This window comes from Rhea pennata, chromosome 6, assembly GCF_028389875.1.
Source record: "Rhea pennata isolate bPtePen1 chromosome 6, bPtePen1.pri, whole genome shotgun sequence".
NCBI lineage: Eukaryota > Metazoa > Chordata > Aves > Rheiformes > Rheidae > Rhea > Rhea pennata.
Window position 1 is genome coordinate 17,982,788 of NC_084668.1, and position 102,882 is coordinate 18,085,669.

General features: G+C 67.6%; 7 protein-coding genes across 19 annotated transcripts; 4 read left to right on the forward strand and 3 right to left on the reverse strand.

Annotated features, from left to right (window-relative positions):
• The first annotated feature begins 2,249 nt into the window (after positions 1 to 2,249).
• DNAJB2 (DnaJ heat shock protein family (Hsp40) member B2) lies at positions 2,250 to 12,083 on the forward strand. Of its 5 annotated transcripts, none has more exons than XM_062579320.1 (10): positions 2,250 to 2,468; positions 4,914 to 5,003; positions 7,550 to 7,659; positions 8,144 to 8,197; positions 8,382 to 8,498; positions 8,745 to 8,834; positions 9,069 to 9,174; positions 9,556 to 9,626; positions 10,058 to 10,279; positions 11,614 to 12,083. In XM_062579320.1, exons 2-10 carry the CDS (start codon positions 4,939 to 4,941, stop codon positions 11,622 to 11,624), a joined length of 846 nt encoding a protein of 281 aa, XP_062435304.1. In that variant the 5' UTR covers positions 2,250 to 2,468; positions 4,914 to 4,938; the 3' UTR covers positions 11,625 to 12,083. The 5 variants fall into 5 exon arrangements, with proteins under 5 accessions (XP_062435304.1, XP_062435302.1, XP_062435305.1 ...); XM_062579318.1 differs by lacking the exon at positions 2,250 to 2,468 and adding an exon at positions 3,224 to 3,286; XM_062579321.1 differs by lacking the exon at positions 2,250 to 2,468 and adding an exon at positions 3,434 to 3,457.
• A 181-nt stretch (positions 12,084 to 12,264) lies between these two features.
• Positions 12,265 to 25,417, reverse strand: PTPRN (protein tyrosine phosphatase receptor type N). Of its 2 annotated transcripts, XM_062579311.1 has the most exons (23): positions 25,344 to 25,417; positions 23,382 to 23,432; positions 23,073 to 23,186; positions 22,673 to 22,778; positions 22,222 to 22,420; positions 21,691 to 22,006; positions 21,383 to 21,499; positions 21,202 to 21,236; positions 20,784 to 21,070; positions 20,042 to 20,128; positions 19,791 to 19,870; positions 19,434 to 19,498; positions 15,459 to 15,671; positions 15,161 to 15,376; positions 14,922 to 15,069; positions 14,664 to 14,737; positions 14,431 to 14,508; positions 14,106 to 14,225; positions 13,868 to 14,034; positions 13,276 to 13,329; positions 13,097 to 13,161; positions 12,936 to 13,009; positions 12,265 to 12,823 (listed from the first exon to the last, which is right to left on the reverse strand). In XM_062579311.1, the coding sequence occupies exons 3-23, from the start codon at positions 23,080 to 23,082 to the stop codon at positions 12,752 to 12,754; spliced, it is 2,583 nt and encodes an 860-aa protein (XP_062435295.1). In that variant the 5' UTR covers positions 23,083 to 23,186; positions 23,382 to 23,432; positions 25,344 to 25,417; the 3' UTR covers positions 12,265 to 12,751. The 2 variants fall into 2 exon arrangements, with proteins under 2 accessions (XP_062435295.1, XP_062435296.1); XM_062579312.1 differs by lacking the exons at positions 23,382 to 23,432; positions 25,344 to 25,417 and having other exon boundaries at positions 21,691 to 21,841; positions 23,073 to 23,151.
• Positions 25,418 to 26,794: 1,377 nt separating this feature from the next.
• On the reverse strand, positions 26,795 to 32,983 carry DNPEP (aspartyl aminopeptidase). Of its 3 annotated transcripts, none has more exons than XM_062579315.1 (16): positions 32,947 to 32,983; positions 32,664 to 32,751; positions 32,452 to 32,540; positions 32,225 to 32,338; positions 31,691 to 31,816; positions 30,874 to 31,004; positions 30,426 to 30,510; positions 29,845 to 29,952; positions 29,524 to 29,601; positions 29,074 to 29,157; positions 28,649 to 28,809; positions 28,455 to 28,494; positions 27,918 to 28,019; positions 27,355 to 27,522; positions 27,049 to 27,146; positions 26,799 to 26,922 (listed from the first exon to the last, which is right to left on the reverse strand). In XM_062579315.1, exons 1-15 carry the CDS (start codon positions 32,950 to 32,952, stop codon positions 27,081 to 27,083), a joined length of 1,446 nt encoding a protein of 481 aa, XP_062435299.1. In that variant the 5' UTR covers positions 32,953 to 32,983; the 3' UTR covers positions 26,799 to 26,922; positions 27,049 to 27,080. The 3 variants fall into 3 exon arrangements, with proteins under 3 accessions (XP_062435300.1, XP_062435299.1, XP_062435298.1); XM_062579314.1 differs by having other exon boundaries at positions 27,049 to 27,197; XM_062579316.1 differs by lacking the exon at positions 27,049 to 27,146 and having other exon boundaries at positions 26,795 to 26,922.
• Positions 32,984 to 40,346: 7,363 nt separating this feature from the next.
• On the forward strand, positions 40,347 to 47,123 carry DES (desmin). Its single transcript, XM_062578162.1, has 9 exons — positions 40,347 to 40,976; positions 42,932 to 42,992; positions 43,287 to 43,382; positions 43,469 to 43,630; positions 43,739 to 43,864; positions 44,869 to 45,089; positions 45,254 to 45,303; positions 45,680 to 45,762; positions 46,014 to 47,123. Exons 1-9 carry the CDS (start codon positions 40,426 to 40,428, stop codon positions 46,053 to 46,055), a joined length of 1,392 nt encoding a protein of 463 aa, XP_062434146.1. The 5' UTR covers positions 40,347 to 40,425; the 3' UTR covers positions 46,056 to 47,123.
• Positions 47,124 to 49,224: 2,101 nt separating this feature from the next.
• On the forward strand, positions 49,225 to 88,398 carry SPEG (striated muscle enriched protein kinase). Of its 4 annotated transcripts, none has more exons than XM_062579051.1 (41): positions 49,225 to 49,973; positions 60,509 to 60,598; positions 60,765 to 60,957; positions 62,041 to 63,560; positions 64,383 to 64,526; positions 65,476 to 65,658; positions 67,253 to 67,464; positions 67,768 to 67,856; positions 68,073 to 68,254; positions 70,303 to 70,563; positions 71,919 to 72,077; positions 72,360 to 72,549; positions 72,987 to 73,216; positions 73,570 to 73,689; positions 74,153 to 74,257; positions 74,356 to 74,562; positions 74,679 to 74,802; positions 75,305 to 75,474; positions 76,080 to 76,192; positions 76,269 to 76,437; positions 76,525 to 76,636; positions 76,985 to 77,185; positions 77,356 to 77,416; positions 77,634 to 77,711; positions 78,000 to 78,172; positions 78,359 to 78,385; positions 78,676 to 78,828; positions 79,369 to 79,411; positions 79,500 to 79,568; positions 79,765 to 82,024; positions 82,199 to 82,351; positions 82,680 to 82,796; positions 82,909 to 83,076; positions 83,667 to 83,789; positions 84,400 to 84,564; positions 84,764 to 85,466; positions 85,594 to 85,833; positions 85,898 to 86,121; positions 86,423 to 86,498; positions 86,763 to 86,912; positions 87,210 to 88,398. In XM_062579051.1, the coding sequence occupies exons 1-41, from the start codon at positions 49,535 to 49,537 to the stop codon at positions 87,415 to 87,417; spliced, it is 10,404 nt and encodes a 3,467-aa protein (XP_062435035.1). In that variant the 5' UTR covers positions 49,225 to 49,534; the 3' UTR covers positions 87,418 to 88,398. The 4 variants fall into 4 exon arrangements, with proteins under 4 accessions (XP_062435035.1, XP_062435038.1, XP_062435036.1 ...); XM_062579054.1 differs by having other exon boundaries at positions 76,543 to 76,636; XM_062579052.1 differs by having other exon boundaries at positions 62,044 to 63,560.
• Positions 88,399 to 89,160: 762 nt separating this feature from the next.
• On the forward strand, positions 89,161 to 93,051 carry GMPPA (GDP-mannose pyrophosphorylase A). Of its 3 annotated transcripts, XM_062578509.1 has the most exons (13): positions 89,161 to 89,236; positions 89,305 to 89,402; positions 89,491 to 89,594; positions 90,007 to 90,199; positions 90,381 to 90,440; positions 90,607 to 90,737; positions 90,874 to 90,888; positions 91,585 to 91,719; positions 91,902 to 91,999; positions 92,168 to 92,214; positions 92,337 to 92,429; positions 92,509 to 92,677; positions 92,780 to 93,051. In XM_062578509.1, exons 1-13 carry the CDS (start codon positions 89,197 to 89,199, stop codon positions 92,878 to 92,880), a joined length of 1,284 nt encoding a protein of 427 aa, XP_062434493.1. In that variant the 5' UTR covers positions 89,161 to 89,196; the 3' UTR covers positions 92,881 to 93,051. The 3 variants fall into 3 exon arrangements, with proteins under 3 accessions (XP_062434493.1, XP_062434494.1, XP_062434495.1); XM_062578510.1 differs by lacking the exon at positions 90,874 to 90,888; XM_062578511.1 differs by lacking the exon at positions 90,381 to 90,440.
• A 2,457-nt stretch (positions 93,052 to 95,508) lies between these two features.
• Positions 95,509 to 100,030, reverse strand: LOC134142121 (rac GTPase-activating protein 1-like). Its single transcript, XM_062578900.1, has 14 exons — positions 99,946 to 100,030; positions 99,590 to 99,792; positions 99,348 to 99,484; positions 98,962 to 99,040; positions 98,678 to 98,731; positions 98,026 to 98,107; positions 97,281 to 97,450; positions 97,034 to 97,195; positions 96,842 to 96,937; positions 96,562 to 96,754; positions 96,371 to 96,476; positions 96,102 to 96,234; positions 95,652 to 96,025; positions 95,509 to 95,569 (listed from the first exon to the last, which is right to left on the reverse strand). Exons 1-14 carry the CDS (start codon positions 100,028 to 100,030, stop codon positions 95,518 to 95,520), a joined length of 1,926 nt encoding a protein of 641 aa, XP_062434884.1. The 3' UTR covers positions 95,509 to 95,517.
• Positions 100,031 to 102,882: the final 2,852 nt, after the last annotated feature.

Genomic DNA, 102,882 nt, shown 5'->3' on the forward strand with positions numbered 1-102,882 from the left:
GAGCAGGTTGCTCCGCAGCTCAAACTGCTGCATAAAGAACACCGTGGAAGCCTTCCTTCTGAGGAAATCAAAAGCCAGTGTTGCATAGTGCTAAGAAAACAACAAAAACCAACTTCTCTGTGTGGTTTGCATAATATTATAGCACAAGTTGATGATGAAATTCAGTTGACTTCCTGAAAGAAGGAGTAACAGGCATAGAAAAACTGGTCCTTTGGGGTCTAGATTCATTCACCCAAAGGCTCTCTTATTATTTTATTATTAGAGTATTTCACTGGCATTTTTACTGCCTTTGAGAGCTAACAGCAGGGCCACAGTGCAAGGGGGATCTCCAGAATTTGTAGAGAAATAAAGGTCTTCTTGAGTCATAGTTGGACACTTCAGGAGAACTGTAATTCCCTGGGTACAAGCAAGAGTAAAAACTGCACAGACCACATTCCTGCTGAGAGACAGTGCTCTGGAGACAACGCAGCTGAGCAAGGTTTATGCAGCTAACAAACATCCTGCAGGAATCCTAGTTATCAGGTAGAGCAACAGATCAGTACCCCATATGCCCAAACTCCATATTTCATTGGTTTTATGCTCTTTGTAACTGGTTTCCAATACTGTAATCAAAAGCTAACCTCATATTTTGAGAAAATAATCTTGATTTCTTTTCTAAATTGTGCCTATCGAAGTGCCTGGTCTCAAAGAGAAGACTCTATTCCTTTAGAGACACCAGATCCATGTGCCCAGGACAGAGAGGATACCACCTGCCATCACTGTTCAGTCAGTCTGCTCCAGGCTAAAGAAGGCACCTAGCGACAGCTGCCCAACACCCCAAAACTCTGACTGTGTGGCAACCTTCCTTGTGTCTTGACTTGAAGAAATCAAACATGGAGAGTCCTCTGCTGATGGGGGCTGAGAGCAGCATGGCACTGTGTCTTCAGGGCAGGCTGCAAGCAGAATACAGGCAGCAAAACATCAGCCCTGCAAGCAAAAATAGCAGAGAGTGGCTGAGTCATAGGAATATCGACTGAAAGAGCCTGCAAGACTGGTACCTGAGGAGGGCGGGGGGGGGGGGGGGGGATGGGTGAACTGGCCCTGGAGCTCATCAGGACACTTTGGTTGCTCAAAGCCACCATGGCTGCAGGTGACACCCCAGGGGATGGGGGTAACCTTCAGCCCATTGGAGTCGGGCATCACACACATGTGGAGTGTGCATTTCTGAACGGTGCTCCCGCTGGGTTCACAGTCTGCGCGAGCTGGGCTGGCAGACAGACGCATCAGGACTTAGGGCAGCCAGCTCGTGCCAGACCTAAGAGAAAAGGGCAGGGAAAAGAGGGCAGAAAACAGTGGCTGAAGGTGATGCTCTCTGTGCGTGACACGCTGGCTCTCTTTAGCCACTGCAAGCTGTCTGGGTTCACTCATTTGACCAAAGGAGCAATTGTGGCAGTGCAGGGACAAGGTCCAGCTGGCACAGCATCCCCTTTCCAACCAGTGGCCAGCTGGAAGTGCTGTGGGAAAAAGTGTAAAGACATGCACAGCCGTCTCCCCTGCACATATCCTCCCAGCCCGTGGAGCCTCTCCTGCACCCAGTGGTGAGGACAGCACAGCTAAGGCACCCTGCAGGATGCATGCTGCTTACTGGCTGTATATACACCTGGGATAAAGCACCGGGAAGGAGGAAAACTAATGGAGCAAGAGGCAGAGGTAGTGCAAGAGCAAATGTGGCTAAACCAACAATAAGTGAAGGAAGTTTGGAAATGAGAGGAATGTTTTAGTCATCAGCACAGTAAGGTGTGGAAGCAGCTGGTCTCTGTGAAGACATTAGAACGGCCTAAGTCCTTCTCTCTGCATACCCTGGTCTCAGAGGTGCAGGACATACACACTGCAAAGTGAGCAGCTGTGGGGTTCCCAGCTCCTGGGATCCCAGGCTGGCATGTCAGGTTCCCTCTCCTTTCCCCAGCCCTGAGACCTCTCTGTCCGGTGGTGATGGAGTGGGCTGACACCCAGGAGCTCTGAGCTCTTCTTTCCCTGTGTCAGCAGCAAAAGCTGGGGAAAGGAAGGTGAGCTTTCCATCCAGATAGGTCCTGGTGGCATCTCCTCCAGCTTCCCAGCCAGCAGGATGGGGTCCCCTGTGAGCCAGCCTGTGGCTCCATCTAGCGCCAATGTTAGCCCAACCCAGGCCAGCCAGGGCCAGCAGTGCATCCAGTGGGGGGCCTTCACTGCAGGGCAGAAGGGCTAAATCAGAGCCGCTGGCACCCAGTGAAGTCACCCTGGCCAGGGAGACCTGCCCCAGAGAGCCTGGTCCACACTCTTGAACAAGGTTTCCTGCTCCTTGCTGTCTCTTGCTTGCACAGATAACAGAGACCCACATGACTGCTACGGCAGGGACAGGCTCCAGCCCTCGCTGCCTGCGAGGGTCCTGCTGCAGGAGACTGCGATGAGCGTCCGTTCTCTCCTGCCAGGACTGGAGGCCCAGGTTCCAGGTACGCTTTCTGCGGAGCTGATGAGGTCTTCTGGAGACACAGTCATCTCGGCGATTTGTTGGGTAAATGCTCAGGCCCTGCTGCCCCCAGATGATGGCTGTCCCCTGGGCCACCAACTGGCCCCATCCAGGCTCCTGGCCCCCTGAGGCCTGCCGTGCCCCACCACGGTGGTGCCCGGGGGGAGCCTCCACAGTCCAGACTTGGGCTCTTGGCCAGGGCTCCCCGGGGACGGCAGCAAGCGGGGTGCCTGGGGCCTGGTCGGGCCCGGGAGAGAGCCGCCACCGAGGGCAGCGGGGCGGGCGTAGCGCCGCGGCCGCCCAACGCGCCGTGGCTGGAAACCCGCGGCGAGCTGCCCCCGCCGCGGCGCCCCACGGCCGCGCCGCGCCGTGCCGCGCCGTGCCGTGCCGCGCCGGCACCGCCAGAACCAGCCGGGAAGCGGCGCCCGCCGCGCGCTGAGTCACGCGCTGCCCGGCCCGTTACGCAGCACCGCGGCCCGGGCGTCCGGCGCGCCGCCGAGCCGAGCCGAGCCGAGCCGAGCCGAGCCCGCAACGCGCCGAGCCCGCAACGCGCCCCGCTCGGCGCGAGCCCCCGGGGCCGCCCGCCCGGCTCGGGACCCGGCTCGGGGCCCGGCGCGACCCTCTCCCCCCCCCCCCCGCGCGCCCTGTGACGTCACGGGAGCGCAGGGCCGGGCCGTGACGCCACAGAGGCTGCGGGCAGCGGTTGGCTGGCGGCGGCGGCGCGACCCTCCTGCAGGCGGCGCGGCGGGGGCGGCGGCGGCCGGCGCGATGCGGGCGGGAGGGCTCGGCTGCGGCACCCAGGTGGGCCCGGGCCCGGGCCCGGCCGGCGCGGGGGGCGGGAGGGCTCGGCTGCGGCACCCAGGTGGGCCCGGGCCCGGCCGGCGCGGGGGGCGGGAGGGCTCGGCTGCGGCACCCAGGTGGGCCCGGGCCCGGCCGGCGCGGGGGGCGGGAGGGCTCGGCTGCGGCACCCAGGTGGGCCCGGGCCCGGCCGGCGCGGGGGGCGGGAGGGCTCGGCTGCGGCGCCCAGGTGGGCCCGGGCCCGGCCGGCGCGGGGGGCGGGAGGGCTCGGCTGCGGCGCCCAGGTGGGCCCGGGCCCGGCCGGCGCGATGCGGGCGGGAGGGCTCGGCTGCGGCACCCAGGTGGGCCCGGGCCCGGCCGGCGCGGGGGGCGGGAGGGCTCCGCTGCGGCGCCCAGGTGGGCCCGGGCCCGGCCGGCGCGGGGGGCGGGAGGGCTCCGCTGCGGCGCCCAGGTGGGCCCGGGCCCGGCCGGCGCGGGGGGCGGGAGGGCTCCGCTGCGGCGCCCAGGTGGGCCCGGGCCCGGCCGGCGCGGGGGGCGGGAGGGCTCCGCTGCGGCGCCCAGGTGGGCCCGGGCCGGGCGGGCGGGCGGCGCGGTGCCACGGCCGGGCCCTTCCCGGGCGCCGCGCTCCGGCCCGGCGGCGCCGGCCGGGAGCCGCTGGCCGCGGCCCAGGGCCGGTGCCGGGGGGAGGCGGCGGCGGCAGAACCAGAAACTTCCAGCAGCCGCGCGGCGCCGGGCGGCCCGCAGCTGGGCGGCCGAGCCCGGGGGCACCGGGCTGGCGCCGCGGTGGCCCCGGTGCCCCGCGAGCGTGGGAGAGGCGCCCGGGAGGGCGCGCCCGGGGGCCCGGCGCCGCGGGGTGCCCCCCGGGCCGCTGTCCCTGTCCCGCTCCGCCCCTAATCCGCTACGGCCTGAGAGCCGCTAAGCGCCTTAGCGCCGCGGCGGGGCCCAGGGCGGCCCCGCGGCCCAGCACCCTCCCGGCCGGGCCCCGGGCGCCCGCCCCGGCTGCTGGGGGCAGAAGCGAAAGCAGCTCGTGGGGAACGAGCGGGCTGGGAGCGGCGCGGGGCCAGGCGGGTGCTGGTGCGGAGGAGAGCGGGGGGGCAGGCCCTGCGCCCCTCCCTGCACCCGGATGCAGCCCAAGCCTGGGGGGCACGGCTGCGGACCTCGGAACAAAATCCCTGTGGGGAGAGGCAGAGCCTCTTCCGGAAAATCCCACTGTCCTGGCTATTGCCCGGGCCCTAGGAGAGCTCATCCCTTGTAGGTGTCCCTGCTGGCACCCCATGGGGGTGGATGCCTGCCCCCCCCCGCCCCGGGATGCCAAGGAGGCAGGGCTAGCCCAAGGCGGGTTTGCGCTATCGAGGTTACGCAGTTGGCCGAGGTAGTGCTGTGGCAACAGCAGAGGCTCGAGCTGTGTATGCTTCGAAGTGGCTGGGCTGAGTGGTGGGAGAGTCTGAGCCGTGCTGTGCCTGGAGTTGGGTGCTGAAGGGAATTGCCAGTCTTGGGGACCTGTGGGGTGGTTGTTACTCCCCAGGAGGAGAGGACAGCTCGTCTGTGATCCCAGGCAGGCCTTTGCTCTTCCCTCTTGTGCTACCTGGCTTAAGTCTGAGGAACCCCTGACATTGCCTTCTCTCCCCAGTGAACTTGAGGGACAGACGTGCGTCATGGTGGACTACTATGAAGCGCTGGGTGTGAGCCGAAATGCCACTGCCGATGACATCAAGAAGGCGTAAGTCTGCACATCCCAGCTCAGCCCCTCTGGAGCCTGCCAGCTGCTCCTGTGGGGAAAGAGCAGCCTGAACCCCAGTGGTGCCAGCAACAGGGAGACTCAGGCTGCCTTCTGGACGCTGCCACTGGGCAGTGTGGAGAGGGCCCGGCTCCGGAGATGACAATCTGCCCTTTGTTTCTGTCTGTTTTCGCAGTCTCGTGCTGCGTGTTTACAGAGGCTAGCGTGGGGCTGGGCCTCTCTGTGCTGCTGCTGTCCCACAAAGGCCTCTCTCGGGCGCTTGGTCACTTTATCCGTGGTCTGTGCTCAGCCTGGGGCTTGGCACGAGCATGGGAGCTGGGGGATTGAGCAGAGACCCAGCAGCAGCTTGGGCAGAGGTGGGAGGAAGTGCTGGCTCTCCTGGTCCTGCTAGCATTGGAAGGAGTCCCCTCTCCTCCCACAGGACGAAGGGGTGGCAGAGGGAGGCTACATGCATGGGGGGCTCTGCTGGCCAGAGGGGAGTGGCTTGAGCGCGTAGGATGAGGAGCAGCATGCCTCCTCGCCATGTTGTGGCATTGGCAGGAGTCCTGTGCCATGCGTCCACCCGCTGCCACGGGGAGATGGGACCGCCTGGCCTGGCATCCTGCAGAGTGGATGAAGACTTGGTGCTCCTGGAGGGGCGAGGGAGCCTGGCTGCAGAGGGGATGGAGGTTGTAAGGGATCCCGGCTGCAGAGAGCACAGGCACAATGTCCATGCCCGTGCAGCTCAGCTCTTCAGCAAGCCCTGGTGACATGAGTGTGACAGTAGCCATAGGATGGACCCCAGCAGGAACAGGTTGGTCAGATCCTGTTCTGGCTCTGGAGCTCCCTGGTTCAGGGATGCTGGCACACAGCTAGGTTCACTCTCTACCAGCGGTGGCCAGAGGAAGAGGACTGTGTGATTAGCGTTGGGGTTTTGTGCAGTGTCTGAGCAAACAGGCTTCATCCAGGGAGAATAGGTGCCAGCTGGTGGCTTGTGCCTAGGGGAGATGGGAGACAGAGCAAGGGACAGAGAGATCCCTGCTGGAGAGGGGATTCCTAGCAAACTCGGTGCATGATAGAAGCTAGGCAGCCTCAGTTATCGCAGTGAATTGCAAAGAGGAGGAAAGGGCTGTCTTGTGTTCACCTGCCCCCAGGAGACCTGTTTGTACTGTGAGGGCCGGTGAGGGGGAACACGAGACCCCCTGGTCCATGCACATGCATGTGCAGCAGACCCAGGAAGGCTCCAGAGCAAACCTATGAGTGTGGTCAGAGACCGAATTCTTCACAGGAGCTGAGATGGGCACAGCCTGCAACATGGGATCATGCCACAAATATTTGCTCTGAAGGCAGAACCAGTTTAGGAAGTTCCTGCCTTGCCAACAGCTGTGCTGTGACCCAGATCCCTGACCTGGCTAAAACAGACAGAGAGACAGAAGTCAGCTTGAAACAGTGTGTGACAGCACCCTGGGGAGCCGGAGACCTCGCAGCCCTCAGGCCTGACCTGGGCGAAGTGGCATGGGGCTTGTCAAGCCACAGGCGAGATACCTGCTGGGTGCCTGGGATGCCACAGAAGTGGAGCCTGGCATGGCTCTGGGAACTCTTATTAGCTGTGCCCGGGCTGCTGGGCCATTTGACCTGGCTGAATGGGGAAGAACCAGGAGATGAGTAGGTGAGGGCGAGCTGGGTGGCTGTCAGACTGCAGGTGCTGAGCCACGTTGCAGCACGTGTTGATCTGATGCTCCTGTCCAGGCAATGGAAGAAAGCAGGATGATGGGGTGATGTGAGCTGACCTGGACAAGGGTGTTGGCTGGAGGCCTGGCCCAGCTCAGTGATCTGGAAGCAAGTGTGAAGCATCTGCAAACTCATGGTGACCATGAGTATCAGCGAGTGATGAGCAGAGTGGCAGGAACACAGGGCATCTGCACTGCCTGGCGAGCTGGGCTCGGTCCAGTGAAGTGCATTGCAGTGCAGTCAGATGCAAGGAAGTGTAACTATGGGAATAGGAAACGCAGCCAGTGTTGCATGCAGGAACCTCTACGCGTGAGAGGAGGCCCTGCAGGAAGGTTTTGGTTTGGGCAACCCTGCAAGACCCTGCTGCGGTTCTGTAGGGAAGTCAGGATCAGCGAGTCTGTCTCTCTGCATACACGCTGTTACTGGGATGATGCCAGGATGCTTTGGCCGGCTCTGGGGCCGTGCTTTTGAGAGAGATGTGGTAAATCAGAGAAACATCAGAAATGAACTGCTAGCTGGGGAGATGCTGGAGAAGTCAGAAATGGAGGGCCCTCCGTCCGCTTGCCAGCGGGGACTACTGTGTTGGGTGCGAGGTGCTGCTGTGCTTGCACAGGTCAGCACCATGGCTTGGGGGGTCGGCGTGAACCTCTGTGGTGGGTGGAATGGACTCAGAGGTGCCCCTGCCTGTTGGAGCCGGAGGTGAGCCCCTGGCAAGAGCTGTGTGCTCAGTAGGGAGCACTGGCTGCCCTGGGAGGTCTTCACCTCCTGAGGGCTGCTGTGTGCCCGTTGCTGACTGTCCATCTGTCTGGGCTGTGCAGGTACAGGAAGGCAGCGCTGAAATGGCACCCAGATAAAAACCCTGACAACAAGGAATATGCTGAGCAGAAATTCAAGGAGATCGCCGAGGCCTATGAAGTGCTGTCGGACAGTAAGAGCCCGTGGTGCTGTCCTGTCTCACATGTCCCCGTCCCCTCCTGAGCCTGACACCCCAGGATGTCCGGCTGCTGTGCTCATCTGGGTGGTGTCCACGGACTGTGCGAGAGCCCGTGTGCCTGGGAGGTAGCGGATGTCTCCAGCTTTGCTGCTCAGTGTGTAGGGCTTGATTACCTCCTCACAGGTCCTCCAAGAAGGCTCTTATGAGTGAGAGATGCTGTGGTGCTGCACAGCCTCCCAAGCCGATGTCGTCCAGCTGGGGCGAGCTCGGCCGTGCCCAGTGCCCTGACTGTGGGAGCTGGGCCTTTGGGAAAGGCACAGGAGCAGCAGGTGGTTGTGCCACCCTCCTCCTCTCCCTCCCCACTGTTCTCCCCCTCCTCTTGCTGGGAGGAATGTTGTTGCTTCCTGCCCGTGCCTCCAGTTTAGGTACCACATATGGTACTTGGCTTTCCCATAGCGTCCATGTCTTCTTCTTGCAGAGCAAAAGCGTGATGTCTACGACCGCTATGGCAAAGATGGCCTCATGGGTACAGGTGAGTGGGCTAGACATCAGGCCACAGGAGAATTAATGTGTCTCCAGACAGAGTGCTGTGTGATGAAGACCCTGGGGTGGGTCTGTGTCTCTTGCGTGTACAGAACTCTCTGCCTTGCCCAGGGGCTCTTTTGGGGGTTCCCACCTGGGACACTGTTTAACTCCGCGCTTCTTCCCTCCATCAGGGCCAGGAGGGTCCAGGGCCGGTGCTGGGGCCCCTGAATTCACCTTCACCTTCCGCAGTGCTCATGATGTCTTCCGGGAGTTCTTCGGTGGGCGAGACCCCTTCGCTGACTTCTTCGGTGCGTGCGGAGCAGGAGGGGGCTGGTTCTGGGGCAATTCTGTGGTCCTTGGGGCAGCCACGGAGTGGGGGGATGGGGCGCACTGTTAACATGTTAACATAGCCCGCTGTGGTTCGGGAGCCAGCCCCGCGGCGAGCTCCCTGCCCTGGGCTCACCAGCCCGTGGGCCTGAGCTGGGACTGAGGGCTGCGGTGCCTCTCAGGGAGCCATATGGATGGTGTTTGACACTATCATCTCTGCCTTCCAGACGAGATGCTGCCCTTTTCTGACCTGCGAGGACCTGGTCCCCGGCACCATGGATCAGGCCACTTCTTTTCTCCCTTCCCAGGATCCTCAGGTAGGAAATGTTGCCTGTTCCTGCCCTGTGTAGCAGTCCCAGACGGCTGCACCCGCTACCCAGAGCTGCCAGGCAGTCACAGCCTTTCATGCCCTCAGCTGGACCAGCCTTGCTCAGGTCCCTCATGCTGTTCAGACCTGTGTAATATCTGCGCTTGGTCTGTCCCCTGCCTTCCTCTCACCCCGGGCCTGGAGGGCTGCAGGATCTGAGCACTGACTTTGTCCTGTTCTCCAGATTTCTTTGCCTCATCCTTTGGCTCTGGAGCTGATGCTGGCCTGGGCTTTCGTTCCGTCTCCACCTCCACCACTTTCGTTAATGGCAAGCGCATCACCACGAAGAGGTGAGAGGCAGCACAGTGCTGCGGCCGAAACAGCAGGCCCCAGCACTGGGAACCGCTGCAGAGGAGCAGAGCACCAGGCTGGATCTTGCCCATCTGTCCCTCTGGTCCCCATGCTGGAGCCCTGCGCTGTCATCTCACTTCCTCCCCCATGGGGGGTGGTCAGTCCCGGGCTGCCTCTTCCTCCCTGCTAGGCTGGGTAGGGCAGGAGGGACCCTGCAAGCTAGGGCCAGCTCTGCCCCAGCATGGGCTGCGCCTCCCTTCAGGGATTTCACCTGCTATAGCTCGCCTTGGTCAGCAGATGGGGCTACACGGCCCGCTGGGCTGCAGCTCCTCGCTGTGATGCTCTGGCTGATATCTGTCTGTCTGTCTGTCTATCTGCAGGATTATCGAGAATGGGCAGGAGCGGGTGGAAGTGGAGGAGGACGGGGAGCTGAAGTCAATCCACATCAATGGTGAGAAGCAGCACCGCAGCCCTCCGAGCGTCCTGTGCGGGGCTGGCTGTGCCGCCTCCCGGCGCCCCTTGCCTTTGGGGAGCCCAGCTCAGCTCCTTTGGGGTGGCTGTGAGGCACTGCCTCCCCGCTTGGTTTGGGGGCGATCGGCCCTGGCTTGGGGCTCTGCCTGGGGGGCCAGCAGGAGGTGTCACTAGCGTCTGGTGCAGACACTGTGCAGAGCTGGAAGGGACAGGACATCTGTCCCAACCCCGAGCCTGGTGGCCGCAGTGAAGCGAGTAGCTCTGCGTAGTCCCGTGCTTGTGGCATTTCCCAGGAAGGGGACTGAGATGAGGTGGGGGTACAGGGGCTGTTGCCCACACCTAGGATCAAAGGCCAGCATCTCCCCTGCAGCCTCGTGCTCACACCTCTGCTGTTGTCCCCTCTCCCCACAGGCGTCCCCGACGACATGGCGCTGGGGCTGGAGCTGAGCCGCCGGGAGCAGCAAGCCCTTCAGAGCCGGTGGCCACCCTCGTCCCCAGCGCCCGCCCCACACCGACCCCAGAGCTCCTCACCCGTCTGCCTCTACACAGACAGCGAGGACGAGGATGAGGACTTGCAGCTGGCCATGGCCTACAGCCTCTCCGAGATGGAGGCGGCGGGGCACCACCGAGCAGGTGCGCAGGGCCCCCGTGCCCCGCAGCGAGGTGCCCCGCCGGCGCCGGCGAGCAGCCCGGGCCCTCCTGCCGGCAGAGCCCGTGGTCCCCGGGGTGGGCAGGAGCCGGAGCCGCCTGGGGCTGGCAGCCCCCTCGCACCAGGGCACGAACCCACCCCCAAGCCAAAGCAGTGGCACTGCCACCTGCTATGAGCGTGACGCTGGGGGCCGGGGCTGTATCCCCCGGAGCAGGGCGCTGGGGGCAGCTGCTCAGCCTCTGTGGGGCACGGGAAGGATAGGGGCAATCAGGCCAGAGTGGGGACCCGTTGCCCCCTCGCTGCCTGGGCTCCTGCTGCCCCCAGCAAAGGACTTGGCTCTCCCTGCCCTGCCCCTTTGCCCCTCTGTGGGGGGCTGGAGGGACCCTGGCACAGGGAGAGACTGCCAGGGTCAGCTGCACCACGGCAGGGGGGCTGGCTGGACGGTGGGCACCTGCAGTGCTCAGCTGGCCTGTCCTTGCCTGCGCTGGGGGATCTCCATGGCTCTTAGCCCCTTTTCTGCCAGTTTTGCCACTTGCTGGGGGCAGGCAGAGCCTGGCGCTGCCCTGTGGGGGAAGCGGGAGGGCACCCCCTGCCCCATGCAGCCCCCGGGCTGCTGGGGACGGCAGGATGGGCGTAGAGCTGCCGCGGCGGTGCAGGGTCCCCTGTGTGCTCGTCTCTCCCTGCCGGCTCCGGGGGGCTGGGGGCAGCCCCCCCCCGCCCGGCCCTGCAAGGAGGGTGGCGTGCCTGGATGCTGCTTGGTGCCTTGTGTCTCTCTCTCCCATCCGGATGCCATTGCTCCTGCCTCCACCCCCTCCTCCTCCATCCCTCCTGCCGCAGACCCTGCCTGCCTTCCCCGCTGCCTCCCCTCCAGGTAATGGGGGGGGGGGGTCGCTCGAGCACCCTGCAGGGCACTGTCACCCCGCTTGGCTGGGGGCGCTGTCTCTCCCAGCCCCACCGCTTCCTGCGGCAGTGACCCTTGGCGATGCTTGCAGGGCATTTGCGCCTCCGGCTTTGGCCGCGGTTTCCTTGGACCCCTGGCTGTTTCCGCCTTGGCCATTGCCTGCGTGGGGCCAGCTGTGGGGCAGGGACAGGCGCTGTCCCTTTGCCCCTGGGCTCAGGCGTGAGATGAGGGCTCAGCCCTGCCTGCAGGTAGGGGCCAGCCAGCTGCTGCGTTGCGCTGCGCCTTGGCGCTCCTCCTCCTACTCCTGGACCTTCCTCCACTGCCTCCCTCGTGGGTGCTGGGCCGAGGGGCCCCCCCCGGCCTGGCGCTCGGTTTCACGGGATGTGTTGTGTCCCCCCCCTCTGCTTGTCTCCCCAGGTGTGTTCTGAGGCTGCTGCGCCCGGGGGACCCGCACACACCCGCTCGCCCACGGAGGCTCTCCGAGCCAGGACTCCGCTTTGTCCCTGCACGGCCACCCCCACCGCCCCCCTCCTGTCCCCGGCTCCCTCTGCCTCCACGGGGTGGGAGGGACAGACCTCACGGCGGCGCGATGCCCACGGGCTCGGGGGGTGGCGAGCAAGTGTGCCCCGGGCACCCCCAGGTGCTGGGGGAGGCGGAGGGGGCCGGGGGCTTGGAGGGGCCGGGGGGTGGGAGAGGGGGGTGTTGTAGCTTAGCCCCGATAGCTGCTGTTAGCCCCTGCGGCGGAGGGGCACGGGGTGCTGGTGGCAGGAGGGCTGGGTGGGCGCGAGGGGGAGGCTGGTGGTGGGCAGCGATGCCGGGCACGGCCCACCCTTCCCGCTGCCCTCCAGCCCCTCTGCTGCCAGCGGTCAATAAACCCGTTTGCAGTAGCTGCCGCATGCGGGGTGTCTCTGGGCCCAAGGCGGGGGGCTCACGGGGGGCTGAGCCTGCGGGACGGTGCAGGGGCTGTGCTCCCACGGGGATGGCAGCGGGGCTGGGGGACACGGTGGGGCGCCGCTGGCCAAGCCCCCCCCCCCCAGGGTCCCTGCACAGACAGAGGCCAGGCCTGGCTGCAGCTGCACAAACGCGACACGAGAACTTTATTCACATCAAGATACAAAATTATATTTCTCTAGAAATTTCTCTTCTGCTCGAGTGACAAGGCCGGGGTGACATGGAGGGGGCGGCACGGCTAGGCCGAGGCTGCCCTGCACGTGCACCCCCCCACGAAGGGGGTACAGGGACACGTGCAGGGCAGCCAGGGGGGAGCCACCACCACAGCCCGGTCCCCCTCGGTGGGGGGGCGGAGGGAGGCCGCCCCTGCCGCCGTTGCAGGGGGGGAGCTGCGGCGTGCACGGCCGCACGCGCGCGTGCACGCAGCGGGGCTGCCCCCCACGAGAGGGGCAGTGGCGCCTGGGGAGGGACGGGGGGCAGAGCCAGCAGCACAGCGAGCGTGGCACGGGGCGAGCAGCCCCGCGGCGGGGCCAGGAGAGCGCGCGAAGCCGGGGTGGGGGGGACGGACGGACAAGACCGGACGGGAGGACAGGGGCCCGCGCCGTCACTGCGGCAGAGCCTTCAGGATGGCGTTCACTTCCTCGGCCACGGCAGTCAGTGCAAACTCAAACTGGTCCTGGGGGAGGAGAGCGCAAGCGTGGGGGCCCCTGCCGCACCGCTGCTGCCGGCGGGGCCCAGGCGTCCTGGGGGGGGAGGAGGGGGAGGGCGGCCCCCAGCCGGGCCGGTACCTTGGTCTGCACCATGCCGGGCCGCTGGTCTCGGATGTGCTCCAGCGTCGCGGCTATGTCTATCTCCTTCACGCCTAGGGCGGAGCGGGACGGGGGTCAGGGCTGGAGGCGGGCGCCGGGGCAGGGGCCGGGGGGGGCCCAGCGCACGTGCGCCAGCTCACCTTTGGCCATGCGGTTCAGGACCATGTCCACGAGGATGTAGGTCCCAGTCCTGCCGGCGCCGTCGCTGCAAGGCACGGGTGCTTGGAGGGGGCTGGGGGCACAGGAGGCCGGGCCGGGGGCCGTGGCCCGCTGCCCTGCAGCCCCCCCCCCCCCCCCCCCAGCGCCCCCCATGCTGTACCTGCAGTGCACGATGATAGGGCAGGAGCGGCCCCGGTAGCACTTGTTCACCTTCCTGCAAGGACAGGAGGGAGCAGGTGAGCCCCGGGGCGCGCGGCGTGGCTGCGCAGGCGGCCCCCCCGCCAGGCAGCAGGCCCCCCGCTCCGGCAGCCCCTCTCCTCGCTCCGGCAGCCCCCCTCCTCGCGCCAGGCCGCCCCGGCGCAGGGGCAGCGCCAGGCCCTGGGGCAGGGGAGCCCAGCGCGGAGAGGGCGCCCGGGGGCGGGGGGAGGACGCGGCCCCGGCCGGCTGGCGCGGCTCCGGCGCGCTCCACGCAGCAGGCACGGCTGCCAACGATCACTTTTGTGACTATGCAACTGGAGCCAGATTACTAGCTGCAAATCACAAAAATGACGCCGGCAGCTGCGAGAGAGAGCGAGCGAGCGTGAGCGGGGCGAAGAGGGGCGCTGGGTGCTCGGAGACCCCCCCCTTCCCCCCTCCGTGCCCTAAAAGCAGGGTGCCCGGGCCCCAGGCACCCCGAGGGCCCCGGCGGGAGCCCGCCTGGCTGCAGGCAGAGCTCGGGCGCCGGGGCGGCAGCGCGGGTCGCGGGCGCTCACCTGCGGAAGTCGAGGAGGGGCCGGGTGGCGGCGGGGATGCCCTCGGCCGGCCAGCTGAGGAAGTGGAACTGCGTCAGGGTGCGGGTCTCCTGCGACTGCACGTTCTTCAGGTAGAAGCTGCGCACCAGGAAATCCTCGCACCAGATGTGCTCGGAGACCAGGTTCACCTGCCAGAGGGAGCCCGGGTCAGCTGCGGCCGGCCCCTGGCCCGGGCTACCAGCCGCCCGCCCGCACTTGCCTCGTAGATGTGGTACAGAGAGGAGCCCTCGTCCGGCCAGTAGCGGTCACACTGCTTGACGCTGTCCTCGGCCAGCGGGCTCAGCATGACGATGACGGTGCAGCCGTGCTCCCACACCATCTGCGAGCACGGCCCCGGGGCTGTCAGCGTGGGGCGCCCTCCGGGCCGGCGCGGGGCGAGCGGGCCGGCCGAGCTCCCAGGGCCCGGCGGAGCAGGCACAGGGCCAGGGCACGCCGCGGTGGGCAGGCAGGACCCCCACCCACCAGGCTGGAGCAGTGCAGGAGTCCCAGCGCCAGGGTGGCACCCTGTCCCGTGCTGGGCTCACCTGCCAGAAGTCAGCGATGGTGTGGGACAGCGGCCCCTGCGTGGCGATGTAAGCTGGCATCCGTGGGTCGTGCTCAATCTGGAGCAGGAAGGAAGGGGATCAGGCTGTACGTGCTCTCAGGACAGGGGGCCGGGGGGAGCGCCAGGAGCTGGGCCTGGCTCCAGCTCGGAGAGGAGGGGTGCCAGGCTGGGTCTGGGCACGCGGAGCAGCAGGATCTGGAGCTGAGCACTCACGATAGGGCTGGCGTTGATGAAGTCGCTGCGGGACGGGTTGCTCTCTGCTTTCAGCTTGATCCGCACGTGGTCATCTGGGGAAACAGAGCCCGGGAGGGTTGTGAGCTCCCGAGGGCGGCTGCGAGCTCCCGGGGCCCAGCCGGAGCAGAGCCTCCACCGTGCTCCAGGTCCAGCCGGGGGCCAAGCTGCCCTGCTGCAGCCCCGCACGGCCCCCTCGCTAGGGGCAGCTGCCTCGGGCAGGGCGGCGGGGGTGCTCACAGGGCACGTAGTCCGGGTTGCGGTTCTTCTTCAAGTTGGCTTCGCTTTGGGCGACAGAGCAGACGTTGGGCTCGGCTTGGTAGGCGCACAGCGCCTGCCACTCCTTGGCCAGCCGGTCGCGGTTGCGGAGGTGATCCTCCATGTACGCCTGGCGGGGGGAGAGGCGCGGGGTCACCCGGGAGCCGGGCTGCGGCGGGAGGCCGGGGCGAGGGGCTGCCTCCGCGCCGGGGGTGCCTCACCAGGATCATGTGTCCCGTGGAGATGTCCATGTTGGACTGCACGGGCTCCTCGCACCAGGACGGCGTGCTGCTGTGCGAGCTGGGGCTGGGCTGCGGGGCGTCGCTGAACTGGGACGAGACGCTGCTGACCCGCGAGGTCTCCGCCGGCGCCGCCGCCGCGGCGGGCTCCGCGCGGCCGAACAGCGACTTGGCAGCCATGTGCTGGCGGCACAGCTCCTGGGGACCACGGCCAGGCGCCTGAGCCGCGCCAGCGCCGGGCCCCTCGCCGCCCCCTCGCCGCGCGCCGGCGGGCACCTACCTGGTACTCGAGGGTGCTGTCGGCTGCGCCCTCGGGCCCCAGGGCGGCCAGGCGCTCCTTCTCCCGCTGCTTGGCGTGGTGCCGCAGGCAGACGGCGGCGGCCGCCGCGATGGTGACGCCCGCCACGCAGGCCAGCGCGAGGAAGGTGAGCAGCACCGAGTGGAAGCTGTCCGCGAAGCGCGAGGGGTGCGGGTAGGCGGCAGCCTCGTTTCGCTGGGGGCAGAGCGGAGCAAGGGTTAGCTGGGACATCTGCGTTTTGGGGGAGGCGGGGGGGAGCAGAGCATCTGGAGATCACCGTGGAAACGGGCACGGCTCCATCCTCCTTCACAGCAGGGTACCCAAGGGGGGGCATTACCATGCCAATGGGGCTATGCCACCCCGCTGGGGTGGGGGCTCCGGGCGGGGGGTCCTAGGGAAGGGCCCGGACACACCAGGCAGCTCCGGGGGGGGGGGGGGCACCCCATTCTGCACCACACTTGGGGTTGTTTGAAGCTAAACCAGAGCAAGGACACCCAGGGCTGCAGGGGTACAGGTGGCTTCGCCAAGGCCAGGTGGCAGCATCCGGCACTTCCCAGCGCCCCGGGCTGCCTCCCAGGGCACCCCCAGCCCAGGCTGCCCCTTTCCTGGGGCAGAGCAGGCACGGGCCCCTTGGAGCCCCAGCTGGACTAGGGCCTGGCCAAGCCCCCCACCTGCCTAAGGTCAGCTGGGACCCCCGCACCAGTGCATTTCTGCCCTGTGCTTTCACCCCGTGTCGCCGGCAGCCCTCCGTCCCCCAGCACCTGTCGGGGCTCGCAGCCCAGCCCGGCTGTGCACGCTGGCGGCAGGGAGGCGGCGAGCTCCCCGCGGCACCCGCTGCCCTCGCAGCGTGGCCCAGACCCCCGCCCGAAGCACGGGGGATCAGGGCAGCTCCTGGGGGGTCTTCCCCAAAGGGGCTGCCTCTCCGCAGGACACAGGCTTTGCGCCTCCCCATGCTCTGTCACCGAGGGGTGCTGCAGCACGTCCCTGCTCGACGGGACATGCGCCCGCTGCACCCTCTCCCCTCCGGGACCACCGCCCGGCCCAGCTTGCTGCAGCCGCTCTGGGGCAGGCCAGCACTGCCGGAGGGCTGGCGCCATCCCAGCCCCACAGGCCGGGCCGGCCCCCACGGGGCTGTGGATTGTCCCCATCAGCGTCCTCAGCTCCCTCCTCGGCTGGGGAAGCAACAGGGCCCGATCCATGCATGCTCCTACGCCGGGACAGGAGGGTGCTGAGCCTCATCACTGGATGAGACCCTGCAGGGCTGAGCTGCCGGAGGGCTCTGCCCCAGCTCCGGAGCAGCTGGTGGGCAGGATGGCACCCTCAGCCCCTGCGGGCCCCCCAGCCAGGCCAGCCTGGGGGCAGCCGCAGGGATGTGGGGGGCAGCCCCACCACCGAGCCCGCTCCTGCCCAATGAGGCGCCAGAGCCATGCATTACCTCATCGTGACGGCCTCCCATTGGCCGCAGGCCCGATGAGGTTACCAGGGGATGCTGCGTCATCATCATCGGCCTCGTCATCATCATCGTCATCGCCCACCCTGTGTGGGGATGCCCCCGCCTCGGGGCAGGTCCTCGCTGTCTGCGTCACGGCCCCCTGCCCAGCAGCGCGTCACCCACACTGGCTGGGACGCGGCTGGCCCCGGCGAGGACCTGCTGCCGTCAGACACCCTGCTCCCGGCAGCCCCTCTCCCAAAGCAGGAGCAGGAGCGCTGCAGTCCCCCAGCAGTGGCACGTCACAGCCACGGCTCATCATTTTGTCCTGCCCTGGGGTTCTGCATCCCAGAGACCACGGAGCTCCGGTGCCTCCCGACTTCCCTGCAGCCCTGGCACTGCCCAAAGCCAGGCACCAAAGACTCCCCGCTCTGCCAGCATCACCCTAGACACAGCTCCCGCACAGGGGCAGGAGGCCCCGGACCGCAACACACTGCCGGCATGAACCGCTGGGGCAAACCTGCCCAGGGACAACACACGAGACCGATCCAAAAGCCACACAGGCGAGAAGTCCAGCCTGGGGCACCAGCAGGACACCCTCTGTCCAAGGGATAGCGTGGAGACATGGGGAGGTGGCTGTGCCCTGCCCACGTCTCCGAAGTCACCCTGCTCCTCTGGCCCAGCTCCTCTGCCATGCCTGGAAAGGCCTCCCTTGTGTCTCTCTCCATGTGCATCACGTCTGACAGCGTAGGGGAGGCATGCTGGGGTACCCACCAGCTCCATCCCTCAGCACAAAGCCAGCCGGGGCAGGAAGCCCCTGGAGAGACCAGGCAGAGGCTAGCATGTCCCCGCTGCCCCATGGCACCCCACACAGAAACACCTCTGTGGCCCTGGAGGTGCCAGAAGGGCTGGCGACATCAGCAGGGCTGGGGGAACAAAAGAGACCTCCCAAGGCTTATCTGGGCCCTGCTGTCCCCCCACCCTGGAGGATGGTTTGCCAGAGAAGCCCCAGGCATCCACAGCCCCTCTCCAAAGGAGCAGCAAGGACAGGTTCCATGCAGCCGACGGCTCTCAGCACCCTGATCCTGTGCAAGGTGTGCAGGAGGATCATGGTGCTGCAGAAAGGATCATGGTGGGGGCGTCCATGGCTTTTTGCTAGTCAGACCCTGCCCCTCCACCACCGCCCCCCAAGGAAATTACCCGCATCTCAGCTGCAGTACGCCTGATGCAAACAGCCCCATTTTGGACACCTCCCTCCTGCCTTGAGCGGCTGAGAGATACCGAGGCAGGATCCAGCTGCAGCCCTTATCTCTACATCCTCCCTCCCCAGATCTTTCCCTGGTCCCACTGGGTTTGGAGCAGGGGGAACATGGACAGGTACAAGCTAGTCCGGGCTAGAGAAGTCTGCTCAGAAGAGGGCTGACAAAGCTGCTTCAGGGTCCTCTAAGTGCCTGCTCTGTCATCTCCCGGAGCTCCCCTCCGTCATCTCTCCCAGCTCCTACCATTTGTCACATCAAGAGGCGTTGCCATAGCGATGCTCCGCATGTTCCTGACGGAGACAGGTTGCCTCTGTGGCCAGGCAACCCCTTCTGCCTGACCTCCCCCCTCCAGGGTCCCTGCTTCTCTCCTCCCTGCCCAAGGGTAATGCCATGGGGCAGGGAGGGTGGGAAATGGGTATCTGGAGCGGGGTGTGCTGCACCCTCTGTTCAAGCCTCACACTGGCACTGCATCCCCTCCACAACGGGGACACGTGAGCAAGCCTGGATCCCCTGTCCATGGCCCCCAGGCTCTGGTCCCCCTCCTGCGAGACGGCTCCTGGGGGCCCAGGAGAGCCCTCTCAGAGCAGATGGCTCCCACTGCATCCCTGCATCGGCTGCTTTGCCGTTCCCCAGCAGGGAATGGCAGTTTTCCTGCTGAGTCGCAGTCTCAGGGCACTTGGGGCACAAGCCAGGGTCGCCCAGGCCTTGGCTAGAGCAGGACGCACAGGCTGGAGGGAGCAGAGTGCAGAAATGAGGCCTGGGGGGTGCAGCCTGCAGCACCCCATGCTCCCATTGCCCCCTGATCTTGGATAGAGGGGAAAGCCTCCAAGCAACATCTCCCAATCTGGCTTTAAACCCTGCAGAGGTTTTTCGCTTGTTTTTTAAAGCACAACCAAGAGCCCTGGGCCTACAGGCATCCAGGCTGTGTAGCATCACACCGGTGGGTAGAAGGTGTCATTGGACAGCCCCATGTGCAGTCCTGCTCCAACCCACCCCAAATAATCACAGCCTGTCCCCAAAATGGCAGCCCCCATTGCAGTCTCACGTGGGGCCCATCTCCAGCCTGAAAGCTGCCCAGAGCCCTCTGCTCCACAGCTGCCCAAGACCCACAGAGACAGTTTGCTCATGAAGACCCCCGCGCCCGAGGGGCTTGGACGCAGCGTGCTTCCTGGATGCATTCCTGAACCACAGCACACTCAGACTTGTCCCCAGCTGCCCCAGGCACATGCTGTATTTCATCCCTGAGGGATGGGGCTGCCTTGCTCTTACCTGTCCCACTCCCGTTTGCACAATCTTCAGGCCCAGCTCTGCCTCCAGCTCTGCCTTCACTCGCTCTGCAGACAGGGGAGAGGGGAGGGGGGAAGCATCCCTCTGACTAAGAGATGCGAGAGGTCCCCAGCCCTCCCAGAGCAGGCTGGGGGAAACCCACTGAGATTGAGCTAAGGGATACCCCTGGGCCCCCTGACAGCAGCCAACCCCACGCCAGGTCTCCAGGTCAGCCAGCCGGCCCAGGGATGTACGCAGGGAGCCCTGCCCTCCCAGCGCTGTTCTCCTCCCGGGGCCCGGGAAGGGGTGCCCCGCAGCTGGGGGCAGGACTGGGGGACCCCCATCCCAAGCCCTACTCACCGGCCCGGCTGGCCACGTCTGCCAGTGAGAGGTTCTGGGGGTTCTGCCGGATGCGGAAGGTGAGCGCGGGGCCCACAACGCTGTCGGAGGGACACGGTGTGAGACCAGGGACTGCAGACCCTGCGCCCACCCCGCCACAGCCCGGTCCCTCTGCGCCCTCGCCCGGGGAGGCGGCCGCGGGCGGGAGCCCAGAGCTGCGCGGCACAGGGCTGCAATCACAGCCTCCTGCATGCCGTCCCCACTGCCCTCACCTGATGTTGATGAAGCTGGCGGTGGAGAGGTGCACACGCTTCGCGAGGACCTCCAGCAGCCGCACGCCGGCAGCCAGCCCCAGTGGCCTGCAGGGAGCAGAGACAGGCTGAGGAACCAGCTGCGGAGGTGAGAGGGGAAGCGCAGTCCCCCGGCCCGGGGAAGGGGTCCAGGCAGGTTCAGGGGAGCCCCGGCCCTGCTGTGAGTGCTGTGCTGGCTGGAGGGCATCACGAGGTGCTGGAGGGGTGTGCAGGGGGTAGCAGGTAAAGCAGAGCTGGGGGAGCACGGAGCTTATAGTGGGGGGGGGCGGTGAGCTGACCTGCACACAAGCATGCACAGAAGGGGTTGTGCACACGTTCCTCTGGCATGGAGACTGCAGCACTAAGTCTGAGCCTGTCCTAGCCTGCAACGATGAACTAGTCTTATCTTGGGCTGAGAGAGGGAGATTTGGGGGTCAGACAACAGACAGAGCAGCATGATCAAGCTGCAGCCACTTCTAGCAGTGACCCCTCTGCCCTCCCCTCGCATGGCAGGAGGATCAAAAGGCCGGTGGTAAAAAGCGCATGGGGGGAGCTGACCCCACTGGAGAATCAAACAGGCTTTGTTGGAGTGCAGGAGAGCCACGAGCTGCTGGACCTGGGGCTGGAGAGGGGATACAGCCCCTACGCACACACACACACACACACACACACACACACACACACAGGCAGACACACGCTGCCTCACCCGACCCCCGGCTCTCACTTCTGGTCCGTGACGATGTAGCCGTACTCGTCGGCTGGCCGCACGCCCCGTTGCTCCCCAGTGTCCTTTGCCTCGGTGTAGCTCTTCTTCTCCACCCTGACTAGCTTCTCAGGGCTAAGCACATCCCCACCGTGCCCCTGCTGCAGCTTTGCCTGGGGGGCTGGCGTGTGTCCTGCCCTGCCCCACGGCCCCTCCGCTGAGGAGCTGCTGGCTGGGATTTCAGGGGGAGGCACTGTGGAGGAAGGGGGCTCTGGCTCCTCTCCATGCTGCATGTCCCCCTCTGTCACCTGAAGGGAGCAGAAGGGAGGAGCTGTGACCCATAAGGAGCCCTGAGGGGCTGCACCCCCCTTCCCTGTGCACACAGGCCTCCCACCTGCTGCACAGCACCACCTCCAGCACCATGTGGATGCAAACTTACCCGCTTTGCAGGGGGTGCCTCAGGGCCAGGGGCACCTGGGAAGGAAAGAGAGAGCGTTCACGCGAGGTCTGCCCTGGGAGGCAGCTCCAAGGAGAGGCAAACCCCCCAACTCCAAAACACGGTGTGCGGGAGCCAAAGGCTGTGAGCCCCCTGCCTGGCCCGCCCCTTGTGCCCCACTCACCAGGGCCCTGGAGCAGCTGCAGGAGGGTGGAGAGGCTGTTCAGGTGCTGGGGGCTCAGCTCCGGCAGCCCCAGGCCATAGCTGGCCAGGACAGAGGCCAGCCTCTTCAGGGCAGCGTCTGCGAGAGGACACAGTATCAGGTCGAGCCCTGCATCTGCACAGGGGTCACAGGCTCGGGAAGCAGGACCTGGGGCAGGTCTGTGCTGGGGTCCAGGGGGATACGTCGGGGAGAGAGCCTGAATCACGAGCAGCATGGCTGCGGGGACAGGATGGGGATGAGGGCTGGTGCCTGGCTGAAGGACACGCTACCTGTCTCTGCAGGGGCTGGCTGGGCAGCCAGGGCTGATGGTTTTTCCACATCCCTGAAGTCATCAGGGAGCTGGGAGCCGTGCTGGAGCCTGGTGCTGGTGTGGTCCGGGCGGCCGGCCTTCTCTCTGGGCAGGGAGAGTATACCCAAGTCCTGGAAGAGATGCCCCCCGTCCGTTCCCGGCTGCCTGCCATAGGAGGGTACGGGGCCAGCCCCCAAAAAAGCCTGGGCAGGGACCCGGCCCAGCAGCGCAGCAGTCTCGGGGCTCTGCCTGGCTGAGCTGCTGGGGAGCTGGTGAGCACCATCCTGGTAGCCAAACTGCAAATAAAACACAGAACTGCCCTGTCTTTGGGTCAAACCCCCCAGGGCCCCATCCGCCCCATCCCAGTGTGCCCCCCAGGGCCTGGAGACACCAGGGACACCTCCAGCCCAGGGAAAACAAGGGCACTGGGATTGCAGGAGCTCTCCTGCCCATCTGTCTCTCTCTCACTGCACTCGGCTGGGAGAGAGGCTCACCTCCATCGCTTGCTTACCTTGTGGTAGGAGTAGGGATGCAGCAGGGTTTCCTCATAGCCCAGCTGGGGTGGTGGGGGCAACAGGAGGTGCTCCAGGTACCGCTGCACCAGGGCAGAAGGCAGCAGCGGTGGGGGCTGCCCCAGATGCTGAGCTGCTGGCAGGCCAGGGTCTGCGGGGTGCAGGGCTCTCCGGGGGGAGCCGCGAAGAGGCAGGAACCTCAGAGGCAAACAGCACTGAGGTGACTCACCTGTGTACGGGGCCACTGCTACTCACCCAGGCCTGGGGCAGCAGCATGGGATCCTGGCCCCAGAGCTGGGCCAAAAGGGAGGTCCCCCCACCCCAGTCTCAGTTGGGGGTTGAAACCCTGCCTAGCAGGAAGGGGGTCTTGGTGGGGGGACCACACAACATCCTCAGCCCAGCTGTGGGGAGGGTCCTGGCTGCTTCTCCTGAAGGATGAAGCAGCCCTACCTGTCCCTGGCTGCGGGCTCCAGCGAGGGCGGTGGGCGGAGGCGAGGGATACGCTCCATCTCCTGAGAGATCACGTACTGCGTGATGCCATCCTGCCACGACAGCCCTAACACAGGAGGGGACCTGTTAGATATGGAGGGGCCTGGGTACTGCGGGGAGAGCGCACAGGATGCTCTTCTGGTATCCAGTTGCCCTGATCCTGTGCCCCATAACCTGCTTTGTCCTGACCCTGTCTTGCTCCTCCCAGGATCAGCTGGATCCACCCTTATGTCATCCCATCCTGGCCTCTGGGGCCAGCAGGACCCCAAAGGTCCTGCTTCTACTAGTGCCTCTAGGCAGTGCTGCCTGACACACTCTCCCCACGGGATCAGTGACCCCCACCCCCTGCTTCCCCCTTCACCTTGTGCCATAAGATGCCGCAGGACATCCTGCAGGCGCTGCAGCACGGGCGAGGTGACCTGGAAGTAGGGCCTGTCCTGCACGGAGCCCACCTGGCACTGCCCGAACAGCCCATCTGCAAGAGAGTGGAGGCAGTGGGGCAGGCACAGGGCGGGACAACTGAACACCAGAGGGTCCAAGGGGCACCGGGCCCAGCCCCATCTCTCTCCTGACATGACCCCCCCCATTGCGCCTCGAGCTCCCATGCAAGGCACTCCCTCACACTAACTCGAAATGGGCAGAAACGAGGGATCCCCCGCCAGCCACTTACCCTGCACACACACCTCCTGGGGGGAGCACAGCCTCCGGTCAAACAGGCAGCCTGGGAAGGACAGACAGACCCAGCACAGTCAGCTCAGCACAGCACGGCCAGAGCAGTCTGCAAGGGTGTCCTCAGTGGGGTTTGGGAATCCCCAGCAGGACAGGCATGCTGCTTGGTGACCTATACACTTCAGTAAGTGCCGGGGGGGGGGAGCAATATGAACTAGGGGGCCAAAGCCAGATAGCCCAGGGCAGGGCCTCTGTGCAAGCTTCCCTCCTCCCCAAAGCCAGGAAGGGGACACTGCTAAGCTTGCTCTCCAGCCTTAGGGAGGAGGGAAAGAGCCTGGAGTTTTCTTAGGTACAGGCAGTTAGGAAGGGAAGTCTGTGGGGAGCAGAGACCTGCAAGACCTCCCACACATAGCACTACATGGCAGGGGCACAGCCCTGTACCTTGATAAGGGGTGACCACTGTCCCTGCAAGGGGGACCCCAAATCATACGTGCAGCTGAGGGGGGGTTCTCCCCACCCCCTTCAGGGGGCAGCACCTGGGCAGGGGGCGGCTTCCCCCTTCTTCCCCCCCCCCCCCCCAGCATCTCGGTCCAAGCCCATCAGCAGCAAGACGGCAGCAGGCGATGACTCAGCCCCGGATGGCGAGGAAGGAACGAGAAAACAACTGGGGGGGAGGGGAGGGAGGGGCCCGCCGAGCCACCGCAGGGGAAGGGGGCAAGTGGGGATGGACCCCCCCACTCCGAAATAGGGTCAGCACCGCCGCAGCTCCCTCCCGGGGGCAGGGGCGATCCCAGCCCGCGGGGGGCGCAGGATACCGCCGTCCACGGGTGACAGCCGAGGGGTGGGGGCTGATATCCAAGGTGGGGAGCCAAGGGCACCCCCCGCCCCCCACCCCCTGCTCTGCAGCGGGGCAGGAGGCGCCGGCCGGCGCCGCGGGGCGCCCGGGCCGGGCCGGGCCGGGCGGCGGCGGGCGCTGTCCGCGGTGCTGGAGCGGCGCAGCTGGGAGCCGCCCGGCAGCAGCAGCGCCCCCGGGCCGGGCTCGGCCGCATCGCTCCGGGCCCGCCGGCTCCTCGCGGCGGCGGCGCGGCCCCGGGGCAGAGCGGACGGAGCCCCCGCAGCCCTCCCCGTCCCGCCGTCCTCGAGCGAGGGGCGCCCGCCGCGCTGGGCTGGCCCGGGCGCTGCGGGCCGGCGGCCCCGCGGCGCGCCCGTCCCCTCCGGGGTCCCCGCGCGGGGCCGGCGCAGGGCAGCGGCCCCGGCCGTGAGTCAGCGGCCGGCGGGGGGCCGCAGCGCTGCTGCCGCGCCGGCTCCGGGGCAGGCACCAGCCGGCCCAGCAAGACGGACCCCACGGCCGCACCGGCGAGCCCTCGCGCACCGGGCGACAGCGGGCACCCGCAGGGCGCCGGGGTCCCGGGGGAGCCCCCCTCGGGGTCCGGCCCGCCACCCCTCCGGCAGCCCCAGGCTTGCCCGACCAGGCCGGGTCCCCCGGGGGCCGCGGCATCGTTCCACCCGGCCGGTGCCCCGGGGCCAGCACCGCGGGCCGCGGCTCTGCAGAGCTCGGGCGAGCGGGGGGAGGCGCCCCCGGGCCGGGCCGCCCCCGCGGCCGGCAGAGGGGCCGGGGCCGGTGACGCACAGCGCGGTGCCGCCGCCGGGAGGCCCTCGCCCGCTCGCAGCCGGGGGCCGGGCCTGCGGCTCCGTGACGCGCGCCGTGACAGACGTCCACGACAGCGGTGACAGCATCGCCCCGACGGCGCGAGCCCCCCTCCGCCGGGACACCCCCGGCACCGCTCCCCGGGAGGGCGACCCCCAGCCCCAGCCCTCCGGGGGCACCGAGCGAGCGGCGCGGCACCACCCACCGCTAGGACCACCCGGCCCGCCCCGCCCCGCGGGCCCTCCCCGTCCCCGGGACTGCCGCCGCCGGCGGGTCCCCACTCCTGGGGCCGCCGGTCCCACCGCCCCGGCTCACCGTGCGTGGCGGCGGCGGTGGCGGCGCCGCCGGCCCGCAGCAGCCCGCGGCCGGCCACGAGGAGGAGGCAGAGGAGCGCCCGGAGCAGCCGCCGCCCCATGCTCCGCTCACGGCCGCACCATGGCGCACCGCCGGCCGCGCCCCCGCCGCCGCCGCCGGCCGCGCCCCGCCCCGCCCCGCGCCGCCTCCCGCCAATGGCGCCGCGCCCCCGGCACGCCGGCCAATCCGAGCCCGAGCCGCGCCCCTCTGCCCGCCCCCCCGGGCTCTGCCCCGCTCGCTCCTGCACGGAGCGGCCAATGGCGCCGCGCGCCGCCGGGAGAGCTCAACGGTCGGGCCAATCGCAGCCCCCACGGAGGGCGAGCCACGCCCCCTCCCCGTGGGTGTGTCACCGCGCCGGCGGGGGCGGTGCCAATCGCCTCCAGCCCCTGTCCAGCCCTGCAGCCGGACTGGCTAGAGCGCGGGCCACGCCCCTCAGGAGCTGACCAATCGGCCACGAGCAGCAGGACACACCCTCACACGGCTCCCGCCCACGGGGGCAGCGCTGCCGGCCCGGGCCCCACACAGGGCAGGGGCTCAGGGCGCCTGGCCCAGCCCTCCAGGCCCGGGGGGGACAGCCCGGAGGCAGCACCTGGCTCCCCCTGGGAGGGCTCACGGGGTCATTCTGGCATCACAAAACCCCTGGCACCCCAGGGAGATGCCCACTGCTCCCCCCACAACAATGACCCAGGGCCTGGCCCACCCCCCCTACCCCTTCCCCGGTGCTTTCAGAGAGCGGGTCTGTGCCCACGCAGCCACAGCGGGCGCCAGGGTCAGGGCCCCCAGGCCGAGCCCTTCCAGCGCGGTAGCACAAAGCGTGTGAAGCAGTCAGAGCAGAAGCAGCTGGCACCTGCCCCGTTCTTCCAGGGCATGCAGCTGCTGGGCTGGAAGAGGAATCACAGCACCACGCTGACACCGAGAGGAGGCCCCGGGTACACTGGGACAGGCTCAGCATTGGGGCCTATGGGTCTTCCCCCCCCCGAAGTGATGGAAGTTCTAGCCCTCCAGGTTCTAGGGGACATCCTCTGCCCTAGACTTCCCAGATCCTAGTACCTAGACCCCAGTGCGCTGAGGCAGAGCTGGGCAGTGGGACAGCAGGGTAGGGGGCACAGAGGGCTGTGCCCACACTGACAAACCCACCTCAATTTATCTGAATGCTTTTTTGCTGCCCACTGCAGCTCAGTCTCCTGTCCATAGGCCGGGTCCTTCTGTCACTCTCCACCAAGCACGGCCCTGAGGGCACAGTTAGTGGTCAGGGTGTGGGGAAAAAGGGTCCCATTTCTGGCCCCAACACATGGGAAAAATCACTGGTGGGGTAGCTCTGGGGTGCTGGCTCCCACAGTGTGGCATTGCTTGGGCCACGCTGAGGGACCTGGGTCCATCACTTCTGCCCCCAGCCACACGCATGGAGCCACTCACTGGCAAGACAGAGATGCTTTAATCGCCCCGCTGCCCAGGGCTGAACCCTGTAGCCGCTTCCTCCCCACTGCGCTCAGTCGACCATCACGCTGCTGCTGACCTCCGGCAGGAGCTCGAAGAAGCCCTGAAAAGAGACGGGGCATCAGGGTGGGCTGGGCACTCCAGCGCTGGCGGGGGAGACAGGCAGCAGGGGCAGGCAGCGGCTCCCCGCCGGGTGACACGCGCAGCGTCATAGCAGCCAGCTACTCACACAGAGTAGGACTGTGTCGCCATAGTAACCCATCACCGACTCAAGGCTAGCACCGGTTGCCATAGGAACCATTTGGGGATGGCAGTTGCCAGGGAAGGCTGGGATAGATGGTGAGGCTCCGAGGGGACACATCCAGAAGCACCTGGCACCTGCCTCGCCCCAAACGGAGTGAGGAGCCCAGCAGGGCTGCAGGTGGATGGAGTCAGCCCCAAAAACGGGGGCTGGATGGGAATGCAGGAGCACGTGACATGGCAGAGCAGGGCGGCAGGGATGGGGCAGGGGGTGGCAGGCAGGGGCCCGACTCACCTTGAAGAGGGCGATGCTTTGCAGCACCCCCGAGGTGCAGCACATCTCCCGGATGGAGTGCATGGCCAGCTGCGGGCAGCCAATGTCCAGCACGCGCAGCCCCAGGCGGGAGGCCAGGATGGGACCGATAGTGGTGCCGCACGGCGTGTCATTCCGCACCATGAACTCCTGCACGGGGATACGGCCTCAGCAACTCCTCATGATGCCTCTCAGCACCCACCCTCCCGCAGGGGTCCCAGCCAAGCCTGGGCATTCAGATAGCATCTGAAGGGAGACAACCTGGGACAGAGAAGCAGTGTAGTGCCCTTGCCCTGGTGCAAAGTCCCCCAGAGAAACAACATGGTCAGGGTAGGCCTGCCCTCCCTTCTGTTCCTGAGCCTGCTCCCCAAAATCCCAGGAGCTGGAGACTCCAGAGCAGCAGGCATGACAATACCCCAGCAGGCACACAGTAACGTGGGTCCTACACCTCCAGCAACACGGGTCATCTCCAGCATCCAGGTGCAAGGCCATGGTGCAAGCTGGTGACATTTACCGAGGGACCGTGCTCACCCAGCCCTGCTCACCTGCAGAGGAACACCCACACGGGCTGCGATGTCCCGGATGACTGCCTCAGTGACAGCAGTGGAGGCGTAGCGCTGGTTGCTGTTCACTTTGATCACAGGGCCCTGTGCAAGCGAGGCACTATGAAAACTACATTGGGCTGGGGGGGGGTTCAGTCCGGCAGTACCGGGGTCCAGGGAGAAATCTGCAGGGCGTCAGGCAGAAATATCCCCCACCTCAACCCACCAGTTTGTTTTCTCTTCCCTGGGTGATCCATGGGAATGGGGGTCAGGGAGGGTCAAGTCTCCCTTGGGGACAACCCAGGCTCAGAGCTAGGGCTGACTCAAGGAAGGACTCCAGGGTTGCGGCCATGGTCCCACATGGATTAACACCAGACACGTGCAGTGACCAAATCGTGCTGCAGGACCAACCTGCCCTGTTCAAGTGCTATTGAATCACACACCCTGGGACTGTGCTCTGGAAACTGGCCGAGTACTTTACTTCACCACAGGACAGACGGATGGTGCCTGGACTGGCACAGAGCAGAGGGATGCCCTCACCTTATGAAAGGCCGGACGATGATTTTCCTCATGCTTGTCTCTGCAAAAGAGGAACAGGAGTTTCATGCCAAAGCCCTCTCTCCCCACTGCAGCAAAGACTCCCCTGCCTCTGCTCCTTGGGGGGCAACAGGGATACATCCTCGCAGATGGCAGGGTAGGCTCGCCCAGCTCAAGGCAGCACTCAGATCACTCACACGTAGTTAGGGTGCACGGCATGGGCCATATCAGCGCTGATCATGTAGGACTTGGCCATGGCCTCCTCGAAGGCTGTGAGGTTCTGTGGCGATGCCGAGATCCGGCGCAGCACCAGCTCCGTCAGCAGGGACTCTGCGCCCTGCGCACTCTCTGACCCTACCTGCCAGGGAGTATCATCAGCACAACCCACACAGGGCAGCCCCCAGCACACTCCAACCCCAGCTCCGTGGCATGGCGCTCCCCACAGCCAGCACGGCTGTTTCCAAACTTAGTGGAGCCTGTGCCAGCCACAGAGCCTGGGCCACGCTTCACACTGGGGTGAGCAAACGTCGTCTTCTCTACACACTGCCAGAGCCAGCAAAGAACACAGGCACCCTCGCGCCCTCCCTGTGCCAGCCACCACCTGGACGCGCCCCTTGCTCACCTCCTCGTTGTCGTAGAGCGCGATGAGACGTACATTGGGCTCCTGCGTGAGGGAGGAGGGAGCCATGCACGAGTCGATCAAGGCCTGCAGGGGCAGAGGAGGAGACAGGGCACCAGCCTGAGCTGCCATCCCCTCCCAGGAAGCTCAGTGCTTATGCAGGCAGGACTTTTCCCCCCAAGAGAGCCCACAGCACCACAGGAGGGAGTCACAGGCAAACACACACGAACATCATCTAGTGAGAGCAAGTCACCTACAGGAGCTGCTGGGACTCCTACACATCCAGCATAGGGGCAGCGCCCATCCAACTCCAGATCCTCTGACAAACCAGACCCACGTCATAGGAACATGCCACTCCACAGAGCCTCCTGCGACTCACGGCCACGCTGAGCAGAGCCAGGGCACGTGGGGGCCATGCTGGGGCCCCGAGGCTCTCCTCCACCTTCCGCTCACCTGCAGGGCACAGTAGCAGCTGTGCAGATTGTCCAGACGTGGGGAGAAGATGAACTCATCAAAGGCACCACCCAGTGTCTGCAGGCAAAGAGAAATGAGCAGCAGGGCGCAGTCTCTGGGTCACCAAAGGTACCTGCCACTGGGTCTTCATGCCGCTCCCCTCACTTCTGCCCTCTTGCGGGCCGTCTTTTCTCAGTCTCCCCTCAGCTGCCAGCCCTGGCACCCCCCAGGCAGAGGAAGTGTCCTGGGCACAGGGCCTGTGCAGTGCCAGCCTGCAGGCATGCTGTGTGCAGGCAGTGGGAGGCTCCTGCTGCTACTCACCGCTGGCTGCGTATCTGCTAGGCATAGTTCCAGCTCCATGATCTGCTCTGGCTTCACCCTCAGCTGGGAGCAGAGCAGGGAGAGCAGGACAGGGCTGTGCCGCTCTGTCTGGGAAGAAAGCAGAGCTGGGGGCAGGGCTGGGGATCCACAGCACATGGGAAAATCTTCCATTCCACCTTGGAGAGCAGTCCCAGACCTCACTCATCCTGGCACAGTCCCCTCTCCTACTAACACATCTTGCATTCAAGCTCTCACCCTATACAAGACAGCACGGACTTCTTTGTCCACTGCACAGATCTCCCCTCCCTGCCCTGCCTCCCCAGAGGAAAGGGGGAGCCATCTGTGATGAGTTTACAGGGACTGTCTCTCTCTGCAGGATGGCTACAGGATGGGGTGGGAGCAGAGGGGTGGCTGGGCACATCCAAAGCATAAGCAGCTGTGGAGCGCAGGGTCCTCAGCACTGAACAGGGAGAAGGGGAAGGGGAATCTGCTGACAGGAAGCCCTGAGGATTGGAAATCACAGGGTGGCAAGTGTGAGGTTTTAGCAACAGCCCCCTGCTAGTCCTTGTTGCCCAGCTCACCTGGGCCGTAGCATTGCTAGGTGTGCCCTCTACGAGCACCTCCTTTTCCAGTTCCTCCTGCACAGCAGTGGCCAGAATGGGAACCCTGCACAGAGAGGGTGCCGTTAGCTCCTAGGGCAACGCTCACCTCTTCCAGGAGTCGCACGCAAAGCCCTCCCGAGGTGCCTGCCTTGCTTCCTCAGGGAGCAACTGCCACGATGGCTAGAGCAAGCAAACACCCAATTCAAAGCAAAAATCCTTTTTGAGCCACCCCAGGGCATCTCACTATGTGCCCCCAAGCTACAGTCTTGGCAGTGTGTCCCAGGGGACTAATGGATTGAGAAAAGCCATTGCAGACATGTTCATAGCAACAACTAGCTGCCAAAGGGCCAGAGCTGAAGGTGCGCACTGCTCCAGCTGGGTCCCAGCTGGAGGGCTGGCCAGGGGACCGGGTAGAGCCAGGCCTTACAAGTGGTGCTCCGTGTTGGGCCCAAAGTTCTCATTGATGCTGCGCTGCAGGTGAATGGCCAGGTGGGGAATGCGAAGGATGGGCCGCTCCACATGTACCAGGTGCTGTTCCAGGCGCCCTGTGGTTGGATCCTGAAATGCAGGAAGGAAATGCTCAGTAGCATAGCCGGGGCAGCGTCCACAGTACAGGGACGTGCCCGCGTCGGCCAGGGTCCACACTGTGCCTGCACTGCAGCAGGGCTGCTCTGTCACAGACAGAGAGGGTGACAAGGGCCATAATGGGCCTGATCCCTGTGCGCACCTTGGTGCTGACTGAAGGAATTAACCTCCAGACTAGAGCGTGGGTGGTGCTGAGTATGGACTGGGATAAAGATGGGGCCACCCCAACCAGACACCTCAAGGCCTGGGATTTTAGCAACAGGCACCCAAGAGCAATAGGTGCAGGGACTGGCAGAAGGGATGGCCAAGGACAGACAGAGAGACGGGGCAGTTCTGCAGCCAGCAAAAACTTGGTCGCTCTGCCTTGGGATTGCTTGTCCATGAACTCTGGGTCACCAGGTTGTCTGAGGTGCCAGGGTGCCTGGCAGGGCTGCAGACCAGTCAGGCTTATAGGACCAGTCTCAAAGACCCAGGGGCACAGCCTGGCACAAGCACAGAGTGCAGGACACACAGCCAAAGCAAGAGCTCTATCACCAGTTCCCAACCCAGAGCACAACAGACAGGTCAAAAAGACAGAAGTCGGTCGCACTGCGTGGGGGAGTCACAGGCCCTGTATAGGGCCACTCACAACCCCCCCCCCCACCCCAGGTCAGGCTCACCTTTACAATCACCCTCCCGGCCACGGTGAGATCGCGGTCAAACCAGGTGTTCCAGATACCCCCTCCGTAGGTCTCCACGCCAACCTGCACCATGCCCACCTGTCCCCGCTTAGAGCGCCGCTTCACCTGGGCAAGAGCAGAGACATCACTGCCACTGTGATCACAGGGTGGCACGGCAGGCACAAGCCCCCAGGGCTGGACAGCCAGCGAGGAGTGGGCAGAATATGCCCAGAGGCTCCTTGGGGATCCCATCAGCATCGGGTGCTGCGGGGCAGGGGAAACAAACCATCTCCGTGAGGGGAGCACTAGGTGTTAGGTGGCACACCCGGGGACTGCTCTGAGTGGCAGCAGGAAACCGGGAGGTGAAGGGGCCAGGAAGGACAGGGCTGGGGTCACCAACTATGCACTCGTAGTGCGATCCAGGGGATCAGGGGGAGCCAGGGCGGTGCTTGCTGACGCAGCGATGCCGGACAGCGCCAGGGCACGCCCCAGCCCCAGGGGACCAGGGGAAGGTGCCCCAGCGGCAGGTCTTACCCTGAGGCAGGGGCTGTCGGTGTGGGCCCCGAGCAGGCTGAACCCATTCCCCGGCTGGAACCGGCCCCCGACGGCGAAAGCGATGAGCGTGGAGTAGTTCCTGGTCACGAAGTACTGAGGGCAGACGCAGAGGGGTCGGGGCCGGCCCACCGCCGCTCTCCTGCCCGGGGCCTCCCCGCGCGGCTGGGGGCCGCAGCCCCCGGTGCAGGCCGAAGCCCCCTGCCCACCTTGTGCGCGGGCCGGATGTCCCAGTGCTCCGTCTCCTTCAGCTCCTGGAAGCCGGCCTGCAGCAGCCGGCTCCGGCACTCGGCGACCACTGCGGGCAGAGGCGCCGTCACGGCGGGGCCGGGAGCCCGGGCACCCGCGCCGCAGCCGGGCCGAGCGCGGGTGGGCGGGCAGGCGGGGACGCGCCCGGGCCCGCGGCCCCGCGGCCCCTTACCATGGTAGGGCGAGGGGCTCCGGTTCACGAACCGCACCAGCTCCTGGGCCGCCGCCTGCACCGCCTGCTTCGAGCCCTGCGCCGCCGCCTGCGGGCGCCGGGACGGTGGTCACGCCGGGCCCCGGCCCGCGCCCGGGCCCGGGGCTGCGCGCGCCACGCAGCGGTGCCCCGACCCCCCCCCCCGGCGCTGCGCGCGGTGCTGCGCCCGAGGAGCCGCCGCCGCCGCCGCCCCCCCCCGGTACGGTGGCCGCCACGGGAACCCCCGGCCGCGCCCGCCCGCTACCTGCATGGCCGCCGAAACGCTTCTGCCGCCCCGCCCCCGGGCATGGCCCCGCCCCCAGCCCCGGGCCCGCCCCCCGGCCATGGCCCCGGCCCCGCCCCCGCCCCGCCCCGCCCCCCGCGCCCCCTGGCGGCGCGGAGGACCCGCGGCCGCGGCGGCGCCCTGCGCCCCGGCGCGCTCCCGCGTGCGCCGCGCTCCCGGGGCGGTGCGCGCCGGGCTGCCGGGCGCGCAGCACCGGTGCGCACCGGGCACCCTGTCTGCAGCGCGCTCCGCACACCGGGCCGCCCGGAGCTTTGCCCCGGGCAGCCTTTGCCCCGGGCGCCCTGAGTGCTCTGCACCCCGAGCGAGCACCCTCGTCCGCGCACTGCTCCGCAGCGCTGGGCATCCGGAGCGCTGCGTGTCCGGGGCACTCTGCACCCGCTGTGCCCAGGGACATGTCTAGTGTCTGTGTCCAGGCTCCAGCCTGCACCCAGCCCTCCACACCCTGCACTCTGCTCCCAGGACAGTGCCTCAGCCCACGCAGGTGCCCAGCAGACCCAGTACCCGGGAGGCAGGGCGCTGCTGCAGGGCAGACCCCAGCCGCCTGCCAGCCCACAGTGCCACAGTGCCCCAGAGCAGGGCCTGGCCAGTGCCTCTGCCCACCAGGGAACCCAGTGATGGTGAGGAGGAGGAGCAATGACACCTGGGACCTGGGGCCTGGCACAGATCACGGTGGCCCCTGCCTTTGGTTAAGCCCCTGAAGCGGGCTGAGAAGCGCAGGCAGGGGAGCGGCAGCGGATTTTCCATCAGTGCTTGTGTGTTGTTTCCCAGAAGGATCCTGTGACGGCCTGGGGATGGGTGTGCGGCACAAGGGGGGACATGGAAGCCCTGAGAGCTATGCACAGCGCTGAAGTGCTCCGTGCCAGCTGGATTCCCAGTTCCTGAGTCACCAGTGCAGGCACTGTGTTTGCTGGAGACGCCGGCCATGCCCTGGGACTGGAAACTGACGGTCTTGCTGCCCCTGACCCCAAGACCTGTCGTGCCGGGAGCTCCTGACAGTGCTGGATTTATGCTCCCAGCCCCACCACCTGCCTCTCTCCCCCCAAGGAAACAACATGCCCCCACCGCCTGGCACCTTGCGAGCAGACAGCTGGAGGGTCTCCATGTCAACCACGGCCACCACAGCAAAACACAGCGGCCGGCGCCCCGCGGAGACGGGAGGAGGCTGAGGGCAGACTCTGGAACCACAGCCCGGACCGGGGCTGCACATACATCCCACCCACCCTCAGCACCCTCCTGACCATGGGATCCTGCCAAGCAGCCCCAGCCCTCTGCTCTTGCCAGCAGCATCACTCTCAGCTCAGCGCTGGGTGCTGCAGGGCCATCCCCACGTTGTGCCACGGGTGGCTAGAAGTGCCTGGGGTCTTTTGCACAGAGGGTGCCTGCTTCTAGGTGGGTGCCCAGAGCTGGTGGGTGCCCAGAGCCCATAGGTCCTGGGAGTGGTTGGGTGCCTGGAGCAGGGGGCTACCCAGACTGGGGGCGCCAAGGCGGAGGGTGTCGGGAACAGGTGGGTGCTGGGTGCCAGGGGTGCTGGGGGTGCAGGATGAGTGGCAGGGCCGGGTGGGGCCCTTGCCCACGCCCTGCGCACGGCAAGCAAAGGGCAGCGCCTTGGCATGCTGCGGCTATTCCCAGAGCAGCACGACTTCCAGAAAAAGCTCCCGGAGGCTATTTCCGGGTGATCTCTGACTCTGCCCTGGCTGGATGCCGGGGTCTGTGCAGCACCTGCTGCAGCCAACCCCCCACCCCATCACTGTGCTCCCGCTCCCGCCTGGGCCTGGCAATGTGCTTCTCCTGCCCCCCTGCCCCACAGACCCCCCCTCGGGTGCTCCGCCACCCGCTCGGGGCTGGCTCCCACTTCTCCTCTGGGTGCTTGGCCACAGTGGCTGGGCTCCTGGGAGCAGCGCACCATGCTCTTTCCTACGCCCCGGCGTCGGCAGGGCTGGCGTTGTGCAGCCTCTGCTCCAGGAAGCCTTCCCTGGGACAGAGGGCGGTGCTGGGCTTCGGCAGCTGGAGCTGAGCCTGCTGGAAGGAGTTAAGGGCTGAGACGTCCTGAGACAGAGTCTGTAAACAGAGCCGGTGCTTCAGGAAGTGCCGCCCCCTTCTCAGCTCCCATGCGGCTGTGGTGACAGCCAGACCCCCCCTGCGGGGCCTTGGCAGGGTGACCGCAGTGATGGCACAGCAGTGGCAGGCCGGCGCCGGAGAGAGCAGAGCGGTCCGCGTGGGAGACGCTGCATCCCCACGCCAGGTCACGTGTCTGAGCATGGGAAAGTGAAATCACTGCCTGGACATTGCTGGAGGCTGAGCAAACCGCCACGATGCCTTCCTTACATGAGCCACCAGTGATGCAGTGGGCTGGGGTGGTAACCACTACCTCATCTCACTGGCATGGGTGATGCCATCAAGGCCCGGGTGAGGGCAGCCAGACACCCCTGCATCCCAGTAAATCACTAGGGCAGCCAGCCCTACATCCTTATGGCCATGAGGGCAACTGGGCACCCCAGCATCTTCGGGGACCACAGGAGCAGATGTACATCCCCATGGACCACAAGGGCAGATGTACATCACCAGCATCCCCATGGAACGTGGGGGCAGCCCGAGAAGACTGGTAGAGGCAGGCTCGTATCTCCAACATCCGCATGGTCTTGTCCAGCATCAACGCAGGCCCTGAGGGGCAACAGGTCATCCCTAGGATCCACATAGACCAAGAGCCAACCAAACTCCCTCCAGCATCCGTGAAGATCATGGAGGGTTGCTGAACCCCCTCAGCACTGACATAGGCCATGAGGGCAACCAGATGCTCCCAGCTTCCCTGTGGCACTCAAAGGCAGCAAGTCATCCTCAGCATCCCCATTACCAGGGGGCACAGCGATGGGGATTTGGGAGAGCCAGAACCATGTGTGTGTCCCCACTGCCAATTTTGAGCCCTGCGGTGGGCGAGCAAGCAGAGGCAGCCACGGTGAGCAGTGGGTGCTATGGGTGCTGTGGCTGGGGTGGCAGGGTTGGAGAGAGCCCTAGTGGGGCTGGAGCAGTGTGCACGGCACCCAAAAGCTCCTGCAAGCCGGCCGGGCCGTGGTCCAGGCGGAGAAGGAGAACAATCTCCTATTTAGACAATAGCACGCGCCCAAGTGGGGCTGTCAGCGCCGGGGAATGGGCCGCACGGTCCTTCCCTGTTAGGGTAAAGGCGCCTCGGAGGCACATGGCTGTAAAAGGAGCGGGACTGAAGGAGGCGGCCGGGGGCCAGGAAGGAGGGGGACGGCCGGCCGGGCTGCATCGTTCACATCCATCCGCTCCTCCGTGCTTGGCGCAGCGGGTGCAGGGCCAGGCTAGAGAGGGTGCCGGGGGCCTGGGAGGGCCAGACCTCTCCTGGTGGCCCGCGGCGCTGTGGGATGGGGTTGGCACCTTGTCCCCACAGCCTGCCCAGCTCCAGGCCTGGAGGTGCCCACAGCCTGGGGAGGCTGTGCCCGGCTTCCCGTGCGGTTTAAATCCTGGGGGAGCAGGGGAGGCAGCAGGAGGGAGGGCCGGGGAGGAGGGGCGGCTGCGGGATGCAGCTGGCTTCGCTCATGGGGAAGTCACGACCGGAGTTGTTTGACATTCCAGCTCCTGCCGTCTTCCCGGCTGCAGCCTCCTCCCAAAGCCCAGGAGGAGCTGGGGCCGAGCCAGCGCTGGGGCCTGGAGATGGGCCTGGAGCTTGGTTCCCAGGCTTGGCCAGCCTGGGTCAGCCTGTCCTGGGCCAGAGCCGCAGGGAGGGCAAACCAGCTGGGTACAGCGGGAGGCAGCTCTCCTCCTGGTCTCAGTGCTCCCCACACCGCCCTGGCGCTCCTGCAATGTCCCACTGTCCCTGCGCTGCAGGCAGCGCCGTGTTGCTTTCTGCAGCCCCTGGGTAGTCAGCTGACTCGCACTGCTTGAGCAGGGTCCTTGGATGGGACCACATGGGGCAGGGTTCCTGGGATGGGACCACATGGAGTAGGGTCCCTGGGATGGGACCACATGGAGCAGGGTCCCTGGGTGGGGCTGCAAGGAGCAGGGTCCCTGGGATGGGACCACATGGAGCAGGGTCCCTGGGTGGGGCTGCATGGAGCAGGGTTCCTGGGATGGGACCACATGGAGCAGGGTCCCTGGGATGGAGCTGCATGGGGCAGGGTCTGTGGGATGGGACCACATGGAGCAGGGTCCCTGGGATGCGGCTGCATGGGGCAGGGTCCGTGGGATGGGACCACATGGAGCAGGGTCCCTGGGTGGGGCTGCCTGGAGCAGGGTCCGTGGGATGGGACCACATGGAGCAGGGTCCCTGGGATGGAGCTGCATGGGGCAGGGTCCGTGGGATGGGACCACACGGAGCAGGGTCCCTGGGATGCGGCTGCATGGGGCAGGGTCCGTGGGATGGGACCACATGGAGCAGGGTCCCTGGGTGGGGCTGCCTGGAGCAGGGTCCGTGGGATGGGACCACATGGAGCAGGGTCCCTGGGATGGAGCTGCATGGGGCAGGGTCCGTGGGATGGGACCACACGGAGCAGGGTCCCTGGGATGCGGCTGCATGGGGCAGGGTCCCTGGGATAGGAGAGCACAGGCCCAGGTCCCATTTTCCTCCTCGCCTGCTTCCTGTGCTTTGAGATCCTGTGAGCAGACGGGGATTTCCTAAGAGGCCGATGCGTTTGTCCGCCCTCCCCACACAGTCTGGGGCCTCTGCCGCTGCTGAGACAGCCCGGAAGGCGCTGGGCAGCTGAGGAAAGGCCACTTAAAAAAGACTGACCTCGAGCAGGGTCAGTGAAACACACCTCTTTTAACCCATTTAAGCCACTTCCCCTCCTCGCATCGCAGCCCAAAAGTGCATTTTCCCTCCCGGGGGCACCTCACCTCCCTTCCCCCTGCAGGCCCCCAAAGCCCCCCTGCTGCTCGCTCCCTGCTCTCAGCTTGCCCCCAGCAGGCTGCACTGGGGCTGGGAGGCATAAGGTGCTGGGCAGCCCTGGGGAGCTGGGCAGGCTGCTACGGTCCTATCAGGCCCCAGGGCAGGGTGCTCAGCACTGCTGGACACGCCACCCATGGGGACCCTGCCCAGCAACCTACCCCGCTCCCCCAGTTGGTAGGGCAGTGGGATGCGGTCACGATGGCGATGGTGTGGTTGGCACTGTGATGGTCTGGCTCCGTGGGTCACCCCACATTAACATGGGACCCTGCCAGCCTTGAGGATGCGCCCGTCCCCGAGGGCTGGAGCGCGTCCCTGTCTGTGTCAGAGCCGGCCTGGGGGCTGGCGGAGCAGGAGAGCAAGCGTGCTGGGGCTCGGGGATGCACAGGCGCACTCGGAGCAGGGCCAGGAGAAGGAAGGATGCTGTATGTTTTTCCATCTTCTCCCCCCTCCATCCCCCAAGCTCCCCTTTCCCTCCCCCCCCCCCACCCCGTGCTGGGATGAAACAACCCCATCTGGAAATACCTTCCCTTTTAAAGGCAGGCTCCGCCAGGCAGCGTGCACCGTCCGGGAAGCCACGGCATTACGCTGCGTCCAGGCGGCCTGGAGGGGCTCCAGAGATGCGGGGCTTTGGGGGGGCTGGCCGGGATGCAGGGCCTGGAGCCTCCTGCCCACCTGCATGGCCACGGGCTGGCAGAGAGCAGGCGGGAGCCACCTCCGGGCGACGGGCCGCCCCGGACCACCGCGGGAAGCTATGGTGGGGCCCTGGGTGCGGCCCGCAGGCAGCTCCGCGGGCTGGGGGGCTGCAGCATCCTCCGTGCTGGGCTCAAGGGCAGGGGAGGTGGCCCCCTTCACCACCGCACCAGGCCGTGCCCCAACCCTCAGCCCGGCTTGGGCGATGCCCGGGGCACAGCACGGCGTCGTGCAGCTCCGCAGTGGGCTGTGGCAGCCCCTCGCCGCTCCGTGCCCTCGGCAGCACGGGTGACGGGGGCCTGCTCCCAGCCGTGCCCCGGCTCAGGGGCCTTGGCTTGGCGTGCTGGCCCCATGCCTGGCGGCCCGTAAACGAGGACTAGCTGCGGCCTGGGCTGCAGGTGCCTGGCTCTCTGCTCCCGTGCAGGGGTCCCCGTTGCACCCCATCCTTGGGGATGGTGATAGCCTTGACCTACTGGTGCTGAGCTGGGAGATGGTGTCTGCTGCCTTCGCCTGACCCTCAGCTGGGCCCTGGGGGGTGCTCCCCATCCTGGGGAGATCTGGGGAGCTGGGCAGGACTTTTTGTTCCCCCAAGTACCGTAGGGCTGAGGGGGAGGCAGAGGGGCAGGGCAGAGCCTGCCAGACCCTAGCTGGCCTGGGGACCTCGTCTCGTGCTCGGGGGGCTGAGGATCGGGGGGCCGAGGATCAGGGGGCCAGGACTGCTCCAGGCAGAGCCCCTGGCCGGCTGTGCTCTCCCTGCGCGCGGCGCTGGACGGGTTAACAGGGTGCCTCCCCCGGGCTATAAATACCACCCGTGTCCCAGGGCATGAGCTACTGAGGCTATTTTGGTTGGGTGCCTGCTGCATCGGGAATGTGCCAGAGCAAGGACCCAGGTGCTGATGTCACCGGGCCGCTCTGGACTCAGCACCTGCTCCGGGTCACTCAGCACCACCCCGGAGGTGCCCAGCCCTGGGCCCATTCTCAGCCCCACCTTGGCCCCCATGCAGTGGGGAGAGGGTGGTGGGGTGGTGGGATCAGCCCCAGCATGCTCAGGGCAGGGACCCCCCCACACTGCCCCCCTCAAGGCTCCCACCTCGGGCCCCTCACTGGGGCATGTCCCTCTGAGCCTTGCCCTGTGCTGAGAGCTGAGCCCGAGGTTCTTGCTGTGGGGCAGGCCACTGCGCTCCCAGGGGGATTTAGGGGTGCTCAGGGCCAACTGGGGGAATGTGGCCACCGGCACATGGGGTCTGGCTCAAGGAGGAGCAAATCACAGGATCACAGAATGGTTTGGGCTGGAGGGGACCTCTGGAGATCACCAAGTCCACCCCCCCTGCTGATGACGGTGTGGAGTCCCTTTCCCCCCCTCCTTGGCCTCAGCCCCAGCTGTGTGTCTGTCCCAGCACTCTGGCATGGTGCCCTGTGCCCTCACTGGGGTTCTGGCAGTGCTCGGGGGGGGGGGCCATCAGGCTGCCCCCCTTGCCCCCCCACTGACAGGCCCCAGGTGGGGCAGGGCAGCAGTGGCGCTGGAGGGGCTGTTGCATAGTGGGGTCCAGGGGTGCCCCCGGGTCCCCGGCTCGCTCCGGCCATGCGTGGCCCCGGCGGGGCAGCGGTGGCCTGGCGGGGGGCCGTCCCGCAGGTGAGGGGGCCGGCGGCGGCGGCGGGGCGGGCGCCCGCCCGCGGCCCCAGCAGGAATCCCCCAGCTGTCCGGGAGCAGGAGGGGCCGGTGATGTCAGCAGGATACAAATAGCCGGCGCGCGGGTCCCCTCCCGACGCCTCGCCGAGCTCCCAGCCGCTCGCCAGCCCCTGCGCCCGCTCCAGCCGCGCCGCCCGCCCGCCCGCCCGCCGCCACCATGAGCCAGTCCTACTCCTCCAGCCAGCGGGTCTCTTCCTACCGCCGCACCTTCGGCGGCGCCTCCCCGGTCTTCTCCCGCGCCTCCTTCGGGGGCAAAGGCAGCGGCAGCTCCGTCACCTCCCGCGTCTACCAGGTGTCCCGCACCTCGGCCATGCCCAGCCTGTCCAGCTTCCACACCACCCGCGTGACGCCTCTGCGCTCCTACCAGAGCGCCTACCAGGGCGCCGGGGAGCTGCTGGACTTCAGCCTGGCCGATGCCATGAACCAGGAGTTCCTGCAGACCCGCACCAACGAGAAGGTCGAGCTGCAGGAGCTCAATGACCGCTTCGCCAACTACATCGAGAAGGTGCGCTTCCTGGAGCAGCAGAATGCCCTCATGGTGGCCGAGGTGAACCGCCTGCGGGGCAAGGAGCCCACTCGCGTGGCCGAGATGTATGAGGAGGAGCTGCGGGAGCTCCGGCGCCAGGTGGACGTGCTCACCAGCCAGCGGGCTCGTGTCGAGGTCGAGCGTGACAACCTGCTTGACGACCTGCAGAAGCTCAAGCAAAGGTGAGGGCCACCCCTGTGCACGCTGCGGGCCACCCCAGCATCCCTCCCCGTGCCTCTGCACCACGGCTCAGTCCCTGGGGAAAAGGACAGAGCCCTCCCTCTGTGAGCACCAGGTTTCCTTGGATACTTAGTGCTGGCCCAGCACCCTGTTCTCCTTCCCAAAGCGCAGAGCCTGTCATGGGGCCCCTCTGCTCCATCTCTCTTGCCCCTGCTCCATCACCCTGGGGAGGGGAGCACCACCATGGTACCTCTCTCCGGCTGCATGCCAGGCACCCATCCACAGGGCACTTTGCAGGGCCACAGCCTGTGCCGCATCCTGGCACCATGACTGCAAGTCTTGGGGGAGGGAGGAGGGCACGCAGGACCACCTACACAGTGCTGGTGCTCCCCAATGGCACAGGGACAGGAGGAGAGGGGAGCTGGCCTGGCAGCATGGGACAGGGTGACAGAAGTGCCCAGGCCTGTAAACCTCAGCAGGGTGCTCCAAACGGGCACTGCCAGCCCATGCCAGCCCTCGCGAAGTGCCCAAGGAGCACCCAGCAGGCAGCAGGGCCCCAAGAGCTAGGGGTGTCACCGCATCCTCCCTTGCCTGGGTGCCACAGCAAGGCCGGGATGCCTGGGGACACAGCGCTGCAGGACTGCGGGGAGCCCTGCCCCGGCGCTGCACGCAGTAGGCAGCTCCCTGCAGTCCCCCATGCCCGTGCGTGCTGGGGATGACCGTGCGGCCCGTGGGCGAGCTGAGCCCTGATGGACGGCTGGATGGAGCCAGGCGGGCAGGCGGAAGCGGGGGCGGAGGATTCTCCGCCGGCTCCGGACGCGAAGGAGGGGGAGGAAGCAGCTATGCTTCCGCAGGCCAGAGGTGCTCAGCCTGCCGCGGTGCCCGCGGTGCCCTGGGAGCAGTGAAGACCCCCCAAGGACGCGGCAGGGAGCGGGGCCAGGGCCAAGGGGCATAGCCCCAGGGACGGCGGGGATGAGTATCCTTCGAGGTGGGCAGCCTGGGGGCCCCTGGCACCGGTGCTCTGGGGCAGCCGCTCGCTCCTGCAGCAGCTCCGACACTGATCTGCTCCTTCCCTCTGCAGCCGGGCAGAGGGGCACAGCGACAGAGGAGGCTGGCGTCCCCCTCTCCCGAGGGTGACACGACCTGCTGCCTCCCTCCCAGGGCACCAGCCCCTGCCCCACATGCCCAGGGGCTGCAGTGGGGCAGAGCCCCTGGTGCTGGCCCCAGCGTGGCCCCGGGGAGCCCGCCGGCGGGGCTGGGGGCTGACCACCCCTGAACGTCAGGGAGGAGCAGGGCAGGCACAAGCCGGTGCCAGGTTCCCGGCAGCCCCACTGTGCCAACACCGCCCCAGGCGCCTCCCTCCGCTAGGGCCGCCTGCGCCCTGACCCTCCCGCGACACAGCCGGGCTGCTCGCTGCCGCCTCCCCGGCTGCCCACCCCCTGGCCCAGGGTCACAGCCCCACGCCGCATCCCAGTGGTCCCTCCATACCCCGGCTCTGCCCCCAGTCCCCCGGCACAGCTGAGGTCCCTGTGCCCGCCCCGCCATGGGTCCCTGCGCTACCCGAGACGGGTGTCCTTGCTCCTGCTGTCCCCAGGATGGCTCGGCTGGGATCACCCCATTTCCCTGCCCGCAACCATCCCTCGTCCCACGCGGCCCCCCATGCTGGGACATGCGCCCCATCCCCGGCTGCCGGCCACGCTCCCCTATAAGGGCCGGGGCAGCGAGCGCGGCACGGAGCCGACCTCATGCCTTTGTGCTCTCTGCAGCCTTGACTATAATAGGGAAGGGGAGGAAGAGCCCCTGGCCCCCCGCCAGCCCTCCCCCGCCCGCCGGGAACGCGGAACAGGCTGCCGTGCTCCCACCAGGCCCTGCCGGGCGTGGGACGGCGAGCAGGGACGCTGCTGCGAGGGGGCAGGGCTCCGCTGGGGCCCCCCTGATGCCCCTTCTCTGCCCCCAGGCTGCAAGAGGAGATCCAGCTGAAGGAGGAGGCTGAGAACAACCTGGCTGCCTTCAGAGCCGTGAGTATCTGTCCCCCCCGGCGCTGCCCAGCTGCCTCCCGGGGTGCTCAGCCTCCCCCTCCATCTCCATCCCCCCCAGCTGCCCCATCTCCAGCAGCAGGGCATGGCCACTGGCCCCCAGCCCTTGCAGCCCCTGGCCCCCAGCAGCCGAGCGGTCCCCCAGGGGCTGCAGCTCTGCCCTGCCAGCCAGTCACGTGGGCAGCTCTGCCAGCTCCAGCGTGGCCCCTGCGCTCCCCCGCACCCCCAGGTGCCTTCGGCCCCACTGCAACCCCATCGCTCTCCATGTCTTCCCAGGACGTGGACGCAGCCACGCTGGCACGCATCGACCTGGAGAGACGCATCGAGTCCCTGCAGGAGGAGATTGCCTTCCTCAAGAAGGTGCACGAAGAGGTAGGTCCGAGGTGGACTGGTTTTCCCTGGGCACGGATGGGGCTTGGGGACAGAGCAGGTGCTCTGACGCACCCTGTGCTCTCCAGGAAATCCGGGAGCTGCAGGCACAGCTGCAGGAGCAGCACATCCAGGTGGAGATGGACATCTCCAAGCCGGACCTGACGGCTGCGCTGCGAGACATCCGTGCCCAGTATGAGAACATCGCTGCCAAGAACATCGCTGAGGCCGAGGAATGGTACAAGTCCAAGGTGTGGAGGTGGTGGGGTCCGGGCTGAGCCCGGGGCAGGCCCTGGCGTGGGGGGTGGCCTGGTCCCCGCCATCCCACCCAGCACCTGCTGACCCTGCTGTCTCCCCAGGTGTCTGACCTGACGCAGGCGGCCAACAAGAACAACGACGCACTGCGGCAGGCGAAACAGGAGATGTTGGAATACCGGCACCAGATCCAGTCCTACACCTGTGAGATCGACGCCCTCAAGGGCACGGTGAGCCGTGGGCGGTGTGGCGAAAACCTCGGCTTCCCCTGCGAAGGCCTGCTGCCCTGGGGCTGCTCGGGGCTGTGAGTGGTGTGGGGAAGCTGCTGCAGCCGTTAGTGCAGGGGACTCGTCCCCAGAATCTGCACCGGGCAGAGCTGGGCCTTGTGCCTCTCCCAGTCGCAGCCTGTGCCTCTGCGACGTGTTTTGGCAGAGCTCAGGGGTGAGTGCACAGAGACTGCAGAAGGTGCCCAAGCTGGGGAGGCTCCAGGCAGGCGGGAACAGGGCTCCGGGTGTCTGGTTGCAGGGTGGGAAGGTGGTTGCAAACAGCCAAGGGCACAACAGCCCTGCTCTGGCACTGTCACAGTCACGGGAGCCAGGGCTGGCAGGTGGCAGCGTCCCGCCGGCAGCTGTCCTGGGCTCCCACCTCTGTCCCCACCTCCCACCCGGGTAGCGCTGGCCTTGCGGGGGTGCTGGGCTCCCCTTGCTTTTCAGGGCTCTGCTGGGGGCTTTTTGGCCCTCTGCAGACTGAGAGGTATCCTGGAAGGATGGCGCTGGGACCTCTCCCTCCCCTTGCGCCCATGGGATACGACGCCTGCCCGGGGAGCCCCCAGACTCCCCGCAGCAGCCTGCTACCTAGCTCTGGGTCACAGCCCCCCATCACTACTCCACAGCAGCTGGATCTTGCCTGCCCCCAGGAGCCTCGTTGCTGGGGGGCGAGTGTGCCCAGGTCACGCACCCAGCCCCTGTGCCACCCCTTTTGCCCCTGCCCCCAGCAGGGCTGAGCTGCACTCTTTCTGGATGCCTCTGTAGCCCCAGACCCGGACACAGCTTTGCCCCAGGACCTGCCAGGGCTCCCAGCGCTGAGCCCAGCTTCCCCCTTGCATCCTCCTGCATCCACTCTGCCCCTGTTCCTGGCTCTGCCCCAGGCACTCAGCACTGGGCCCACCACCCCCAGGTGCCCCTGGTCCCTCCGCTCCCCCTGCCCCCAGTGCTGAGCCCCGCTGTCTTTGCAGAATGACTCGCTGATGCGCCAGATGCGGGAGATGGAGGAGCGTTTCGCCGGGGAGGCCAGCGGCTACCAGGACACCATTGCGCGGCTGGAGGAGGAGATCCGGCACCTCAAGGATGAGATGGCCCGGCACCTGCGGGAGTACCAGGACCTGCTCAATGTCAAGATGGCTCTGGACGTGGAGATCGCCACATACCGCAAGCTGCTGGAGGGCGAGGAAAACCGGTGAGCGGCGGGGTGGGGGGAGAGGGGGGACTAGCAAGGCCAGCTGTTTTGGGGGGCTGCCACCCCATGCCCAGCCTTCCAAGGTCGGTCCTGCTCCCATGGCTGCACGGGCTGGGGCTGGCTACATGGGCTGGCCCTGAGCTCTCCCTTCTGTCCCCATGCAGGATCAGCATCCCCATGCACCAGACCTTCGCTTCTGCCCTTAATTTCCGAGGTGAGTGCTGGGGTGAGGAGGGGGACCCTTGCGTGGGGCCTGGTCCAAGTCCCTGGGGGTCCCTAGCATGGAGGAGGACTGTGGGGCAAATCCCTCTCCTGGAGGGACACAGCTGGGCTGGCAGCCAGGGGGAGTCCCCCCTACACTCCCTAGCCTGCAGGGTCCTATGGGTGCCATGCTGAGCCAATGGGTGGGGACACTCTGTTGGGTGCCTGCCACAAACTGTGGTCAGGGTGGGGGCAACCCTGGGCCTCCTGAAGACCATGGCCACAGCATGGACACTTGGGGACCGCCCATGTGCCGGGCATCTCCCCACTGGCCACGTCCTCTGGCTGTCGCCACGCCTGGCCACATCCCCTGTGTCCCCCTGCTGCAGAGACCAGCCCAGAGCAGCGTGGCTCGGAAGTGCACACCAAGAAGACCGTGATGATCAAAACCATTGAAACCCGCGATGGGGAGGTGAGCGTGGGGCAGTGCCCTGGGGCCAAGGAGCCCATGGGACACGAGGCGGGGGGGGGGGGGGCTCTTGGGGCAAGCTCCCGTTGATGGGGGGGGGGGATCTGCTAGCCCTCAGGCCGCGTGTTCCTGGCGCCTGCCGCCGTGTGAAGAGCGGGAAGGCCCTGGCCCCGCATGCTGCGGGCGCTGGCTCCTCGGTGCCAGGCAGGGCTCGAGGCAGGGATCTGCATCTCACGGCGCGTCTCTCCCCGCAGGTGGTGAGCGAGGCGACCCAGCAGCAGCATGAAGTGCTGTAAAGGACGCTGCCCACCGACATCTTCCACCCCCGCCTCCGCACCGCCGCCGCCCGGCGCCGAGCCCCGGCCCGCTGCCCCCGCCCCATCCCCCCGCCCCCGGCCCGCTCCCCCTCCGGCGCTCGCCCCGGCACTGCCCGAGGGACCCTGCGGCGCGGCACCGCCGGGCGCCCCCGGCCCCCCGCCCGCCCGCCCGCCCGCCCGCCGGCCTCTCCCCTTCGGCTCCGAAACGCGCGCTCTGCTTTGGCGGCTTTGCAGCGGGAACGGCAGCGTCAGGATCAGGGCTGCGCCCGGGGCGGCGCCGGGCGCGGGGGGCGGCGCGGGGCGGCGCGGCGCGGCGCGGCGCGGGGGGAGCAGGTGGTGGCCCCTGCCAGCTCCCCGGGGAGCCGGACGGTCCCAGCAGCAGGTTCTGGATCCCCCCGCGCCCCTGAACGCCCTCCCCGTGCCCACGCCGGGCACCGAGCTGGGGGCCGTCCTGCAGGAGCAGGGACCCGTCTCCCCGCGCCGGCACTGCTGGCCTCCTCGGAGCTGGTATTTCTCCTGGCAGAAGGCAGTGATGCTGGGCACAGGGAGGAGCTGGGGACGGGCCGAGCCCCGCCACGGCCCCTCGAGCCTGGCTTGAAGCCAGGGTGCTCCCGGCCCGCGTCGCCCCCCACCCGGGGGGCCAGAGAGCAGGGCTGCCCCCTGCCCCGGAGGCAGCCCCGCGGGGCGGAGGGCAGCGCCTGCCCCCCCGGGCTCGCCGCAAGGGCTCTGCCGGCGGCTGCCCCTCGGCGGGGGCTGCCCGGCGGCGGCCCCGCTGTGCGCCCCCTCGCTGCCGGGGGGCCGCGGGGGTCCCCGGCCGCGGGAGGCTGTGCCGGCGGCGGGCTCGGTGAGCCTAGAGAGAGGAAACCCGTAGGTGGACACAGGCGAGAGGAGGAGTGTTGAGTGGGAGAGAGGGGGGAGAGAGAGAGAGAGGAGCCGGAGAGAGGCCCAGGGGCCGGCGGGCGCCCCCCACCCCTCGCCCCACTGCACCCCCCACCCCACCGCGTGTACGTGACTCTTACAGGCGGCTGAATAAACTGCGGAGCATGATCCCGTCCTCCGAGCAGGTGTCTGGGGCGAGCACGGGGCCGGGCAGCGGGGAAGCACCGCCCGGGGGCATCGCCCTGCATCCCTGGGGCTGGGCCGGGACTGCCGGGGGCAACCAGCCACGCTGCGCCCCCCGAGCCGCCTCCCCCTGCGGCGGCAGGCCCCCCCCCCACCTCGGTGTGGTTTTCCCGGGCGCTGGAGCTGCTCCAGAGCGTTGAGCCAACACTCCTCGCTCCCTCCCCGTCGTGCTCTTGGCTACGGCTCCTCTGCGTCCCCCAGCGATGGGGGGACGCACGGCAGGAACCTGGGGCTCAGCATCCCGCGGGCTGCTGAGATTTAGGATTGCTCTGGCCCGGGAGGAGTCGGAGGGTTCAGACGTCACCGGCAGGGAGCGGGAGCCCCGGGAGGGCGGCGGGGTTGAGGTGAGGGCTGGGAGGTTGGCGTTTGGGGGACACGTCGGTTTCGGGGTGCTACCGCCAGCAGCAGAGACGGGGCTGTGGGGTCCCCGCTGAAGAGCGCAGAGGGTGGCGCGGGGCCGGCCGGCGGCGCGGCTCACCCCGCGTTTGGCTGCCGGGCTGCCCGGGGCTCGGGCTGGGCCTCAAGGCCTGTCTCCAGCAGGTGGCCCTGTGACACCGAGGACGGTCCCCAGGGCTGGCCCCGGGCAGGGATTGCATCACCAGGCCCCTCCGTCCCTGCCGCTGGGGGGGCTGGCGGGGCCAGGGCTCTGCCCCCCGCAGCCCCCTGCAGCTGGGCTGCCAGGAGGCACCCGGCACCGGCACCAGGCTGCCGGCATCGCTGCCGCCTCCTGCAGCCGTGCCCCGAGGTGCCCTGGCTTGTGCCGAGCCGCCTCCTGCACCCGCCTCCACCTTCCTTGATCTTTCCTCCTGGGGCTCAAGGACATAGGTGGGAGCCTGGAGATGGGGAGGGGGAAAGAGCAGCCCTTTGTGTTGCAGCCAGCTTCACGCATCGGGAGGAGACCTCTGCCCGACTCTCGCAGGCTTTATCTCTAGCTGCCAGAGACCCTGGGGCTTGCTCACAGCTCTGCAGCGCAGAGCTTGGGTCTGCTCCTGCTCAAGCATGTCCTGGGCTACTCAGCCCCAGCGATCCAGGTCGCTGCTCACGCTGCTCTGCTGCTGCTCCCCACTGCACAGGACAGCAGCACTTCTCACTGGTGATGTGCTGCGGACTGCCATGCCCTCAGGCTGGTGGCCACAGGCTCTGCCAAATGCAGCCATGCTCATCTGCAGCTGCGAAGCAGCATGCCGTGCGGTTGGCATCCAGCTCACCCAGATTTACAGCCCCTGGAGAGGGTGGCTGCAGCCATGTGCCATAAATCCAGGAGCTGGGGGAAGCCCTGCCCGGCCTGGGGTGGTGGGGAGAGGCTGGCTCTCGTGCCCGCTGCCCAGAGCAGAGCTCGTGGGAGCCATCGCGGGGCCCCCCGGACCTGAGAAGTGGGGCAGACCTGCCCCACGCAGAGCCCAGAGAGGCTGGCCAGGCCCACGCAGGCTTCACCCACGCCGGGGCAGGGAGGCGAGGGGGGCTCCGGCAGGGAAACGGTATCGCAACCTGTTTACAGGCCACAGCAGGGCTGGTTCGGAGTGAGGAGGGGTGCAGGGATGCCCAGGGCGAGCTCCCTCTGCTCCCTGCCGTGTGCACGGACGGCCCAGCGGAGGGGACGCTGCAAAGGGGCCCCGCAGCGCTGGCTGCTGCCCGACGGCCCCAGAGGTGGCCGGGAGCTGCCGCGTGAGCGCGCATGCACGCACGCCAGGTCTCGCGTTGCAGGAAGCGCTGCCGTGTCCTTTCCCTTGACATGCCACCAGGGTCCCTCCGTCCCGATCCGATGACAGGGCCAGGGAAGGGGAAGGGGGGCAGGCAGGAAGGCCGCCCCCCCTGCCCGCTCCGGGCGCTGCTAATATGGCAAGGCCCCTTGCTATCTTTGCAAGTGGAGCCGGGCAGCAGGGCCGGCGCGGGGCGCTGCGCGGGGGAGCCCGGCCAAGGAATGTGACAGATCAGAGGCAGCTGCCACTTCAGGAGAGGGGGCAGAGGGAGCGCAGCTCCACAGGGGCCGCACGCGGGGCTGGGGCTGGGGGGGACGCCGGGGCCCGCAGGGCCGGGGCAGCGGCGCCTGCAGGAGCTGCACCCGAGGAAGGCAGCGGAGCAGCAGGTGCCGAGGCGCGGGGCGCGCCGGCGTGGGGGCTGCTGCTGCCGGGCACGCAGGGAGCTCGTGGGGGCCGCGCCGCGCTCCCAGGGGTGGGCGGTGAGCCGAGCCCCGGCCTAAAAATAACCAGCCGCTCGCTCACAGAGCGGCGACCTTTCGGGGGCAGCGGCTGGCCGAGGGGGCCAGCGCCGAACCCGCGGCACCGGGACCGGGGAGCCCCTCGGCGGGCATCCTGCAGCGTGGGGAGCCGCGCGCCATGCACCGAGCCGGGGCACGCGGTGGCACCAGTGGGGCCAGCGAGGAGGCGGCAGCGGCCGGGCGCCCGCCGGCGAGGCCCGGTGCAGCCCCTCCGAGCCCAGGCATCCCCCCGAAGCGCGCCAAGGTCACTGCCGAGCAGGGGGGTGCCGAGGGGGCCCCCGCACGCCCGCGGGCGCCGGTCTTTGCACGCAAGCTGAAGAACGTGGCCGTCGGCACCGGCTGCGACATCGGGCTGAAGGTGGTGGCGGTGGGGCACCCCCGGCCCGCGCTGCGCTGGTACAAGGACGACGAGCAGCTCGCGCCGCGCGGCGACGAGCACGGCACCCTCTGGATCCGCGACAGCAGGAGGGAGGACGCCGGCGTGTACACGTGCGTCGCCCAGAACGAGCTGGGGGTGGCCGTCACCAGAGCCGTGCTGGCCATCATCGACGTGGAAGGTAAGGGCAGCGCGGGTGTCCACTCGCTGGCCCCCCGCGCACGGGGCCGCCGCGGCGCTTTGCAGCCCCCCGCTCTGGCGCTGCCCTGGGCTTGGCTCCCGGAGGCCGGTGGGAGAAGCAGGATGCCTGGGCTGGGCTTGGGGGTGTGGGGCAGAGCCTGCTGGGGGCAGGAGGAGAGAGAGAGCATGGGGCTGGGCTGCCCCGCAGCCCCCCACCCACCCCCCGGGCGCCTCGGCGCGGCAGTGCCCGGGGAGCCCTGGCAGTGCTGGGCTTGGCACTGGGGGCAGCTGCCGGGGAGCCGGGCCCCTTCGGGGAGCGGAGCCTGAGCCCTGCCAGAGGGAGGGGCCTACCCGCAGGAGGCGGGGCTTGTCTGTTGTGGGCGTGGCCGGGCCGGCCGTGGGTGTGGCCTGTTGCTTAATAAGCCGGGGGAGGAGCCAGGCCACCCCCCGCCCCCCGGGGGTCCCGGTGCGGCTCCTTGCCCGGTGCAAGGGGCAGAGCAAGGGGCAGCTCCCCGCCCAGTGCAGGGGGCAGAGCGTGCCGCGTCGGGGGCAGCTCGTCCCCGTGGTCAGCGTGGCCCCGGGCTGGTGGCCGTGCTGGACTCGCCGCGCTGCAAGGCCCCCTGGCAGCCCCCCAACACTGTGCGGTGGGGTGCTCCTGTGGTGCTGGTGCAGCCGCCGGGGTGGGGGCTGTGAGCAGCGAGCGCTGGCTCTGTGACCACGGGCTGCCACAGAGCCAGCTCCTCCGCGCGGGGTGGGACCCGCCACCGGGCTGGCCCCCTCGGCAGGGCCATCGCAGGGCCAGCAGGACCCCCCGGCCGGGCTGGCTGGGCCCCGGCGGCAGAGCTGCTCGGGGGAATGAAACGCGCCATTTGCATGAGGCTGTTGTCAGAGCCATGCTGAGCCCCGCGGCTCCTCACGGGGTTTTCCTGGAGGATCCCTGGGGACACTGCGTTTTGCGGGGGACTGGGCAGCAGAGGGGCAGGAGGAGCCTTTGTGCTGCTGCAGGGAGCGTGTGAGGAAGAGGAGGCATTGCTCCATGTGTGGCAGGGACGTTGCGGGGACACGTTTGGAGAATGAAGGAAGGAGCACAGGCTGCTCGCGGGCCTGGTGTGGGTGCAGTGGGGGCAGAGAGTGGTCCTGCCTGGCGGCGGGGCTGTGTGGGGTCCCAGTGCATTGCACCTTTGGGCTGGGGGGCCGCGATGCTGTGGATTCAGAAGGGGCCACTGAGTGTGTTGCAGGAGGTGTGCCTTGCACTGTGGGGCAGGAACAGCCTGTCCTGCTGGGGGACACTGGGGGGGAGGGTGTTTCACCCCGCTCTGGTGCTCGGTGAGCAGATGTGTCTCGCTGCGGCGCCGCTTGCCAGGCCCCCACGCTGCTGCCAGCCGCCTGGCACTGCCTAATTTCCCCAGACGCCCGTTCCCGTTGTGCTGACGCACTCGTCCCTGCTCCCAATTTCAAGCCACCGGCCCTCGTGGCCACATTTCTGGAGCAGATGACGGAGGTGCGGAGCGGAGAGGACCGCCTAACGCGTGCCCTGAATGTCACCCTGCCCCATGCGCTCCTCCGGGCATGCCTCGGTGCCGAGCAGAAAGCCACCCCCAACGCCAGCGTGGGGGGCAGCTCCACGGGGTGCCCTGCAGGCAGGGTGCTGCCGGGTCCCTGTGCAGAAGTGCCCGTGACGTGCAGGAGAAGTGCCCCGGGAGGTGCCGGGACGTGCCGCCCCAGCCCGTGGCTCGGCCCCACGGGGGCCCGGGCGCTCGGCACGCCGCTCCCCGGAGGCCGTTTCTCCGCGCCGGGAACCGAGTGGCGAGGAGGGGCCAGGCATGGTGGGAAACGTGGCCGCAGCCGTGCTGGCAGGGCCAGGGCGACCCGGCGCTGCCGGCTCCGCGCTCAGCCCCGGCGGGTCCTGCTGCACCAGCTCCGCATTCCCCCTCGCTTGCGTGAGCCCGATTTAGCTCCTCTAATCCCTTGCCCTGGATCTGTCGCTCCACCCCACTAATGTTTTTCTCCTGCTCTTCTCCCCGGTCCCTCGGGTGCATCAGCACTGGCGTGGGGGGCGTGAGGAGCCCCCCGTGGGGTGGCAGGGCTCCCCGGGGCGCGCCAGCGTGCCGTGCCGCCAGCACCCCCAGCCCGTGCAGGGTCTCCCGCCGCCTCCTCGCCCCGCCGGGGGCTGCGCCGCCCTGCCTCGCTGCCCGGGGGGCTCGCAGGGACGTTCAGGGCTCGCCGACCCTTCTGGCCAGCCCTGGCGCTGCCTCTGGTCTGCACCAGGGCCCCGCCGGCTTCGCCCGCTGGAGCCCGTGTCGCTCCTCCTGAATCTGCCCCCCTAAGCCGGATTAAATCACCTCTTGAGTACTCCAGCTAAGCTCCCTGCAGCGCCTGGGCCCGGCCCTCCCTCGGCTGTGCCAGTGCCGGCTGATCCTCCCTGCCGGGGCTGCTTCTTGTTTCAAGGTTGGATTTGTCCGTCTTCAGCTCCCAGCCTGGGATCTTGCGCCGCTCGCCTCCACCTGCACTCAGCAATCAATGCGCCCTGTAACCTTTCCTCTGCCCCAGGAGCAGGCTGAGCCGGGGCACATTTGGGGGCAAGGAGGGAAGCGGGAGCTGCCCGTGCCCCGTGCCCCAGGGCAGCCCCTTCCCGCGCAGGCCGGTTGCTCCCCAGCAGTGCCGCAGGGAGAAGCGCGTGTCGCAGCCGTCTTTGGTCCCTCTCCTTGCAGTATGTGCAGTGGCACCACGGGGCACAGGGCGGGTGCTGGGCTATGGGCTGTGCGCTCGCGGCCGGCGCGGCGCGGCCCGCTCGGATCCCAGCCGGCCCGGCACCGCACAGCGAGGGGCATGCTTCTCCAGCCGGAGGAGCTGCGCTCGCGGATTCGCCCTCCGCCGCAAGGTCCTGGGGCTGTGCGCAGCGGCGGCGGCTCCCCCGCGGGGACGGCCACGCTGGCAGCGACCCTGGCGGCTCAGCACCCCGGCCATTTATCTCGGCGCCTAATTTTAGGCCTTTGCTTTGCAGAGCTCTGTCCACGGTTAGTGCCAGCTGCCCCTTCCCTGCCAGCTCTCCTCACATGCTGCGCTCTCGGGGCCCGAACGGGAGCCGAAACCTCCCCTTGCCACCTCCTCCCTCCGGCCCCGGCGAAGCCTCAGCTGCTCCCAGGAGGGATCGCCGCTCCTGGGCCGGGCGCGAAGCGCTGCCTCGAGCTCCCCGCTGTGTCGCGCCTGCAGCGCCGGGCGCGGGCCCGGCCGGCTCCCCGCTGCCCACGGGGCCGGACCTGCGCGGCGCGGAGGAGCGGCGCAGGCTGGAGCTGCGGCGGGCGCAGCTGTCCAGTCACTCAGCTGCCCCCCTGCCCCGGGTCCCGCTGCCGGGCAGTTATTTTTGCCGAGGAATGTGCCGTCCCCTCGGTCTGCGGTAGGTCGCAGGGCTTGTGTTACAGGCTGAGACCCGGGCCCGCACGCGAGTAAATATAGCGCCGCCGCGCTCGGGACCAGCAGCCCCCCGGCTGCTGGGGACCGTAGCTCCCGAGGGTCCCCCTGCGGCGTGCCGAGGGCTCGTCCCTGGGCACAGTCTCACCCCGCATCCCCACCTCCTGTAGTGCCACCCCTGCACTGCACGCCGGCCTCTCCCGGCACCGCCGGCAGCTCTGCAAGGCGCAAACACATGAAAGATTCATGATCAAACCTCCTCACGTCCGAGATGGCTGCGCGCACCAGCAGCCATCAATTATTCAGCGCCCGGCGCCACCGGCTCCGGGGCACTGGTGGCCGGGGCCAGGCGGCCGGCGCCTGGCCGGCGTTGCGGCGTACGGCGGGGACAGGATCCGCGCGAGCTGCTGGGGAGCGCGGGGAAGCCCAGCAAGGTGCGGAGCAGGGAAAATAACGCTGCATGCTGAGCAGGTGCTTGCTGACTGCTGCGCTCCATACTGGTGCATCCCTCCGGCGAGGCCAGAGCAGGGTGGTGGCGGGGGCCGCGAGCGGAGCTCGCCGGGAGATTCCCGCTGTGGCAGCTCTGGCTTTTGCACGACTCGCCTGGTGCGCGGTGTCTCCACAGAAACCCCGCGGCATCACTTGGAGTGTGGGACTGCCAAAAACGTTGTATAAACAGCTCCTTTTATACTGGGTAATTTGCAAGTTAGTACAAAGCCGTGAAAGGCGCCACGTTGGGAGCCATGGGCTGGGAGGAGAAGTGGAGAGAAGCTGCCGGAGCTGCCAAGCCCTGTGCTGCGTGCGTGCTGGCACGGGGCGGCCCGCTCCCCCGGCAAGGGGTGAGCGGCAGGAGGGCAGGCACTTGCTGGAGGGACCCCCTCCACCAGCTTCCCGCCGATGCCCCGCAGTGGGGCACTCTCCTCAGGGGCACCATTCCCTGGAGCGTGAGGTGTCCCGTGCTCCTGGGGCCCAATGGAGCGAGGGAGCAATGTGGCTGGCAGGGGTGTTGGCAGCCCCCTCCCCGCGAGCCCATCTGAGGGCACTAATAGGCCTTAATGGCCCTAAGGTGCCCCACCCGAGACCTGGACCCCCCACCCCGGGCCTGCACCCCATGCGCACCCAGGAGAAGGGGGCTGCCTGTGCCAGCGGTGCCGGGCTGGCAGGAGGCTGGCCGGCGGGTATTGCCATGCGTGGATCTCGGCCGTGGCACTGCCACGGGTTGTTCTTATCCCCGTCAGGGTGGGAGCCCTGGTCACGGGCAGTGCCCCGCGGTGCTGCACCACAGAGAAGAGCAGCCTTTGCCTCGGGTGGCCGGCGGGGGACAGTGACACAGCAGGGGCCGTCGTGCTGGGCAGGGCAGGGGTCTCGGGCCCCCCGGTGCCAAGCCAGCAGGCAGGGGCAGGGCAGGACGCGTGCCTGCCCGCATCCCCCCGCCCGCGGCTGCCCTCGCTGCCTGCGCCCCGCGAGCCTCCCTGCACCCCACGAGCCTCCCCGCGCCCCGCGAGCCTCCCCGCGAGCCTCCCCGCGCCGTCGGTCGCTGCGTGCGCCGTGTGCCGGGGCTGGCGAGGAGGCGGAGGCGGAGGCAGGCGGAGGAAGGATGGAGGGAGGAGCACTCCAGTGATGCTTCATGCTCGCAGCTCCAGCCCTCCGGAGCCCGACCTGGCGAGCCCCTTCCTCCCCCAGCGCCGGCCCCGGCCGCAGGCGGCGGAGCATGCTCCCGGCAGCGCCGGCCCCGCGGCCGTGCTGACATTGGGGACCCCGCCGGGAGCGGGCTGGCGTCCTGCCGGGCCCGAGCCAGTGTGGCTGGGCCAGCAGGGCTCTGCAGAAGCATGAAGAAGATCTGGGTGAAGAAACGCTTCCAGGTAAGGGCTCCTGTGCCCGGCAGCGCACGCAGGAGGGGGCAGTGCCAGCGAGCCGGAGCGCATCCAGCCGAGCTGGAGATGGAGGTGTCCCTCCGGTGCTGTCCCTGCCACCTGGGGCTCCCCAGGGCTTCACCTATGGCCAGCTTCAGCCCAGCCTGCTGAGCTGCCAGCTCCCTGCTGTCCCCAGCACCCTGGGCAGCGCTGCCCCAGGAGGGGCATGAGGCAGGTGCCTGGCACCGCCTTTGCCAGGCACCATCCCCGGGAGCTGGGCTCTGACCCCCTCCCTGGGCTCCCCCTCCCCGCGCCCCCCTCTCCCCTCCCTGCCCTCCCGAGCCGCGGTAGCAAATGGAGGCTGCTCCATGGCTCCCTCCCGCCCCGCCGCCGGTGGTCACGGACCTGGAGACGGAGGCTTTGCATGCGTCATCCCCTCCGCGTCAGGAGCATGCCCGGCAGAGGCACAGCTCCTCCGCGGGGCCCCTCGCCGCACGCTCTGCCGCTGAGCAAGGACGTCACTTGGCCGTGGGGGGAGGCCAGGGATGGGCCTTCCAGGAAGGCCCCCCGGCTCCCCCAGGGCACTCGCCCCCCTGGTACGGGGTGCATGCCCTCCCCCCCCGGGTGTCCCCCTGCCTGGCTGCAGGTGCTCACCACCCCGGGGGCCGGGCGGGTGCAGGAGGTGCCTGGGGACACAGAGGAGGGTGGGCAGGGGTGAGCTAGACCCCTCCGAGCTGGGAGTGGGGCACTGGGGGTGTTTGTCCCCCCCCCCCCCCGCCATGGGGCAGGGAGGGTCAGGCTGGCTGCCCTTGGGGATGGCGTGCCTGGGGGCTTGGTGCCTGCGGGGGGACGGCTCCGCTCCATCAGCCCGGGCGCTGGGGGTACCCAGGCCGCCGCAGTGGCAATCGCTCCGCATCAGGCGAGCCACCCCCTGCCTCCCCGTCTCCCGTCTGTCCCTGCTCCTTGTCTGTCAGCCTTGCGCGCGTAGCAGCAGCGCGGCGTGGTGCTGGGCTCCGCGCGTCAGGCCAAGCCAGGCTGCGAGCGCTGTGCTCCGAGTCCCCAGGAGCCCCTTCTCCCCACGGCTCCCCTGGGGCCTGCGGTCCTGCCCAGGATGGCGAAGCCCTCTGCGAGCCCCGGGAAAGGAGCCCAGCCCCGGGAGGGTGGGTCTGCGCATCGCTCGGGGCTGAGCCCCGGCATGGTGCTGAGCCCCGGCAGGGTGCTGAGCCCAGCCAGCCCCCCCGGCTGGGCGGGCGCAGGGCAGGCTCCAGGGGCTCTCAATTCTTTTTCCTGGGGTGCAAAGGAAACCCCAGGCAGGGAGCATGTGCCCAGCAGGCATTGGAGCCCAGATCCTGGCCCCACAGCGCACCCCGTGCTCCGTGCTGCTCCTGCCGCCTTTGCACCGCTGTGCCCAGACCGTTCCCCTCCTAGAAAGCAGAGGGGCAGCTCTCTCCCGCCGGCCGGAGCCGCGGCTTGGCGACCTTGCGTCTCCCAGCACTCGGTGCCCAGCCGAGCGGTGGCGAGCGCCATGCCCGCGGAGGGTCCGGGCTGCGGGGCGCCCCCATCCCGCAGGGACCTGTTGCGGTGCGTGGGGGAGAGGGCGCAGCCGCCCCGCTGCTCCGGGGCACGGAGCCGGCCCCGGCCAGCTGGCTGCGCTCACCAGATTGGGTGGGGAGCTGATGGCGCCGGTCCCCAGGGAAGCCACGAGAGCACCCGATAATGGCACTCAATTGCATTTTCATTTTTTAATGGGGGAATTATCTGCTGATGGTGCAGTTAATCACTCGTGTATCTTTCCCTGGCCTGGAAGACGGGCTGCCAGCCAGAACCGGCACAGTCAGCCGAGGCGGGAGGTGAAGCCCAGCTCAGCCTGAATACAAATGTGTCTCGTGCAGTCGCTGCCCTCAGGCCTGCGCCGCATGCAGGGAGGGCTGCAGGCTGGCAAAAGCCCCCACACGCCGCCTGCTAGCTGGGGGCTGCTGCAGTGGTATGGTTTGGGGCTTGCAAAATGATCTTGCTATCCTTACAGAGGGCAGATGAGCCTTGGCTATGCTTGTCTGTCTGTCTCTGGTGGCTGTCTGTCTGTGCATCCCGGGATCGCCCAGACCAGCTGGAAAACAGGCTTGGTCCAGGCCTGGCCGCCCAACCCTGCCAGCCTGCCCCCTGCATCCCCTTAGCATCCTGCTTGCCCTGCCTGCCTTGGAAACTGCCCCATCCCTCTGCTTTCCTGGGAGACGGCATTGGTGCCGCCGGGCCCAGCAGCTGGGTCGCCCCCACGCCGCTCTCTGCCTTGGCGAGCAGGAGCCCAAGTGCTGAACTGCTGGCACGGATGGCAGCCGAGCTGGCGAGGAGCTCCCAGCCCGCCGGGGCGGCGGGAGCACGCGTGGCTCCCACGCCTCCAGCCCCTTGCAGACAGGACAGTCACGTGCCGCTTGTGCCAAGGCGGCCACCCGTGCAGCTGGCGCGACCGCCGCGCGGGAGGGAGGGCGGCTGCTGCCCCTGCGCTGGGTCCATGCCTGGCTGGCTGCATCTGGGCCAAAGCTTAGAAGATGCTTTGCTGGCCCGCTCCCCGTGCTGGCACGCACTGTGGCTTCGAAGGGGCTGCGAAGCACTTGGGCACCTGCCCGGGCCAAGGCCCTGCTGCAGCCGGCTCCTGCCCACAGGCAGGGGAGCAGCAGTGCCAGGGCAGCCAGGTGCACAGGGCCCTTCACCCCCCGGGACCCTGGGCTCGCCCGTGGCTGGGATGCACCCGCCTGGATCAGGCCGCTGCCACGTCTTGGAGAGGCAGCCGGGGAAAGGCGCTCGAGGTGCAAGAGGGTCGGCGTTGCCGGGTGCACCCAGCTCCGAGCTGCTCAGCTAGGTGACGGTGGGAGCCCGTTAGTGCCAAGCGTGGGGCCGAAGAGCGCGACGGGCAGAGCGCGGCCGCTGCAGAGCCTGCTGGGCTCCGCGCGGCGGGAGGGAGGCCCGAGCGCCCCGCGTGGCCGGGAGCCAGCGGCTGGGGCAGAGCCACGGCTGGCCCCGCGACGCGGCGCTGGCGGCGCCGGGCGCCCGAGCTGGCGAGCAGGCACATGCGCGCGGGGAGCGCCTCGTCGCGGGGCCGGGCTGCTCTCGGGGATGATGTGCGTGTCACTGCAGCGCGTGCCAGGATGGGAGCAGAGACCTTGGAGACACCAAGGGCTGTGTGCGCACCGGCGCGCACGTGTGTGCGTGTGTGTGTGTGTGTGTGCACGCGCACAGGCGTGGCTGGCTGTGTCTCTGCACATGGGCGCGTGTGTGCCTGTAGGTGTGGGTGTTGTAGCGGGGGGGGTGGTGTACTGTGCGTGTGTGCGTGGTGGTGGCTGTGCTCTGCTGGGGGAGGGAGAGCATGTGCGAGGAGGGCCGTGCCGTGCCGTGCCGAGGCGTGTGTGTGAGCGGCGCTGCGTGTGCTGTGCTGCGTGCGCCAGGCTGGTGCCGCGTGTGCAAGCGGCGCCGTGTGTGCCGTGCAGGGGCGTGCGTGTGAGGGGTGCTGCGCGTGCCACGTTGGTGCACGTGTGCAAGCAGGGCCATGCAGGTGCCACGTGAGTCACGCCGTGGCGCGCGTGCGAGTGGCGCTGTGCGCGCCGGGCAGCCGTGCACGTGGTGCCGCCTGTGCCGCGCTCCTCCGGCGTGCGACACGAGGGCGCCGTGCCCGTGGCCCCACGTGGGTCGTGGCCCCCCCGCCCCGCTTCAGAGAGGGCCGCAGGGAGGGCTCGGCCGGACGTGCCGGGGGGTCTGCAGCGCCCAGAGGGGGGCCGCCCCGCTCAGCAGCACCGGCGGGGTGCTGCCCGCCCGCCCCGGCCGTGCTGCGGGCTGCCGGCCTGCAGGGGTAACGCTCTTCTCTCTTTTCCTTTGCAGAAAACCGGCCACTCGCGGCGCTTCGGGCGCTTCACGCATGGTGCGTTGAATTACCAGGACCCCGTCCGTCCCGCGGCCGGGATCGGGGGTCTGACCCATGCGAAGGGGCCCTGCCTGCTCCGCCTGCAATGCTGGGGAGGGGGCGAGGGGGGGCCGGGGCTGAGCGCCCCCTGCGAGGCTGGACCCCGTGGGCCCAGCGCCTCCAGACGCTGCTCCCGGTTCACCGTGGGAGCCCAGGCCGAGCCGGGGGGCTGGCGCCTGCTGGCGTTGGGGCTGGGTGGGGGGCTTCAGGGTAGCGCAGCACAGGGGCCATGCGTGGGGCGGACAGGGATGGTGCAGGACCGCCCCGGGGCAGCTGGCACAGTGTGTGTGAGGGGCTGCAGTGGGGCAGGGGACACTGTGCCCTCCCCTTGCGCCCCAGCCCGGCCGTACGGGGCTCGGTGCTCCTCGCACGGGGCATGCCTGCGGTGCCGCCGCGGTCCGGCCACGCGCTGCCCGCGAGGCGGAGCGCGGGGCTGCGCCGGCGCTGCGGCCGTGGGGCTGGCCCGTGGGGCCGCGCGGGGCGCCGCCGTGCCGCGGGGAGGGGGTGCCGCGCAGCGCACCGGCGGTTCGGTCTGCGCGAGCCGGGAACGGGTAGCTGCGAGCTGCAGAGCGAGCGAGCGGCGGGGCGCCCAGGAGGTGCCGGACCGTGCCCCACGGGTGCTCCTTGGCCACTGCCGTGCGCTGGTGGGGGGCACTGTCGCGGGGCCCTAACGTGGGGCAGATGCCGAGCTGTGCGCCCCCTCCCCGGACTGCCAGCCCGGCGTGTGGGGCCAGGCGCCCCGGCCCGGCCGCAGCGCCGCCGCGGCGGGATGCTGCCCCGTGCCGACGTGGTGGGGGCTGGGGACAGGCGTCCTCCCCCCCGCCCCACGCGTCTCCGCAGGCCGGGCCGATAACCGGGTGTTGATGTCTCTCTCTCTCTTGCTGCCCCTATGGAAGCGAAGTTTTCCGCTCCTGCAGGAAGCAAAGCTACGGTAGGACGGCGCTCGCCCCACGCCGCCCCCCCTGGCGCTGCCCCCCGCGCCCACGCTGCCCCGCCATCTCCGCCGGCCGCCCTGCCCCTGCCTTTCGCCGCCCGCCCCCACCCTCCATGCCGCCCGCCGCAGCCGCTGCCCGCCTTGCCCCACGGCGCGGCACGGCTCCCGCCTGCCCCCCGGCGCACTCGGCTCTTCCCTGCCCCGGCGCTGCTCTGCCCATGCCCTCGGCTCCCCGCAGACCCTGCGGTCGCGGCCCCTGGCCCCACCTCGACCCACGCCGCTCTGCCACCGTGGCCTCGGTGGGTCCGCGGGAGGCAGTGCCGGCCCCCCCGGCGGCCCCCACGTCCCCTCACCCTCCGCTTTCCTCCCCCCCCCCCACCCCACAGACTCGGAGACCGGCGAGGATGAGCCCGGGGACCCCCAGGTGACGCAGCGCAGCGAGCTCCAGGATGAGACGGCCTTCAGCACGCCCACGGGTGAGCGGCAGGCCCCCAAGCGCCGTGCCGCGCCATGCCACGCCACGCTGCGCGGCGCGGGCGGGCAGGGCCGTGGGGTCGGGGCCCCGTGCCAGCTGCGCGCCCGGGGCAGGGTGCTGGGCTGCGCACGCCAGCACCCCGCGGCGGCTCACCCCGCTCCTTCCAGGCGAGTCCGACACGCTGGTGGACGCCTCCGCGAACACGACGCCGACCTCGGCGCTGGCCCTGTCGCAGGCGGAGGAGCGCTCCAGCTGGTCGGGCAGCCAGCAGACCGTGGTGGAGAAGGAGACGGACGCCAGCCTCCCCGCAAGGGGACCCTACCTCCGCCCCGGTGCCCGGCAGCCGCAGGGATCCCCAAGGCAAGCAAACGCGCAGGCCCCGCACGGCGCCGAGGTGCGGCACCTGGGCGTCGAGCCGCTGGTGCGGGCATCACGGGCTAATCTGGTGGGCACGAGCTGGGGGTCGGAGGATAGCCTTTCGGTGGCCAGCGACCCCTACGGCAGCGCCTTCAGCCTGTACCGAGGACGGGCGCTCTCGCTCCACGTGTAAGTAGCCCTGGGAAGTGCGCGGAGGGGACGTCGCGCTGGGGCCATCTCCTTCCAACCCCTGCAGCCATCTTCTCCCCTCTGCCTGGGGCTTTCTTTGGCTTCTCCCTGCTGGAGGAGGAACGGAGGCTCTGAGCCGTCGGCAGCACTGTCCCCTGCAGCAGCCTGGGGAGAGGAGGGGACAGGTATTGGGGTGAGGGGGCCGGACCCGGCAGGTCCTGGAGCTGCGTCCCTTCTGCTGTGGCTAGACTGAGCTGCCAGGGCTCTGCCGCACTCGGTCCCCGTGGCACAGGGGACCCGCCGTGGCGCAGGGACCTGCTGACGAGCTCGGAGCCCCCTTCCCTCCCCGCCGCCTTTGGTTTCCCATGCCCGCAGGCTGCTCCTTCGACCTCCATCCTGCCCCTTTGCGTTCGAGGCTGCTTGTTCCACCAGAACCTCATCTCCACCTTATGATTTCTGCACGGCAAACTTCAGCCCTGCTGGCTGCACTGCCGGCGGGGCCAGGCGGCGGGGCTGGGGCGGCGGGCTGGGAGGACATGCCTGGAGCGGAGGGGTCGGTGCCTCCCCCGCCTGCCCCATCGAAGACCTGGCCTGGGCCGGGTGCACCAGGACATCCCTGGGGCGCCCCACGGCCCTCCTCCCTCCATCACGGTCTGCACGGCAGCCCTGGGAGGGGCACTTGCTGCGTGTCCCAGTGTCACAGCCCCAGACACCTCTGCCCGGACGGATGCCCCAGTCCCCGGTGGTCTCAGCACGGCTGGACCCCTGCGGGCTCCACAGTCCCGGGGTCACCATGCTCCCGCTGTGGCGGCGCTGGGGTCGGGGCTGGCAGGGCTGAGGCAGCGCGCGGGCGAGGAAGGGCTCTGAACCGCTCTCCTGTGTCCTCTCTGCTTGCAGCAGCATCCCCCAGGGGGGCTACCGGAGAGATGACCCCCACGGCGGCTCCGTGTCTCCGAAGCCCGGTGCCGAGCCCCCGAGATCCCCTGCGGCCCTGCCACTGACCACCAAGCCCCCCATCCTCCGCTCGCCGTCCCCCCGCGCTGGCCCGTGCCCACTCCCGTCCTCCGGAGCCATGGGCCAGCCCGGTGTCCATGGCCCTGGCGTCCCCTCCTTCACCCCCGTCACCCCCCGCAAGAAGTCCGCGGTGCCGGCCGAGTACCAGGACACTGTCCCTGAGGAGTACGAGGAGAAGATCAAGAAGCCCAAGTCCTCGGGGTACTCGCAGGCCAGCACGCAGGAGTCCCGTCCTCAGACGCCCATGAGCGACACGTCCAGCCGCGTCTCCATCCGGGCATCGCCCAAACTGGTGCGCTCCGGCTCCAGGATCTTCGAGAGGCTGCAGTACTTCGAGGAGCGTCGGAAGAGCCTGGAGCAGGCGGACAGCCCCTTCCCCGCGCAGCACCCCTGGCTGCCCCTGCGCAAGACGCGCTCCTTCGACCAGCCCGGCTTGGACTCGCGCCGGCCCTGCACGCCGGGCAGCTCGCAGGAGGACGTGCGGGACGGGACGCGCTCGGAGCTGGGCAGCGCGGCCTGCCGGCGCCTGGCCTTCCGCCAGAAAGCCGCCTCCTTCGACGAGCGGGGCAGGTTCGCCAGCCGCGTCTACGACATCGAGCACAAGTTCTCGGAGGAGCTGAGCCGCATCAAGCGGACGGTCTCCAAGCAGCAGCTGAGGCGCTCCCAGGAGCTGGGGAAGCCCGGGCCGCCCCGAGCGCCATCGCCCCAGGCGGCGAGCGAGCCCGCGGCCCCCCGGGCGCACCGGACCCAGTCTTTGCAAGGCGCCGCCGGCCGCAGAGCCCCGCCGCAGAAGGCCTTCCCGCCGGCGGAGAACACGCACGTCATCCAGCACCTCGCGCTGTCCAGCGTGGCGCTGGTGGGGCCCAACGACGAGCCGGGGCGGGGGGCGCCGCGCGGGCGGAAAGCCCTGGCGCGGAGCAGCCTGCCCGCGGAGGCGGCGGAGGCGGGCGCCAGGAAAAGTCTGCAGCAAGAAGGCACCGGGGAAGTGAAGAAGAAGGAGCAGTGGCCGTTAGCGCAAGCCACCCCGCTGGCACGGGCGGCTCCTCCGGAGGCGGGCGCCGCCAAAGGGATCCCGTGCCCGGATGGGGACCCCGCCGGTGGAGCCAGGGCCCCTGGGCCAGGGGGCGAAGCCCTGGCCGCGAGGCTGGCCGTGCCCCACGGGCTGTACCGGCGGCCGGAGGGGCCCTCGGAGGTGCGGTTCCTGCCCTGGGCGAAGCCGGGCCTGGAGCAGGAGGCCCGCCTGGAGAAAAGCTGGGCTGGGCAGCACGGCGCGGGCAGGGAGCCGGAGAGAAGGCAGCCGAAGGTGTCAGAGAAGAAAGACAGCATCCGGACGGCTCAGGAAGGCAGGAGCACGCGGAGCAAGGGGAAGGGGCGCCGAGCCAGGCCCACCTCTCCGGAGCTGGGTAGGGCATCGCTTTCCTGCTTGCCATGGGCACAGAGGTGGCCCAGCCATCCCCTGTGCGGGCTTAGGGACCCCAGTGTGCCCCTGCCCCAGCACCACCTGCCCATCCCTGGCCACGGGGTGCCCCCAGCTGCACCAGAGAGAGCAGAGATGGGGCAGGCGGCGGGCACAGCCTACTCTGGAGGTTGCCTCCTTGACACCAACCAGCTCTATAACCCAGACAAACCGGAGTACCGGTTTGCTGAGCCTCAAGGTCGCGATGCTTGCTGATGCCTCTCTCTGTGCGTGGCCTGGAGGGATGTGCTGTGCTGGCCTCGGGCACCCGCTGGCACCCAGCCCTGGGCTGCTCTGAAACCATGCTGGGCCGCAGGGCACCCGTGGCATCTTGGCCCAGGCGGGCTGTGTGCGGTGGTACACACAGGGCACTCTGAGGACATTGTGGCGGCTTGGCCTGGGGACAGAGATGCCGCGCTGCCTTCCTCCTTCCCTCCGCCGCCACTGCCTCTCATTCCCAGAGCCGCGCTGTCTTTGAGGAGCTCCCTGCTCCGTCGCGCCCAGCTTGGTCCTGCCCCAGGCACTGCTCCTTGGCTGAGCCTGTCGTGGCTCTTTCCTCTCTGCAGTGGCCCAGGGACCTGCTACCACCCCCCTAATGACGTGGGGCGTGAGCTGCCAGTGCTCTGGCAGGGGAGGGATGGGCAGAGGGTTACGCCAGCCCCCAGCTCAGCCTGTGTGCTGCCTGGCGCCGCACAGGATCTGCTTTCTGTGCCTGCGGGAGACCTCCCTGCCCCGCTCACAGCCATGTGGCTCATCTCTCCCTGTCCAGAGTCCTCCGATGACTCCTACGTCTCAGCTGGCGAAGACCCCCTGGAAGCGCCCATCTTTGAGATCCCCATTCAGGACACGGCAGTGGCCGTGGGCGCAGAGGTGCTGCTCAAGTGCATCGTCACAGCCAACCCCCAGCCAGAAGGTGAGCGAGCTCAGAGGCTCGGGAGCCCGAGCCAGCCGGGGTGGCAGCAGGGCCCCGCGCCAGGTGCTGTGGTGCTCCAGCACAGTCCTGCCACTGCCTCCCAGCATGTCCACATGCCCCCACCCCAAGCCCAGGCAGTGCTGTGCTTGCAGAGCGCATGTGCTGAGTTGTCCCTTGGAGGCCACATGAGCCATGAGGCCCCTGAGTAGGGGAGAGTGGCTGGCGTTCGCCGCAGGCCATGGGAGTGCAGCTGCCAGGCTGTGCACCCAGTGGGACAGGCGGCCAGGAGCCCTGGGCTCACAGAGCTGCAGCTCTGCACTTTACAGGAATGTGACATGCCCACCTTAGGGGCACCCCTGTCACACCACCCAGGCTGAAGTGAGCTGCTTGGGTGCAGAGGACATGCTATGGTGCAGCAGACAGGGTGACAGGGGACGTGTAGGGGAAATATTGCTAATTCCCCCCCACCGGGCTACAGGAAAGCAAGAGGAGAAGCTTTGCTGAGCACCCTGCAGACACAAGCAGGTGGTGCTCCAGGATGCTGCTGGGACAACCTGGGTGGCTTCCTGGTGGCAGAGCCCCGGTTCCCAGCCTCAGGGTCAGGGCATACAGGCAGCAAGGACTTGGGCAGGGGACCCTGGCCAGCCAGGGTTAGTGCCAGGAACAGCCATACCCAGCTGCAGAGATGGGCACCAGCAAACTGGCCCTGAATCCTGGGCAGCCCTGGTGCCCCCTGCACCCTCCCTTGGAGGGCAGGAGGATGCCAGAGAGGGGCTGGCACCACTCCCTCCACCGGAGGCTGGGGAACCTGGGGCTGCTCCCCGTGGCAGAGGGGTGCGCAGCTGGGGCAGAGGAGCCTCTCACCTTGCAGGCTCCCCCTACAGATGCCTGGGGGAGTGGGGGCTCTCCAGCCCTGGGGGAGCCGGAGTGACCCTGTCTCTGCCCACAGTGTCCTGGAGGAAGGACGGGGTCCCGCTGAGGAGCAGCACCGCGCGCCCCATCAAGGCGGAGGGCGAGCGTCATACCCTGCTGGTCAGGAGCGCCCGGGTAGCCGACGCCGGGCTGTACACGGTCACGGCGGCCAACGAGGTGGGGGCCACCTGCTGCAGCGCCATCCTCAGCGTGCGGCCCGGTGAGTGCCGGCCGGCCGGGCGGCGGGAGCAGGGCCTGGCGGGGCGGGCCGGGCCGGGCCGCGCCAGGGCTCCCCCCGGCTGGGGCGGGCGGCCGGCGCTGCAGCGGGCTGGCTGCCAGCTCAGCCTCTGCTGTCACTGGGAAGAAACCGGCTTCCTTACCCTACAAGGCTCGGTCTGAACCAGGGCAGCTGACGCGCTGCCGGCAAGCGCGCAGGGACCCCGCCGGGCCGCGGCGGGGTCAGGCCCGAGCACCCGCCGCGCTCCCCTCGGGTTCCCCGGCTGCCGCCGCGCCCCGCCCGGGCACCCCCGCCCGCTGCGGCGGCCTGGGGGGCTGCGAGAGCGCGGGACAGCCGGCGCTGCCGCCCGAGGGTGCCCGGGCCGGGGTGCCGGCACCCCTGCGGCCAGGCCGGGCTGCCGCCGCCCCGCCGCTGCCGCTGCGCCGGGGGCGCGGGGACCGGCGAGCCGCAGCCCCCCCGGGGGCCGCCGGGCGCGGCGCCGGCGCTGGGGCGGGGGCGGCGCGGGCTGGGCCCTGCCCCGCGCTGCTGGCCCGGCCCCGGGGGGCGGGCGGCGGCGGCGGCCCGGGGCGGCGCTCGGGCGAGGAGGGCGCAGGCGGCGCTGCCCGCTGGAGGCGCGCCCGGCGCCACCGGCACCGGCACCGGCACCGGCACTGCGGTTCGGCTCGGGGAGGCGCCGGCGGGGGCTGCTGCGGCGGCGCCCCGCGGTGAGTGCGGGGCATCGGGGGGCGGGGGGCGGCCGGGCTCGCCGCGGTGCCCCCGGCCGCGACCGGGGTGTGGGGAGCCGGGGGTCCGGCCTGCTCCCCCCCTCCCCGCCCCGCTCTCCGCCCTCGTCCTACCCCCGGCGCATCCCGCGGGGCGCCGAGCCGCGGCCGGTGCCCGGGGCACCCTGCCCGCCTGCCGCTGCGGCTCGCTTGCAGCTCCCGGTAAGGGGATCTGCCACGGCGGGGGCGGGGGGCCGGTCCAGCAGCCAGGCTGGAGGGGCGCCAGCACCCTGACCTCCCGGGCAGGGCTCTGCGAGCCGCACGCCACTGCCCAGCTCTCCCCACCCGTCCCCCGGCACGGTGGGCCCCACTCCGCAGCGTCTTGCAGCCGTGCCCCCCAGCTTCGCCACCCCATAGCCGCTGTGCACGTGCCTACGCTGGCTCCCCGCACAGGCGGCTGCGGGCCCCCTAGCACCCCCGGCGCGGGCGGCCGCGCTGGGAGAGGAGCGCAGCTGCCAATGTCACCTTCAACCCTTCCCGGCTCGAGGCAGGGGCAGCCATTCCGGGAATCCGGGTAGCTTAAGGATGGGAGCGTGGCCTGCTGCGTAAGAGCCACTTGAGCCCTGCTGTTGCCTCGAGGGATATCGGGTCCCCTTATCATCCCATGGAGTGCTTCTCACTCCCTCCCCCTGCACAGCTCGGCACCCCTTCGCTGCTGGGCCCTGGCTGCTTCTGCACCGATCCCCGGCAGGATGCACCGTGGGATGGGTGTCTCTGGGGCCCCCGGGGTGCAGGGTTGCGGGGAGGGGTGTCCTGGTCTGCTTTCCCAGCTCTGACGCATGCCAGCTCCTTATCCAGCCTCTTCCCTGTGCTAGCTCCTGCCGTGGAGAGGCATGGGAACTTGGCCCCCCCCCTCGGCCAGGTCAGCCCCATCACATCGGATGAGGAGTACCTGAGCCCCCTGGAAGAGTTCCCTGACACTGGGACCCCTCAGCATCGGCTGACCATGAAGCTGCAGCCCAGAGCAGAGCATGGGGTTGCCCGCAGCTCCCTGGAGACCAGCTTCAAGGCTGCACCCACCTTTGAGGTGAGCTGACCCCCCGCCCCCGGGCCTGGCAGAAAGGGGCCATGCCCTGTGACTGCGGCCACATGGTCCCCGTGCAGGAGATGCCGGGTCAGGCTTTCCTACCGTGCGTCGGTCCTGCCTAGGGTGCTCGGTGTCGACTCCACATGCTCTGGGCAGCCTGCTCCCGGGCAGCTCCCTCGGCACCTGCGGTGCTCCGGGGCCGCTGTTGCGGCAGTGGACCTGTGACCCTAGGTGCAGTGACGGGGACGCGTGACCCGGGGCGCGGGCGGGTGCTGGCTGCTGTCTAAGCCCCCATTTCCCCAGGTGGCCCTGTCGGACCAGTCGGTGCTAGAGGGGCAGGATGTCAGCATGAGCGTCCGCGTCCGTGGGGAGCCCAAGCCCATCATTTACTGGTGAGTGCCCACGCTCGCTGGGTCGCGGCAGGGCTCGGCAGGGAGGAGGTGGGCACGGAGACCTCCCTGTTTGGGGGCTGCCAGCTCGCAGCAGCCCCAAGGCAGGCAGCTGCAGTCCAGAGGAGGGCTGGGGCTGGATGAGATGGGGACCTTCTTGGGACAGCCAAGCCGGGTCTGCTTGTGATAATCCCGCTCTCCCCTCGTTCCCCCGGCCAGGCTGAGGAACCGGCAGCCGGTGAAGTACGGACGCCGGCACCACGCGGAGGAGGCAGAGGGGGCCAGGGGGCTCTTCACGCTGCACATCCTGGCGGTGGAGCGCACCGACACTGGTTTCTACACCTGCAAGGCCGTCAACGAGTATGGCATGAAGCAGTGCGAGGCCAAGCTGGAGGTCAGAGGTAAAGCTCCCAGCGCGTGTCACTCCTGGCCGTGAGAGGCCAGCTGCCTGCACGAGCTGGGTCGGGACGGGGCCGCTGCAGACCCCCTTCCCAGCAGGGCTGCCAGGAGCAGGGGCAGAGCCAGCCTGTCCTTTCCTGCCATGGCACAGCAGGCTGAAGCAAAGGAAAGCCTCAGCTTTCCTGTGGCATGACCTGCGTGCCTGGCCCTGCCTGGGACCAGCACTTCCCCCGGGGCTCTTAACCTGGGTCCTGCTGCCCGGCTTCGCCTGGGCCCCGGCCTGACCCAGAGCCTGCTGCTCTCCGTGGCCTGGTGTCCCGCCGTGTTCCCCCGTCCCCACGCAGTGTCCGTGGCTGGGACTGCGTCCCTGCTGTGCGGAGGGCTGATGCCCTTGGCAGCCCTGCAGGGGAGACCTCCCCAGCGTGCTGACAGCTCCATCTCTCCCTGCCCCGGCAGCCTGCAAGCCGTGTGCCCAGCCGTGGGACGGCTTGGAGATGTCCCCTCCCTGCTTATTGTCCTCTCCCAGCACAGTGCAGGTCCTGCCCGTATGCACATGTGCAGCCCACAGCCCTTTGCAGCCCCCCGAGCCCCGCGGCGGGCTCAGGCCTCCTCCCAGGTGCTCTAATACAATGTGTGCAGATGGGGAGCTCAGGACCAAGGGCCAGGCTCTTCTCTGCGTCCCCAGAGACCGGGGAAGGAGCCTGCGGGGATGAGCGATGTTGTCTTCCTTCTCTCGCCCTCTGCTTTGTGTGCCTTGCTGCCCCCGGTCCTCCCTGCTGCCACCTGCCTGAGCCCCCCCGGCCATGCCGTGCCGCCCCTGCACTGCTTGCACCCCAGCGAGGGGGCCCTTCGCTCCGCAGCCCCTGCCGACACCCTGCTGAGAGCCTCTGGCCGAGCGCAGCAGCGCGGCGAGGGCGGGGGGAGCAGCGCGGGAGCAGGGGCGCGGGAGAGGCGCTGGGCCAGGCCAGGGGCGGCACGCTGCCCGTGGCGTGCGGCTCCGCGCGGCGCTGCCTGCCGGCGCCCGCCCCGTGCCAGCGCCGGCGTGCGCGCGCGTGCCGGCCCCGTCTCCGCTGCACTAACCCTTCCGCTTGCTGACTGCGGTTTTTGTCTGTACGCAGGGGGAGTACGATAAGGGGGTGCATCTGTCAGAGCCGCGGCCGCGGGGCTCTTAGTTGGACACCTCTTAGGCAGTGGACCTCACCTTGCGTTATTACCTTCTGCTCCATCCGCCGCCTCGTCCTGGACGCACCGCGGGGCCGCGCGGGCCCTCAGCCGCGGGCACGGGCTCGCTGGACGGCGGGGGGCGGCCGGGCGGCGGGGCGGGGGAGCCGCGGGGTAGCACCGGGCACCCCCCGAGCCGGGCCAGGGCGGCCGTACGACGCTGTCTTGTCTCTCGCTCTGTCCGTTTGTCCGTGTCTGTGTGTCCTGCTGCTCCTCTCCTCACTGCCAGGGGAAGGGGAGCGGGGAGCTTGGCCCGTGGCCGCCCCCGCGGGGACGGTGCCGTAGGGAGGGGGCCTGGCGTGGTGGCAGTTCCAGAGCGGATGAGAGCCCCGGGGACCCCCGCGTGCGGCTCCCTGCCCCGGCCGCAGCGGGGAGAGAGGGCCTTGGCCCCTTTGCCTTCGCGACGTCCCTCGCAGCCCGGCTGCGTCCCCGGGGCTCAGGACCGCCGGGTGCCCCCCGGCTCCGGGTTTCTCCCCCTCCCCAGTGGGGCTTGGCGGGGGGAGGGCTGCGAAGCCGTGACCCTTTTTGTAGCTCTAATAAAATCTGTTTGGTAAAGCGCTGTGTGGTGTGTTCCTGGCACGGACACCTCCCTTCACACCCGGTCCCCCGCCCCGGCCCTCGGCCCCCGGCTCAGCTCTGCTTCCACCCCTCGCCTCCACCTCCTCCCCGCTGCACCGCGCCGCCCCCCGCGCCTGCGCCCCCCGCCTCTCTGCCCGCGGCGCCGGGCCCCGTCCCCGCATGCCCCCGTCGCCGCCACCGCCCACGGTTGCTTTTCAGTTGCTGAGACGCGTCTCTCTTTCTCTCTCTCTCTCCCCCCTTCCCCGGGCAGCTCGCCCCGAGTGCCAGTCCCTGGCCATCGTGGCGCCCCTGCAGGACGTGGTGGTCGGGGCGGGGGAGCTGGCGCTCTTTGAGTGCCTGGTGGCTGGCCCGCCAGACATGGACGTGGACTGGCTGTCGCGGGGCCGGCTGCTCCAGCCCGCCCTGCTCAAATGCAAGATGCATTTTGACGGGCGCAAGTGCAAGCTGCTGCTCACCTCCGTGCACGAGGACGACAGTGGCATCTACACCTGCAAGCTCAGCACCGCCAAAGGTAAGCGGCGGCCACGCAGCCCGCAGCGGGTCTAGCTCGGGGCCCGGCCGTGGCGTGGCGTTGGGGGAGGTCAGCCCCCCCTCTGGAGCCCACAGGCTTGGGGCTCCGGCCCCACAGAGTGCAGCTGGAGAGGAAGACTTAGTGGGTGATTTCTGCCCCTGGGAGCTGGGAAGCATGTCTGTCTTTCCCCAGTGTGTGCTCATCCTTGGGCTCTCCAGCACCCTCAGGGGGATGGCTGCACTCGGTCCCAGCACCCTGAGCCCACCCCAGGCCGCCCCTCTGCCAGCATGCACATGGCTCCCAGAAAAGCAGGGGGGGAAGTTCATACCCTGGCTGTGCAAGGCGCCCGAGGCTGCCTGTCCTCCTTTGCCGCAGCTGTACACAGCCCCAGGGCCCAGCTGCCCTCCTCTCCCAGCAGCTCAGCTCCGGGTGCCCACATCTCCCTGCTGGCCTGCGAGGTGGCATGGGGAGCAGGCCATGTGTGCCGTGCCCCTGGCTGCGGCTGCGGATGAGCAGCAGGGTCCAGCGCCCGCACACGCCCAGCAGCCCCGTCCTGCATCCCCCCTCTGCGCCCGTGCACTCGCACAGCCTCTGCCTCCAGAGCTCAGTCCCGCCAGGCTCCCTCTGCATGGCAGCCAAGGGTCCCTTTCCCGTGTCCCGTCCCCAGCCTGCCCCTGCAGCCTTTCGGCAGAACCTGGGCTGCTGAGGGTGCAGGAGGCAGCTCTGCTCCTGCCGGCAGCGCCTGGCTCTGCTGCATCCCACCCCAGAGGGGGACACCCGGCTGCAGAGGCCAGGACACACTGGGGTTTGAAGCGCAGGAGCAGTCTGGGGCCTGGGGAGGTGAGACTGTGCCTGAGCATGGTGTCTCTGGCACAGAGCCTGTGCCAAGCCCCTTGCTGCCCAGGCAGGCATCTCCTGGTGCCGCCTGCTCCAGGATCGCTGCCCTGTCCCAAGGGCATAGGGCAGCCTCTGGCCCTGCTGGACAGCTGGCACCTGCACTGGCATGAAGAACGAAAGGGGCACCCACCTGCCAGCAGAGCCTCAGCCCTGAGCGCAGGGGCCTTGCACGCACACACGTGCACTCAGGGCTCCTGGGGAATGCACGAACGCACACCCTGTGCAGGGACAGGGCCTTGCACTCGGCACACCAGGGCTCAGCCCCACTGCCTGGGTGCCCACAGAGGCAGGCGGGTGTTTGTACTCGGGTACAAGCAGGCCCGCGGTGGCTGCCGGGCTGCAGCTCGCCCACGCTGTGCCTGGAGCACCCACGGTCACGCACCGCTTCTTGCCTGCCCCAGCCCCTTCGCTCGGGGGCCGGCAGCGCCGGGGCTCATGCCTGCCTGCTCTCCTTGCAGACGAGCTGACCTGCAGCGCCCGGCTGACGGTGCAGCCCTCTGTCCAGCCGCTCTTCACACGCAAGCTGGAGGATGTGGACGTGGTGGAGGGGCGGACAGCACGCTTTGACTGCATGATCAGCGGGACTCCCCCGCCAACGGTCACCTGGACCCACTTTGGTAATCCCCCAAGCCCGGGACTCACCCAGGGCTCTGCTCCAGGATCCTCCATCCCCATCCCTCTTGGGGCCTGCATCCCCAGTTCCAGCCCTGCATGGAGATCCCAGCACTCCCAGCCTGTCTCCTGGCTGCCTCTTGGCCATGCTGCTGGCTGTGCAGGGAGGAAAAGGAGCCCTGCAAGGTGCTGGGTTCCTCTCAGGGGTTACTAAGGGCTCTGCCCTGCTTCTGCCCAGCCTGGGGCTGTCAGGAGGGTGCTGATGCCACGTGCGTGTCTCCATGCAGGGCAGCCGGTGCAGGAAGGGGAGAATGTGCGGATTCAACAGGATGGGGGGCTGTACTCGCTGGTCATCGTGCATGTGGGCAGTGAGGATGAGGGGCACTACACGGTCACCGCCAAGAATGCCCACGGCCACGTCGAGTGCTCTGCCGAGCTCTACGTGGAGGAACCACGGCCCTCTGCGGCTTCCCAGATGTAAGAGCCAGGATGGGGATCTCCAGGAAGAGGGGAATGGACTCCCTGGGATGGAGGGAACTGCATCCTTCCTGCTGCTGTCCTGTGGGATTTGGGGGACAACGGGCTTGTGCAAGAACTGGGGAAATTCCCAGGTGTGCCTGGGCCACGCTTCCCTCCCAACAAGCCTGGGGCTGTCCTTGTCCCCACCCCAACACAGCCCTTCTCTTGCTTGGGAAGTGCACCCACAGGATGCCCTCCCATGTAATATCCGAAGGCTTTGTGACCTTCTGGGGATGCTCCCAGCCCCTCTCATAGCATGTCCCTGCCCCAGTCACACTTCTGGCAATGCTGGTGCTCATCATGAAGCGTATGTGAGCCTGGAGAGCCCCGCGGTGGGCTGGGCTGGGAGAACCCTGCCTGCACCTCACACAGAGCCCATGTGTTGGTGGTTGCAGCTCCAAGCTGGAGAAGATGCCATCCATCCCAGAGGAGCCAGAGCAGGCAGAAAACGAGGTGGAGTGCTTCACCATGCCCGACTTCCTCAAGCCGCTGCACAACCTGGATGTGGTGGAGTCCAAGGAGGCAGTGCTGGAGTGCCAGGTGGCCGGGCTGCCCTACCCCTCCATCACATGGTTCCACAACGGCTCCCGCATCGACAGCACTGACGACCGCAAGATAATGCAGTGTAGGGCTCCCTGCCGCCCTCCCTGCGCACCCGGGCCGCTTGTGTCATGGCAGGGCTGGCAGTGCTTGGCACCGGGGCCCCATGTGCCAGCGGGCTTGGCACCGGGGCTCCATGCAGGAGGCCCTTCCAGCACCGCGGTGGCACCAGCACCAGCCTGGGGTGGAGGGAGTGGGGACAGTGCAGCCCTTCAGCCATGCCCACAGCCCCCGCAAGAGGAGGCATCACCTCCTAAACTTTCACATCCCGCTCTGCATGCTGATTTCCCAGCCTGACTGGCTTGCTGGGAAGGTAGCTCTGTGCCGCTTTGCTGATGGGGATCTTCCCTCCCTGTATCCCACCCCATACCCCAACAGATAAGGATATCCATCGCTTGGTGTTCACGGCTGTCAGCCATGCGCATGCCGGTGTCTATAAAAGCGTCATTGCCAACAAAGTAGGGAAGGCCACATGCTACGCACACCTATATGTAACAGGTAAGGAGTAGGCACCACTGGGGCTTCACAGCTACTCGCTGCCACCCCACCAGGCTGTGCCTCGAGGGTCTGTGTCCTTTAGCAAGATCATGGGGTCAGAACACGGGATAATTCAAGTTGGAAGGGACCTCACGAGGTCCCTGCTGCCTCCTGCTCAAAGCAGGATTCGTTATGCAGTCCTTACCTTGCAGGGTCTTGACCCATCCCCGGCCCGCAAGTGCCACTTGGTACTTGCTGTCAGCACAAACCCCCCAGTCCCTGCCAGGCTGAGCCCCCAGCAGTGCCTGAGGTCTCCAGTGAGGGTCACTGGCCCAATCTGTCCCCTCCAGAGAGGGGATGCCATGTCTCCCTGGCAGAAGGCAAATCCTGAAGTGCTGCTAGCATTGGCCATGCCAGAGCGCAGGCCTGGTGGTGGATGGATGTTTCCCAGTAGCTGACACCCCTGCCTGCCTCTCCCATGCAGATGTGGTGCCAACCCCCCCAGATGGGCCACCCACCGTGGCCTCAGTGACTGGCAGATCCATCACGCTGACATGGAACAAGCCCAAATGGCTGGACACCGCCATAGGTGAGGGGGCCGGAGTGGGCAGGGGTGTTCAGCAGTGTGATGGGGTGCACGGGCAGGCTTGAGGCTGGGGGTTGTGCACTGACCCTCTCCCTGCACAGACCCGGCCTCGGTGACCTACATGGTACAAATGCAAGTGCTGGGCACAACACAGTGGATGGTGCTGGTGACTGGTGTGCGGGACACCACCTACACAGTGCACAGGCTCACCAAGGGTGCCCAATACCTCTTCCGTGTCATCACTGCCACGCCCAAGACCAACAGCAAGCCCTCCCCACCTGTGGGGCCCGTGCAGCTCCTGGATCGGGGTGAGACGGGCAGTGGGGAGGGGCCGGGGTGCTGGGATGGAGGGGCAGGACACAGAGGGGTCTCCATCCCCAGGTGATGTGATATCTGGAGGTGGTGGTGATGATGTGTATGGCAGGTCCCTACCTGGAGGAGGCCCCAGTCATCTTGGACAAGCCAGACTTGGTGTATGTGGTAGAGGGGCAGCCAGCCTCCATCACCATTACCATCAACCATGTGGAGGCCACCGTCACCTGGAAGAGGTAGGACATGATGCTGTGCCCATCTTCTGCCCCATGCCCAGTATCACCTCACGCAGTGCACAAAGGGGGTCCCACACCAGCTGCCCATTTAGTCCTTAGCTGGGGAGTCCTCTGCTAGGGCTAGCCGGCCATGCCAGAAGGTGATATCCAGGGCTGTGTGGAGCTGTCAGGGGGTGGGAGCTGTCTAGGGGGTGCTAGGTGTTGAGAGCTGTCCAGGAAGCAGAGCTAGCTATGGGGTGCAAGCTATTTGTGGAGGCTACAGAGAACAACAAGGTAGAGTCTGTCTGTGGGTCTGTCTGTGGGTCCTGGCTGTGGGTCAGGAGCTGGCCACAAAGCTGTGGGTCTGGAGCTGCTGTGGAATTGTGGTTTGGGAGGTGGCCATGGGGCAGTGAGGTGGAGCTGTCTATGGGCCTGCAGGTGGGAGCATCAAATTGGCTGGGAGGTGGCCATGGGGCAGAACGTGGGGCAGGGCTGGCGGCAGGCTGATGGTGTGTGCCCACAGGGATGGGGTGGCGCTGGAGCAGGAAGGCATGTGCGAGGTGATAATGCTGGATGACGACCAACACTGCCTGCGGCTGCGGCAGGTGGGCTGTGGGGCCGTGGGGCCGCTCACCTGCGAGGTGAGCAACCGCCACGGCGCTGCCCACTGCACCCTCCACCTCTGCCTCGCAGGTAGGTGCCCCCGAATCGCCCCATGATGCTCCATGCCTGTGTGCCGTGGGGGTGGCCTGCGCACCATGCCCCACGCCCAGGTACCCTGGATTAGCATTGCCCCATGATGCCCCTTGCCCACGTGCCATACTGGGCACTGCTGCATACCTGTACGTGATGGGGTGGCACTGCTCCACGGTGCTCTGTGCCCACGAGCCTTGGGGGACCACAGCACAAAGCTCCTTACCTGCATCACTGCTCCACAGGAGCCCGCGTCCATGTGTAATGGGGACATGCTGCCCCATTGAGCCCCACGCTACATGCTGTGGAGTGGCACTGCCCCATGGCACACCACACTCATGCCCTGGGGTATGACTGCCACAGGTGTACCCCTGCCCCATGGTGCCCCAGGCTCATGCCATTGGGGCATTGCCCCACAGTGCCCCACAGCCATGTGCACTGGGGTGCAACTGCCCCATGATAGTCCCTGCCCCTGTGCTCTGGGCTGGCGTTGCCTCACAGTGCTCCACAGCCATACACCATGAGGGCAGCACCCCACAGTGCCCCACGCCTGTGCCAGAGGGGTGGCACTGCCCAGTGGTGCCCCACGCCCCTTCTCTCGGCAGAGGCGCCGCGCTTTGAGTCCATCATGGAGGACATTGATGCCCAGCAAGGCGAGACGCCACGCTTTGCTGTGGTGGTAGAGGGCAAGCCACTGCCAGACATCATGTGGTATAAGGTGGGTTGCTACTCAGAAAAAAATCCTTCCTGCTGAGGGATGGCATGAGGCCCCCTGAACCCACTGTCACCCCCAGGATGGAGAGCTGCTGGAGGAGAGTAGCCACCTGAGCTTTGTGTATGAGGACAACGAGTGTTCCCTGGTGGTGCTGGGCGCCGTTGAGTCTGACAGTGGGGTCTACACCTGCACGGCCAGGAACATCGCTGGGGAGGTGTCTTGCAAGGCCGAGCTCATGGTGCACACAGGTATGGTCGGGCCAGACCTGCAGCACCCTCTCCTGTGCCCCAGCCCTGCAGGGCAGGTACTTTGGTACCTCACTTCATCCCTGCCAGTGCCTTTCCTTCCCCCAGCCCAGCCCACCACAGACGTCACGATGGAGGAGGATGCTCTGCATAAGGCGCGACGCTTAACTGACTACTACGATGTGCACGAGGAGATTGGGAGGTACAAGGCATGGGAATGCGCCAGGGAAACGGGTGCTGGAGCCCCACTGCACTATGGGGCTGTTACCTCTGGGACTGAGCTCCTTGGCCCTGGTAAACTGGATCCTTGTGCTAGGTGGCTTGTGGCCATTTTGGGGCACCAGTGCTAGCTCAGAGTGGGAGTGGGGACGGTCATAGAGAAGCCAGGCCTAGGAGCCCCCAAAGATGGTCCTGGAGGTCTGCTAGGGGTGCATGCACCTCCCTGCCACGTGGGCACCTGCCCTGGTGCCAGGGGAACGGGCAGGTCTCCTGGCCACCAATCTTCTTATTCCCCATTGCCCCCTCATCGCCCCCCATTGCTGCATTGCAGGGGGGCCTTCTCGTACCTGCGGAGGGTGACGGAGAAGAGCAGTCGACTGGACTTTGCTGCTAAGTTTGTCCCTGGGAGGACCAAGGCCAAGCAGTCAGCACGCCGGGAGCTGCACATCCTCTCACAGCTTGACCACGAGCGCATTGTCTTCTTCCACGATGCCTTCGAGAAGAAGAACGCTGTCATCATGGTCATGGAGCTGTATCCTGTGGGCATGGCCCAGCATAGCTGAGGGGTGCACAGTGCTGGGAGTGCAGGGGAGGGCTGAGGACCAGGTAGATAGGCAGAGCGGGGTGTGAAGGAGCAGGCACCAAGGAGGGTGCAGAGTATGGCTGGGCATGGCGTTTCTGTGCTCCTTGACCAGGATCCAGGTGTGCTGAGGACGAGCTGCTGGACAGGATGGCAAGGAAGCCCTCAGTGTGCGAGTCTGAGGTGGGTGATCCGTAGGGGGCAAGTGGCCGGATAGGGAGGAAGCCTGAGGACACTATCCCAGCCAGGGGACCTGCAGGGCTCATTTCAATGTGCTACAAAGGAGGTTGCAGCCTCCTTATTTCCTCTACGCAGGACTAGTCCTCTGCCTCACATGGGTTTGACTCATGCTCAGGACCCTGCCTGGGGCCAGTGTCCCCACCCTTTCTATCTCTTGCAGGTCCGGTCCTACATGCGGCAGGTCTTGGAGGGGATTTGCTACCTGCATCAGCAAAAGATTCTACACCTGGACATCAAAGTGAGTGCAGGGCTCTCCCAGGCCCATCCTGCTCCATGTCTCCCTGCCCTGGCACGCAAGGGCCCACAGCTCTGCCACACTGGAGGGCAGGCTCGAGTCCTGTTCGCAGGGGACATCCCACCTCCTCATCGTCCCTGGCCTCCTTCCTGGGCTAGCTGCTCCCATCCGTTCGTTCTTTCGGGGGCTGTCCCATGCCCTTTGCTCTCCCCTGTGGGCAGTACCTGCCCTGCCTCTCCCTTGGCAGGAGAGCCTCCTGCCAAGCTCCCGTCTGCCTGCACTGTCCTGTAGCCAGAAAACCTCCTGATGGCGGATTCGAGCAGTGAGCAGGTCCGGATCTGTGACTTCGGCAACGCGCAGGAGCTGACGCCTGATGAGCCGCAGTACTGCAAGTACGGCACCCCCGAGTTTGTGGGTCCTGAGATCGTCAACCAGAGCCCCATCTCCAGCGTCACCGACGTCTGGTAAGAGCAGCCCTAGTGCCAGGTTGGGTCCTGGGCACAGGTCTCCCTGCTGTGGCCAGGAGAGGGCAGGGGTGCTCAAGAGAGTGCCCTGGGAGGCTTGCAGCGAGCCCTGATCTTGAGGGGTTGCTGGGGAGCCAAAGGCTGGGGTACTGGTGCTGTGCGGTAACTGTGCTCTCCTCTCCACAGGCCGGTGGGGGTCATCGCGTACCTATGGTAAGTGCTTCGTTGTGCCCCCAGGGAGTCTCAGAAGGCCCTGCGCACAGGGACCAGTAGAAGCATCTCCCTTTCTGCCCCACTAGCAGTTTCAGTGCTGGGGTGTGGGTCACGCACATATCTGCAAATTCAGCTTCCTTCAGAGCCACCCTAGGCTGGCCTGACTTGGCCTCCCCCATGGCACTAGGGCTGGGGTCCAGGGTCCTTCCCTCAGTTCCCAGTGTCCCCAGGACTTGCCATGCTGTTCCCCACATCCCCGTGGCTTGATGATACGTTCCCTCCCTTGGCAGCCTCACAGGGATCTCCCCTTTTGTGGGCGAGAATGACAAGACCACGCTGATGAACATCCGCAATTACAATGTGGCCTTCGAGGAGAGGATGTTCCAGGGGCTCACACGGGAAGCCAAAGGATTTGTCATCAAAGTTCTGGTCAACGACAGGCTGTGAGTGGTGCAAGGTCCCCTGTCCCCTCCCAAGAGCATATGGTGTTGGCCACAAGGACAGTGTGCTCCAGGATGGGGAGTGTGCAGAGGGTGGAGAGGGCCGAGGTGGAGGAGTGGTGAGCATGAGGCTGGGTGGAAAGAGGCTGGACTGCATGTGGGGGCACCCCAGGGCCATATTCCTGGGCAGCAATGAGTGTCTGGGTGTGTCAAGGCAGCACAGAGCACAACGCAACTGATGGGTCCTGCTGCGGCTGCAAGGGCACAGCTGGATGCAGCTCCTGTGCCCTGGCTCAGGGTGATGCCCTCCCCATCCACGTTGCTGGTCCTATGGCATGAACCTTGTGCTTAAGGCAGGGTAGTGACCCACATATTTTTGGGGTGCTTGAGGGCGGGAAGGATGCATGGCTGTGCACCCAGCTCAGCCTACCGGGGGTAGGATTTGCAGCATGGACACCTGCCTGCCATACTCTTCTACCTTTCCCCTGGCTGGCCCAACCCCCCCAGCCCAGGTGTTCCTCACCTGATGGTGTTGGTTCACAGGAGACCCAATGCAGAGCAGACCCTGGAGCACCCCTGGTTCAAGGTGAGTCTGGCCAGATATCTGGAGGCAGTGGGGTTCCTCTGAGGCAGCTGCACGGTCTGTGCAATAGTGCTCTCCTCTCTTCTTGTAGACGCTGGCCAAGGGGAAAGTCATCAGCACTGACCACCTAAAGCTCTTCCTCTCCCGTCGGAAGTGGCAGGTAAAGGCAGGAGGAGGGCAAGGGCATGTAAAGGCAGGGCTGTGAGCTGGGCAGGGTGAGGAGGGATGCTGGCTAGGGATGTGCCAGGTGCTGGGCTGGATGGGGTGCTGTGGAGGGCTAGGTGATGCTGTGCACTGGACTATATGACGCTGGGCCATCTGCCTGGGCCTAATGTAGCCCTCATCACTCCGTGCAGCGCTCACAGATCAGCTACAAGTGCAACATGGTGCTGCGGCCAATCCCTGAGTTGCTGGAGGACACATCCAACCACCTGTCCATCGCAGTGCCCCGGCACCTCAAGGAGTCCCCAGCTCTGTCGTCCTCCTCAGACTCAGATGACTTGGACGAGCTGCCCTTCATCCCCATGCCACACCAGGTGGAGTTCTCTGGCTCCCGCATGTCACTCAATGAGATCCCCACAGACGACGAGGCCATGGGGCCAGCTGAGGGGCTACGGGAGGAGGCGGCCGTGTCAGGGGATGTATCTGCCATGGAGTGGCAGAGTGAAGATGCAGGGAGGCCAGCGGTGGCCCTGGGGAAGAGGCCGAGGGCTGCACTGCCGCGGCGGCCCTGCGCAGAGGTGGAGGCACCTGGCTCCTCCGATGAGGAAGCCCCTGAGGCCCAGAAGCGGCCAGAGCATCCCCGCAAAGCCGTGAGAAAAGGCTCCAGCCTGGAGTCCCCTGAAAGCACCCGCAGGGCAGCCAAGAGGGGCGAGCTGAAGCGAGGCAGCTCTGCCGACGGTGCCCTGCTGCTCAGCCGGCCCCTGGGGGCCGAGGAGGGAGGCGAGCTGGGCCGGGAGCCCCGCAAGACACTGGCCAAGGCGGCCTCCATGGAGCTTCCTCGCCGGAAGGGGGGCCTGGGCGAGGACGACCATGCCCAGCGCCTGGAGCTGATGCGCCAGCGCCTGCTGCGGGGAAGCCCCTTGGACGGCAAGGTCAGTGGTCTGCGGGGTCCCCTCCTGGAGACACTGGGTGTCAGCCCCGACAAGAAGGTGCTGCAGCCACCACGGCTGGAGCAGCCTGTGCCGGCAGGACCCCGGCTGGTGCGTGCGGCGTCCAGCGAGGCCACCTCGCCGCAGCTTTTCCCCCAGGAGCGCCTACTGCAAAAGAGCAGCTCCTTCAGCCACGGCGAAGCCGAACCCGTCATCCGGCACCGCCGCTCTGGGGCACCCCTGGAGATCCCTGTGGCTCACATGGAGGTCCAGCGGCTCAAGGAGTCCCCATCACTCTCGGCCCTCTCCGACGCCCGACCCCACACACCACGGGATGCCAGCAGCCAACTACTGCCCCCTGCCCTGGAGACCACCTTCCCCTGGATCCTTCCAACCAAGGCTGCCCATGAGAGAAGAAGTGTGCCAGATGAATGGGGCCAACCTGGAGCCAGGGTGGCTGTGGCTGCTGTGGGGAAGAAATCTGCGGCTGAGGGGCACGTGGAGAAGATGTCCACCAAGGCTGAAGCCACCAGAGCCAGCAAGGGGTCTGGGGAGAGGGCTGCCAGGACGAGAGCATCCACGCCACAGCAGACAGGGCCCTTGGCTCCCAGTGCCCAAACACCCAAGATGTCTTCCTACGCCGAGGTCATGCAAGCCATGGGAGCCAAGAGAATCGGGGAGTCAGCTGCCAAGGAAGCCCCCAAGCACCCCACGCCTGTCCCTGCTGAGCTCCCAGTGCCAGCACCAGCAGAGAGGAGGGAGGCAAAGCCCACAGGTTCGTCCAGTTCCCTGCTCATCGAGGACATTGATTCGGAGGAGGTCTTTGAGGCCAAGTTCAAGAGGAGCCGGGAATCATCCCTCAGCCGCGGGCTGAAACTCCTCACCCGATCACGGTCTGAGGACCGGCACTTGGCCAGCTCCTCATCTCGTGATGAGGGCATCTACCGGCCCACGCCAGCAGGTGTGCCCCTGGAGCTGCACAAGAGCCAGCCCACCATCCTGGCGGAGAAGTCCAAGTCAGTGCAGGACTTGCATGAGATGGAGAAGGATGGTGGCTTCATCCGGAGGATGAGCCTGCGCCTCAAGCGGACACCACCTGCAGAGAGGAAGAAGGCCAAGGGGGAAGAAGGAGGAGGAGAAACCCCGACACGTGGGCGCCGCTTCTCCTGGAGCCTTGGCTTGGGCAGCTCCAAGGAGCGGAGGGACTCAGAAAGCCTCAAGTCGGAGCCAGGTGCTGGCGAGAGCGAGTCACCGGTAGTGGCTGTGCGGAGGAAGATCAGTGCGACCATGGATCGGGTCTCCTCACGGCTGCGCAGCTTCTCAGATGAGCGGCCGGAGGATGAAGGGGCTAAGGAGCACCCAGAAAAGCTCCTCTCTCTGCTCCGCCGGGCCAATTCAGAAGGGGAGAGCCTGCGGCAGGTGGGCATCACGGCGCAGAACCGGGTGGGCCCCCACCCAGCGCTCGCACCCTCCTCTGAGTCCCTGCAGTCGGAGGGCAGCACCCGCTCCACTGCCTCTGCCAAAGGTGAGCTGGAGGGCTGCCGGCACCCCATGTTGAGTGGTGCTCACCCTGGTGTGAACCCTGCCCTGTCAGGGTCCTTGGACTGGGAGCAGTGGGGCATGGCCATCCTGGGCACCCCAGCTTGCCCTTGCCTCCAGCTCTCAACTGTCTCCGATGTGTGTGTTGGGTCTCCTGCAGGTGCTGGTGAGAGCCAGAAACGGTCCCGCTGGGAGCGCTGGGGGCTGTCCCGGCTCAAGAAGGAGAAGGTGGCCTCGCAGCCCAACATCCCATCCAGCGTGCTGCAGGAGGATGGCTCCATCGGGGGCCGGCAGCACGTGCACAGCGAGTCTGGTAGGCACAGCCCCGGTGGGGCTGTGAGGGTGTCCCGCCACCACTCGCAGCAGCAACTGGAGGAGCTGGGCTGGGACAGAGTGCGGGGGAGCAGGTGCAGGGGTCATGCTTGGGGCTCACAGCACCTCTCTGGAGCTCGGCTCCCCAGCTCAAGGGGCTCATGGCCAAGCTTAGGGACCCCAGGGCAATCTCTGAGGGTGAGGAGAGCCCTGAATGCTGCCTACAGCTGCAGAGGTGGGGACAGGGAGGGGGACAGGCCAGGCTCTGCCTGCATGCCCCACTGATGCCCCAGCCTTAGTTTGCCCTTGTGCACCACTCTGCTCTCCAGATTTCCCCCCCGTTTTCCACATCAAGCTGAAGGACCAGGTGCTGCTGGAGGGCGACGCACTGACCCTCTGCTGCCTGCCTGCCGGCAGCCCGACCCCCAGGATTGTCTGGATGAAAGGTGGGGGCCCGCCGCGGCATGGCGTGGGCCCACGGCCCAGGGGCTGCCTGTGCTGCCTCAACGGGCACACACGCAGGGGGCCTGGCAATGCTCTCTCTGCTCCCCATGGCAGACAAGCGGTCGCTGCAGTCGGACAACGTGCTGGACATCGTCTCTTGCAAGGACGGCCGCCAAATGCTCACCATCTCCAAGGTCTCCCGGAAGGATGCAGGAATGTATGAGTGCGCAGCTGCCAACACCCTGGGCACAGCCATCAGCTCCTGCACCCTGGCTGTGGCACGTAAGTATGCTGGGGAGACCTCAAGGGACAGAGATGCTGCCCCACAGGGGACAAAGCACGTCATAGGCTCTGGGGATTGCCTGCTCCAGCTGCTTGGGCCCGGCTCTGGCAGGAGGGGCATGCTCTGAGCAAGGCTGTCAACCGAGATACCAGTGGCATAGAGCCCCAACGCCGGGGGGCACCCATTGGTGCAAGTCACTTGGTCTTTTCTCTCCACATCCCCAAGGCAGTGCAGGGACCATCACAGCGGCCCCACGCCCTTCCCTCGCAAGCTCCTGGGATCTCCTGCTAATCGGAGCAAGGCTACTTTTGACCCTGCTGTGGCCATTTGCTGCAGTGGCCCCCAGCCCATCTGCTCACTCCAGCCCTGGCTTGCTCTTCCCTTGCTCCAGCCCCAGCTCTGAGCACCACCAGAGCCTCAAGCAGGACTGAGACTGAGACTTTTAAAGAGGGGGGCAGGCTGTTTCTCATGGGCATCTCCAGCCATGCCCCGTACGTCTGAGCCCACGTGCTGTGCTGCCCTGGCTCTGCAGCCACTCTGCCCTGGCCCTGGCTGGGCACCCCAGCCTGCCCTGTCTGTCCCCTTGCAGGACTCCCTGGGAGGCCAGGCACCCCGGAGATCCCCCAGAAGTACAAGAACACGGTGCTGGTGCTCTGGAAGCCTGCGGAGAGCAAGGCCCCCTGCACCTACACACTGGAGCGCAAGCTAGATGGTACGTGGAGCTGGCCCCGGCCCTGCTCTGGCCTGCCGAATGCATCCAGCTCCTGGCCCACCCATCTCACCTGCTCTGGGGCATCTCCTCCCAGCTCGTCCCTGCTGGCCTAGCTAAAACCCATGGGTTTGGGGGGGCTCAGGCGCAGGATCTGGGCACAGGAGGGCAGAGCAGAGCCCCGCTGCCCCTTGCACTTGCAAACCGGCCTCTTGGGTCTGAAGGCTATGCTGGAAGGATGTGGGCTGGCTTGTGGTCGTGGGATGGCCTCTGGGAAACGTCTGCACGTTCAGCCTGCGTGCTGGCTTCTGCTAATGGGCAGCCCCACGGGGGAAAAACCCTGGGAGACTAAATGTCCCCGAGGGGCTGAGACATTTCACGCTTTCCTGGAAGCAACGCCTGGAAAAACAGCACCTGGTCTCACACAGTGACCCCAAGGAGAAAAAGTCCCCACTGTCCGACGTGCTGTGTTGCCCTGGCCTGGCCCTGCCTCTCTGCTCTCCCTTGCCGCCCTCCGGGGCTCGGCAGGGGGCTGGTGGCCCCGGGGAAGTGGCCCAGGGTGGGGGACAGGAGGCTGCGCTCCCACCTGACCCTCCCTCGCCTCTGCCCGCAGGAGAGCACGAGTGGAAGATCGTCAGCACCGGCATCGCCGACTGCTACTTCAACGTGACGGAGCTGCCCCCCGGGAGCACCGCCAAGTTTCGGGTGGCCTGTGTCAACAAGGCCGGGCAGGGCCCCTACAGCAGCCCCTCGGGCAAGGTGCACCTCGAGGCGGCAGGTGAGCAAGCGCCCCGCCGTGGGGCAGGGCCCGCGGCAGTGCCGCACCGTAGCCTGCGCCCCTGGGACCCGAGGTGTGGGGCAGCCGCGGGGTGGTGCGCGGGGCTGCTTTGGGGGTTCACGGCCACCTCTGAGACCTTCCCTGCCAGGGCCTCAGACAGGGAGGTGCTGCCTCCATCCGCCCCCTTTCCTCCCCGCAGACTCCCGAGCTGCCCCTGCCAAGAAGGACATCGCCGTCCCCGTCCCCGAGAAGGTGGCCTCCAGCCGGTCGACCCAGACGCCCCCAGGGCAGCCGGAGCCGCCGACGCCGGTGGGGCCACCCCCCACCACGCCGCCCCGCGAGCACCAGGGAGCTGTGCGCAAGCCGGGCCGGGCGCCGCAAGCGGGCGTCCCCGCGGGGGACCTGCAGCCGCCCGCGCCCCGCGAGCGGGGGCCGCCGCCGGCCCCGGAGCTGCCGCCCGACGTCACCGTGTGCGTGCCCCCCGAGCTGGTGTTCACCCCTCCTCGGACTGCCCCCTCGCCCCCCACGGAGCCCCCAGCCCACGGCGCCCCCTCGGCTCCCACGGACACGTCCGCCCCGGCCCCCGCCCGGGGCTCCCCCCAGCGCCGCTCTCCGTCCCCTTCCAAATTTGCCCCCATTTCCCCAGCATCGACCGCTCCCGGCTCAGCCCCCGCGCTGGCTCCCACCCCCAACGCTGCTCCCAGTCGGAAAATGCCCCCCTACATGGTGACCTCCTTCGTCTCGACACCCCCGGCGTCGCCCGCCACGCAGGAGCCCCCCGCCACCACCCCGTCCTCCAAGGAGCCCCCTGCTCCCCGCGGGGCCCCGGGGGCCAAGGACAGCACGGCACTGCGGCAGGGCGTCCCCCAGAAGCCGTACACCTTTCTGGACGAGAAGGCGAGGTGAGGAGGAGGACGGACGGCGCCCGTCTGCCGCGGAGTGCCCCCGCTCGCCGGGAGCCCCGGCTCTGGGGGCTCCACCACCACGCGCCCCACGCTCGGCGGGGCTGAGCGCTGCGCTGTGCCGCAGGGGCCGGTTCGGGGTGATTCGGCTGTGCAGGGAGAACGCCACGGGGAGGCACTTCATGGCCAAGATCGTGCCCTACGAGGCGGAGAGGAAGCAGAGCGTGCTGCAGGAGTACGAGATCCTCAAGGCGCTGCACCACGAGCGCATCATGGCCTTGCACGAGGCGTACATCACCCCCCGCTACCTGGTGCTCATCTGCGAGAACTGCGCGGGCAAGGAGCTCCTCTACAGCATCGTGGACAGGTACGGGAGGGCGCGGGGCCGCCGGGCGCGGGGCCGCCCGCTGACGGACGCTGCCTGCCCGCAGGTTTCGCTACTCGGAGGACGACGTGGTGAGCTACGTGCTGCAGCTCCTGCAGGGCCTCGAGTACCTACACAGCCGCCGCGTCGTGCACCTCGACATCAAGCCGGACAACGTCGTCGTCTCGGGCATGAATGCCCTCAAGATCATCGACTTCGGCAGCGCCCAGACCTACAACCCCCTCGTGCTGCGGCAGCTGGGGCGGCGCGTGGGCACCCTGGAGTACATGTGTGAGTGGGGCACCGGGAGCGTGCATGCGATGGGGATGGAGCAGGGTGGGGATGGGACAGGATGGGGGTGGGAAGTTGGGAAGTCTCTGGGATGCTCGGGGTGTCCATGGTGGGGGGTCTTTAGGGTTGCTGGATTCTGTGGGAGGGTTGTGGTTTCGGTGGGACAGATGGTGTCCTTGGAGGTGGTGGGCTCTGTTGGGGCATTTGGGTGTCAGTTGGTGGTGATGAGGGTGTGAAGGTGGGGTGCCAGGGATACCGGGACCCTCCTACCTGTGTGACAGGCCTTCTCCCTTGCTCCCAGCGCCGGAAGTGGTGAAAGGCGACCCGGTGGGCTCCGCAGCGGATGTCTGGGGTGTCGGTGTCCTCACCTACATCATGTAAGATGAGGAGATGGGGGGCGAGCACCCTAGTGCTCAGCGCCATGGGGAACCCCAGCCTTGGCGGTGGGCTGTGGGGAATGCCATAGCCCTTCGGGCCCTTCCTACCCACGCATGGGGGTTGAGACACCCTGGGGAGCTATAGCTGACCAGGGGGAGGTGGGTGCTGGGTCCCAGGTGCCCACAGTGCTGTGGCGTGCAGGGGCAGAGCTGGGTGGGACAGGACCCCAGCACCCAGGCTGTGCCACTCTTCCACTCACCCAGGCTCAGCGGGCGGTCGCCGTTCTTTGAACTGGACCCAATCGAGACGGAGAATCGCATCCTGGCAGGGCGCTTTGATGCCTTTAAGCTCTACCCCAACGTCTCGCAGAGTGCTGCCCTCTTCATCCGCAAGGTCCTCTCCATTCATCCCTGGTGAGTGCCCAGCCCAGCTGGCATGCGTGCAGCTCCCTGTCCCACAGAGACCTCTCTGGGGTCATCAGTGGGACCCCGGGATCCATCTTTGTCCTGGGATCCACCGGGTACCAGGAACCGGGGATCCAACCCTGCTCTCGGAGACACCTGGGATCTCGAGGTCCTTAGGACCCCAGAACCCCTCCCTGCCCTGGAGAGAGCGGGGACTCACCGAGTCTCAGAGGGAAGAGGGGTAGCTGGGTTTGGGACAGTCTGGGGGGCTGACGCGCTGACGCGGCGCGGCCCGTGCCGCCGCAGGAGCCGCCCCACGGTGAAGGACTGCTTCGCCAACGCCTGGCTCCAGGACGCCTACCTGATGAAGCTGCGCCGCCAGACCCTCACCTTCACCACCAACCGCCTCAAGGAGTTCCTGGTGGAGCACCAGCGGCGCCGCGGCGAGGCCGTCACCAAGCACAAGGTCTTACTGCGCTCCTACCAGGGCGGCCAGCCGCCGGGGCCACAGTAGCCGGGCGCCCTCGCCGCGGCCGCGGAGGCGCCGAGGAGCCGAAGGAACATTCCAGGGGCCCCGGGACGGGGCGGCCGAGGAGCCGCGACGAGCCCACGCACCTCGCGGACCGCCGCCGAGGACGCTGGTGGGAGGGATGGGGACGGGGCAGCCTCGTTGGCGAGGGGAGGCGCCGCCCGAGCCGGTCCGGGCTGCGGGCGGCCGGAGGGAAGCGGGAAGAGTAGACGGGAAGGACGGAGAACGTGGCCGAGGGACGGGGGAAGGAGGCGATGGAGACGGAGGCACCGAGGGAAGCCCCAGGCGGGAGCGGGAAAGTCGCCGGCGCGTTGGCCAGCCCTCGCCGCGCGGTCGGCCGCCGCGGCCCCCCGGAGCCGCCGCCGCCGCCACGCGCTGGGGGGCCGCCCGGCTCCGCACGTGAGCGCCCGGGCCTGGGGCCGCTGCCCCGGTTTCTGCAGAGAGGGGCCGGCCGGAGCCGCTCGCGCACGCGTGCACGTGCACGCACACGCCCGCCCCCGTCCCCGAACGCCCCCGCGCGGCACCCCCTGCCCGCACACGTGCCTTGCCGAGCCACGCACCTACCCTGCGCACACGCGTGCACCCCAGGGCTCTCCGCTTGCTCCGGGGCCGCGCAGGGCTCTGCAGCCCCCGTGGCCGCCGCCGCAACGGGGCCCCGCGCTGCTCTGCGCCCCCAGCCCCGGCTGCGCCCCCTCCCCGGCAGCCCCCCTTTGCCTCCCGGGTCTCGACCTGATGCACCAGCGTGGCCTGGGCACGGGGACAGGGGTAGCGTTTGGGCACCCGCCTCCCCGATGCTGCTGTAGCGACGGGGCTGTATTTATGGACTGTGGCGAGCAGGTTTCCGTGCTGCCTCTGGCCCTGTCCCCCCCTCCTGCCCCCTCCTCTCCGCTGGGCTCCGCGGTTGCCCACAGCCCGTGGTTTGGAGCAAGCACCGTGCCAGAGCAGCAATAAAAGCCCTGAGCAGCTGGTGGCGTCTCGGAGCCGTGCTTGGGGGGAGGACGGGGGCCGCCGGCGTGGGCCCGGCGGGGCGAGCCCGAGAGGAGTCCTCGCACCTCGTCCCTGCAGCGCCGGCGCCCCGCTCAGCCCTGTGGACGCCGGGCAGCGGGCAGGTGCTGCGCCACGGAGCCCGGGGCACCGGCGCACCGCAACGCCCGGCCAGGGAGAAGGGCCTCGCCGCCGCCCGCAAAGGCGCCCGCCGCCGGCTCGACCTCGCCCGGCTCCAGGGGCGTGCTGGACACGGGGGCGGGAGCCAGGAAAGCCACGGAGGGCTGCAGCACGCCGAGGGGCAGGCGCAGCCGGGACGCGCTCGCCGGGGCGCGAAAATACCGGCCGGGCGCGTGGGCGCTTTGCCGCCGCGGAAAAGTCGCAGCACGGGGGCGGAACCCACGCGGGTCCGCGACCCACGGACTCCGGCCTGGGGCTCACGCTGCCGCCAGGACACGCTCGGGGACCCACGGGAAGTGATGGTGGGGCGGTCCCCGCTTCCGCGCGCGCCCCAGCACCGCGCGGCAAACGCGCGTGGGCGCGCGCGCGCACCACCCGCGGGCGCCGCCGCCACGCGCATGCGCGCGCGCGCGCTCCCTCCCCCCCCCCCCGGCGCGCTCCTCCGCGGCGCCCTCTGGCGGGGCGGGCGGGAGCCCCGCCCCGCGGCGTGACGTCACGCGAATCCCCGCCCCCGGCGCGCCGCGCCGCCGGCGCGGGCGCGGCGCGCGCTGACGTGGCGGCCACGTGTGCGGAAGCGGCGCGCGGCGGCGGGCCGGGGCGATGCTGAAGGCGGTGATCCTCATCGGGGGCCCCCAGAAGGGTAAGGGGGCGCCGGGGCGCCGCGCGCCCGCCGCCGCCGCGCCCCGCCGACCCGCCGCTCCTCCGCAGGCACCCGCTTCCGGCCGCTGTCCTTCGAGGTGCCCAAGCCGCTCTTCCCGGTGGCCGGCGTGCCCATGGTGCAGCACCACATCGAGGCCTGCGCCAAGGTAGGCCGGGGGCCCGGGCCGCGGCGGCGGCGGCGGCGGGGCGGCCGGGGGCCGCGGCACTGCCCGCCCCTCTCCGCTCTCTCGCCAGGTGCCCGGCATGAAGGAGATCCTGCTCATGGGCTTCTACCAGCCCCACGAGGCCCTCAGCCGCTTCCTGGTGTCGGCGCAGCAGGAGTTCAAGATCCCCATCAGGTGGGCAGCCGCCCTGCCGCCCTCCGCGGCTCCGTCGGCGCCGAGGAGCCCGTGCCGCCCGGCCCGGCTCCGTCCCTCGCCTGACTTCCCCGGGAGGGAGCCCGCCGGGCAGGCCCCTCTCGTCCCACCGTCGATGGGCATCCTGGCCCCTGTTGCCAGCACTGACAGCCCTCAAGGCCACCCTCCGTCTGCTGTCCCGGGCCCTGCTCTGGCTGGATGCTGCTCTGCTCTCGCAGGGCACCAAGCTGCTGCTTCTGCCCACTTCACATGTGCCAGAGCCCCCGCTACCCGTCTCCTTGCCTGACAGGATCATGTCTGCCCGGCCCTTTCAGCAACTCCCAGCCCTGCCTGCAGGCAGTGCTACCATATGCTGGCTTCCCTAAGCAATCACTCTTCCGCACTTGGCTTGCAGGTATCTCCAGGAGTACGCGGCACTGGGCACGGGTGGCGGCATCTATCACTTTCGGGACCAGATCCTGTCGGGTGGTCCTGAGGCCTTCTTTGTCCTCAACGCAGATGTGTGCTCCGAGTTCCCCTTGCAGGAGATGCTGGACTTCCGGCAGCAGCACGGCGACGTGCACAGCTTTGTCATTCTGGGCACCACGGTGAGCAGCGGTGCTGGGCCCTGCTGGCAGTGGTGGGGAGTAGAGGAGCAGCATTGCTCTGGAACATGCTTGTCTAGAAGGCAAAGGCTCCTGCGGCAGATGGGTGCGAGCTCTGGGTCCCATCTGTCCCGTATCCACGTGCCTGCTGCTCTGCTGCTCTTGATACATCCCATCTTCACAGGCCAACAGGACACAGGCTCTGAACTATGGCTGCATTGTGGCTAACACGGACACGCACGAGGTACTGGAGGGGTTAGGAGAGCTGGGCATGGTGCAGGCCGTGGTGCTGCGCTGCTTGTGTGGGTGCCTGTTCCCAGTGTGCTGTGATGGGGTAGAGGGTGTGGTGCTGGGCACGGGGCCAGCGCGGGGCCTGTGCCCTGGGACTCACGTTCCTCCCTTGCCTCCAGGTCCTGCACTATGTGGAGAAGCCCAGCACGTTTGTCAGTGAGATTATTAACTGTGGTATCTACCTGTTCACACCTGCCATCTTCCAGCACATCGGTGATGTCTTCCAGAGAAACCAGCAGGAGCTAGTGCTGTGAGTGCCCCTGTCTGCCCTGTGTCCCTCCCACCCCACTGCTTCCCAGGGCTGCAGCAGCACACTCATCTTCCATTCTTTCTCTATCTTCTCTCCTCTTCTGCCATCACTCACTTGTTTCCTGATTCTGCACCAGCTGTCCTTACCTTGGGTAAGTCTCCCTCTGTCTGTGCTGGCTGCTCTCAGCGCTGGGTTGTGCTAGCAATAACACATGCTTTCCTCCCTGCTCCAGGCTGCTCCGCGAGACTGTTGTTTGTGCATCTCCCCTGCTGTGCTGCTCCCCTTCTGGCTACCACAGCAGCCCCAGTCTGAGGCCAGGTTGGGGCTCCCCATCTCTGCCTTCCCTTCCCCCCCCCCCCCCCCCCCATCCGCACACAGCTCAGGACAAAGGGGTGAGCAAGCCTTTCACTGGGGAATGCTCTGCTTCCCCTTCCAGCCCTCTCGGCTGGCCTGTCATCTGGCATCTCTGCCACCACTTCAGTGCAAATCCAGCTGTGCAGGGCTTACTGTGGCCATATCTGGAATCAGGGACAGGATCTGTAGCACATGCACCTTGGGCTGGGTGGTGCCCTCACACTGCAGTTTCTGGCTCAGAGCGTGTTTCAGCTCGCAAGGTCTTGTCTCTCTGCTGTTCTGGGCCTCAGCAGGGCTGGGCAGGCAGGGCTGGGCAGGCAGGCCTGGCCTGACAGCTGGGGCTGTCCCTCCTGTGGGGAGAGATGCATGGCTAGGAAGGAGTCCAGGAAGAACCCTATAGCCAAGGAGCCCCCCACATCTGGAAGGGGTAGCAGTTGGGCCCCCTGGCCGAGGCACTGCTGGAGTGGGTGTCTAAAGGGTGTTTTGCTTGCAGAGAGGACAGCTCTAACGGCTGGCAGCGTGCAGAAGTGATCCGGCTGGAGCAGGATGTTTTCACGGCACTGGCTGGGAGTGGCAAACTCTATGTCTACAAAACTGATGGCTTCTGGAGCCAGATCAAATCAGCGGGGTAAGGCCTGGAGTTGGGTTGGTTTAGCAGGAGTGCTGAGTGGTCCGCAGTGGAGCTGGGAGAGGAGGGTAACTAGGCAGGGCTTTCAGGCTGGGTGGGGGTGGCAATGCTAAGTTGAGACCCTTCTCTGTCCTCTCAGTGCCAGAAGAGCAATAGCAATTTCTTGCTTTTTCCTTCTCCAGCTCTGCCATCTATGCCAGCCGCCTTTACCTGAACCAGTACAGTCAGTGCCACCCAGAGAGGCTGGCCCAGAACAAACCGGGAGGCCCTATCATCCGAGGTATCCCTCTGACACCTTGAGTGGCCTTGGGTACTGCCTGGGAGCTGCCCAATGCAGGACAGGGCAGAGCGGAGTGGGGAGGAAGTAGGACCCATGGCAGGCCCTCCAGTCTGAGCGCGCGCTGCTCCTGCGAGCTGCTTCCCCTCATGCAGCTGTTTTGCATTGCAGGGAATGTGTACATCCACCCGACGGCCTCTATCAACAGCACTGCAGTGGTGAGCGCAGGCCTGGGGGACCCTGCAGTCGGGTCACCTTGGGGTGATGTTACCTAGTGCTCAGTGTCTCCTGCTGTGGCAGGCTGAGCCCCCAAGCTCATCACATCTCTCTTTTCTCACAGCTGGGCCCCAACGTCTCTATTGGAAAGGGAGTGACGGTGGGAGCTGGTGTACGCGTGCGTGAGTCCATTGTCCTGCATGGGGCCTCACTGCACGTAAGTATGGTTGTCCTTACCCTGGCCTCTTGCCGTGGGGCAGCATCCCTCACCCGCCACTGCTCTCTCCTCCTCCTAGGATCACACCTGCGTTCTCAATACCATCGTGGGCTGGGACAGTACCATTGGGCGCTGGGCCCGGGTGGAGGGAACACCCAGTGACCCCAACCCCAACGACCCCTATGCTAAGATTGACAGCGAGACCCTTTTCCGGGATGGACGGCTCACACCCTCCATCACAATTCTGGGTATGGCCTAGGTCCTTCTGCCTGCACCCAGCAGCTCTGGCCCTGCAGCGTAAGGCAGGGCTTTTTCCCCTCTTGCTGACCCCATTCATCCTCTCCCTGCAGGTTGCAGCGTCACCATCCCTGCTGAGGTTGTCATCCTCAATTCCATCGTCCTGCCCCACAAGGAGCTGAGCCGCAGCTACAAGAATCAGATTATCCTGTGAGTGAGCTGCTTGCCAGGTTGCCACTGCCAGTGTCAGCCCATGGCTCTCTGTCGTGCCCCACAGAAGAAGGTTTTGCCTCTTAAGAGATTACCAGCTCCTCAGGAGCAGGCCAGGAGTCTTCCAAGTGTCTTGATTCCTGCTCCAAATGGACATTAAAGCTGGTGCACATCAGCCTCGTGTGCTGCTTCCCTCACAGCCAAGGGGCCTGCCCTGGGGCAGGGTTCATGAAGGCTTTTGGGACAGCATGTTGCTCTGTAGGGCAGAGCAATGGTCCAGCTCCTATGCACCTGTAGAGGGAGCCCTGAGCTGAAACTGCTGGGCAGAGCCCTCGCTGCCTGTGGCAGCCCAGGCTCTATGAGTGTTGGCTGTTTCTCTGCCAAAAGGCACTGCCAGCACCTAGTTGCCTGGGAGGACTAAGTACTGCTGGCCTGGCTCTCTGTGTACTGTGCCGCTCGCTGTCTGCGAGCCTGTCCTCTCTCTGAGGCCCGAGGAGCTTTGGATCTGCCTACTCTTCTGTGTAGGCAGCCTTCCCTGCACGAGGCTGTCGTGAAGAGCCTGACTTCAGCAGCGTGATTGCGACAGCTCCAAGCTGGCTCTGGCCTATGCTTGGTCCTGGTGGCTCAGCGAAAACTGAGAGCAGGCCAAGGGTGTCCCAAGGGCACTGATGCAAGAGGGCCAAGTTGGACACGTGGGTGCTCTGAGAGCTCTGCTGGCCTTAGAGGGAGCTGCAAAGGCTCTGAGGGTTTAAGCACTTCTTTGTCCTAGCTGAGATGTCCTGGTAGCCACCTTCCTCCTGGGTGCTGGTATAGAGCACTCATTCTCCAGGAACACCCACATCCCAGAGAGCTGCCAGGAAAGCCACAAGTGCTACAGAGTGTATTCCCATAAGGCTCAGACCTGTGCAGAGCTCCGGATGATGGCAGGGTTGGAGCTTGGGTGCTTGCTGCATGTCTCTCCTCACACTAGCCCTGCTTTCAGTCGCCCCTATCCACAGGGCACCTGAGCAATTGTTTTGTGTGTGTGCTGGTGGCAGATATCTACTGCCATGCCTGTGTCCTGAAAAAAACCTGCTCTTTTAAATCAAAGGAAAGTCCCTGCTTAGCCTGGCACACTCCCAACTCCAGTAACCCATGCTGCTACTTAAATACGTATCTGCATCTTCTCCTGTCAGGAATATCTGTGCTAAAGCACTGTGCTCTGCTGAGAACCCCCGTCACGCCTCTCACCTTAAACTAGGCACTGCATTAGGGATTTTGCATCCATCCAGTACCACCTCAGCTTGAGGGATTTGCAGTAAATCCTTGCTCCCAGCCCTGCACATTCCTTTGCCAGTTCTTCTGTGGTCCTGGGCAGGGATTAGCTATTCCCTGACTTTAAGCACATTAAACTCCTTCAGTTTTGCCTCTGCCTTGGATGTGCTAATTTCCTTGTCCTCTAGTGAACACCCCTGTCACTGGGTAAAACTGAGCCAAAGTTACTTGCTGGCTTTCAGGACTGTATGTGAATTCTCTCCTCTCTATATCCCACATGTCCTGGGTTTTGGCACAGAGGTTGTTCAGCTGTGGACAACACATGGACATGGCCATTTTGGCTAAGCTCTGCTCTGGCTGCCCCACCTACTGAGATATCTGGGGGACAAGCCCTTCCAGACTCTCACTCCATTCCAGTTAATCCAGCTTTCCCTGTCTTTGAGGGAGGGATGTATATCCCACTGCTGGTTAGGTCTCCTGGGGCTTGAGGGAAGGAAGGAGTTAAAGGGGCCTCAAATGAGGTGCCAGGAAGTCTGGAAATACTGAAGCTTGCCCTGCCCTTAGCAGCAGCTCTGATTACTTGAGGCCAACATCTGGGCTGGAACAGGGGGCCTCTCACATCCAGGGCAAGGAGGGGGGGGGCTTCATCTGCAACCTGAATTCCCATCCAGATCACTGACACAGGGCAACAGAAGCTTAGTTAGTCCTCTCCAACCCCTGCCTGACCCCCAGCAATCCAGCCCACCACCAAAAGCAGGGACTTGAGGGACCATTGCTCACTGTGGCTTTCACTACTGCTCTTGTCCAGTGTCTAGGAATGCAATAGCATGAGCACCCAAAGTCAGATCCTATCATGCCAGTGAGCCCCGAAACCTTGCCCCCACCCTAGTCCTTGAGCCTTGCACCCCTTTTGCAGAAAGGGGCAACTGGCCCCTGCTTTGAGTCTTTCCTCAGCCCTCATCTAGTCCAGGCATAGGGCCAGCTCTGAGCCTGCAGCACAGCATCAGTGCAGGGCAGTGCCTAGAAATACTGGCGAAGAAAGGGACCCTGCTCTTGCTCTGCACCCCTGGGAGCAGGGGAGAACTCCTCATGGTGGTGGAGAGGGATGGGCATCAGGCACAACCCAGCCTCTCTTGCTGCAAGCATTTAATACAAGTTAGCCTGTGGGTACAGAGCTCAGCCAGCACCCCACCACCCTGGGTGCACAAGAGCACTGGGCCCTTCCCCTCTCCCCAGGCACGGGGCATCAGGAGCAGCTGGGAAAGCAGAGCAGGGCCGGAGCGCAGCACCGCAGGCCCTGGAGCGGGCCCATGGCAGCTGCCTGGTCCCGCCGGCTTCGCTCCTCCTCCAGCGCTGCTCTGTGCCCCTGGGGAGCTGCTGCCAACCGCTACACCAGGGAAGGGAAGAACCGGCCCACTCTCTTCGGGGCAGGCTCCTGCCTGCGTGGGGAGAGGAGATGAGTCAGGGGTGCGCGGCACGCCGCCCGCCCACCCCTACCCCCCGGCTCTCCGGAGCACTCACGGCGGCTGGGGGGCTGTGCCCACGCAGCTCCGCAGCGCGCTGGGGAGGCAGCAGGTCCCAGCGGGGCTCAGCTGGCCGGAGTTGGGCTCGGCGGAGGCAACGGGGCAGAAGAGCTGCTCTGCAGGACGGGGGCCTGGGCAGGGCACGACGTGAGCCGTCACAGACCAGCCCCCTTTGGGCACCCAGGGCCCCTCAGCACCCGCTGCACGAGGGCGGCCGCCCCCCGGGGGCGCTCCTCTCGCACGCCCGGGCGCCTCACCGTGTTCGCTCTGCGGGGCCGGGGTGCTGGCCGGCACCAGCACCAGGTTCTCCTGCTCCGTCCCCACGAAGCGTCCCCAGAAGTCAGGCGGCAGCGAGAGGAGCCGGGCCACCACCTGGGCAGGGAGGGAGGGAGGATGCGGAGGTTTGGCAGCGCCTAGGGCGCAGCCCGCACCCCGGGGCCGGGCTCACCTTGCACTGCCGCGGCGTGTCCTCGATGATGGCGAGCGGCGTGGGGTTGGCCGAGCCGTGCCCCACCAGCGTGGGCCCGAACACGCGCGACAGGTTCGGCACGTCCATCCTGCAGTCGGGGCTGCGGGACACCCTGCGGGGAGGCGGGGGAGGGGGGGGGGCTGGGCAGCGGTGCGACCCCCTCGCCCTCAGCGCTGCCCCCCTGCTAGGGGGCACGGGGCCGGGGGGGGCTGGCTCGGACGGCAGCCGGGGGGCAGAGGGACCCTCACCGTTGCAGGTGCAGCATGAGGAAGGCCAGGGTGTCCCTGTTGGCGGGCGGCAGCTGGCTGACGAGGTGGCGCAGGGCCGCGCCGCAGGCGGCCTCGTCGGGGACGTCTGCGGCGGCACCGGGAGGGAAGGGGGCGTCATGGGCGGGCGGGCGGGGGCCGGGCGCCCCCCGCCTCCCCGCGCGGCCCCTCACCGGCGGCCTGCAGGAAGGCCGGGCGCAGGCGGAGGGTGAGCAGGGGCTCGCGGAGGCCACGCAGGAAGTCCTTGAGCACCCCGCAGAGCACGTGGACGTCGGCCACGGCGCCCGGCGCCTCCCCGGCGCGCAGCAGCCTCCGCTTCCACTCCCGCACCAGCTGCTCGGCGCCCGGCACGCGGTACAGCCCCGTCTGCGGGCCGAGAGGAGGGGGGGCTCAGCGCCGCCGCGCCGCGCGGCCCCCCGCCGCCGCCGACGCCGCCCCCGCCGCCGCCCCTACCTCGGCCAGGCCTCGCGCCTCCACCTCGGCCACGCAGCGCACCAGCAGCGCGGGCACCCGCGGCGGCGCGGCCGGCGCCAGGTCGGCCAGCACGCCCTGCGGACGACAAGGTGGGGGGGGGGCAGAGGGCGGCCCGGGCCCCCGCGCGCCCCCCGGCCCGGCCCGGCCCGCCGCCCCCCGCGCCGCGCTCACCTCGCGGGGCCGGCCGCGCCGGCGGGGCCGGGCCGCGCAGGGCCCGGGGCACCGCTGGCGGCACCGGGCGTGCACCAGCCACCGGCACCGGCGGCACTTGCAGGCGGCCGTGCCGAAGCGGAGGCGGGAGCCGCAGGCGGCGCACGGCTCCGGGCGGATGACCTGCCGGCAACGCCGTGGGGGGGGGGGTCAGCGCCCCGGCACGCTGCCCCACGCTGCGCCCCCCCCTCCCCACGGGGCCACGCACCGTTTTGGAGCCGAACTGGTGCTGGAGCAGCGGGAGGCTGTGGGGAGGGGAGGGCAAGGGGGCTGCCTGCCCCACACCGCCCTCCTCCTCCTCCTCCTGCTCCGCACGGCTCTCCGGCCCTGCGGCCCGGCAGCCCCGATCCTCGCCGGCGCCCCACGCCGTGGTCAGCTCTGCCAGGAGATGAGACGCTGGAGGGGTCCCAAAATGCAAACCGACCCTCGGGGGAGGGGGGAGAACCCGGGGGGCAGGAGGGGGCTTCCTACCTCCCAGAATGGGGGCGGCGGGGGTCCCCGCAGCGCCCCGCCATGGGCGAGGATCTTCCGGGGGACCCGTGCCCTCCCGCACGCCCGGGCACCCCTCGGTGGGCACGCCGAGCCCCCCGGCCCCCCCGGGACCTGCGTGCGCAGAGGGGCGGCCTCCTCCCCGGCGAGAGCGGCGCGGCAGCACCGGGGGGCTGCCGGCGGCACCCGGCGCCTCGGCCGGAGCGGGCACGACGCTGGCCTGCAGAAGTGGGGGGAGAAGGAGGGTGAGGAAGCTGTGCCCCACAGCGCTGCAGCCTGTCCCCACATGCTCTGTGCAGCCCCCCACCCCACGGCGTCCTGCGCAGCCGGCGATGCCGCCTCCGCGGGGGACGCGCCGGTACCCAGAGTGGCACCCGCAAGCCCATGGGGTTGAAGGGTGCTGCGCTGCCCCCTGCTCCCCCCCACCACCCTGCCCCAGGCGCGCTGTGGGGCCAGGTCCCTACTCACAGCATTGGGGGGCACCACGGACGGACGGAGCCGCTTCGCTGCCAGCACGGGGCCGATCTGAGGGGCCAGGGACGTGCGCTGGGGACAGAGCGGATGGGGCGAGGGGTAGGCAGGGCTGCCCTCCACACCTCGGCCCCACAGGGCGCCCCGGTCTCGCTGCCCCTGCCAGCCACCGCGGGGGACCGAGGCGCCCTCCCCATGCCTGTGCCGGGCCGGGCCTGCAATGCAGAGGGGCGAGCGGAGCGGGGCGCGGGATGCCTGCGCGCGGGGATGAATTATTGAGGAGCCCGGCCGGGCCACGGCGCGGGGTAATGGAGTTTCTATTGATCGCGGGAGCTTTGCTGAGACACGACGCTCCCAGCTCAGCATCAATAAATTAAACCCCCTGCCAGGCTCTTTGCAGCCTCCCGTGCAGGGTCAGAGAAATATTCGGGTGCTGCATGGGCCCGGCCCTTGCACCGTAGGCTTGGGCTGCCCCCGGGCACCGTGGAGCCTGTACCGGGTGAAGGATCCCACGGCCATGGGGTGGGAGAGCAGAGCACACCTGGGGCCCCTCCCAGGACCTGCTCATCCGTGTTGGGGGCAGACCTCATCCCGGCGCTGGCCTCAGCGTGCGCAGGCCACCACATCCCAGCATTTCCCTCGTACCTGCCTCTCCTGAGTTCTGCGCTTCAGGGTCTTCACCACCGTCACATCAACATCCTGAAAGGCAGGAGAGAGCCTGGGGGCTGGCTGGGCAGCATGGGATACCCCCAGCATCCAGGCTCAGCAGCACCTGGGGGCATCCAGCCTCCTGCCTGCCCCGAGCGAAGGCAAAGCAGCTGCCCCACTGCAAGAGGGGGTCAAAACCGCTCCCTCGCTGCCAGGCTGCTGTTGGGATAGGAGTCGGGGGAAGAAGCCAGCCCTGGGACAAGCAGCGCGTCCTGCCTTACCACATCGTCCTCGGTGCGGTCATAGCTGATGTCCGAGTGGGACAGCAGGGAGTGGCACGACTCATCCACCACCGACGACCTGCTGGGCAAACCAGGGGGTCAGCACAGCCAGGGAATGCCCCCATCCCAGCCAGGGCATCTATTTGCATATATATTCCTACAAGCCCAAGGCCTGCGAGGACGAACACGTCCACAAGCCCAACCACCATTGCAGGACCAGCCCTGGCCCTATCCCTCCCTTGAAGCCCAGCAGCAGCAGGGAGGAGTCACAGCTGAGCCCAGGGCTGCTTAAGGGGCAGCAGCAAGGGTCACTGCCAGGATGCTCCTTCCCAAAGGGGCTGTAGCCCTATTGCACAGGCGATTGGTGCCCAGACAGACCCACTCACCTCCTGCCCGGTACCAGGGTGCCCCCGAGGCGCCGGCCCGCCAGGGCGCAGAGGACGGTGCGCTGCTCGCCTGTCAGGGCACTGCTGCCTGACGGCTCCTGCATCAGGAACTCAAATATCAGCTGAAGTTTGCGCTCCTGCGAGCAAAAACAGGCAGCATCAAGGCCCATGGGACGGGCTCCCCGGTGTCACTGCACCCAGCCCCACAGCGTGCCCCCACAGCCTCTGCAGACCCCACAGACCTGCTTCTCCAGCTCAGCCTCTGCCCGGTGCCGTTTCTTCATCTCCACCTCCACCTGGTTGCGGGCGTGCTTGAGCTTCACCTCCAGCGCTGCCCGCTCGGCCTCGGCACGGGCCAGCTGCTCCCGGGCCCTGCGCCCATCCTGCTCCAAGCGGCAGCATTTCTGGCGCGTCACCTCAAAGCACCGGGCAATCTGGATGTAGTCTGGGTGGGACACAAGTGGGTGGCCAGTCAGGACAGGGCTCCTGGTCCCGAGCTCCCCCAGTCCCATGCGCCTGGGAGCTGGTAGCTGAGCCGGGCACCTCCAGAGCAGGATCCCACAGGGTGCCCTTGCCCCGAGGGGCTGCACACACCCACCTTCCTCGACGCCACCGCTCAGCTCCAGCAGCCGCAGCACCCGCTCCAGCTGCGCCAGGAGGTGCCCGTAGCGCTGCCGCATCATCCTGCCGCGGAGAGATGGGGCACATCAGACGGTCCCCCCGCTCCAGCCCCCCACCAAGCCCGGGGAGACCCCCCCCCGCCCCCGCGCAGCTCCCGGCGGCGGCGGCGCGCCCATCCCCGGCCGCCGGGGCCCGGCCGCCGCCGCGCACCCCCGGGACGGCGCCGGCTCCGGGGCCGCGGGCCCTCCCGGCCGGCCTATGTGGGCCGGGGGCCGGGGTGGAGCCCGGCCCGGCTCCGCCTCCCCCCACCGCCCCGGCGGAGCCCTGCGCCCGCCCCCGCAGCGCCCCCCGGCTCCCCGGGCCCGGCCTGCCCGCGGCTGCCGCGCTGCGGGGCGGCAGCCTTGGGTGCGGGGTGCCCCAGGGTGCAGGCAGCAGTGTGGGGTGCGGGGGTGCAGGGCAGGAGGGCTGGATTTGGGGTGCCTGGGCAGCCTGGGGTGCAGGGATGCAGGATGAGAGCGTTGAGTGAGGGGTGCTGTAGTGTGCTGGGTGCAGGAGTGCAGGGTGCAGGACAGGGTTTGGAGGGCAGAAGTCCTGCATGCTCAGAAGTCCTGGACACCCTGGGGTGCAGGAGTGTGGGACGAGAGTGCTGGGTGTGGGGCCCTGCAAGGTGCTGCATGCAGGAGTGCAGGGTGCAGGGTGCAGGGATGCAGGACAAGAAAGCTGGGTGTAGGGTGCCGTAGGGTGCAGGACCGCTGGGTGCAGGGACGCAGGACAGCAATGCTGGGCACCTTAGGGGTGCTGGGTGCAGCAGTGCATGGCGGGGCTGCCGGTGGGGTACTCCCGCTTCCCCCAGCCCCCGGTTTCCCAGGAGAGGTACTGCTGCTGGCGTGGGTGCCGCGGGGAGAGCGGAGACAGACGCCCTTGGGCGGGAGCCGGAGGAGCCCATGTCCTTGGGGCTGAGCACAGTGTTGGCTGCCTTGCTGCGACAGCGCGTGCTGGCCCGCGGCGCGGCTCTCCGTGGCCCGCTGTCCCCCCAGATCGCTGTGCCCGCGCATGCTAAGCGGCTGGCTGCGTGTGGCGACAACGGGTCCCGCTGTCTGTCTGGGATGGTCGGGACACCCTGCGCCCACTGCCTGACGCACCCCGCTGCTGCGCGGCATCCGCGGCTGCTTGGGGCAGAAGGACCCCTGGGGACTGGGGGGCTGTAAAGCCCACAGACCCTCTGTGGCCTGGCAAGGGACCCCGAGCCCCCTTGAGCCTCGGGGCTCCTGGCCGGGCCGTGTCCTGCAGATGGAGCCATCTCCCTGCCTCAAAGCCCAGTGCAGCCCTGCTTCCTCCAGCGCGGGCCCCGGGCTGCGAGGAACCTCGGCCCCCAGCACCCTGCCAAGGGGCACCCTGGCACAGCCCTGCCGCACCCGGAGCAGCCCTGCTGGCGCAGCCCAGCCCCACGGCTGCCCTGCGGCGGGGCCCCCGCAGCCATGGGGTCCTGGGGGCGTGGGGCGGTCTGCAAGGGGAGGTGGGGACCACGGTGAGCGGTAGTGCACCAACCCTCCCCTGTGCCTGTCCCAGCCTGCTGCAAATACCTGGAATAGCAGCTGTGCTGGCGGCAGGGCTGGGCGCGCCAAGGGGGCCCCAGCATGCAGGCACGGGCATGACATGCACGCATGAACGCAGCCCTCACCCGCTTCATGCATCCCTGGCCGTCTCTGGGCCCCTCTAATGGAGAAATGGGATTTTTGCACCCTGCAGGCATGCAGAAATGGGATCCCCACCTGCACCCAGGAGCGTGCTGGAGGAGGCTGCACATCAGACAGGCTCCCCTCGCCGTGTTGGTCCCACACAGGCCCCAAGTGCTCAGACACGAGGGATGTAGAGGGTAGGGGTCTACCCATGGGGTAGACAGGGACAAATCCCAGGGACCCGCCTGAGAGACTTGGTGAGGCAACGGGTCAGTCGGGGCAGCCTGGGCTTGTCCTGGGCTGTAGGGTCGCAGCAGGATGGGGCCTGAGCCCCCCTCATCAGGGTCGCTGTGGGGTGTGTGGTGCTGGGGCTGCAGCCCGGGGGGTGCTGCATGCCTCGGGTGCCGGGGGTCACCCCCCGCAGAGCTGTGCCAGGGGGCAGAGCCCAGCGAGGGGCTGTGATGGGCAGGCAGCACCCCGGTGGTGCGGCACCCGGGGCTGAGCCCGCTGCGCTGGGCCGGCACGTGGGGTGTTTCTCGGAGAAGCTCCTTCCTCCCAAGGTTGAATATGAGTCAGGTTTTGGAGCGACTTTAATTACTGCTGGATCGATAGGCTCGGCACGGCCAAGCAAAATCCAATCGCAGCCCCAGGGGCCTGCCTGCTCAGCCCGCTGCCGCGTGGCTGGGGGGACACGCGCTGCCCGTGCCGCCGCCTCCCCGCGGCTCGCCCCGCGCCCCCTCCGCAGCCAGGCCCCCCTGCCGCCGCTGCCGCCCGGGGCACGTCCCGGGGCCGCCCAGCCCACCAGCGGGCAGGGCGGGCGGGAGCTCCCTGCAGCCTGCTGCTCTGATGCCCCCGGATGGGTGGGGGGCATTTGCCGCCCACCCTGCGCACCCCCTCTTCCCAGTCGGCCCTCCCCGGAGCTCGAGCCACCCCAGCTTGGCCAGGCGCTGCATAAGTAGCTGTTTGTGCCTCCGCTCGGCCCCTGCATGGGAAATAATATCGGCTGATGGAACATAATGCCCTGCTTCACATGTTCAATTTTATCATTTTCCGAGGCAGGCAATCTTCGTTTAAAGCTGAATGGGCTGGGGAATGTTAATGAAGCGCCGGCGCTGCTCTGCACCGCGCTTTATCTCTTCGAGAATAATTTGGGTGAGCTCGGAAATAGAGTTCCCAGTCCCAATTCAAGCGGCGGCAGCACCGCGTGCCGATAAAAGTGTAATTCCTGGCCAGCG

What these genes read in the sequence shown, in the direction of transcription:
- DNAJB2 (XM_062579317.1), top strand. Translation starts at nt 7,354, where the DNA reads ATGGCTTGGGGGGTCGGCGTGAACCTCTGTGGTGGGTGGAATGGACTC. An exon ending in CCCCTTCGCTGACTTCTTCG is followed by an intron (nt 8,499 to 8,744) that starts GTGCGTGCGGAG and finishes TCTGCCTTCCAG; the next exon opens with ACGAGATGCTGCCCTTTTCT. An exon ending in TCCCTTCCCAGGATCCTCAG is followed by an intron (nt 8,835 to 9,068) that starts GTAGGAAATGTT and finishes CCTGTTCTCCAG; the next exon opens with ATTTCTTTGCCTCATCCTTT.
- PTPRN (XM_062579311.1), bottom strand. An exon ending in GCCAGCCCCTGCAGAGACAG is followed by an intron (nt 21,500 to 21,690) that starts GTAGCGTGTCCT and finishes GTCCTCTCGCAG; the next exon opens with ACGCTGCCCTGAAGAGGCTG. An exon ending in GCCAGCTTCATCAACATCAG is followed by an intron (nt 19,871 to 20,041) that starts GTGAGGGCAGTG and finishes TCCCTCCGACAG; the next exon opens with CGTTGTGGGCCCCGCGCTCA.
- DNPEP (XM_062579314.1), bottom strand. An exon ending in CCCAACACGGAGCACCACTT is followed by an intron (nt 30,511 to 30,873) that starts GTAAGGCCTGGC and finishes CTCTCTGTGCAG; the next exon opens with GGTTCCCATTCTGGCCACTG. An exon ending in AAAGCATCGCCCTCTTCAAG is followed by an intron (nt 27,198 to 27,354) that starts GTGAGTCGGGCC and finishes GGGGCGAGGCAG; the next exon opens with GTGCCAGGTGCTTCTGGATG.
- DES (XM_062578162.1), top strand. Translation starts at nt 40,426, where the DNA reads ATGAGCCAGTCCTACTCCTCCAGCCAGCGGGTCTCTTCCTACCGCCGC. An exon ending in CTGCAGAAGCTCAAGCAAAG is followed by an intron (nt 40,977 to 42,931) that starts GTGAGGGCCACC and finishes CTCTGCCCCCAG; the next exon opens with GCTGCAAGAGGAGATCCAGC. An exon ending in TTCTGCCCTTAATTTCCGAG is followed by an intron (nt 45,304 to 45,679) that starts GTGAGTGCTGGG and finishes CCCCTGCTGCAG; the next exon opens with AGACCAGCCCAGAGCAGCGT.
- SPEG (XM_062579051.1), top strand. Translation starts at nt 49,535, where the DNA reads ATGCACCGAGCCGGGGCACGCGGTGGCACCAGTGGGGCCAGCGAGGAG. An exon ending in TTCTACACCTGGACATCAAA is followed by an intron (nt 77,712 to 77,999) that starts GTGAGTGCAGGG and finishes ACTGTCCTGTAG; the next exon opens with CCAGAAAACCTCCTGATGGC. An exon ending in GTTCTGGTCAACGACAGGCT is followed by an intron (nt 78,829 to 79,368) that starts GTGAGTGGTGCA and finishes GTTGGTTCACAG; the next exon opens with GAGACCCAATGCAGAGCAGA.
- GMPPA (XM_062578509.1), top strand. Translation starts at nt 89,197, where the DNA reads ATGCTGAAGGCGGTGATCCTCATCGGGGGCCCCCAGAAGG. An exon ending in AGCCAGATCAAATCAGCGGG is followed by an intron (nt 91,720 to 91,901) that starts GTAAGGCCTGGA and finishes TTCCTTCTCCAG; the next exon opens with CTCTGCCATCTATGCCAGCC. An exon ending in ACCCTCCATCACAATTCTGG is followed by an intron (nt 92,678 to 92,779) that starts GTATGGCCTAGG and finishes CTCTCCCTGCAG; the next exon opens with GTTGCAGCGTCACCATCCCT.
- LOC134142121 (XM_062578900.1), bottom strand. Translation starts at nt 100,030, where the DNA reads ATGATGCGGCAGCGCTACGGGCACCTCCTGGCGCAGCTGGAGCGGGTG. An exon ending in ACCGCACCGAGGACGATGTG is followed by an intron (nt 98,732 to 98,961) that starts GTAAGGCAGGAC and finishes CCTGCCTTTCAG; the next exon opens with GATGTTGATGTGACGGTGGT. An exon ending in GGCCTTCCTGCAGGCCGCCG is followed by an intron (nt 96,477 to 96,561) that starts GTGAGGGGCCGC and finishes GTGCCGCCGCAG; the next exon opens with ACGTCCCCGACGAGGCCGCC.